Source organism: Carcharodon carcharias, chromosome 10, assembly GCF_017639515.1.
Source record: "Carcharodon carcharias isolate sCarCar2 chromosome 10, sCarCar2.pri, whole genome shotgun sequence".
Classification (NCBI taxonomy): Eukaryota; Metazoa; Chordata; class Chondrichthyes; order Lamniformes; family Lamnidae; genus Carcharodon; species Carcharodon carcharias.
The window spans coordinates 93,638,437-93,782,615 of record NC_054476.1 but is presented as its reverse complement, the minus strand read 5'-3'; positions in this window follow the sequence as shown (position 1 = coordinate 93,782,615).

Sequence of the window (144,179 nt, the reverse complement as noted above, 5' to 3'; positions counted from 1 at the left end):
CCTTTTCCTCTTCTTTCACCCGAGCTGTTTCTTAACAACAGTTCAGAATTTGGGCATCCAAATCTTGAATGAAAAATTTGATTTGTTTACCTCAGTCTTATATTGTTGTACAGCAATGAAAATTAATTACATCAGTTGAGCTTTTTGAAAGTCACTTGGTGGCTATTGAAAATTCTAGTTACTTTTCTCTGAACTCTACCTGATATATTTCTGTCCAATAGTAAAGAGGAACTAAACTTGTTTGCTTTTCAGTCAGACAGATTTTATTGAAACTGAGAGTACCCTGGATAAGTACATGTTTAAGGAACTCGAGGGAGTGTCATTACCCCTGAAAGCTGCTGGGATTGAGAAACAGTTGGAAGAAGTAGGAATCCAAGACATATGCAGAGGAAGGAGATCGGCTGCAGCTAGAGGAGAATGGTTGAGGCAGAAACCAGTGTATATCTAAGCAGCAATGTGAATAAATATTTGAAGCAGAGGAAGATGCAGGAATATGAGTTGATATCAAAGCATTGAGATTTTAGTTTGCTGTAGGAAACAGGAATACAGAATCCAATGGGTCAACTTGTGCTGTTAATTTCTAACTTTAATATAATTACTTCAATTGCTCAATGGGAAATTTCCTGTATAAAATCAGAGGTTAATTCAGAAATATTTTTGCATTGACCATCTGATTTTTATTATTTTGGAAGCTTTAAGACTGAGAATACAGTCCAGTTAAGCTCCATTTCTGTGGATAATCAAGTCAAAAGAGTCTTGCCTGCAGTGAAATAGTTTGCTGATTATTAAATCAGTGCAATCTATTGGAGTTAGCCAAGGGATTTCCTACCTGCTGTTGAGGTTGGGATGTTTGTTGATTCTGGAAAAGGCAAGGTTGATGGTATTGGTTCAAACAATTCAGGTTCTTGAAATACTGATGCCGTTAGTAGTGGGTGAATGATTAAAACACATGTATGCATTCATTGCATCAAATAATTGATGGAAAAATGACATTTATCATTTCAAAATTGCAACTGTGAAGACAGTGGGTAGAAATTAATGCTCCTCTGTGGCAAGTTTGGTGGTGGATAGGAGGATGGTGGGTGGGAACTTCGCTGCCTTCCTGCCTATACCCCGATTAAGTTTATGATGAGGTAGGCTCCTGGAGGGCCTTCCTGCCCCATCAGCAATTGAGGCCCTTAAGTGGGCAATTGCTCATAATGGCCTGATCCCATTGACACTGCTATTCACCCATCAGTGGGGGCTTGCCATGCAGGAAGCTCAAAAAACAAACGGGGTTGTTTGTGGATTGGCAGGGGTGTCCCTCGCCCCCTAGTAGAGTGGAAGAAGAAGGTCTGGTGATAAGAGATTGAGCTGCCATCGATATGAAGTTAACTGGTGGAATATCAAAGAAAGAGGGATGATGAAAAGTGGTCCTTATATATGGTTTACTCTTAAATGTAAGGGGCCAGATTAAGTTTGCAGGTTATACATTCAGAATTTATGTGTTTGGGAGTGAGGAGGAAAGCTGTAGAATGCAGGAAGTCAACAATGGATTGACCAGACTGTCTTCAAGTATAACTTCTGAAAGACAGTTCATGAGTTCGAATGAACAATCAATTTTAGAATCACAGAAATTGTCCATTTGGTCCATCGCACCTGTGCCAACTCTCTTCAAGAGCAATGAAACTAGACACGCTAGTTAAATAAAGGGTTTGCAAAAAATTGGAAATCCCCTTTGAAGCAAAGTCATCTGTCTCTCAGAACAAGTTCTGTGAGAACAAAGCTTTCCCATAGGCTTGTCTGCTGCTGTGCAATTTCACTACTTAAATATTTTCAACCCTCTCATTTTCATTGGTGAATGGCTCCTGATGTGTTCTTGTCTTGTTGAATCTGACGAGGTCCACAAGGTACAGGCTGTTCAAGCCAGAATTTGTTCTTAAATCCACAACTATTTGACTATTTGGATATTTAAAATATATAACTGGCAGCTCCATGAGATTTCCAAACACGATACTGGTTACACAAGGAACTGGATGGGATCATGTCAGGTTCCCAACACGCTGGAATTTTTGACAGGATAAAATTCCACACCTACATCCAAATACTGTCCCCAAACATCAAACCCTGACCTGGGTGAGTTACAATTTTGCCCATTATCTCAATAGATTAGAACGCATTGTTCATATCAAGAATTGTGGTTCAAAGGTGATGGGAAATATTTGCTGACAGTGTGTTGCTCATTATGTACCTGTTGTTGAAGTTGAAGTTGATCTTGGTGCTGGAAAGAACACAGCTAATGGTGTGAATAGACAGAATGGAAAATCATCCCATTATCTCTCAATGCACAATGCCTATTGTCAAGTTATCAAACATGGATAAAAGCAAAATACCGTGGATGCTGGAAATCTGAAACAAAAGCAGAAAATGCTGGTCGAAGAAGGATTATATGGACTCGAAATGTTAACATTGTTTCTCTCTCCACAGATGCTGCCAGACCTGCTGAGATTTTCCAGCATTTTCTGTTTTTCTGTCTAACATGGATGTTCCATTCATTGTCCAAGTTTTTACTGAAAGCTTGTAAAAACTGAACAGATAATTTCATACCTATTGTTGAACTTGTAATCATTGATTCTGGAAAAGAAAGAGAATGTGTGATCATTGCGTATACAAAATCATCCCACCATTTTTAAAACCAGTGTGCCAGATTCAAAAGAGTGACTGCACTTCCAAACTCAGGAAGGGCTTTGTGATAATGCATAGAAATGTAATACGGTGTCTTATAACAATGTTTCTTTTTCTCTTTCTTTCTTTCACTCTAACTATATCTTAGCAACAATTTGGCAATATTTTGCTCCCAAACATTGAGACATCTGATTTGTTTACCTCAGTTCTACATGATGTTATTCTGTGGTAATAATTAGTTAAATTAATTTAGCTTTACTGTAGTCTGTTGCGGGCCTGTTAAGATACTGGGTAATTTTCTCTGAACTCTTCCTGATAAATTTCTATCCCAACTGAAGCAGAGGGGGCAAACCTTGTTGCTTTCCAGTCAGCATGACAGCATGAAACCGAGCACCCTGGGCAAACGCATGTTTAAGTAGCTCAGGGTGGCTGAACTTAAGCATCATTGGGAAGAGGTAGAGAACACAGGAAATAGGAGCAAGAGTAGACCATACAGCCTGTCCATCTGCTCTGATATATATGATTATTGCTGATCCTTGGCTGTAAATCCACTTTCTCACCCATTCCATATCCATGATTCCCTCAGAGACTAAAAATCTCTCTATCTTACCCTCAAATGACACATCTCCACAACCCTCTGGGGCAGCAAATTACAAAGATTCACCACCTTTTGAGTGAAGAAATGTCCCTGTATCTCAGTCCTAAATGATTGGCCCCTTATCCTAAGACTGTGCTCCTATGCTGTAGGCTCTCCAGCCAGCAGAAACAACACCTCAATGTCTACCCTGTCACGTCCCTTCAGAATCCTGAATGTTTCAATGAGATCACCTCTCATTCTTCTGAACTGCAGATTATAGGCTCAATTCACTCAGCCTCTCATAATTGGACAGCCTGTCATCGCAGGGATCAATCCAGTGAACCTTCACTGTACAACCTCTAATGCACGTATATCCTTTCTAAATGGGGAACAAAACTGCACTGAGGTATGTTCCCAAAGCCCTGTAAAATCATAGCAGGGCTTCTTTACTCATCTACTCCAATCCCCTTGCAACAAAGGCCAATATGCATTTGCCTTCCTAATTGCTTGCTTTACATGTGTTATGAGAACAGGGAATAACCTCACACTCGATACTCACACTATACTCCACTGCCACCTTGTTGCCCACTCGCTTAACCTGTGGATGTCTCTCTCCTCTTCATCACAGCTTACATCCCAACTTAGTTTTGTATTGACAGCAAATTTAGACACCTTACTTTGGGTCTCTTGGCTAAGTCATTAATATAGATTGTAAACAGCTGAGGCCCCAAAACTGATCCTTGAGGCATACTTGAGACCCTGCAACTTGAAAGTGCATCGTTTTTACTGCTAGGCTGTGCACCAAGCTGAAGCTCACAGCATTCAGACCCTTTAATTACCACGTGTACACAGAAGTGGCCGTGCAAAATATGTACAAGGGGCCCCTGTTATGGTTCTGTTATGGACAGTTTTAAAATTAAACAAAGGAACCTTTGAACCAAGGCTTCACCTTGAAACAATATCTCTACAGCAATGCAATGTTCCCTGGTAGAAAATTAACTGAGTTCATGTAGTTTGGCCCCTACACAGAATTGTCCACGCAAAAGATGGGCAAGGATCCGCCGTTACAATCTTTTTTGGGAGCATTAGCATTTTAAGAAGAGGTAAGAACACCCAGTTATTAACTGGGGAACTATGCCATAATACTTCACGTTTTGAAATGAAAAGAAACTTTATTGTATATCAAAAATAATGAAAGCAAGCAAACACTTCTACCTTATCACGGGAGCTATAAAAATTTATGCCCTGAATTTTTTGCTCATTGGGCATGTGCAATCGGCGGCCCAGGAGCGGACAGGGAACGGGCCTGCGACCGTGATTGGCCCCTTACTGCAATTTCACGCTGACTAGCCAATTAATAGCTGGCTAGTGTGAAACATGCACTGAGAAAGGCTCAGAACTGTAGCTGGGGGTGGGAAGAGGGCAGCTGCCTCAGGGAGCTGCTGACCTGCATAGAATAAACAAAACAACAAAAATGCTGCAAAATATGTCCATGCAGCACAATTGAGCACCTGAAAGCATAGCTCATGAAAACACAGTCCCCAGATATCTCTTTATTTTAATTTCCCATGAAGAGTTCCTCCTGTCCTGGATTGAGGCTTGAGCAAAAATGTGAAGGCCAATTGCCCTGTCCGGTGACTGTAAAAGTGGATGAGTCAAGTAAAATCGCTTTCAATTGCCTCACTAATGGGCTTAATTTCCCATTTATTTGTCAGTGGGTGCGCGCAGCATTAGGAAGTGTGCCCGCCAACAATTGAGCCGGCAATTAAGTGGGGCCGAGATATCACGTGAGTGCGCAATGACATCGGGACATTCGTTCGACATCATCTCGCTTTATTTTGCAGCCAGATGAGTCGGGCATACGCACGCCGGCAGGACATAAAATGCTGACCTATGTTATTATTTTAGTTCTACAATTTACCCCCCCCCTCGTGCCTTATCTCTCAAAATGTTGGAGGATCATTTCACTTTTCCGAGGGCTAATTGGGAAGGTATGCCCAGTCCTCGGAATTTACTTTATTTCCCCTTAGTGCTCCAGCTATTCCACCAAGTTAAGATTCTTTGTGGGTCCTTCCATTAGCTTTTGGCTACCCTTTCATTCACAGACTGTAGTTGCCTCAGCTTCTTGTTCAGGTTGCTGGCAGATATCTAACTGTCTGCCCACAGCTTTCCAGGATAATTCTGTTCAGGACTTTCTGCCACAAGGCTCTGTGAAGACCACTACAGATATCACGCACTAGGTGCAAGTTGGAGCAAATCATTCAGCTGCATTTCTCTCCCAAATCCAAAGAGAGATAGAGTCCTACCCACATTCCATGTGGTGAACAATGAAGTTAGTATTTTCTCTGTTGGAAATGAAGGCTTAAATGAGCATCACCTTCTGCTGGTTCTCTGAATCCAGTGAAATTCAGTTGTCATCAAAACAAGAATGCAACTGCGCTGTCTGGTCACAAGGAGTCTGCTTCTGACAGCACACGGACATTAAACAAAAAAGCTTGTAAACAATGAATCACTATGTCCATGGAAACATGACACACATGGGCTGTTCTGAGCAAGAAATGCAAATTATCTACTTTTTAATTCCAAACTCAAATGGAGTTTTATGACTCTCTTCCCCAGAAACGGTAGCTTCTAGCTTCCATTATGGAGATAATCATAGACAGTCTGGCTCGACCCATTGGTCTATAAATGGATCATCTTTGCTCAATGTTTACATTTCTAGAAATGGATCATCTATTACTCATTGTTTACATTTCTAACTCTGACCTTGACGATAAACATAGCTTAGATTTTAACTGTAATTAACTCCAAGCTGCTTTGAATTGGATTTACTTCAGGGTTATTCATCAGTTCCTCAATCTAATGCCCCAATTTTTCTACAGTTAAATCTTCATCCAAAACAAAAAGTTTTATTCCAAAACATATGAATCATAAACTAGATATTTACAACATTGCGCACTTAAAACAAATCACATTCACACTCAACACCATCTTAATGTGAGCATTGTTCTTGTTCCTTGACACCTGCTACCATCTCACTTCTCCCTGGTAGGAAAGCTGTAAAAGGTTCCCCACTCAGATTTCAGGTTAAATTGCCATTGCAATCCTGCAGCATGTATCAGAGTGAGTGGCACCCACTTTAGGAGGATCTACTGCCAGAGATGCTGCAGGAATTATATCAGTGACTGAGGAAATAGTCGAGTTCTGAGTGGGTAATTGCCTGGCTATTAAACGACCATCCTTGTAGTTAACTCCAGGTGGGTGGGTAAAACTTGACCTTTGTGGTTTAGAACAATTGCTGAGGCTGCAAATTAATCTTCACAGCAGTGTATACCTTTTCTTTCAATTTTAAACCATCCTCAACTTCCTGAGTTAGCAAAGGACGGTACGTCCTTCTCAGAGTCTTTCCTTCTCAATGGAATACATCTTTGTTCTGAGTTCTGGAATATCTCCTTAAATATCTGCCGCTTTTTCTATACTATCCTATATTTAAGCCCATTTTCCAAAACCACTCCAGCCAACTTCTTCTTCATACTCTTGTAATTGCTTTTTAAGTTGAGTCTAAAAATCTAGTTTTCGATCCACATTTCTCAATCCCAAAACTGAATGTGAAATTCTCTTATGTTATGTTCATTCTTACAGAATGTTTGTCATGAGGTCATTAATTAATCCTGTCTGATTATATGATTTGAACTGAACAATGAATATGTCAAACACAGGTTTCTGCATAGAAAGTGGCCAATGGATCTTTTAAGCCTTACTTACCCTTACTCTTTCTCTGTAACACTATAATTCTTTTTAGTTCCCTTTTCACATTCCCTTTTAAAAACCACCATTAAATCTGCCTCCACCACACTTGCAAAGGACATATCACTATGGAGTCCGCTCCATTCAAGTTCACCTCTCTTTTCAAGTTCCACATATCTCTGTTCTGTCACTTCTCACAGTTCACTATTTCCAAGCTTTGTCTCATCTACGAATGTTGAAAAATGTGCCCTATTTACCCATGTTTAAGTTATTAATGTATCTGTGGATATATGTTATATACGTTGCAGGTATCAAGGTGAGTGAAGTACAAGGTCGATGAAATGACTTGCAAAAAGTTGGTAACCTTCTGTGAAGCAGTATCATTAGGCTCTTTGAACAAGTGCTGTGGACACAAATCTTTCACATAGGTTGGCAGCAGCGATGCAATTTCACTATTTAAAGGCTTACATGTCTGTCAGTTTCATGGATCAATGGATTCCACTGTGTTCTCACCTTGTTGAATGTGGCAGCTTCCCCGCAGCACGGGAAACCTGTGGCCTTACTGTTAAAACCAGGACTGTGACTTAAATCTACTATTAATGGAATATTTAAATATTTAAATTACTCCACTGCCTGTAATCATACCTTCACAGGATTCCCATTCCCATCTAAAAGCGCCCCTGTTAAACATGGAAATAGACAGGATCATACTGGATTCCCACCCTGCTGGCATTTTTTGTGCTTAACACTCTGCTGGTACTGAACCCACTCCACACCTACCCCACAACCCTGGAAGTTAAAAGCCTGCCCTTTATCGCAACAGGCAAAATTTGAAATGAACACTGAAGATGTGAAACATAGAAAGGTTTCTGCACAGAAAGTGGCCAATGGGCCTTTTGAACCTGTGCCAGTTCCTGCAAAAAAACAATGTTAATTCCAAACTCCCACCCCGTTTCCAGGGCCTGTGAACCCCTGCTCCACCTCCCCCCACTGCACACTCTGCAACCTTGGCATTTAAAATCCTGTGCTTTATCTCAATTGGTAAAGCTCCCCGTTCATATTAGAATTTTGATTCCAGGGTTATAGGAAATCATTGCTGACAGTATGTTATTTATTAGATACCTGATGTTGAAGCTGTAGTTGATGTTGGTGCTGAAAGGAAGATATTTAATGGTGCAATGATGCAGAATGGAAAATCATTCCATCATCTAACAATGCAGAATACCAGTTGTCAAGACATCAAGCATAAATAGTCATTCATTCTTCATGTGTTTACGGAAAACTTTTTCACAACAGCACAAATAATTTTGTATCTGTTATTGAAGTTGTCGTCATTGTCAATTCCGGGAAGGATACAGGAGGTGCAATTGTGAAGTGTACAAAATCATCCCACCATTTTTAAAAACACTGTAGCAGAATCATGACAGTGACTGCACTTCCAAACTAAGTTATAGATTTGTGATAATACATGCAAATGTAATATGATGTCTAGGAAAATCTGTTTCATTTTCCTCTCTCTTTCTTTCACCCCAGCGGTTTCTTTGCAATAGCTCATAAACATATGCTGCCCAATGTTGTGTGAAGAATTGATTTGTTTGTCTCAGGTTTACATTGTTATTCTGTGCTCGGGTAGGAAGGAAAGTGGCACTTAGGCCACAATCAGAATGGTGGAGCAGGCATGAAGGGCTGAACGGCCTACTCCTGCTCTTAATTCACATGTTCAAATGTTCCTGAGACATTTCTGTCTCATCTGAAATAAAAAGACCAACATTGTTTTGCACTCCGCATGACAGAGGAACTCATTGAAAATGTGAATGATTATTGACTTAGAAAGAGGGAAAGTTCATGATCTCGGTTCAAACAATTCAGGTTCAGAAATTGCTGAAGACGATATTATTGGTTGAATGATTAAAACACGTACGTTTTCCATATTCTGCAATGAAAAATAAACTGCAGTAAACTGAATGAGGGAAGAATGACGTCCTTAATTTGAAAATTGGAATTGTGAAGACAATAGCTGGATTTTAATGCACTTCCCCATAGCAAATTTGTTAGTGGGGGGTTAATGTAACTTCGAGCATGCTTGAATTGCATTTACTTCAAAGTTACTTATCAGTTTCTCAACCAGATGCCCCCTTTCTTCCAGTTTAAACTTCAGGTGGAATTTTCTAGACCCTCCTGAGGCGGGTTTAATGGCGGGTGGGAGAGTCAATGCAGCAGGAGCTGAAAAGTCAGTTTCCACCGGTGTAAAATGATGTCCAGACCAACGTGGCATGCAAATGTTGGACTTACCCAAAAAGAAAGCCTGGCCAGCTCGTGCAGACCAGAAGGGAAGACGGAGACCTCCAGCGACCAGACCCTGGAACACCACTTGCAACAGTGGATGGGTGGAGCATCGACCACCTGGATCCTCTTAATGGAGCAGTTTCATCCAGGAGGGGGACCTTCAAGCAGCAGGTGTACAGCTGCAGGAGGTGCTGCTGATGGACGGTGATGGTCTGTGCTGGGAGGAGAGGATTGAAGAGGTGGGGTAGATGTTAAGGCCTAGAAAGGGTGCGAGGGAGATTGCAGTATGTAGGGGAAAGAGAGAGATGCTGCTGGGGTTGTTGAATGGGTGAGGTGGTATGGAGCAGGAGGGTGCAAAAGGCCTCTTGGAGTGCAGGCGAGAGTGGGCGCTGTGCAGGTCTGAACGGAAGTGGGTGGGGTGTGCAGGTGTAAATGCGCACAGGGATTGTGCAGGTGTAAACTGGCGTGGGGTGGGAAAAAGGAAAAGGGTTCAGAGGGAACGATGTACTGGGTCAATGGAGGAATCCTGAGGGGCATACTCAGGGACCTGATGATCGGAAGGATGGTGAAGGTTAAAGGGGGCAGTGGGAGTTGGTAGGGTGGGAGGGTGAGGGTTCAGCGATGGCAGGTGAAGGGGTGCTGAAGGTTGTTGGAGGGGATAGGGAAGGAGAGGCAGATTCTGGGGGTCGACAGGATGAGGGGTGGCATGTCTATTGTCATGGGTGTGGGCTCCTGGGGAAGGTAGGGGACTTCAACATTTAACTGCACATGACAGAGGATGACAGGGGAGGGAAGGACGTGAGCGATGGAGGAGTGGTACAGAAATTCAAATCGACATTAAAGGCCATGATAGCCATGGCTGGTCCAAACTATGCAGAGCCTCCTAGTGGACATCTCGAGATGCTGCATGGGAGTTGGGTCATCGTGGGTGGGTGAAGGTGCTCGTCAGCTCAACTGGAAATTGAAGGGAACCCCCATTATGTAGTACTAACAATGCTAGGGCATTGACACATGAGTGAGTAAAAGGCAATGGCTCAGAGTGCACGGGAGACATCTTGTACATGGATCGCAAGGGCTCTTCAAATAGCTTTGCCTCCCTGCACATACATGATTTCGGGGACAAAGACCCAGTCAGTAGATCCCTTGGAAGATGTTAGGGGGTGGAGGGGAACATGCACAAGCTGAAGGGCGAAATAGCAAATAAATCACATCAGACCTCATTGAAGTGCAAGTGGACTTTATTTACAAAAGTGTCACAACATTAACCATCATACTGCACCCTTAGAACCACATGTGAGATCAAAATTTCTTAATTCTTCATTCACTACCACTTCTTCTAGGAGCTCCCCGACATCCATAGCAGGGGTGGAGGCAGCCTGCTGTCCAGTTTGCCCTCTTGTCTTGGATGAACTTTGCGGCCATCCTCTGAAGACCCAAGGCCAAGAGGATCCCGGCATACATTGGCAGTCCTGCTTTTGGAAGCTGCTTCCTCCGCTGTCAGAGTATGAGGCTGAAGAGGTCACAGGCAAGGGGGATTCAGAAGGGCCAGACACGCTCAGGCAGTCCTGAGGGGAGATCCTAGAGGAATCCATCAGCAGCTCCTCCTCCCTAAGGGCCCCTGCCTGACTCCTTGAGGGGAGGGGGCACATGGAGGGAAGTCTGTTCCTCTTTCGCGTAGCCACTGTGAAATCTCTCCCATGGCTACAGCGGTGGAGTGCAGTTCAGCACGCATCTCTGGCAGAATCTGCTGGACCAGGTTCTCCATGGCATCCGCCACCCTTCCAATTGGGAGCTTGCTGCATGCAGAGAGCAGGTGATCAGGCTTGTCCTCCTCATGTACCAATCTGTTAAAGGCCTCTGCCACCTGTGTCTCATGTTCCCCCGCCTCTTGCTGCCTCTCCAGTATCTCATCGATGGCTGATTCCAGAGGCTTGTCATCGGGCTCAAACTTCACAGATGCCTCTTCCCCAGCAGTCCGCTGAGTGCTGGTGATCTTGGCTGACCCTGGCTCCTGCTGCTGTGGACAAATGTCTGTGCAGTGACCACCAGACGGTGAGACCCTTACTCAAGTACATCTAGCACCCACGGAGGTGTGTGTCTCTTCGCTGGTGGTGGGTGCAGGTGACTGCTGTGAAGCCTCTCCAGGTGCATTTTCTTCCTCTCTCCAATGTCTTGGGTCCTCTGTGGGCTGCTGTGACTGCTGGACAGAGCTTCGTCCTCTTGCCTTGTCTTCTTCCTGATGGCACCTGTGAGGGAGCAGAGAGCGAGTGACTGCATGGTTTTTCTCTGCCCGCTGGGGCTGCCCATTCCTCAAACTCCACCAGGTTCTGGAAGTCAGGCTGTCCCTCTCCTGTCTTCTACCTCTCTCTCCTATTGTGCCTTATCTTTTCCTGTGCAAAGAGAGAAGAAGGAGTTGGGAGCTATTTGGTTTCATGTATCTTTCTCATGCTTCCAGTCTCACAAATAAGCCACTGGATTGTTTGCAATGCAATTGCTGCACTGCAGATTGTCCACAAGGGTTTTGGAGCAGCACCCTCCAGAGCGGTGAAATCATGCATATATAAGGAAAGTCTCACAGAGGCATGTGAGTTCGTGGTTCTTGCTGGTGCTCTGAATGCCTGCCTTCCAGACAGCATGTGAGCTCTCTGTGTGGAAGGGCCAGGGTCCCACAGTGGCCCCTCCACCTGCAGACTAGATGGACAACAGTGGGTGTGTAATGTTCCACTGAGGCCCATGTCCCCTCTTCCATTCAGTGAGGTGAGTGTGAGCAGCTGAGGATTCACTCACTCTGGATGAGCAGATGAGGTCATTCGTGCGTTTCCTGCACTGCATGTCAGTCCTTCGGTGGAGCTCCTGTGCACTGTACACCCTAAAGACGTCCGTCCATGCTGTGTTCTTCTGTCGGCTCGGCCTACTCCTCCCATCCCACTGGCTTCCACTTCATTCAGCAGCACTTCCAGGGAGGCACCACTGAATCTGGGGGGCCGGAGCTCCCTGTGATCTGTGGGTCATCTCCACCTTGAACAGTGGGTAGTTTAATTATCAGGGAGATATCGATCAAAGTTGCATAACTTAAAGTCGCTTGCATTCAACCAAATGGGAGAAAGAATGGCACTGTGAACTGAACTGTCCGTCGTACTGACTGGCATCTCCGCGCTACTTTGAGCAGTGATGCAGCACTGTCTTGTAAATATGGTGTCTGGAAATGATGGCAAGGCGCGCGCCATCCAGGCTGCCAGTGGAGCCCCTGTGCACTGTACACCATAAAGACATCCTTCCATGTTTGGTTGTTCTATCAGCTCGGCTCCTCCACCCATTTTTTGGGTAGAGGGCACCCCTACTGGCTTCTACTTCATTGAACAGGACTTCCAGGGAGGCGTCAGAGAATCTGGGGGCTGGGGCTCCCTGTGATCTATGGTTCATCTCCTCCTTGCACGGTGGGTAGGTTATTGTCCGGGCGCCTTGTAAATATGCTGTATGGAAAGGTTGGCAGGGCGCGCGCCATCCAGGCCGCCCGCCGTGCAAACACCAAGAAACCCTGACTACATAATTAATGAGGCCAGAGTCACATGATTGGACATGAGTTTCCACTGGCTCTGTGACGGGAAAGATCCCCTGTTCCCACTCCTGCCATGGGACTTAGTCTCGGAATAGAAAATTCAGCCCTTCAATTCCCAAAACCAAAAGTTATAATCCAAAACGTATGAATCACAAATATAATATTTGCAATCTTGTACACTGAAATAAATTACATGCACACTCCACAAAAATGTAGAGTGAACATTAGCCTTCATTCTTGCCACCTGCTGCTGTCTCACTTCTCCCTGGTAGGAAGCTGAAAAGTAATATTTTAATGATGGTGATGAACCCTAATTTCTATACTGATAAAAACTATTGTGAAATGTTTTTTTAAAATTGCATACCTGTTGTTGAAGCTGCAGTTGTTCCCAAAGCTGAAAGGGAAACAATTCAAGATGTCAGTGTGGAAAGCATCAAAAAGATCCATTTTTATCAAAGGAAAATATGAATTAACAGCTTCATGGAAAATCAACCTTTTCTTTTCAATTTAATTAATTTTGTTCCTGATGAATATCAAATTATACCTCAATTCACATTCATTTCATAAGGTATTGAATTTGTAGTTTATTTTGCCAAGGAAGAACATAAATGTGCGTAAAAATATTCAGGCTGGAGAATATTAACAGTATGTAATGCAGTGAAAAATAGCAGCTTCTGAGCTAATTTTACAGCTGATGGGAGCAGGGTTTTTATCTGGCAGCTTCTGATGGAAGGAGGTTAGTTTTTCAATTCATTTCTGCTCACCAGAGTTGTAACTCACATTCTGATGGTTTCAGTGATCAAGTAAACAAGAGTTGAAGTGACGAATAATGCTGTGGGAATAGGAGGAGGATGCTGGATTTGCAGAGATACAATAAAAGATGGGTGTACGTCACATGACTACACACTGCTTCCATCGCCAAATTTAAAAGAGCAATAATATTCAGAAAAAGGTATAAAACTGAGGCAGAAGAGCGAATTTCTGATCGACTGATCAAAAGTGGTCTCTTTGAAACATATAAAATTCTAAACTGCTTGACAGGGTAGGTGATGGCAGGATATTTCTCCTGACTACAGCTGTTCCTTTTCTCTTACCTATTGCTTGACAAACGAATGGGCCGGAAACAGAACATTTTACCTCCCAGCCACAATGGCAGCTTCTCACGATGTATCATCCAATCCCACCTCAATAATCATGCATTCCCATGAAACAAGCCATTTCAATGGCCAGTGGACTCTGATTTTCCAGCCACCCAGTCACCTCACTGCTTCATCACACCGAGTGCCGCATTTAAAGTGCAGCCACACGCTCACCTCTCAGAGCTTCCAGCCCAGGACTGCTGCAAAGAAGACTGCTGCAAAGAAGACAAAAGGCAAGAAGACTGAAGCCCCCGGGTTTAGTGACTCATTCGCCAACCGCCTTTTGGACATCATGATGTCCTCTACCCCCATGCTGGCGACAGGAGGGGAAGCAACATTCCCATTCTAGCTTGGTAGTCAATGGCAGTGGTGATCAGTGCCAATGCTGCATAGAAAAGGGTGGCATCCAATGCAGTTAAAGGATGAATGAATTCATCTGTGCAGCCAGGATATGGCAACCATCTCATCCCTCTTATCTCACATACTCAATCCATCACACATTCACCGGCCATTCACTCACTGCCAATTCAAGGGACATCAACACTCGCTGTCTCACACACACCCTCACATCTCCATCTGGCCACTTCTCTTCTGGAGGCTTCTTCCTGAGCCCTCACCATCTTGAGGCCATTTGTACAGATCAACTTGTGCCCCCACACATACCGTAGGATACCCCCCTTTCCCAATACAGCCATCATCCTGCAACCTCTCCCCATGCATAGGCCACCTCTCTCCCTTACTGAACCAAGCCCTAGCCCTGCATCTATTGAAAAGCCAACCCCACCCTATGGCTGGTCTTGTCGCTAGAGACCTGCTCGTGAACCCCCCTAAAAGTGATGTGGTGCCATCTGCAAAGGCTGGCATTGATGACTGAGAGTGCAGACCGAAGGAAGGTAGGCAAACAAACCTCAAAGTCCCAAGCGAAGTGCAGCTCGTCAGCTGCATGAGGCTTATGCACATTTGTGAAACACATTGCATGCCAACGTGCTTGGATGATCCACCATGGGGGGATGATTCTGGCGAGTAGGGCTTATAAGGATAAGCAGCTGTATTAATCTGAGGCTCCCAATGCCTGACAGCGGAAAACATGGCCTGCCATTGACAGGCAGAGCGGATGATTGCAAAATGGTTTCACAATGTCAGGAACCTGAGTTTTGGTTTTCTCGCCATATTTTTCCTCATGCTGCCAAGCAAGCCCGCTATTAGCGGGCACAGAATATTCCGCCCAAGGGTGCAGTGTTGTTCAGGTAAAGAATAATGTCGAAGAGTTCGAGCCTGTTTAGTCTGTTGGTTGTAACAAGTTTTCCAAGACAACTCGTGTACTAAAACCAAGAGAGGCCGCCCCCTGGACTTGCAAAGCAGGTAAAAATATTTTCTTCATCTTGGGAATACTTAATGCTGAACCTGACCATGTCAATATTGATCTGTGTACAGTCTTGTCTCATTACAGTACTGAGGATTGAGCTGGGAAAAAATCCTATCACTGTGCAACGTTATTCAAATAAGGCAAAGGAGGAAGATCTAATTCAGATTAAGTAGAATTAAAATATTACTTACTCCCGAGGGTGGCTGCAACCATAGGTTCTTCTGAAAGACAGATCATAATTTGAAATCAAATCATCACATGAACGCTAAATATTAGACATTACCAAGATAAATTTATATCTCTACTTTCACAAGAAATGAAAGGTTAAGGATGGGGAATGTTAAATGTTAATTCCATCAGCTTTCAATGAAATGAGCTCATAGTCAAGTGAACATGAAGACACTAAGCCCTGTGTCAGCTGCTAATGGTGATAGTAACACTTTAAGATAAATGCATTCCATTGGTGTCCCAATGTGAAAACCTGGGCCTGTATATATGTCATTTTAAACTATTTTAATTCTGAAGATATTGATTAATCCATATTATATATTTCATGCCTTTTTTTGAAGTTGATGGGGTTATTGTTGCTGGAAGGCAAGAATTTCAAGGTATAAGTGAATAAAATACAAGCTTTTTAGGAGAAAATATCAATTATCAAAATATTTTAGAAGATATTTTAGAAACAAAAATTTCAGACCATGCAGTGTTCTCCCAGAATCTGCTCAGGTGGTGGCTGGAATTGCATAATTTATTCCTGGTGCTGATGGTTTCTGATCAGCCTTGTGCGGACAGAGCATCCACCTGGTCATTAGCAAGACCATCAGTGTAAGAGAAGGAGCAAACTTTGGGAGGTGCCACTTTCGTTGGCTCCAAGAGGCAAGTGTTTGCAGTTTTGCCTCTGGGGGCCTGGTGTGCTGGCCAATCAACAATGGAAGTAAAGCCCTGTAGGATTCAGGTCTGAATTGTAGCCCTGATCCAAAAAGGACAACCTTCTTTAGAGATGAAAAACACAAATTTGCAAATTGGACAATGAGAGTAAACTCTCAGATTCGTTCTAAGGAAAACCTCACTCCATTTCCATTTGTTCATGAGTTGACCAGACTTTCCAACCACTTAGGGAGGACGGACCTTAGAGGCATCCTAATCTTGCAGGCGTCCATCATGTTATTTAATGGCCATCGTGACACACCAGAAGTTGTTTGGACAGTGGCAGGGATTCTAGAGAGGAAGGATCAGGTGCTCATATCAATACTTGTATAATGGAGGAAACCTCATGGATCTCAAGCCAATGTCGGCAAATATTTATTGGCTTAGATATTGTGGTCAGCACCAAAGCAACAGCTCACTGCTGACATCGAAGAAAGCTACTGACAAAAATTTAATGATGTCTGTTTTGTAGATTTCTTCAATCCCTGACATCAGTTTTAATCTGGCATCAAGTCAAGGCATCTCCAGCCATCCATCAACAGTGATGTTATCAAGTAGGATAAGCAGCCAATCATTTTGAACTATTCTCACAGACATCAAACCAGGAAGTAAAAATCTTCTGGAAATGCAATCTGCGAGGAGAACAGAATGAGGCTGTACAGAGATATAGACACTTTCAATGAGTGGGAAACAAGTTGGCAGCTGGAGTAGAATGTGGAGAAGTATGAGGCTATTCACTTTTGGTCATAAGACAGAACTGAACACTTATTAAACAGAGTTGAACTTCGAAGTGTTGATGTTCAGAGGGACTTGGGAGTACTCGTACAAGGAATGCAGACTTTCTTAATATTGTATTCAAATTCCCTTGCAAGAAAGGCCTAAATGCCTTTCTCTTCCTAATTGTTTGTTTCAGCCACATGCTAACTTTGCGTGTTCCTTATTCAAGTACTCTCAAGTCCCTCTGAACATCAACATTTCGAACTTTCATTCTACAGTCATTGATGTTGAGGTTACATTGAGCACAGTTGTGGAGAATACAAAGTATTATTAGTTTCAAGGGAAAAAATTCAGATGCCGTGACATCAGAGAGAATGCTTTATGCATTTCTTGCTGAAAATTGTTGCCAGATAAGTTGGAACAGTTGTTGACGAGATGTGGATAAGTTCCTACCTGTTGTTGAAGTTGCTAAAGTTGTTGGCTCTGGAATGAATACAGTTGATGTAAATTTGCAGAAAATTATTCCATCATCATGGAATACAGAATAGAAGTTAACATGTCATGAAAAACCCACATTTCACACTTTGGAAAGACATCATAAGCTGCCTTTTCAACATTATAGCTGAACCTGATTGAGAGTATACAGGAAGAAATAAATGGGGAGTGTAAGAAAGGAACCACAATATTCATGGGTGACTTTAATCTACATGTGGATTGGGTGAATCAGATTGGCAAAGGTAGCCTGGAAAACTAGTTCAAACAGTTCATTTGGGACAGTTTATTTGAGCAGTATGTTCTAGATCTAACCAGGGAACAGGCTTTTCAAGACCTGGAATGTGCAACTAATCAATAACCTCATGGCTTCTTTGCCTCTAAGTTAAAGATGATAGAACATGAAAGAGCTTCACCTTCATTTTGAAGGTGAGAAGTATGGGTCCAAGGCTAGTGCTTTAAACTGAAAAACGGCATTTATAAGGGTATGTAGACAGAGCGAGCTAAAGCAGACTGTGAAATCAGGTTCAAAGGCAGGACAGTGGAGTTGCCATAGTGACCGTAAGGAGATATTTAACAACTCTCAGCAAAGATTTATCTCAGTGAGAAAGACATTTTGAGCAGGTTGCATCATCCATGGTTAAATAAGGAAGTAAAGGCTAGTATCCAGTTGAAAGAAACACAGTAAAATTTTGCAGAAGTTAGTGGCAGCTCAAAAGATTGGTCAGATTTCCAGAACCAAAGAATGACAAGAAAAGTGAAGGAGAAAAAAAGTATGAGGGAAATCTGACTAGTAACATGAAAACAGACAGATATTTAAATAGAAGAAGAGTGACTAAAGCTAATGTTGGTCCTTCAGAGAGTGATTCTGGGAATTGATAATGGAAAACAAGGAAATGGCAGAGATGTTGAAGACTCTAGAAAACTAGGGACTCAAAAGAAATGGCTGCAGAGGTAGTAGAGGCATTGGTTTTAATCTTCCAAAATAGCTTGGATTCTGAAATGTTCCCAGTGGATTGGAAAATAGAAAATTCATTCAATGAAGAAGGGAGGCAGAAAGCAGGGAACCATACAGGCCACTTAGCCGAACGTCTGTCATAGGCAAATTGCTAGAATTCTTTATTAAGGAGGCTTTAGCAGGGTACTCTGAAAATCATAATGGGATCAGGCAGACTCAACATGATTTTGTGAAAGGGAAATCATGTTTAACTAATTTATTAGAGCCTTTTCAGGAAGTAGCAAGCAAGGCAGATAAAGATGAATGTGTAGATGTGCTGTAGTTAGATTACCAAATGCCATTTGATAAAGTGCCACATCAAAGTTAAGAGAACATGGTGTAGGAATGAGCATATTACAATGGAAAAAGAATTGATTAGCTGACAGGAAGCAGTGAGTCAAGATAAATGGGTCATTTTCAGCTTGGCAAACTGTAAGTAGTGGAGTGCCACAGGGATCAGTGCTGGGGCCTCAACTATTTGCAAATTATATCAATGACTTGGATGAAGGGACTGAATGTATGGAAGCTAAATTTGCCAATGAGACTATGATTGGTAGGAAACTACATTATCAAGTAGAGGTAAAGGGTCTACAAAGGGATATAGATAGGTTCAGTGAGTGGGCAAAACATTGACATATGTTGTATAATGTGGGGAAATGTGAACTTGTCCACTTTGGTAGGAAGAGTAGAAAAGCACTATTTAAATGGAGAGGGATTGCAGATCTTGGTGATAAAGAAGTATCTGGGTGTTCTGGTGCATGAATCACAAAACGTTAGTATACAGGTTCAGCAAGTGATGAGGAAGGCAAATGGAATGATAGCATATTTTCCAAGGGGATTAGAATATCAAAATAGGGAAGTTTTACTGAAGTTGTTCAGGCCATTGGTGAGACCAGGTCTTTAATCCTCTGTACAGTTTTGGACCCTTTATTTCGAAAAGGATATAATTGTATGAGAAGTAGCATCAACGAGGCCACTCCCACAAATGCAGGGCAGCTGAAACAGGCAACTTCTGTTGCTGCTGACAATGGAGACAATGCTTGAGCATGCTTTCGGTAACACTGTCAATGCCTGGCCACCAGACATAGCTTCACGCAAGCATTTTCATCTTTGATATGCCTGGATGTGCACTGTGAAGCTCTGTTAAGAGTGGTTCTCTACCTTGTGATGGGGCTACAACTCTTCATCGCCACGACAAAATTCCATCTTCGCAGCTTAACCCTGTGTTTCTGGCGTGGAATGGTCTCAAATCTTCATTCTTGCAAGATAAAGTCTCGGGCCGGGATTTTCTGCACCCGCTGGTGTCGAGCATGTTCAGTGGCACAAGCAGACAATATGGTTCGATGGGTTTCATGATGGAGTGAAAACAGTTTGTGATCGTCTGCTCAGCCTGTGAATGGCGGCTGCTTTTCCAAAATCTGACGTTGGGAACCTCATTGTAATTCATCTGCATGTCATTATTAGGTCTGTTCTCCGGAATCTCTCCCCCACTCCACTGGATTCATTGGGAAAGTGGGCCGACGTGTTTAACAACGCTATATAAAAGTTGTACTTGTGGCGGGCTGCACTTTGAGGGGAACCCGAAGGTGAGTACACAGTAACATTGTGCAGTGCTCACCGGGTTCGCCTGTTGGACTTCAAGCTCGAGATGCATTCGGGGGTGAGGGGACAAGGACAGCCCTCCTGTTCAGGTGACTTGGCAGGGGGTGGTGGGGAGGGGGTGGCTAGAGCTGCCCTGAGGCTGAATGTAGTGCACAATCAGTTGGGGTGGGGGCTAGGGTGAGAAAGGGAAGCAACCACGCATTAGGGACACCTTATTAAAAGTGACTGTTCTTCAGCAACTGAGACAGCTCAGGCGCAGCCACATTGATATGATTGGAGTCGGGCTTCTAGCTTATCTGCCCACTCAAGCAATGCAGAGCCATCAAAGTGTCACCCAGTGCTCCAGAGATTTTCACCCCTCGAGTGCAGACTGCAAAGTAATGTACATTTTAGTGGACAGCAGAACAGTTGGACGACGGCACACATTGTACAATCTCCTCGCTAAAGCTGGCCATGGAGCAGTCACTGCTGGAGACACTCACAGCCCCTTGCAATGTCAGCATCCCGGTTTGGACAATTCTCCCTCATGGTTCAAGCTAACAGCGCAACCTTACAGTGTGAGTTAGGAGAATGCCTGTGCCTGAGCTGAGAGCACAGCATGCAGCCTAATGGGCAAAGCTGCCGCCATTCGGTCCGGTGGAGTGGGGTGGAGGTGGTTGGGGTTTCGGGCAGCCATGCGGTTCTCTAATCTCTGACCATCCAAGTGGTGGCCAGCACTTTCCACGATGCATTAAGGGGCCTTCACACTTAACCAGGACAGGATCTTAGTACACCTATGTTAACCCATTTGTCTCTCTCTTTCATCACGCCTCATGGCATACAGAACATGAAGACGATGGAGGAGACAGCGACTGAGGAGTCTGGCTGTGCAGCGGGAGGAGCAGCATCCTCAGGAAGAAGGGCGGCTGGGGCTCCGCACACGTCGCTGAAGTGCCACAGCGAGCCATTACTAGTCGGTGCTTAGTGACACCCAGTATCTATAGACATCGCTTTTCATTCCTGCAGATGACTGAGAACCAGTGTCGCCGAAGACCGCAAATGTCCAGAGAACAGGTCGGCCACATCTGCCGCCTGCTGCAGGATTTGGCGCCAAGGGGACATGGAGGACACCCACTGCCAGTGGCCATGAAAGTGACCGTGGTGCTCAATTTCTACACCAGTGGCTCCTTTCAGGGCTCCACAGGTGACCGCTGAGGGATATCACTGGCCTCCAGCCACAAATGCATCCGTGAGGTCACGAATGCTATCCTTGCGAGGACACACAACTTTGTGCATTTCGCCCGGGTCTAGGACAGCCCGGATGCATGAGCAATTGGATTTGTCCAGATCTTGAGTTTCCCTCAGGTGCAGGGTGCCATCGGCTGCAATCACGTCTCTGTCAAAACACACGATCAACTACATCAACCGCAAGTGATTCCATTTGCAGACTGTGCAGCTGGTGTGCGACCACCAGAAATGCATCCTGCAGGTCTGCGCAATGTTTCCAGGGAGTGTTCACGGCTCTTACATTCTCAGTCGGTCACAGATCCCTGATCTATTCCAGGGACCAGAGCAAAGGTACAATGAGGATCATGCTGCACCTCGCCACTTGGTGGAACAAACCACTGGGATGCTGAAAATGAGGTTCCGGTGCCTGGACCGGTCTGGTGAAGCCCTGCAATATAGTGCCCAGATGATGTCACCCATCTTTATTGCCTGATGCAGCCTTTACAACGTGGAGCACTAATGGGGAGAGGAGCTGGCTGAGGAGGAGATGGAAGAGCCGGACACCTTCTCGGATGAGGAAGACATCGATGGGGATGAGGATGAGGGATCTCGAAGCCGGCGATGATGGGGATGAGAACCTCACACTGGCCACATGTGGCAGGCATGCATAGGAGGCCTTCATAGCTGCTAGACTTGTGGAGGATGATGATGACGTGCTGTGAAGAGATACTATTGCTCCTCACATTGCATCTGTGAATGTTTGACTCCAGTTCGGCTTATGGCACTGCGCATTCCCTCTGTCATAATGCTGCTGTTGTGGAGACGCAGTGGAGGCCTTAATAGTTTCTTGATTGCAGAAGGATGATGATGATATGCAATGAGGTCACTCCATAAATCTTCACATAGGCATTGAGAATTATCCGACTCTTGTTTGGCTGAGTAAAGCTCGCTTGTGCTCTGTGATCAGGGGCATATCATGGAGACACAGCCATAAAACGTTAGAAGCACCTGACCCTTTGTCCTCCTTCAGCACCTGACCCCTTCAGAAACACCGTGTCACTGGTCACAGATGCTGAATAGATGAGGGCCCGCACCACATTCAAGGTGCTGAGAGCACACAGAGAGAATGAGTGAACTCGGTGATGCCTGCCCACTACATTTTGGCAGCAATGGTGAGCACCGTCAAGGTGCAAGCATCAGTAATGTGTCCAGGGAATGTGAGGCCAGACCATCACTTTGGTCTGATGACTGCACAAAGCACAGGGAAGAGGTCCTGCACTGAGACACCTGTCTTTATCTTGTGCCGAAGGGTATCACGTCTGAGTGACATGAGAACAGAACAAGGAGCCATGAGCAGGGAGACATTCTTGGGAGTTTATTGACAATAATGAACAGTATGTACAAGTGATTAACACCCATGCCCAGGCTGTGCAACTAATCACATTTTGGTTTAATGTCTGTAAGTTTCCTTTGAATTTTGTATTTAGTTTTGTAGTCTCCCTAACTTAAGGGGCTGTGTTTATTTTGTCCCTGATTTTATTTAATTTAGTTTATTTGCTTGACTCAAAAGAGTTACATCTTCTTAACTTTCCTACTCCTGCCGCCATGTCTCCATGCTCCCTGGACATTCACAGTGAAGGTGGAGGCAGCCTACTGATTGCTATGCCCTGTCTGTGATGAACTTGTGCTCTGAAAGGGCCCCGACCTGATTTCGGGGTCCTGCTGTGTGGCAGTGGCACCCTCCTCAGCCTGTGGATCTGGAGCTGCTGAGGAAACAGGAAGAGGGGATTCGGATGGGCCGGACTCTCCCAGAATCACATGGAAGGATGGCCCTGGGAGGACACCTGCTGATCCTCCTCCCTCTGGGTGCCTAAGGGCCCCAGGCTGACCCTTGAGGAGAAGGGGTAGCTGGAGTGAGATACAGTTGCCCCGCACCAGTCTCATGTAAACACTGAATTATGAGTTGAGCCCTTGACATGGCTGAGTTCAGAGGCTTGTCATCTGACTCGGACTTAGCAAATTTCTGGCCACAAGCAGTCATTCCAGTGCCAGAGACCAAGGGAATCTCTGCCGCCACCTGCTGTGTATCAGACAGTGTGATGTGCTCACCAGGTTGTGATCCTGAGGCTATTCTAAAGATAGTTCCCACTGAACTGTGTGTCTGTGTGCGGGGGGAGGGTGGGGTGAGCACTGTGATGGGACATCAAGGAGGGTTCCTTCCGACTCCCCTTCAGAGGTTTCTTCATGGATTGATTGGAGGCCCTGGGTTGTGGACTCTATTGGCTGTTTCCCAGATGTGCCCGCAGAAGCAAGAAGAGATAGTTAGTGCATAGCAGTGTCTGCTGGATGTTGCACTGCTGGATCCTCCCTTGGTAGAGCACCAGCGACTTTACTGTCAGCACAGGACCGGTCCAGGTAGCCAACGGCCATCTGGGTGGCTCTATATGCAAAGTCCATGATTTCAGGCATTCCTCCACTGGTCTGCGACCTCTCCCTGCTGTTGTGTTCCAGCTTGTCCTGCATGAATAGAGATGGAGGAGAGAGTGTAAGCAGGATGCCTGCCAGGCCAGATGATACACATGCGTGGCCTGTGTGGGTGGTGAATGGACCCATGGATGGGCTGAGGACAATGAAGGTGTGTATAAGAGAGTGAATGGCTATGTCTCTTGAACTGGCAGTGAGTGAGATCCCTATGAATATATGATGGGTTTGTGAGTGAGAGTTGTGAGTGTGAGAGGAGTGCCTTATCCTGGTGGAATGGAGGAGATCATTCATCCCCTTGCGGCACTGGGTGGCTGTCCTCATTTGAAGGGTGTTGGCACAGACCACAGCTCCAACTGCCTCCTCAGCCTGATTGGTCACATTGCTGCCCATCCTGTGGCCAGAGCGGGGGGAGGAGGACATTGTTGCAGGTCTCCAGGACATCCTGGAGGGAGAAAAATGTCAGTGTTGGCAGCTTCAGCTTCTGCTGCATTTTTTAATTCAATCATGTTGGTTTGCTGCTTTATGGCCTATTTCGACTTTGCCCTGCAAGGCCTAACTACATGACCTTTCTTATGGCAGTGGCTGCATTCTGCCTCCTTAAATTTACAGGTGTCTGGGCCATGGTCACCTCCACATCTATAACAACTTCATCTCGGAGTCACTGCTGAAGTATTTCTACTCGGCCTTTTCATGTTTCTCATAGTGGACATTGCATTTCACTTCAATGCTGTGGGTCTGGTTTTCACGCCACACTCGATGGTAGATTCCTGCCCACCATGAAGAACAGCACCAGGTTGTATGTGTTGCAAAGCCTGCGAGTCTCTCGCAGCACTTTCCATGGTGAGGGAGATTTCTGGGGTGCGCTTAAAGTCGATGTCGACCTCAACAAGTAAACAGCGCTGAATGTGGCCTCCTGAACTTCACAAACTAATCGGTCCCACAGCATATAATTTCTTGTGTCCCTGAAGTCACAGTGTTCTGCCAAATGCTTAAGGTTCACTATATAGGTTGCGATGGACTCTCCCGGGGTCCGAACTATGGAATTAAATTTAAAACGCTGCATTATTTTAGATGGCATTAGCTGGAAGTGCGTTTTCATGAGCTCCACTAATTCTTTATAGGGTTTTGAATTGGGTGCGCTGGGGGCCATCAGGTTGTGAATGAGATTTTATGTCTCACTGTCATATACACCCAAAAGGATGGCGTTCTGCTTTTCCCCCACAGTAATCTCGTCCGGTACAAACTAAAATCTGAGGTGATCTACATACTGGATCCAGCCTTCCATAGTTTTATCATAAGGATCGATTCTGCCGAAGATTGGCATGACCAGTGAGTAGTCTTTTCTCTGTCTTAAGATTTGATGCACTCATGGTAACAAGGCGAGGTGCAACGTAGGAGATATACCATCCCCATCGCCAAATGTAATGACTCAATGGAGTGGACAGGTTTCAACAAGAAACAGAAAAGCTTTATTACGGAGAGCTTTTCAGGTGGTACATGCTCAATCAGGATTCTCGTCAGGAAGCCCCACACCAGCTCCCCCCACACCACAGATTGCCCGCGCTTAGGCATCATCGGTCAGAGCCTCCCAGAACATAACGTGACTCCTGATACCCAGCAGGAGAGGCTATACCTTCAGTTACTGCACCAGTCATCTCAAATTGATGAACTAGAATTTCCGTTCATACTTATTTACCAATAGCTACATTTTCAAAATTGCTGATGTCATGAAACTTGTAAGAATTGTGGAGTGAAGAGGGAAGCACAGGTTGGTGGAATGAGTGAACAATTGGTGGATGCAAATTAATGCAGCGAACGTGAAACGATTAATTTTGGTAGGATGAATGAGGAGAGGACAATGTAAATTAAAAGGTTCAATTCTAACGAAGGTGCAGGAGCTGAGGGACCTGGGTGTATGTGCACAAATCATTGAAGGTAGCAGGGTGGGTTGAGAAACTGTTAATAAAGCAGATAGAATTCTGGACTTTATAATTAGGGGCATAGGGATCAAAAGCAAGTAAGTTACCGAATCTATATGAATACTTGATTTGGTCTCAACTGGAGCATTGTGCCCTGTTCTGGACACCAAACTTTAGGAAGGATGTGAGGGAATAAGAAAGGAAAAATCACGAGCATGGTTCAGGGATGAGGAAGTTCAGTTACATGGATAGGTTGGAGAAGCTAAAGCTGTTCTCTTTGGAGAAGATGAAGAGTAGATTTGACAGTTATTCAAAATCATGAGGGGGTCTGGACACTGTAAAGAGGGAGAAACTGTTCCCATTGGAGGAAGGATTGAGAACCAGATGACACTTCCAACATTCTATAATTCTAGGGCTCGAGCTATACACCCTCCCATCTGCATGGGCTGACTGGCGAGGGGGACACTTAAAATCAGGTAGAATGGTAGAGTTCACCATGTCCATTGCCTATCCGTCTTCAAGTAGCAATCTGAATAACCATTTGAAGCAGAGGAGGAGGCAAGAATATGAATTGAAATCAGAGCATTGGGGTTGGTTCCGTTTGCTGTAGGAAACAGGAACACAATCCAACTGGACAATTTGTGCTGTTAATTTCTAATTTTGAACAAATTAGAAAATAGTATCCATGAATGATTTCTAATAAAAATCAGAGGTTAATTCAGAAATACTTTTGCACTGGGAATATGATTTTTTAATTTTGGAAGTTCAAGTATGAGAATTGCTATCCAATTGTGTTTGATTTCTGTTGAAAATGAAGTCAAAACAGAATTTATGTATTGACGAAAAATTTCACTGGTTATTAAATCAGAGTAAACTCTTGGAATTAGTTGATGGATTTTCTACCTGTTGTTGAAGTTGGACTGGCCGTTCAGATTCAAATTATTCAGTTCACAAAATCATTGCTGCTGATATTAGTGGAGCAATGATTAAAACAGGTGAATGATTTCCTCAACCTGCTACATAACAATACACTGTGCGAAAATAACAGATAGAAGAATGGCATTCTTCATTTGAAGGTTCCCACCATGAACACGGTGATTGACGCACAGTTTTATAATTAATTAGATGATTATTTTCCTCCCTGGTGAAGGTATAACTGTTAGAAATACTAAATGATGCCCTGACCATTCATGGAAAACACCAGTTATCAATGCTTAAACCTGCTGCCAATCTAAAGAGAATAATTTTGTTCTGAGATGAATGGAAAAGCATTCAATTTATGTTGGTAATTTGATACCTGTTGTTGAAGTCAATGTTGTTGTCGGTGCCACTGATGATGCTGCAAAGGAAAGATTCGAAGGTTCAAGTGAGGAGAATTGTATTGTGGTTCCCATCAATTGAAAATAATCTCATTACTTTACATGAATACATGGGTTGACATGAGACATATTTCTCAGGTCTGAGCTGGGGCTGCGGGACGATACAGCATTGCTTTGTTACACTGACTGCAGTGCAGTAAGGAGGGATGTGGAATTGGGGCTGTACATGTACACATGGAGAAAACTATATTGTTCCAAACTCTTTCAAATAATATAACAATAATTGTCTAATTGCATCATTTTTCAGGGGGCAATGTGAGATGTGAAGTGGACAAGCAGGTGGAAATGGGCAGTAAGAGCAATTAATTCCTTACTGTTTAATGTTGATGCTGGAAATTATACAGCTAAAGGCACCACTGGAAAGTTCAAAAGAGCGAATATAAAGAAAATGGCAATGCAGGTGTTGCACTAACCTCTGGGATGGAATCCATGGTTTCAAAGGTTGTATTTTTTGGGACAGATGCTGAGGGAAAAGGGAAACCGAAAAGGGAAACTGAGAAAGGAAAGTGACCCTCCCAGTTTCTGAGGAAACTAAGACTGAAACTGAACCTGAAACTGAGATTGGAAAACAAAACTTCTGTGGAGATTGAAACAGGTTAAAACCAGATAAAAAGCAGACACGACCACCAGAATGCAGATGAAGATCCCAGGTGTGCAGTAAAAGAAGACTGAAGAGGACAGAGACTCAATCCAGAAGCTTAGAATAGAATAGAGGTTCCGCAGATGTGTGCCATTTTTTGTGAATTTGTGTGCCTGTGGGACTCAGGTTTCTTGTGCACAGCTGTCAGATGGGGATCAGGCTAAATCCTAGAAGAAGAGCTGAAATTTTTCATGTGGAAGACAAGAGTTTTGAAGCACTTTGTGACTGAAATTGATGACATAAATACCGAGTGCCATGCCGAGCCGATTTTTAAGAAATATCTTAGTTGTATCTGCCATTTAACATGTATTTATACTTTATAGTCAACCACAAGGTAAACATGACAAGGTCAGATGTGGGGACATTTGCCATGATTGCACAATGTTCAACACCATTCGCAACTTCTCAGATACGTGAAGCAGTCTATGTCCAAATGCAGAAAGACCTGGACAATATCCAAGCTTGGGCTGACAAGAAGCAAGTAAAATTCGCACCACACAAGAGCCATGGAATGATCATCTCCATCAAGAGAGAATCTAACTATTGCCGCTTGACATTCAATGGCAGTACCATCCCTGAATCCCCCACTAGCAATATCCACTGGATTACAATTGACCAGAAACTGAACTGGACTATGTATAAATACAGAAGCTACTAAAACTGGTTAGGAGATAGGAATCTTGCAGTGAATAACTCATCTCTTCACTCCCCAAAGCTTGTCCACAGTGCTCAAGGCACAATTCAGGGGTGTGATGGAATATTCTCTACTTGTTTGGATAGCGCAGCTCCAAAACACTGAAGAAGCTTGACACATCTAAGACAAAGCAGCTCACTTGATTTTCACCCCATCCACAAACATTCACTCCCTCCACCACTAATACAATCTTTATCCTCTAGAAGATGTACCACAGCAGCACTTACCAAGACTCTTTGGGTAGGAGATTTCTAGACGCGTGACCCTTACCACCCAGAAGAAGACAAGGCAGCAGATGTATGGAACATCACTAACTACAAGAACCCTTTCCAGTCACACAATATCCTGACTTGGAATGATATCGCCATTCCATCACTGTAGCTGGGCCAAAATGCTTGACCTCCTTTCCCAACAGCGGTATTGGGCATACCTACAGTACAGGGACTGCAATGGTTTAACAAAGCAGCTCGCAGCCATGTAAACAAGGGACCTAAGGGATGGGCAATAATGGATCATCTAACCAGAGATGCTCACATACCCTAAATAAAAATAGTTTGCTGTAGCCGTGTGTCACGTAAAATGGTGGCACACAGCTGATCGGCACTGTGTCCACTCCCGCCCCCACCCGCTCCCGCCCAGCCTGTCCGACATTGGGACATTTCTGGCCCTTGTATTCTCAAGGTCATCCTGGAGTGAAATATGACACCAAGTGTGTAAAGCGCCTGGTTCAGCTACAGACAGTTGCCAGGGGGACGGGTGGAGCTGGTGACTCACCTCTACAGCTTGGCCCTTAACACAATCGGACCCTGTCCACATGTCCACTCACCCACCATTCCTGGCCCCCTCACCCCTGTTAGAATCAAGGCCAATATAAATGAAAACATCAGAGAGATTATAAGCTATGTTTACTTTGCCTTTAGTTGAAGATAGTATTGGAAAATAATGGTGGCCGGTTATTCTGGCTGGAAATCAAAAGGAAAATGAACAAACGGCTGTACCCATGATCAATTCAATTGAAGGAACTTTGTATTGTTCATTGGCCCTGAAATGTTACTGAATCATAGAGTGATGGAGTCATTGCAGCACAGAAGGAGGCCATTGTGACCATCAAGTCCATGTTGGCTCTCTGTGGTGCAATCCAATCAGTCCCATTCCCTGCTCAAACACCACATCCCTGTTAGTTTATTTTGTTCAACTGTCCGTTCAATTATCTTTTGAAATCATTCATCATATCCACCACTCCCCTGTCACCACCCTCTTAGACAGTGAATTCCAGGTTGTTTCCAGCTGTTGCATTAAAAAATTCTGCTTCACATCCCTTGCACTTCTTGTTCAAACCATCAGCTAATTGAAACAGCTTTTTGTTTGTCTACCTTATCTAAACCTGTCATAATCTTGTACATCTCTATCTGTTCTCCCCTCAATCATTTTTGCTGTAAGAAGAACAGCTTCAGCTTCATCAACCAAACCTTGTAGCTGAAACCTCTCATGCCTGGAAACATTCTGGTAAATCTCCTCTGCACCCTCTCAAGGACTCTCAATCCTTCCAAAAGTGTGGTGACCAGCACTGGTCTCAATATTCTAGTTGTGGCCTGACCTGAGTTTTTATATAAGTTTACCATATGTTTCCTGATTTTGTACTCAATACCTCTATATCTGAAGCCCAAGATCGCGTATGCTTTACCAACTGCGTTCTCAATATTGAGTCATTTATAGCACAGAAGGAGGGTATTTGGCCTGCCACTGTCAAGGATCTTTGCACATGAACCTCCAGGTCTCTTTGCTCCGTACTCTTATTAGGACCGTGCCATTTAATCTATATTGGCTCCCCCAACTGCTTCTACCAAAGCACATCACCTCTCCCTTCTTTGTATTAAACTTCAGCTGTTATTCGTCTGCCCTGACAACTGATATCGTCTTCACTGTCAGTCACACCAGCGAGTTTCAATTTTGAAATTTCACTTTGTATTCCAATATCCAAATCATTTATATAAATCAAATAAGCAGTGATCCTGGCACTTAAGGTAGTGGGACAGGTAGACAAGGTGGTGAAGAAGGCATATGGGATACTTGCCTTTATTAGCTGAGGCATAGAATATAAGAGCAGGGAAGTTATGCCGGAACTGTATAAAATGCTGGTTAGGGCACAGCTAGCATATTGCGTGTATTTCTGGAATCCGCATTTTAGGAAGGATGGGATTGCATGACAGAGAGTGCAGAGGAGATTTACCAGGATGTTTCCTGGGCTGGAGAGTTTTAGTTATGAGGAGAGATTGGATAGACTGGGATTACTTTCCCTGGAGAGAGGAGACTGAGGTGGAACATAATTGAGGTGTATAAAATTATGAGGGCCATGGATAGTGTAAACAGGAAGGAACTTTTCCCCTTGGCAGAGGGATTAATATCCAGGAGGCATAGATTTAAGGTAAGGGGCAGGAAGTTTAGAGGAGATGTGAGGAAGAATTCTTTCACCCAGAGGGTGGTGGGAATCTGGAATGCACTGCCTGAAAGGGTGGTACAGGCAGAAACCCTCATAACTTTTAAGAAGTACTTGGATGTGCACTTGTGATGCCATGGCATACAAGGCTATGGGCCTAGTGCTGGAAAATGGGATTAGAATAGTTAGTTGCTTGCTTGACTGGTGCAGACTCAATGGGCTGAAGGGCCTTTTACTGAGCTGTAGACCTCTATGACTCTATATCACTGGCCCTTGGGGATTATCACTATTTACCATCCTCCAGTCTGAAAAGCAACCATTTACAATGACTGTTTTCTGTCCTTTAGCTAATTATTTTGCTAATCTGACGCTGACCCCCTATTCCCTGAGTCTCAATATCTTTAACCATCCTTTCATGTATTTTGTCAAACACTTTCTTAAAATCCATGCAGACAACATCCATTGCTTTTCCTATATCAGTCTCCTCAGTTACTTCATCAAAAAAAAAACAATTTCATTAGTCAAACATGATTTGCCTTTTACAAGTCCATGCTGGCTTGACTTTGTTCACTGAAACTTCTCCATCTCTGTTGATATCTGCGCTGATTATTACTTCAAAAACCATCCCCACGACTGATGCTAAACTGAACGGCTTGCAGTTACTCACAATGCCCTTACACCCTTCCTTAAATAAGGGCATCACATTTTCCAATCTTCAATCTAGGGAAGATTGGAAGATTATGACACACCCGTCAACTATCTCCACTCCCACTTTCTTTATTTACTTGGGAAGCAAGCCATCCAGACCAGGTGGCTTATCTATCCTAAATGTAGACAGTCTTTCCAAAATATCTTTGTTATCAATCTTCACCCTATTCATTACCTCTACCATCTCTGCTTTCCTTACTTCTATCATCTCTGCAGAACCTCAGGAAATTATCTCTGGATTATCACCTAAATCATGAGCAAATTAGCATAGCATAAATGAGATTAGGAAATTGAATGTGTGACTCAAAGTTTGCTGTGGGAAGAATGGGTTTCGATTCATGGGGCACTGGCACCTGTACTGAGCAAAATGGGAACTGTACCGTTGGGATAGTCTCCACCTGAATTGTGCTGGGTCCAGTGTTCTGGAGAGTTGTATAACTAAGGTGGTAGTAAGGGCTTTAACGAAATAGTGGTGGTGAGTGATCACATGAGGGAAGATGCAGTAAATCAAAGGGAAAGGACAAGGTAATCGAACAAGATAACAACAAGGGCAATAATAATTACAGCGTGGCAGGAAGGGACAAAACACACAAACTTGCAAGTGCACCAGGAAATAAGGCCAGAGTTTGCAACAATAATGAAATGACAGCATTAAAGGCTTGGGATCTGAATGTAGCATCCATAACAAATTGGATGAACATTCAGCATAAAGAGGAATAAATAAGAATGACCTGATGGCCATCACAGAGATGTGACTGAATATTGAAGGGTACTACACATTTCAGAAGGGCAGGAAACATGGAAAGTGTGGTTGGGTAGCTGTTTGAATTTCCACTGGCTTTACTGTAATGGGGAGAGATGATCTTAGTTCTAATGAGCAAAACTGAAAATCAGTTTGGGTAGAGATAAGAAGTCACCTGGCGGGTGGGCGGTGGGGGGTGGGAGTTGTTCATTGGCCTCCTGAACAGTAGCTACACTGTAGGATGGAAAAAAAGTGGGGGCTTTCAAGTAAGATGTGGCAGTAATCATTGGTGATTCTAATTGACAGATAGACTGGACAGATCAAATTTGCAACGGTCACCTGGAAGATAAGTTCATAGAGTGTTTTCTGGATGATTTCTTAGAGCAGCACATTCTAGATTCATCCAGAGAGCAGGCTATTCAAGGGCTGGTAATGTGCAATGATACAGTATTCATTCATGACCTGAGAGTAAAGGAGCCTCCAAGTAGCAGCGACCATAACATAATTGAATTTCACAATCAGTTTGAGGGGCAGAAGAGTAGGTCTAAGATGGGTGTTGAAAACTTAAATAAAGATGATTGCAAGGGTATGCAGACAGAGCTGGCTGAAGTGAACTGGGCAATTAGGTTAAGGGGAGGTCAGTAGAGATGCAGTGGCAGATATTTTGGGAGATATTTCAAAACACACTGCAATGATATACTCCAGTGAGAAAGAAAAACTCTAGGAGAAGGACGCAACATATGTAGCTAACTACGGAAGTTAAGAACAGTATCAAACTGAAAGAAAAAGCAAACAATTCTGCAAACATTAATGGTAGAACAGGAAGTTGGACAGTATTTTTAAAAACCAGCAAAGGAAGACTAAAAAATAGCAAAGGAGAAATTAGCATATGAGGGAAAACTAGCTTGAATTTTTAAAAAATTCATTTACAGGATGTAGACATCGTTGGCTATTGCCCATCGCATATTGCCCCAAAGAAGATGGCGGTGAGCTGCCTTCTTGAACCGCTGCAGTCCACGTGGTATAGGTACATCCACTGTGCTGTTAGGAAAGCAGTTCTAGAATTTTGACCTAGTGACAGTGAAAAAACAGTGAAATATTTCCAAATCAGGTTGGTGAGTGGTTTGGAGGTGAACTTCCAGGTAGTGGTGTTCCCATGTATCTGCTATCCTTATCCTTATAGATGGCAATGGTTGTCAATTTGGAAGGTGCTGCCTAAGGAGCCTTGGTGAGTTTCTGCAATGCATCGTGTAGATGGTACACACTGCTGCCGCTGTTTGTCAGTGGTGGAGGGAGTGAATGTTTGTGGAAGGGATAGCAGTCAAATGGGCTGCTTCATCCTGGATGGTGTCAAGCATCTTGAGCGTTGTTGGAGCTGCACTAATTCAGGTAAGCAGAGAGTATTCCATCACACTCCTGACCTGTGCCTTATAGATGGTGGACAAGCTTTTGGGAGTCAGGAGGTGAGATACTTGCCAGAGGATTCCAAGCGTCTGACCTGCTCTTGTAGCCACAGTATTTATATGGCTAATCCAGTTCAGCTTCTGGTCAATTGTAACCCCCAGGATGTAAATAGCGAGGGATTTAGCGATGGTAATTTCATTGAATGTCAAGGGGTGATGGACAGATTTTCTCTTGTTGGAGATGGTCATTGCCTGGCATTTATGTGATGCAAATTTTACTTGCCGCTTGTCAGCCCAAGCCTGGTTATCGTCCAGGTCTTGCTGCATTTGGACATGGACTGCCTCAGTATCTGAGGAGTCGCGAATGGTGCTGACCATTGTGCAATCATCAGTGAACATCCCTACTTCTGACCTTTCGATAGAAGGAAGGTCATTGAAGAAACAGCTGAAGATTGTTGAGCCTAGGACACTACCCTGAGGAACTCCTACAGTGATGTCCTGGAACTGAGATGATTGACCTTCAACAACTACAACCATCTTCCTGGTGCTGGGTGCTGGATATGACTCCACCAGCGGAGAGTTTTCCACATGATTCCTATTGACTGCAGTTTTGCTCGGGTTCTTTGACACCACACTCAGCCAAGTGCTGCCTTGATGTCAAGGGCAGTCACTCTGACCTCACCTCTGGAGTTCAGCTCTTTTGTTCATGTTTGAACCAAGGCTGTAATGAGGTCAGAAGCTCAGTGGCCCTAGCAGAACTCAAACTGATCATCAGTGAGCAGGTTATTGCTAAGCAAATGCCCCTTGATAGCACAGTTGATAACCAGTTCTATCATTTTGCTGCTAATGGAGAGTAGACTGATGGAGCAGTAATTGGCCAAGTTGCATTCATACTGCTGTTTGCGTACAGGACATACCTGGACAATTTTCCACATAGCCAAGCAGATACCTGTATTGTCCTGGAACAGCTTGGCTAGGGATGTGGTACCTTCTGGCACCTGTGATGTTGGCGACTACTGGAGGAGGCCGAGATGTATCATCCACTCAGCACTTCTGGCTGAAGAGTGTTGTGAATTCTTCAGCCTTATCTCTTATGCTGATATGCTGGGCTCCTCCACCTTTGAGGATGTGGACATTTGTAGAGCCTCCTCCTCCAGTGAGGTAATTGTTCACCACCTTTCATGGCTGGATTATGCAGGACTGCACAGCTTACATCTGATACACTCGTTGTAGAATCACTTAGCTGTCTACATGGACTTCCAAAATGCATTTTATCAAGTTCCACACAACAGATGTGAGCAAAGTTAGAGCTCATAGACTGAAAGGGACAGTAGTAAGATGGATATGAAATTGGCTGAATGACAGGGAACAGAGAAGTGGTTAACGGGTGTTCTAAGAGTGGAGGAAGTTTTATAATGGGGCTCACCAGGGTGTTAGGGCCCTTGCTCTTCCTGCTATATATTGATTATCAAGACTTTGGTTTACAGAAGGCACAATTGCAAATTTTGTGGATGACACAAACTTGGATATGTGAACTGTGAAGAGGATAGCGTAGAACTTCAAAAAGCCATAGACAGGTTGGTGGGATGGGCGGACATGTGGCAGATGACGTTTAATGCAGAGAAGTGTGAAGTGATTCATTTTAGTCAGAAGGATGCTGAGAGACAATATAAAGTAAAGGGTATCATTCTAAAGAGGCTGCAGGAGCAGAGACCTCGGTGTATATGTGCGTAAATCACCAGAGGTAGAAAGAAATATTGAGAGAACGTTCAATAAAGCAAGCGGCATCCAGGGCTTTATAAATATTGGCATAAAATACAAAGAAGGAAGTTATGAAAATCTTGTATAAAACATTGGTTCGGCTCCAACTGGAGTATTGTGTCCAGTTCTGGGCACCACCGTGTGAAGGCATCAGAAAGGATTGAGAATACATTCAGGAGAATGGTTTCTGGGATGAGGAACTTCAGTTTTGTAGATAGATTGGAGAATTTCAGATTGTTTTTTTAGGGAAGATAAGACTGAGAGGAGATGTGATCGAGGTGTTCAAAATGTGAGGAACCTGACTGAGGAGATAAGGAGAGACTGTTCCCATTGGTGGAAGGATAGAGAGCCAAAGGGTACAGATTTAAATTAATTGGCAAAAGAACCAAAGGTGACATGAGCCTTTACTCGTGAACTGGTTAGGATTTAAATTGCACTAACTGAGGGTGTGGTGGAGCTAGGTTCAATCAAGGAGTTCAAAAGGGATTTAAGTTATTATCTGAAAAGTAAAAATGTGCAAGGTTACAGGGAAAAGGCGGTGGAAGGGTGCTCACTCAATTGCACTTTTACGGAGCCAGCACAGACACAATGGGCTGAATGGCCTATTCCAGTGCTATCACCATTTTTGATTTTAGTGATCTATGGTTCTATATAGACTACATGTTGTAGGAGGTGGTCAGCCCACTACTAAAGGGGAACATTGAGGTAATGAGAGTGTGTGGAGTAGCAATGGGGAAATAAACAGAACATGCCATAATTTATTACAGAATGATGAGACAGAGACCAAGGAATGTTCAAGCAGCAATGTGAATAAACATTTAAAGCAGAGGAAGATGCAGGGATATGAACTGATGCCAGAGCACTGAGATTAGTTTGCTGTAGGAAACAGGAGCACAGAATCCAATGGGCTAACTTGTGTTGTTAATTTCTACCCTTAATATAATTTAATGATTGCATAATGGGAATTATGTAGTATAATATGAGATCAATTCAAAACATCTTGCACTGATAATCTCAGTTTTTATTTTGGATGGTTCAGTATCACAGTATCTTTACAGTGAAGATGGAAGCCATTCAGCCTATTGAATCTGCACTGGGTCTCTGAAAGAGCATTCCACCTAGCCCCACTCCCCTGTCCTGTCCCCATAACCTTGCATATTCTCTCTTTCCAGGTAGCAATCCAATTCCCTTTTGAATACCTCGATCGAACCTGCTTCCTCCGCCCTTTCAGGAAGTTTGCTTCAGACAGGAGTCTGGAATTTATTTTATTCTCGCTTCAGGAGTGAGAATAAAATCCAATTTTCATTTCTGTGAAGAATGAAATTTAAAGAGACTTTGATACAGTGATTATTAAATTAATGCAAATTATTGGCATTAAATGGTGCAGTTTTTTAACCCTGTTGTTGCAGTTGGACTGGCTGTTGACTCTGGGAAAGAGAGTAGGCAATATAGATTCAAACCATTCAAGTCCATAAATTACTGATGCCGATAATAGTGGATGTATCATTAAAACGTGTGTATGTTTTCATCACTCAGCTACTTAAAAATACACTGTCATAAAATAACAGATGGAAGAATGACATTCTTCATTTGAAACTACACACTGTGAAGACAATGATTCAGGCACATTTATTGGTGAAGGTATAATTGTTAGAAATACTAAATGACACTGTGATTTTCCATGGAAATGCCAGTTATCACATTTCAAAACCTGCTGTCAATCTTCATGGAGTGGCTGTTGTGAGGTGAATGGAAAATGATTAAATTTCTATTGGTAATTTGATAGCTGTTGTTGAAATCAAGGTTGTTGTTGGTGCCACTGTTGATGATGCTACAAAGGAAAGTTTTGAAGGTTTATTTGAGGAGGGTGCTTGCTTTCTGACCTATCTTTCCATTATCAGCAAATCTGGCTACAATACATGTTGTCCCTTCATCCAAGTCACTGATACAGATCGTAAATAGTTGAGGCTCCAGCACTGATCCCTATGGCACTCCACAAGTAAATGATTAATTTGTATCAACTCGCTGTTTCCTGTTAGCCAATGCTCTATCCAAGCTAATATATCTCCCTGATCACCATAAGCTCTTATCTTGTTTAATAATTTTTTTAGGTGACACCTTCGCAGAATCACAGTGCAGAAGAGGCCCTTAGGCCCATCGAGTCTGCACTGACACGTGAGAAACACCTGACTTACCTACCTAATCCCATTTACCAGCACTTGGCCCATAGCCTTGAATGTTATGACGTGCCAAGTGCTCATCCAGGTACTTTTTAAAGGACGTGAGGCAATCCGCCTCCACCACCCTCACAGGCAGCGCATTCCAGACCATCACCACCCTCTGGGTAAAAAAAGTTTTTCCTCACATCCCTCTAAACCTTCTGCCCCTCACCTTGAACTTATATCCCCTTGTGACTGACCCTTCAACTATTGGAACAGCTGCTCCCTATCCACCCTGTCCATGCCCCTCATGATCTTGTACACCTTGATCAGGTCACCCCTCAGTCTTCTCTGCTCTAACGAAAACAACCCAAGTCTATCCAACTTCTCTTCGTAACTTAAATGTTTCATCCCAGTGAGTCTCCTCTGCACCCCCTCCAATGCATTCACATCCTTCCTATAATGCGGCGACCAGAACTGCACACAATATTCCAGCTGTGGCCTCACCAAGGTTCTATACAACTCCAACATGACCTCCCTACTTTTGTAATCTATGCCTCGCTTGATAAAGGCAAGTGTCCCATATGTCTTTTTCACCACCCCACTAACATGCCCCTCTGCCTTCAGAGATCTATGGACACACACACGCCAAGGTCCCTTTGTTCCTCAGAACTTCCTAGTGCCATGCCGTTCATTGAATACTTCCTTGTCAATTTACTCCTTCTAAAGTGTATCACCTCACACTTTTCAGGGTTAAATTCCATCTGCCACTTATCTGCCCATTTGACCATCCCGTCTATGTATTCCTGTAGCCCAAGACACTCAACCTCACTGTTAACCACCCGGCCAATCTTTGTGTCATCCGCAAGCTTACTAATCCTACCCCCCACATAGTCATCTATGTCATTTATAAAAATGAGAAATAATAGGGGACCGAGCACAGATCCCTGTGGTACGCCACTGGACACTGGCTTCCAGTCACTATAGCATCCTCCTGTCATCAACCTCTGCCTCCTACAACTAAGCCAATTTTGAATCCATCTTATCAAATTACCATGTGCCTTTGCCTTCTTTATAAGTCTCCCATGTGGGACTTAGTCAAAGGTTTTGCTGAAATCCATATAAACTACATCAGTTGCACTACCCTCATCAAATCAATCAATCAATCAAATTTGTTAGGCATGACCTCCCTCTGACAAAGCCATGCTGACTATCCCTGATCAAACCTTGACTCTGCAAGTGGAGATAGATACTCTCCTTCAGAAATTTCTCCAATAGTTTCCCTACCACTGACGTGAGACTCACTGGCCTGTAGTTCCCTGGCTTATCTCTACAACCCTTCTTAAATAGTGGAACCACATTAGCTGTTCTCCAGTCCTTTGGCACCTCCCCTGTGGGCAGAGAGGAATAAAAAATTCGGGTCAGAGCCCCTGTGATCTCTTCCCTTGCTTCCCTCAGCAGCCTGAGACACAAATCATCCAGACCCGGAGATTTGTACACTTTTAAGTCTGCCAACACCTCCAATACCTTGTCACTCCCTATATCAATTTGCTTAAGAACCTCGCAGTCTCTCTCCCCGAGTTCGATACCTTGAACCTCATTCTCTTGGGTGAAGATGGACGTGAAGTATTCATTCAGCACTCTGGTGATGTCCTCTGGTTCCACCCAAAGATCGCCCCCTTGGTCCCTTATGGGCCTTACTCTTTCCCTGGTTATCCTCTTCCCATTGATATACTTATAGAATATCTTGGGATTTTCCCTACTTTTACCAGCCAGAGCTTTCCCATATCCCCTCTTTGCTCTCCTCATTGCTTTCTTAAGCTCCACCCTGCACTGTCTGTACTCCACTAATGCCTCTGCTGATTTGGTTCCCTTGTACCTGCTAAAAACCTCTCTTTTCCTTCTCATCGTAACCTGAATATCTCTGGTCATCTATGGTTCTCTGGGCTTTTTACTCCTTCCTATCACCCTAGAGGAAACATGTTGAGCCTTTACCCTACCCATTTTCTTTTTGAACACCCCCCACTGTTCCTCTGTAGATTTCCCCACAAGTAGTTGTTCCAAGTCTACCTTGGCCAGATCCTGCCTTATTTTACTAAAATCCACTCTCCCTCAATCCAAAATATTTTTTTGCAACTTGTCGATTTCTTTGTCCATAACAAACTTAAACTGTACCATGTTGTGGTTGCTATCGCTAAAATGCTCCCCCACCACCTCAGCCACCTGTCTGGCTTCATTCCCCAGAATTAGGTCCAGCAATGCACCATTCCTTCTTGAACCCTCTACATATTGACCTAAAAAGTTCTCCTGTACACATTTCAAGAAATCCACTCCATCCAAGCCCTTAACACTATGTCTATCCCAATTAATGTTGGGAAAGTTGAAATCACCTCATATAATTACCCTATTGTTATTGGTTTCACACACTTCCACAAATTGTGCACATATTTGCTCCTCAATTTCCTGCTGACTATCTGTGGGTTTATAATAAACACCTAATAATGTGGTTGCCCCTTTTTTATTCCTAAGCTCTACCCACAAAGCTTCATTCGAAGCCCCCTCCAAGATATCATCTCTCCGTACTGCCGTAACTGACTCCGTAACTAATAATGCAACACCTCCTCCTCTTTTACCCCTTCTCCTGTCGCGCCTGAATATCTATTGGTTCTCCTTTATGCACCCTGCTTGTTAGATCCTCAAAAAACTCAAACACATTTGTCAAACATTATTTCTCTTTCACAAAACACAAGTTGACTCTGCCTGATAGCATTTAGATTTTCTTACATGTCCTGCTGCTACTTCATTACTAATGGATTCTTGCATTTCCCAGTCACAGGTGTGAGGTTAACTGGCCTATAGGTTCCTGCTTCTGGTTTCCTTCCTTTCTTGAATACACTTGTTACGTTTGCTGTTTCCCAATCCATAGGCACCTTTCCAGAATCTAGGGAGGTTTGGAAGATTAGAAAAAATGCATCCACTATCTCTGCATAGCACTTCTATTAAGACCTGAGTACACAGGCAATCAGTTCCAAGGGACTTATCAGCTTTTGTTCCAATAGGTTTCTCAGTACTTTTTCTCTCGTCACTGTGATTGTTTCAACTTCCTCTCTCTCTTTTGTATCTTGATTTTTCACTATTATTGGGATGCTTTTGTGCTTTCTACTGTGAAAACAGATGCAAGATATTTGTTCAAAGTCTTTGTCATTTCCTTTCCCATTATTAATTTCTCAGTCTCATCCTCAAAGGGACCTCATTGACTGCAGCTACTTTTTACTTCATATAGACTTGTAGGAGTTTTAGCTGCCTGTTTTTATATTTCTTGCTAGTTTTCTCTCATACTCTAATTTTCCCCTCTTTGTTTCTTTTTCATTGTTTGCTGCTTTCTAAAAGTTTCTCAATCCTCTGGCTTACCCACAAATCTTCTGTTCTCCTTTTTTGCAGTTTGAGACGTTGCTTAAGTTTCTTAGCTCGCTGAGGAGAGCACATCCATCTCAAAGTCTTTCTTTTTCAATGGAATATATCTTTGTGGAGAATTATGAAATATCTCCTTGAATCTCTGTGACTGCTTCTCTACCATTTAACTTCTAACCGATTTTCCTGGAACACTTCAGCCAACTCTGTCTTCATATCTTTGAAGTTGTCTTTATTTATGTTGCAGACACCAATTTTAGACCTTTATCCTTCACCCTCAAACTGAATGTGAAATTCTACCTTGATTACCCATCACTTGATCTCTGATCATCTTACCAACATGTTGCTTTACTATGAGGTAACCATGCTGCATTACAAATTATAATTTGAAATGAATGATGTATATGTGAAACATTGAATGATTTCTGTATGAAAGTGGCCTTTGAACCTGTGCCAGCTGGCTGAAGGAGCAATGTAAGCTTTCCCACACACCTCCCTTTCCCACACACCCACCCTTTCCCTGTAGTGCTGCAATTCTTTTCCTCTCAGTTGCTTGTCCATTTCCCTTTTAAAAACCAACATTAGATCTGCCTCCACCACCCTTTCAGATGGTTAATCAGTTTGCAGTTCTCTCTGTTCAAGTCCAGCTAACATGTGTTTGCCCATTCCACCTACCTCTGTTCTCTTGAAGTCAGTTACTCTACTCCTCACAGATCACTATACTTCCAAGCCTTATCTCATCTGCAAATTTTCAAAATGTGTTTGTACACCGATGTTTAGGTTATTAATGTATCTTAGGATATATGTTTTATATATTATAGATAACAAGGTGCTAAAGTCCAAGTTAGATTAAATGACTTCCAAAATGTTGGAAATCACCTGCAAGCCAATGGTATAAAGCTCTCAAAACAAGTGTGGTAAGTGCAGACCTGTCCAATAAGGTGGCTAGCAGCTATGAAATTTCAGTCTTTAAAGGCTTTCATGTTTGTCAGTTTCAATGTTCAATGGTTCCTGATGTGTTTTCACCTTGTTGATTGTGGCAGCTTCCCCTTATTTTGGCAAACATGTGTCCTCAGAAAGGCATAACTGAACTGAGATCACAACCAAACCCCACACCCTGGCCGGACAAACTAGCCGCTGGCCCGACCCGATCAATGCCTGCAAGCTGAGTACCCCATCAACCTGACAACCTCTCCACCCGCTCAAAGAACCACCCGCACCCGCTGAAAGACGTGAGATCTTTAAAAGCATAGCCAGCTAATGTCATAATAAGGGGCTATGTCCACTCTTTCACTGTCTTGTCTTACGCTTGCTGATCTTCCGCTGGGATTCCTGCACTGACCCATTAACCCTGCAGCTGGGATTGGATTGAAAATAGTCAGTATATTATTGTTGGCTTAGAAAAAACATTGATTAATTTTGGTACCTGTTTAAATTATTAATCAATCAACATCTACATTATATATATTATAGATATCAGAGTGAGTAAAGCTTGAGGTAGTTGAAATGACTTCCAAAAAGTTGGAAGTCGCCTTTGAAGCAATGTCATCAGTTCCTTAGAACAAGTGCTATGAGCATAATCCTTTCACATAGGCTGGAAAACAGCTCTGAGATTTCAAAATTTAAAGGCTTTCAACTTGTTTAATTGATCAATGGCTATTGACAGTGTCCTCATTTTGTTAAAGGTGCCAGATCCCACAGACTGGAAAAGCTATGTGCTAGCTATGGAAGTCAGAATCACAACTTAAATCCACCATTAATGGACTACTTAAATATATTCATGACCCCATCTATAGCTTTACAGGGGTTTTCCAGTTGCTGTTAACAGGATTCATGCCAGCTCATGAAGTCAAAAGCAATACACATACACCCCAGTGTCTCAGACATCCCCAATTTATATTCTCTTTTAATAAGACCAAAAATTCACTATGATAAATGAATAAATGGGGGTGACACTGTAACTAAAACAATAATGTCAAACTGTACATAAATAACTAAACCAAAATGTAATTCTTTGGGTGGGGGGGAGTGCGGGCGGGGGGCAATTGTGGGGGATGATGCATCCCCTATAAAGTACTTAATTAAACAATGCCCTTCACTTGTGTATCCTAACAATATAATTAACATACCATTAACACTTGCCTCCTAAACCACCCCTGGTAAAGCAGGAAGTGGACAGCATCATGGTGCATTCCCACTTTACTAGCATTTTTCAGGTCTTTAACCTGCTGAGCGAGCAAAGCCCACCCAACCCACAATCTCGGCAGTTAGAACTCATAGGAAATATTTTTTGATAGTATGTTTTTTATTCCATTCCTGTTCCTGAAGTTGAAGTTGATGTTGTTGATACCAGTTGTCAAGCCAGCAAACATGTAGATTCCATTTATTGTCCAAAAAGTTTAGTCACAAATGAACAGTGAATTTCATACCTGTTGTTGAAGCTGCAGTCGTTGTTGATTCTGGAAATAACACAGTGTGCAAAATCATCACATCATTTTTAAAAGCGGTGCACCAGATTCACAAGACTGACTGTGCTTCCAAACTATGAAAGAGCTTTGTGATAAACATCATATGGTGCCTTATAAAAAGCATTTCCATTTCCTCTTCATTTACCCAAGCTGTTTCTTAACAACAGTTCAGAATTTGTGCACCCAAATGTTGTACAAAAAATTTGATTTGTTTACCTCAGTCTTATATTGTTGTACAGCGATGAAAATTAGTTACATCAGTTGAGCTTTTTGAAAGTCACTTGGAGGCCATTGGAAATTCCAGTTACCTTTCTCTGAAATCTTCCTGAAATATTTCTGTCCAATCGTAAATAAAGGAACTAAACTTTTTTGCTTTGCAGTCAGAAGGACTTTAATGAAACTGTAAGCACCTGGATAAGTTCATGTTTAAGAAACTTGAGGGGGTGATTTTCCCCCTGAAAGCTGCTGGGCTTGTACATGGACAATGTCGCCGTTTTCTGCTCGGACCCGCTGTCAGTGCGCAGACTGATCCGCACCTGCAACCAGTTCAAACTGGCCTCAGGAGCCAAGGTAAATCATAGGAAGATCGAGGAGGCCATGTTATTTGGGAACTGGGCTGACCGATCCTTTGTCCCCTTCACTGTCAGGGCTGATGGCCTGAAGGTGCTGGGGATATGGTTCAGAGGGAGCGGGGCATGCGTTAGATACTGGAAGGAGCGCGTGTCTATGGTGCAAAGAAAACTGGGCATGCGGAAGTGACGCTCCTTCTCCATTGCGGTTAAGAACCTGGTCATCAGGTGTGAGGCACTCTCGCTGTTGCTGTACGTGGCGCAGGTCTAGCCCATTCCACATTCCTGCATGATGGCAATCGCCCAAGCCATCTTTCGCTTTATCTGGAGGTCGAAAATGGATCGTGTCCACAGGGACGTGATGTACAAGCCTCTAGATAAGGAGGGAAAAAATGTGCCCCACATCGCCCTCATACTGATGCCCACCTTTGTGTGTGGCTGCCTTAAGCTGTGCGTAGACTCTTGGTACGCAAACACCAAGTATCACTATGTGCTGAGGTTCTACCTGTACCCGGTGTTGCGAAGGATAGGTCTGGCCACGCTGCTGCGGAATGCTCCAAGTAGCTGGACCATTGCCGTACCACCTGTCCCCTGTGGAAAAATTTATGCAGATCCTTCCAACACACCAGGAGTCTCACCCCCTCTGCAGGTGGCTGTGGTGGGGACGAGACCGTTTTCAACTCCTTGTGGATTGTGCCTTTGCAAAGAAGGTCTGGAGAGAGATGCAGTGGTTTCTGTCGAAGTTCATCACTAGCAGTTCTGTGACACAGGACTATGTGCTCTACCGGCTGTTCCCAGAGACACACACCGAGACAAATATCAACTGCAGCTGGAGGATCATCAACTCGGTGAAAGACGCTCTTTGGTCTGCCCGAAACTTGTTGGTCTTCCTGTGCAAAGAGTTGTCCCTGACTGAGTGTTGCAGACTGGCACATTCCAAGCTCCAGGACTACGTGCTGAGGGATGCACTAAAGCTTTGGGCAGCTGCCACAAAGGCACAATGGGGAAAGAATAAAGAACAAAGAAAAGTACAGTACAGGAACCAGCCCTTCAGCCCTCCAAGCCTGCGTCGATCATATTGCCTGTCCAACTAAAACATTTTGCTCTTCCGGGGTCCGTATCCCTCTATTCCCATCCTATTCAAGTATTTGGGAAGCTGCCTCTTAAACACCACTATTGTACCTGCTTCCACCACCTCCTCTGGCAGAGAATTCCAGACACTCACTACCCTCTTAGTAAAAAACTTGCCCCGCACATCTCCTCTAAAGTTTTCTCCTCTCACCTTAAATCTATGTCCCCTAGTAAATGACTCTTCCACCCTGGGAAAAAGCTTCTGCCTATCTACTCTGTCCATGCTATTCATAATTTTGTAAACTTCTATCAAGTCATCCCTCAATCTCCATCGCTCTAGTGAGAACAATACGAGTTTCTCCAACCTCTCCTCATAGCTAATAACCTCCAGACCAGGCAGCATCCTGGTAAACCTCCTCTGCACCCTCTCCAATGTGTCCATATCCTTCTGGTAATGTGGCGACCAGAATTGCATGCAATATTCCAAGTATGGCCTAACCAAGATTCTATACAGCTGCAGCAAGACTTCCCAGCTTTTATACTCAATACCCCTGCCGATGAAGGCAAGCATGCCATATGCCTTCCTGACTACCTTTTCCACTTGTGTTGCCACTTTCAGTGACCTGTGGACCTGTACACCCAGATCCCTCTGCCCGTTGATGCACTTAAGGGTTCTGCCATTTACTGTATAATTCCTACCTGTATTAGACTTTCCAAAATGCATTACCTCGCATTTGTCCAGATTAAACTCCATCTGCCATTTCTCCACCCAAGTCTCCAACCGATCTATGTCCCGTTGTATCCTTTGACAATCCTCTTCACTATCTGCAACTCTTCCAACCTTAGTGTTGTCTACAAACTTACTAATTAGCCCAGTTACATTTTCCTCCAAATCATTTACGTATACTACAAACAGCAAAGGTCCCAGCACTGATCCCTGCGGAACACCATTAGTCACAGCTCTCCATTCAGAAAAGCAGCCTTCCACTGCTACCCTCTGTCTTCTATGACCAAGCCAATTCTATATCTATCTTGCCAGCTCACCTCTGATCCCGTGCGACTTTACCTTCTGTACCAGTCTACCATGAGGGACCTTGTCAAAGGCCTTACTGAAATCCACGTAGATTACATCCATTGCCCTTCCATCGTCAGTCATCTTTGTCACTTCCTCGAAAAACTCGATCAAGTTAGTGAGACACGACCTCCCCTTCACAAAACCATGCTGCCTCTCACTAATATGCCCATTTGCTTCCAAATGGTAGTAAATTCTGTCACGAAGAATCTTCTCCAATAATTTCCCTACCACTGACTTAAGGCTCACCGGCCTATAATTTCCTGGATTATCCCTGCTACCCTTCTTAAACAGTGGAACAACATTGGCCATTCTCCAGTCCTCTGGGACCTCACCCATAGCCACTGAGGATACAAAGATTTCTGTTAAGGCCCCATCAATCTCCTCCCTTGCCTCCCTCAGTACTCTGGGGTAGATCCCATCTGGCCCTGGGGACTTATCCACCTTAATATTCTTCAAGATGCCTAACATCTCCTCTTTTTTGATCTCAACATTGAAGCTAAATCCCATCAGTTACCATGCTAACTATGACCTTTCTGCCATAGTGCACCGAGGGGCTGGGTATGGTGTAGACCCCTTGGGCTGTAGGGCTCACAATGAATGTATGCATTGAATACTAATTGTATTAAAATTGGATTGAAGCACCTCAGAGTGCAACATGATGTATGTTGGTATCTCCAATACCATTGCACTGTCTGACTATGACCATGTTGAAATGATTGTAATATTCATTGTATTGAAGAACCTGGTGATCCATGTGTAAAAGCTGAATCTGATTGCACTTTTTGTGATGGCGATTTAGAAATGTTTTGTAATGTTCTTCCAAATATTTTATGAATAAAGTATATTTTTCAAAAAAAAAATATTTGGAAGAAGTAGGAATCCTAGACACATGTAGAGGAAGGAGATCGGCCACAGCTAGAGGGGAACATTGAGATAATGGCAACGGTTGAAGCAGAAACTATTGTATCTTTAAGCAGCAATGTGAATAACCATTTGAAGCAGAGGAAGATGCAGGAATACCAGTTGATATCAGAGCATTGGGATTTTAGTTTGCTGTCAGAAACAGGAATACTGAATCCAATGGGTCAACTTGTGCCGTTAATTTCTAACATTAATATAATTACTTCAGTTGCTCAATGGGAAATTTCCTGTATAAAATCAGGGGTTAATTCAGACATTTTTTGTATGACCATCTGATTTTTTATTTTGGAAGCTTTAGGACTGAGGGTTTTGTCTAGTTAATGTCGATTTCTGTGGATAATCAAGTCAAAAGGGACTTCCCTGCATTGAAATAGTTTGCTGGTTATTGAATCAGTGCAAACTATTCGAGTTAGCTGAGGGATCTCCTACCTGTTGTTGAGGTTGGGATGGTTGTTAACTCTGGAAAAGGTAAGGTTGACAATATTGGTTTAAACAATTCAGGTTCTTGATACATTGATGCCGCTATTAGTGGGTGAATGATTAAAATGCGAGCATTCCTTGCTTGAAAATAATGATTGGAAGGGTGACATTCATTATTTGAAAATTGCAACTGTGAAGACAGTGGGTGGAAATTAATGCTCCCCTGTGGCAATTATGGTGGTGGGGGAACTTAATTGGTTAGGAGGATGGTGGGTGGGTCCTCACTGCCTTCCCATCTCTACCCTGATTAAGTGCATGATGGGTAGGCTCCTGGAGGGCCTCCCTGCCCCACCAGCAATTGAGGCCTTTAAGTGGGCAATAGCACATAAGGGCCTGATCCCATTGACACTTCTATTCACCCATTGGTGGGTGGGGGAATCACCATGCAGGAAGCCCAAAAAAAAAGGTTGGGTTTGCTTGTGGATTGGTAGGGGTGTCCCTGGCCCCCTTGAAGAGTGGAAGAAAAAAGTCTGTTGATAAGACATTATGCAGTCATAGATACGAAGTTAATTGGTGAAATACCAAAGGAACTGCTCAATATGAAAGAGGGATGATGAAAATTTGGCCTTATCTTTGGTTTAGACTTAAATGTAAGGGGCCAGATTAAGTTTGCAGATGATATATTCAGCATTTGTGTGTTTGGGAGTGAGGAGAAAAGCTGTAGGATGCAGAAAGTCAACACTGGATTGATCAGTTTCTCTTCAAGTATAACTTCTGAAGGACAAATCATGAGTTCAAATGAACAATTAATGTTAGAATCACAGAAAGCGTCCATTTGGTCCACCACACCTGTGCCAACTCTCTTCAAGAGCAACCAACCTAGACACGCTAGTTAGATTTAAGGGCTTGCAAAAAGTTGGAAATCCCCTTTGAAGCAGTGTCATCTGTCTCTCAGAAAAAGTGCTGTGAGAATAAAGCCTACCCATAGGCTTGTCTGCTGTCGTGCAACTTCACTATTAAAATATTTTCAACCCTTTCATTTACATTAGTGAATGGCTCCTGATGTGCTCTTGTCATCCTGAATCTGACGAGGTCCACAAGGTACAGGAAATACATGTACAGACTGTTCAAGCCAGAATTTGTTCTTAAATCCACAAGTAATTAACAAGTTGAATATTTAAAATACATAACTGACAGCTCCATGAGATTTCCAAACACGAAACAGGTTACACAAGGAACTGGATGGGATCATGTCAGGTTCCCCACCCCCTGGAATTTTTGAAAGCATAAAATTCCTCACCCGCATCCAAATACTGTCCCCAAACATCAAACGCCAATCTGGGCGAGTTACAATTTTGCCCATTATCTCAATAGATTAAAATGCATTGTTCGTATCAAGAGTTTTGGTTCAAAGATGATGGGAAATATTTGCTGACAGTGTACTGTTCATTATGTACCTGTTGTTGAAGTTGAAGCTGAAGGTGCTGAAAAGAACACAGTTAATGGTGTGAATAGACAGAATGGAAAATCATCCCATTATCTCTCAATGCACAATACCTATTGTGAAGTTATCAAACATGGATAAAAGCAAAATACCGTGGATGCTGGAAATCTGAAACAAAGGCAGAAAATGTTGGTCGAAGAAGGGTTGTGCAGATTCAAAAAGTTATCTCTGTTTCTCTCTCCACAGATGCTGTTAGACCTGCTGAGTTTTTCCAGCATTCTCTGTTTTTCTAACAAACATGGATGTTTCATTCATTGTCCAAGTTTTTACTGAAAGTTTTCTCAAAGTTGCACAGATAATTTCATACCTGTTGTTGGACTTGTAGTCATTGATTCTGGAAAAGAAAGAGAATGTGCGATCATTGAGTGTACAAAATCATCCCACCATTTTTAAAACCAGGGTACCAGATTCATAAGAATGACTGCACTTCCAAATTCAGGAAGGGCTTTGTGATTATGCACAGAAATGTAATACAGAGTCTTATAACATTATGTTTCCTCGTTCTCTCCCTTTCTTTCACTCTAACTATAACTTAGGAACAGTTTGGCAATATTAGCTCCCAAACATTGTCTCAGACATTTGATTTGTTTACGTCAGTTCTACATCATGTTATTGTGTGGTAATAATTTGTTAAATTAATTTAGCTTTTCTGTAGTCTGCTGCAGGCCTGTTAAGATACTGGGTAGTTTTCTCTGAACTCTTCCTGATATATTTCTGTCCCAACTGAGGCAGAGGGGGCAAACCTTGTTGCTTTCCAGTAAGCATGACAGAGAATGTTTTTGAAACTGAGGACCCTGGGCAAGTGCATGTTTAAGTAGCTCAAGGGAGTCCTTTCCCGACTAAAAGTGGCTGAACTTGAGCATCATTGAGAAGAAGTGGCGAACACGAGATAAGAGCAAGAGTAGACCATGACATTCAATATGATTATAGCTGATACTTGGCTGCAAATCCACTTTCTCACCCATTCCATAGCCACTGATTCCCTCAGAAACCAAAAATCTCTCTATCTTACCCTCAAATGTCACACACCCACAACCCTCTGGGCAGCAAATTCCAAAGATTCACAACCTTTTTAATAAAGAAATTTCTCTGTATCTCAGCCCTAAATGATTGGCCCCTTATCCTAAGACTGTCCCCCCATGTTTTAGGTTCTCCAGCCAGCCGAAACAACCTCTCAATGTCTACCCTGTCACATCCCTTCAGAATCCTGAATGTTTCAATGAGTTCACCTCTCATTCTTCTGAACTGCAGAGTATAGGCTCAATTCACTCAATCTCTCATAATGGGACCAGCCTCTCATCGCAGGAACCAATCCAATGAATCTTCACTGTACCACATCCAATGCATGTATATCCTTTCTAAATGGGGAACAAAACTGCACACAGGTATGTTCCCAAAGCCCTATAAAATCGTAGCATGGCTTCTTTACTCTTTTATTCCAATCCCCTTGCAACAAAAGCCAATATGTATTTGCCTTCCTAATTGCTTGCTTTAACTGCATGTTAAATTTCTGTGTTATGAGAACAGGGATTAACTTCGCACTTGCTACTCACACTGTACTCCACTGCCACCTTGTTGCCCATTCACTTAACCTGTGGATGTCTCATGACAGCCTCTTTCTCTCCTCTTCATCACAGCTTACACCCCAACCTAGTTTTGTAGTGGCAGCAAATTTAGATACCTTACTCTGGGTCTCTTCTCTTAGTCATTAATGTAGGTTGTAAACAGCTGAGGCCCCAAAACTGATCCTTGAGGCCCACTTGAGACCCTGCAACTTGAAAGTGCACCGTTTTTGCCTCTAGGCTGTGCACCAAGCTGAACGATTACAATGAGGCCTCACAGCGTTCAGACCCTTTAATTACCAAGTGTACACAGATGTGGCCATGCAAAATATGTGCAAGGGGCCACTGTTATGGTCCTGTTAGTGACAATTTGAAAATTAAACAAAGGAACCTTTGAACCAAGGCTTCACCTTGAATCAATATCTCTACAGCAATGCACTGTTCCCTGGTAGAAAATTAACTGAGTTCATGTAGTTTGGCCCCTTCAAATTAGCGCCTGTATACAGAATTGGCCATGCAAAAGATGGGCAAGGAACCGCCGTTACGATCTTTTTCGGGAGCATTAGCATTTTAAGAAGAGATACGAACACCCAGTTATTAACTGGGAAACTATGCCACAATATTTCACATTTTGAAATGAAAGGGAACTTTATTGTATATCAATGAAACCAAGTATCACTAGAGCTATAAAAATTTATGGCCCGAGTTTTTTGCTCATCGGGCATGTGCAATTGGCGGCCCAGTAGCGGACAGGGAATGGGCCTCTGACCGTGATTGGCCCCTGACTGCGATTTCACACTGACTGGCCAATTAATGGCTAGCCAGTGTGAAACACGCACTGAGAAAGGCTCAGCACTGTAGGTTGGGGTGGGAAGAGGGCAGGTGTTGAGGTTACCATGGGTGCTGGTGAGCACTTTCAGTGTGCTCCCTGAAGGCAGACAGCTGCCTCAGGGAGCTGCTGACCTGCATAGAATAAACAAAACAACAAAAATGCTGCAAAATATGTCCATGCAGTGCTATCGAGCACCTGAAAGCATAGCTCATGAAAACACAGTCCCCAGATATCTCGTTTTATTTTAATTTCCCACGGAGATTTCCTCCTGTCCTGGATCGAGACTTGAGCAAAAATGTGAAGGCCAATTGCCCTGTCCGGTGACTGTAAAAGTGGATGGGGCAAGTAAAATCGCTTTCAATTGCCTCACTAATGGGCTTAATTGCCCACTTATTTGTCAGTGGGTGCGTGCAGCATTTGGAAGTGTGCCTGCCAACAATTGAGCTGGCAATTAAGTGGGGCCGAGATATCGCGTGAGTGCGCAATGACATCGGGACACTCTCTCGACATCATCTCGCTTTATTTTGCAGCCAGAGGAGTCGGGCGTATGCACGCTGGCAGGACATAAAATGCTGACCTATGTTATTATTTTAGTTCTACAATTTACCCCCCCCCCCCCCGCCCCCCCCGCCCCCTCTCGTGCCTTATCTCACAAAATGTTGAAGGATCATTTCACTTTTCCGAGGGCTAACTGGGAAGGTATGCCCAGTCCTCGGCATTAACTTTATTTCCCCTTAGTGCTCCAGCTATTCCACCAAGTTAAGATTCTTTGTGGGTCCTTCCATTAGCTTTTGGCTACCCTTTCATTCACAGACTGTAGTTGCCTCAGCTTCTTGTTCAGGTTGCTGGCAGATATCTAACTGTCTGCCCACAGCTTTCCAGGATAATTCTGTTCAGGACTTTCTGCCACAAGGCTCTGTGAAGACCACTACAGATATCATGCACTAGGTGCAAGTTGGAGCAAATCATTCAGCTGCATTTCTTTCCCAAATCCAAAGAGAGATAGAGTCCTACCCACATTCCATGTGGTGAACAATGAAGTTAGTATTTTCTCTGTTGGAAATGAAGGCCTAAATAAGCATCACCTCCTGCTGGTTCTCTGAATCCAGTGAAATTCAGTTGTCATCAAAACAAGAATACAACTGCGCTGTCTGGTCACAAGGAGTCTGCTTCTGACAGCACACAAACATTAAACAAAAAAGCTTGTAAACAAGTAATCATTATTTCAATGGCAATGTGACACACACGGCCTGTTCTGAGGCACAAATGCAAATGATCTACTTTTTAATTCCAAACCTGAGTGGATTTTTATGACTCTCTTTCCCAGAAATGATAGCTTCTAGCTTCCATCATGGAGATAATGATAGACATGTGGCTCGACCCATTGGTCGTAGGTAGGTAAAACTTGACCATTGTGGTTTAAAACAATTGCTGATGCTACAAATTAATCTTCACAGCAGTGTATTCCTTTTCTTTCAATTTTAAACCATCCTCAACTTCCTTAGTTAGCAAAGGATAGTACGTCCTTCTCAGAGTCTTTCTTTCTCAATGGAATACATCTTTGTTCTGAGTTCTGGAATATCTCCTTAAATATCAGCCACTGCTTCTATACTATCCTATATTTAAGCCTATTTTCCAAAACCACTTCAGCCAACTTTGTCTTCACACTCTTGTAATTGATTTTTAAGTTGAGTTTAAAAATCTAGTTTTTGATCCACATTTCTTAAACTCAAAACTGAGTGTGAAATTCTCTTATGTTATGTTCATTCTTACAGAGAGAATGTTTGTCATGAGGTCATTAATTAATCCTGTCTGATTACATTATTTAAAATGAACAATGAATATGTGAAACACAGGTTTCTGCACAGAAAGTGGCCAATGGATTTTTTGAGCCTTACTTGCCCTTACCTTTTCGCTGTAACCTTACAATTCTTTTCAGTTCAGGTACCTGTGACATTCCCTTTTAAAAACCACCATTAAATCTGCCACCACCACACTTGCAAGCAGCATATCACTTTGGAGTCCTCTCCATTCAAGTTCACCTGTCTCTTCAAGTTCCACATATCTCTGTTCTCTTGAAGTCTGTCACTTTACTTCTCACAGTTCACTGTATTTCCAAGATTTGTCTCATCTGCAAATGTTGAAAAATGTGCCCTATTTACCCATATTGACGTAATTAATGTACCTGAAAAAAATGTTATATATATTGCAGGTATCAAGGTGAGTGAGATACAAGGTCAATGAAATGACTTCCAAAAAGTTGGAAACCTTCTGTGAAGCAGTATCATTAGGCTCTTTGAACAAGTGCTGTGGATACAAATCTTTCACATAGGTTGGTAGCAGCGATGCAATTTCACTATTTAAAGGTTTTCATGTCTGTCAGTTTCATGGGTCAATGGATTCCACTGTGTTCTCACCTTGTTGACTGTGGCAGCTTCCTCATAGCACGGGAAACCTGTGCCCTTACTGTTAAAGCCAGGACTGTGACTTAAATCTACCATTAATGGAATATTTAAATATTTAAATCACTCCATTGATTGTATCACACCTTCACAGGATTCCCACTCCCATACAAAAGTGCCCCTGTTAAACGAGGAAATGGATGGGATCATACTGGATTCCCAACCTGCTGGCATTTTTGTGCTTTACACTCTTCTGGTATTGAACCCACTCCCCACCTACCTCACAACCTTGGCAGTTAAAAGCCTGCCCTTTATCTCAACAAATAAATTTCATTATTTGAAATGAACACTGAAGATGTGAAACATAGAAAGGTTTCTGCACGGAAAGTGGCCAATGGGCTTTTTGAACCTGTGCCCGTTCCTGCAAAAAACAATGTAAATACGCCCAAATTCCCACCCTGTTTACAGGGCCTGTGAACCCCTGCTGGCACTGAAACCCACCCTCCATGCACTCCGCAACCTTGGCGTTTAAAATCCTGTGCTTTATCTGAATAGCTAAAGCTCCCTATTCATATTAGAATTTTGATTCCAGGGTTATAGGAAATCATTGCTGACAGTATGTTATCCATTAGATACCTGATGTTGAAGCTGTAGTTGATGTTGGTGCTGGAAGGAAGACATTTAATGGTGTGATTATGCAGAATGGAAAATCATCCCATCATCTAACAATGCAGAATACCAGTTGTCAAGACATCAAGCATGAATTTTCATTCATTCTTCAAGTGGTTACTGAGAAGTTTTTCACAACAGCACAAATCATTTTGTATCTGTTATTGAAGTTTTCATCATTGTCAATTCTGGAAAGGATACAGAAGGTGTGATTGTGGGGTGTACAAAATCATCCCACCATTTTTAAAAGCATTGTAGCAAATTCATGACAGTGACTGCACTTCCAAACTAAGTCATAGATTTGTGATAATACATGCAAATATAATATGGTGTCTATGAAAATCTGTTTCATTTTCCTCTCTCTTCCTTTCACCCCAGCAGTTTCTTTGCAATAGCTCATAAACATATGCTGCCCAATGTTGTATGAAAAATTGATTTGTTTCCCTCAGGTTTACATTGTTATTCTGTGGTCGGGTAGGGAGGAAAGTGGCATTGAGCTCACAATCAGATTGGCGGAGCAGGCATGAAGGGCTGAACAGCCTACTCCTGCTCTTAATTCACATGTTCCTGAGATATTTCTGTCCCATCTGAAATAGAACAACCAAAATTGTTTGATTTGCACTCAGCATGACAGAGGAAATCTTTGAAAATGTGAATGATTATTGACTCAGGAAGAGGGAGAGTTTATGCTCTCGGTTCAAACAATTCAGGTTCAGGAATTGCTGGTGCCGACATTTGTGAACAAATGATTAAAACACATGTATGTTTTCCATATTGTGCTATGAAAAATAAACTGCACTAAACTAACTGAGGGAAGAATAACATCCTTCATTTGAAAGTTCCAACTGTAAAGATAATAGGTGGAAGTTAATGCCCTTCCCCATAGCAAATTTGTTAGTGGGGGTTAATGTAACTTTGAGCTTGCATGAATTGCATTTACTTCAAGGTTGCTTATCAGTTTCTCAATCGGATGCCCCCCCTTCTTCCAGTTTAAACTTCAGGTGGAATTTTCTGGACCTTCCAGAGGTGGGTTTAATGGCGGGTGGGGGGGTTGAAGGGTTCTCAAAATTCCCACATTTTACATTTCATCAACACGGATATGACCTTTGGACTTTTATGGCAGAGGACCCAACTGCTGAGCTAAATGTAGAACCCTGCAGCCCATGAAGGCCTGGGACTGGACATGCCCAGGCTTATTGAGTGCAGTGTGGTTTGTTGCCTGTAACCAGACAATGAGAGGAGACAGAATGCGCATTCTTCCCTTTAAAACAATCAACCCAGAGAAAGCCTTCATCTTACATGAAACTGAAGCCCATCAAAATCTTGCATAAATAATCACCTGTAACTACTAAGGCAAGAAGGCCGCAATCAATGCAATTATGCGAACCCATCAATATTCCACATATACAATGGCTTTCAGCTTAAGACTAGTTACGGGGACAGTAAGACAACGATAAACATCATGCGAGCCCATTAAAAAACGAGACCTCAATCACCTGAAGAAGCCCAAATCAGACAAAGAACTAACCTTGATTTGGTTTCAGATAAGAAATTCGAAACAAATAGTATAACTGGGCCACAAGTTACGAAAAGGAGGAAATCTGAAGGGTGAGCAGTTTTTGGTGTGGTTTAAGCAGAGTTTAAGCAGGGAGCTGAGCCAAGCGGAGGAAGGAGATCTGGAGGTTTGCAGGCCTGCAGGCAACATCACGGCAAGGGGCACGGGGTGGTAGGCTCAGCCGAAGACAACAAGGCTGCAACTGCAGCCCTCCATGAAGATCAACCACCCACAACCGCGCCCTCCACCCAACTGAAGAACCTTTGCAGATTCCACAGACCAGGACCACGTGGGGATGGCAGGCCCCAGAGGTCACAAAGAGCGTACCCCAAAACTGCAACCGGCTTACCTGGTTGGATTTTGAACTGTCAAGGAACCCTGGTTGGTGAGCATGATCCCTGACCTCTCCTAGTTCAATTTAGTTAGGTTTTGGGGGTGGGACAAGGCTAAGGGGATTAGTAGCGTGATTTTCCCTCATTATGCCATGTGTTCCCCATTCTTAACTAAGTGTACTTTGTAGGTCTGTATAATCTCAGTGTAATCCTAATGTTATAAGTTCATTTGTGACTTCAATAAACCCAGTTTTGTTTCTTGCACCAAAACCAGTTGTCTGCTGCACTTTGTCACAGCCACCAAATAAGTCCAAGGTCTAGAACCCAGGGAGTGGGAGCGACTCAGACCGCTCAGAAGTCAGAGGTGAAGCTGACACACATCACCACCCCCTACTAAGTCAATGCAGCAGGAGCTGAAAAGCCAGTTTCTAGCAACCTAAAATTACGGCCAGACCAAAGTGGCATGCAAATGTTTGACTTACCCAAAAAGAAAGGCTGGGCAGCTTGCACAGACCAGAAGGGAAGATGGAGGTCTCCAGCGACCGGATCCTTGAACACCACTCGCAGCAGTGGCTAGGTGGTGCATCGACCACCTGGATCCTCTTAATGGAGCACTTTCTTCCAGGAGGGGGACCTTCAAGCAGCAGCTTCTTCCAGGAGGTGGATCTTCAAGCAGCAGCTTCTTTCAGGAGGTGGATCTTGAAGCTGCAGGTGGACAGCTGCAGGAGGTGCTGTTGGACGGTGATGGTCTGTGCTGGGGTGGGGATTAGACAGGTTGGAGAGGAATGAAGAGGTGGGGCAGGTGTAGAGGCCTAGAGAGGGTGCGGGGGAGATTGGAGTTGGAAGGGGAAAGAGAGAGATGCTGCTGGGGTTGTTCAATGGGTGAGTGGTATGGAGCAGGAAGGTGGGAAAGGCCTCTTGGAGTGCAGGCAGGTGTGGGCACTTTGCAGGTGTGAATGGGAATGGATGGGGTGTGCAGGTGTGAATGGGAGTGGATGGGGTGTGCAGGTGTGAATGGGCATGGGGGTAGGTGTGCAGGTGTGAATGGGCATGGGGATGTTGTGCAGATGTGAATGGGCATGGGGGGGATGTGCAGGTGTTAATGGGCATGAGATGGTGTGCAGGTGTGAATGGGAATGGGGGGTGTGCAGGTGTGAATGGGCATGGGGTGGTGTGCAGGTGTGAATGGGCATGGGGTGGTTTGCAGGTGTGAATGGGCATGGGGTGGTGTGCAGGTGTGAATGGGCATGGGGTGGTATGCAGGTGTGAATGGGCATGGGGGGCTGTGCAGGTGCGAATGGGCATGGGGGTGTGCAGGTGTGAGTGGGCATGGGGGAATGCGCAGGTGTGAATCTGCACAGGGAGTGTGCAGGTGTAAACTAGCGTGGGGTGGTAAAAAGGAAAGGGTTCAGAGGGAGGGATCTGTTGGGTCAATGGAGGAGTCTTGGGGGACATACTCAGGGAACTGACGATAGGAAAGATGGTAAAGGTTAAAGGGGGCAGTGGGAGCTGGTAGGGTGGGGGGGTGAGTGTTCAGCGATAACGGGTGTAGGAGCACTGAAGGTTGCTGGAGGGGATAGGGAAGGAGGGGCAGATTCTGGGGTTTGACAGGATGAGGGGAGGCATGTCTAATGTCATGGGTGTGGGCTCCTGGGGAAGGTAGGGGACTTTGACATTTAACTGCACATGACAGAGGGTGACAGGGGAGGGAAGGCTGTGGGCAGTGGGGGAGCTGTACCGAGATTCAAATCGATGTTGAAAGTCATGATAGCCATGGCTGCTCCAAACTATGCAGTCTCATGGTGGACATCTCGAGATGCTGCATGGGAGTTGGGTCATCGTAGGTGGGTGAATGTCCATGTCAGCTCAACTGGAAATTGAAGGGAACCCCCACTATGTAGTACTAACAATGCTAGGGCATTGAGACATGAGTGAGTAAAAGGCAACAGCTCAGAGCGCGCAGGAGACATCTTGTACATGGATCGCAAGGGCCCTTCAAATAACTTTGCCTCCCTGCACATACATGATTTCGGGGACATAGACCCAGGCTGGAGGTCCCTCGTAAGATATTGGGGAGTGGCGGAAAGAGCGCACAAGCTGAAGGACTAAATAGCAAATAAATCACATCAGACCTCATTAAAGTGCAAGTGGACTATATTTGCAAAAGTGTCATAAAATTAACCATCATACTGCACTCTTGCAACCACATGTGAGATCAAAATTTCATAATTCTTCATTCCCTACCACTTCTTCTAGGAGCTCCTCGACATCCACAGCAGGGGTGGAGGCAGCCTGCTACTCAGTTTGCCAAGATGCCTTGGATGAACTTTGCGGCCATCCTCTGGAGACGCAAGGCCTGGAGGATCCCGGCTTACTTTGGCTGTCCTGCTTTGGGGCAGCTGCTTCCTCTGCAGTCAGAGGATGAGGCTGAAGAGGTCACAGGCAAAGGGGATTCGGAAGGACTGGATACCCTCAGAGAGCCCTGAGGGGAGATCCCAGGGGAATGCATCAACGGCTCCTCCTCCCTTTGGGTTCCTGAGGGCCCCTGCCCACTCCTTGAGGGGAGGGGGCACATGGAGGGAAGTCTGTTCCCCTTTCGCGTAGCCACTGTGAAATCTCTCCCATGGCTACAGCGGTGGAGTGCAGCTCAGCACGCATCTCTGGCAGAATCTGCTGGACCAGGTTCTCCATGGCGTCCGCCAGCCTCCCAATGGGGAGCTTGATGCATGCACAGGTCAGAACCACTTCATCAGAGAGCAGGGGATCAGGCTCGTCCTCCTCACTTACCAATCTGTTAAAGGCCTCTGCCACCTCTGCCTCATGTTCCCCCGCCTTTTGCTGCCTCTCCAGTATCTCATCGACAGCAAATTCCAGAGGCTCGTCATCAGGCTCAAACCTCACAGATGCCTCTTCCCCAGCAGTCCTCTGAGTGCTGGTGATCTTGGCTGACCCTGGCTCCTGCTGCTTTGGACAAATGTCTGTGCAGTGACCACCAGTCGGTGAGACCCTTACTCAAGTACATCTAGCACCCACGGAGGTGTGTGTCTCTTCGCTGGTGGTGGGTGCAGGTGACTGCTGTGAAGCCTCTCCAGGTGCATTTTCTTCCTCTCCCCAATGTCTTGGGTCCTCTGTGGGATGCTGTGACTGCTGGACAGAGCTTCGTCCTCTTGCCTTGTCTTCTTCCTGATGGCACCTGTGAGGGAGCAGAGAGCGAGTGACTGCATGGTTTCTCCCTGCCCTCTGGGGCTGCCCATTCCTCAAACTCCACCAAGATCTGGAAGTCAGGCTGTCCCTCTCCTGTCTTCTACCTCTCTCTCCTATTGTGCCTTATCTTTTCCTGTGCAAAGAGAGAAGAAGGAGTTGGGAGCTATTTGGTTTCATGTATCTTTCTCATGCTTCCAGTCTCACAAATAAGCCACTGGATTGTTTGCAATGCAATTGCTGCACTGCAGATTGTCCACAAGGGTTTTGGAGCAGCACCCTCCAGAGCGGTGAAATCATGCAGATATAAGGAAAGTCTCACAGAGGCATGTGAGTTCGTGGTACTTGCTGGTGCTCTGAATGCCTGCCTTCCAGGCAGTATGTGAGCTCTCTGTGTGGAAGGGCCAGGGTCCCACAGTGGCCCCGCCACCTGCAGACTAGATGGACAACAGTGGGTGTGTAATGTTCCACTGAGGCCCATGTCCCCTCTTCCATTCAGTGAGGTGAGTGTGAGCAGCTGAGGATTCACTCACTCTGGATGAGCAGATGAGGTCATTCGTGCATTTCCTGCACTGTAGGTCAGTCCTCCGGTGGAGCCCCTGTGCACTGTACACACTAAAGACGTCCGTCCATGCTGGGTTGTTCTGTCGGCTCGGCCTACTCCTCCCATCCCACTGGCTTCCACTTCATTCAGCAGCACTTCCAGGGAGGCTCCACTGAATCTGGGGGGCCGGAGCTCCCTGTGATCTGTGGGTCATCTCCACCTTGAACAGTGGGTAGGTTAGCTTTCGGGGCGATATCGATCAAAGTTGCATAACTTAATGTCGCTTGTGTTCAACCAAATGGGAGAAAGAATGGCACTGTGAACTGATCTGTCCGTCATACTGACTGGCATCTCCACGCAACTTTGAGCAGCGATGAAGCACGTCAATGAATCTGGGGGCTGGGGCTCCCTGTGATCTATGGTTAATCTCCTCCTTGCACGGTGGGTAGATTATTGTCCGGGCGCCTTGTAAATATGCTTTATGGAAATGATGGCAGGGCGCGCGCCATCCAGGCCGCCCTCTGTGCAAACACCAGGAAACCCCTGACTACATAATCAATGAGGCCAAAGTCACATGATTGGACATGAGTTCCCACTGACTCTGTGGCGGGAAAGATCCCCTGTTCCCACTCCTGCCACAGGACTTAGTTTCGGAATGGAAAATTCAGCCCTTCAATTCCCAAAACCAAAAGTTATAATCCAAAACATATGAATCACAAATGCGATAATTGCAATTTTGTGCACTGAAATAAATTACATGCACACTCCACAAAAACGTAGAGTGAACATTGGCCTTCATTCTTGCCACGTGCTGCTGTCTCACTTCTCCCTGGTAGGAAGCTGAAAAGGAATATTTTAATGATGGTGATGAACCTTAATTTCTATACTGATAAAAACTATTGTGACATGTTTTTTAAAATTCCATACCTGTTGTTGAAGCTGCAGTTGTTCCCAAAGCTGAAAGGGAAACAGTTCAAGATGTCAGTGTGGAAAGCATCAAAAAGATCCATTTTTATCAGAGGAAAATATCAATTAACAGCTTCATGGAAAATCAACCTTTTCTTTTCAATTGAATTAATTTTGTTCTTGATGAATATCAAATTATACCTCAATTCACATTCATTTCACAAGTTATTGAATTTGAAATTTATTTTGCCAAGGAAGAATCTAAAAATGTATAAAAATATTGAGGCTGGAGAATATTAACACCATGTAATGCAGTGAAAAATAGCAGCTTCTGATCTAATTTTACAGCTGATGGGAGCAGGGTTTTAATTTGGCAGCTTCTGATGGAAAGAGGTTAGTTTTTCAATTCATTTCTGCTCACCAGATTTGTAACTCACATTCTGATGGTTTCAGTGATCAAGTAAACAAGAGTTGAATTGAAGAAATTGAGGAGGATGCTGGATTTACACTTCAGGCTCTCTCTTTATTCCAGTTAGAGTATTTATATGAACAAGGAAATGGGATTTATTTTCTGTGAATAGGAAAGCAGTTGTTAGTAGCTGAGCAGAGTGCCAGATGAATTAGCTCATTCACTCTTTTGGTTGCCTGCGCTTGCTGGCTCCGGAAAAGAGATACAATAAAAGATGGTGGTATGTCACCTGACTACATACTGCTTTTATCGCCAAATGTAAAGGAGCAATAATATTCTGAAAAAGGTATAAAACTGAGGCAGAAGAGCCAATCTTTGATTGATCAAAAGTGATTAGGTTATTTCTCCTGCCTACAGCTGCTCCTATTCTCTTACCTATTGCTTGAAAATACAAGCTGGCCGGAAAAAGAACATTTTACCTCCTGCCCACAATGGCAGCTTTTCACGATGTATCATCCAATCCCACCTCAATAATCATGCATTCCCATGAAAAAAGCCATTTCAATGGCTCTGATTTTCCAGCCACCCAGTCACCTCATGCTTCATCACACCGAGTGCTTCATCACAATGATTGCAAATGCAGCCACACTCTCACCTCTCAGAGCTTCCAGCCCAGGACCGCTGCAAAGAAGACATAGCCCCAAAAGGTAAGAAGTCTGAAGCCCCCAGGTGTGGAGACCCATTCATCGACTGCCTTTTGGACACCATGATGTCCTCTACCCCCATGCTGACAACAGGATGGGAAGCAACATTCCCATTCTAGCTTGGTAGGTAATGGTAGTGGTGATCAGTGCCAACGCTGCATAGGAAAGGGTGGCATCCAATGGAGATAAAGGATGAATGATTTCATCTGTGCAGCCAGGATATGGCAACCATCTCATCCCTCTTATCTCACATACTCAATCCATCACACATTCACCGGCCATTCACTCACTGCCAATTCAAGGGACATCAACACTCGCTGTCTCAAACACACCCTCACATCTCCATCTGGCCATTTCTCTTCTGGAGGCTTCCACCTGAGCCCTCACCACCTTGAGGCCACTTGCACAGATCCACTTGTGCCCCCACACACACCCTAGGATACCCCCTCTCCCAATACTGCCCTCATCCTGCAGCCTCTACCCATGTCTGAGGCCACCTCTCCCCCTTCCCCAACCAAGCCCTAGCCCTGCATCCATGGAAAAGCCACACTAGCCTTATGGCTGGTCTTGTAGGTAGAGACCTGCTCATGAGCCCTCCTAAAAGTGATGTGGTGCTCTCTGCAAAGACTGGTGCTGATGACTGAGAGTGCAGACCGAAGGAAGGTAGGCAAACAAACCTCAAAGTCCCAAGCAAAGTGCAGCTCGCCAGCTGCATGAGGCTTATGTACATTTGTGAAACACATTGCATGTCAACTTACTCAGATGATCCACCCTGGGGCGGGGTGGGGCGGGGGGTGTGATTCTGACAAGGTGAGCTTATAAAGATATGCAGATGTATTAATCTGAGGTTCCCGATGCCTGACAGTGGGAAACATGGCCTGCCATTGACGGGCAGAGCGGATGATTGCAAAATAGTTTCACCATGTCGTGAAACCGAGTTTTGACCTTCTCGCCATATTGTCCCTCATGCTGCGAAGCAAGCCCGCTATCAGCGGGCACAGAATATTCTGCCCATGGGTGCCATGTTATTCAGGTAAAAAATACTGTCGAAGAGTTGGAGCCTGTTTAGTCTCGTGATTATTCCAATTTTTCTGAGACAACTCATGTACTAAAACCAAGAGAGGCCGCCCCTGGATTTGCCATGTACTTAAAAATATTTTCTTCATCCTGGGAATACTTAATCCTGAACTTGGCAATGTCAATATTGATCTGTGTACAGTCTTCTCTCGTTACAGCATTGAGGATTGAGCTGGGAAAAATGTCTATCAATGTGCAACATTATTCAAATAAGGCAAAGGAGGCAAATCTTATAGAGATTTAGGAAAGTTAAAATATTACTTACTCCTGAGGGTGGCTGCAACCATAGGTTCTTCTGAAAGACAGATCATAATTTGAGATGAAATCATCAAATGAACGCTAAATATTAGACATTGCCAAGATAAATTTATATCTCTACTTTCACAAGAGATGAAAGGTTAAGGATGGGGAATGTTAAATAATAATTCCATCAGCTTTCAGTGAAATGAGCTCATAGCCAAGTGAACATAAAGACACTAAGCCCTGTGTCAGCTGCTAATGGTGATAGTAACACTTTAAAATAAATGCATCTCATTGGTGTCCCAATGTGAAAACCTGGGCCTGTATATATGTCATTTTAAACTATTTTAATTCTGAAGATATTGATCAATCTATATTATATATTTCGTGCCTTTTTTTGAAGCTGATGGGGTTGTTGTTGCTGGAAGGCAAGGATTTCAAGATATAAGTGGATAAAATACAAACTTTTCAGGAGAAAATATCAATTGTCAAGTCAACAGAAAGATATTTTGGAAACAAAAATTTCAGCCTAAGCATTGTTCTCCGAGAATGTGCTATGTTGGTGGCTGGAATTGCATCATTTGTTCCAGGCATTGATGGTTTCTGATCAGCCTTGTGTGGACAGAGCATCCACCTGGTCACTAACAACACCATCAATGTAAGAGAAGGAGCAAACTTTGGGAGGTGCCACTTTCGTTGGCTCCAAGAGGCCAGTGTTTGCAGTTTTGCCTCTGGGGGCCTGGTGTGCTGGCCAATCAACAATGGAAGTAGAGCCCCGTCGGATTCACGTCTAAATTGTAGCCCAAAAGGATAGCCTCTTTAGAGATGAAAAAGTCAAATTTGCAAATTGGAGAATTAGAGTAAACTCTAAGATACATTCTAAGGAAAACCTCACTCCATTTCCATTTGTTCATGAGTTGAACAGACTTTCCAACCACTTAGGAAGGAGGGACCTTAGAGATCCTAATCTTGCAGGAACCCATCATGTTATTTAATGCCATCGTGACACAGCAGACGTTGTTTGCACAATGGCAGGGATTCTAGAGAAGAAGGATCATGTGCTCCTATCAATATTTGTATCATGGAGGAAACCTCATGGATTTTGAGGAGGTGACCAGGTGTGTAGATGGGGGTAGTGCAGTTCATGTAGTTTACATGGATTTCAGCAAAGCCTTTGACAAGGTCCCACATGACAGACTTATAAAGAAGGCAAATGCACATGGGATATAGGGTAATTTGGTTAGGTGGATTCAAAATTGGCTTAGTTGTAGGAAGCAAAGGTTGATGACAGAAGGATGCTTTAGTGACTGGAAGCCAGTGTCCTGTGGCATACCACAGGGATCTATGCTGGCTCCCCTATTATTTGTCATTTATATAAATGACATAGATGACTATGTGGGGGGTAGGATTAGTAGGATTGCGGATGACACAAAGATTGGCCAGGTGGTTAACAGTGTGGTTGAGTGTCTTGGCCACAGGAAGATATAGATGGGATGATCAAATGGGCAGATAAGTGGCAGAAGGAACTTAACCTTAAAAAGTGTGAGGTGATACACTTTGGATGGAGTAATTTGACAAGGAAGTATTCAATGAATGGCATGACACTAGGAAGTTCTGAGGAACAAAGGGACCTTGGCATGTGTGTCCATAGATCTCTGAAGGCGGACGGGCATGTTAGTGGGGTGGTGAAAAAAGCATATGGGACACTTGCCTTTATCAATCGAGGCATAGATTACAAAAGTAGGGAGATCATGTTGGAGTTGTACAGAACCTTGGTGAAGCTACAGCTGGAGTATTGTGTGCAGTTCTGGTCGCCACATTATAGGAAGGAGAGGGTACAGAGGAGATTCACCAGGATGTTGCCTGGGATGAAACATTTGAGTTATGAAGAAAGGTTGGATAGACTTGGGTTGTTTTTGTTGAAGCAGAGAAGGCTGAGGGGCAACCTGATCGAGGTGTACAAGATTATGAGAGGCTTGGACAGGGTGGACAGGGAGCAGCTGTTCCCCTTAATTGAAGAGTCAGTCATGCAGGGACATATGTTCAAGGTGAGGGGCAGGAGGTTTAGGGGGGATGTGAGGAAAAAAATTTTAACCAGAGGGTGGTGACGGTCTGGAATGCGCTGCCTGGGAGGGTGGTGGAGGCGGGTTGCCTCACATTCTTCAAAAATACCTGGATGAGCACTTGGCACGTCATAACATTCAAGGCTATGGGCCAAGTGCTGGTAAATGGGATTAGGTAGGTAGGTCAGGTGTTTCTCATGTGTGGTGCAGACTCGATAAGCTGAAGTGCCTCTTCTGCACTCTGTGATTCTGTGATTTTTGAAGCCAATTTCGGCTAATATTAATCGGCTCAGATTTCGTGGTCAGCACCAAAGCAACAGCTCACTGCTAACATTGAAGAAAGCTACTGACTAAGATTTAATGATGTTTGTTTTATAGATTTCTTCAATCCCTGACATCAGTTTTAATCTGGCACCAAGTCAAGGCATCTCCAGCCATCCATCAACAGTGATGTTATCAAGTAGGATAAGCAGCCAAATCACATTGAACTATTCTCACAGACATCAAACCAGGAAGTAAAAGTCTTCTGGGAATGCAATCTGTGAGGAGAACAGAATGAGGCTGTACAGAGATATAGACACTTTCAATGAGTGGGAAACAAGGTGGCAGCTGGAGTATAATGTGGGGAAGTGTGAGGCTATTCACTTTTGGTCATAAGACAGAAGAACTGAACACTTTTTAAACAGAATTAAACTTGATGTTCAGAGGGACTTGGGAGTACACATACAAGGAACTGAGACTTTCTTAATCTTGTATTCAAATTCCCTTGCAAGAAAGGCAAAAATGCCTTTGTCTTCTTAATTGTTGTTTCACCTGCATCCTAACTTTCTGTGTTTTTTATACATATACTCCCAAATTCCTTTTATCAGCAGAATTTTGAACTTTCATTCTGTTTAAATAGTGTGAAGTTTTCCTGTCTTATGACCAAAAGTGAATAGCCTCATATTTCGCCACATTATACTCCAGCTGCCATCTTGTTTCCCACTCATTCAAAGTGTCCATCACAGGGAATGGTTGAGGCAGAAACCATTGTATCTTTAAGCAGCAATATGAATAAACTTTTGAAGCAGAGGAAAATGCAGGAATTTGAGTTGATATCAGAGCAATGGGCTTGGTTTTAGTCTGCTGTAGGAACAGGAATACAGAATCCAATCAACTTATTTGCACTTGGAAAAACTCAGCAGGTCTGGCAGCATCTGCAGAGAGGAGCACAGTTAACATTTCGAGTCCGCATGACTCTTCAACAGAACTAAGTAAAAATAGAAAAGAGGTGAAATATAAGCTGGTTTAAGTGGGGGTGGGGGGAATGGGGAGTACGACAGGTAGAGCTGGATAGAGGGCCAGTGATAGGTGTAGATAGCCAAAGGATGTCATAGACAAAAGGACAAAGAGGTGTTGAAGGTGATGATATTATTTAAGGAATGTGCTGATTAAGGGTAGAGACCAGGACAAGCAAGGTAAAGATAGCCCTAGTGGGGGTGGGGTGGGGTGAAGGGAAGGGATCGAAATATGCTAAAAGGTAGAGATAAAACAATGGATGGAAATACATTTAAAAATAATGGAAATAGATGGGAAAAGAAAAATCTATATAAATTATTGGAAAAAAATGGGGGATCAGAAAGGGAGTGGGGATGGAGGAGAGAGTTCATGATCTAAAATTGTTGAACTCAATATTCAGTCCGGAAGGCTGTAAAGTGCCTAGTCGGAAGATGAGGTGCTGTTCCTCCAGATTGCGTTGAGCTTCATTGGAACAATGCAGTAGGCCAAGGACGGACATTTGGGCATGACAGCAGGGTGGAGTGTTGAAAGGCAAGTGACAGGGAGGCCTAGGTCATGCTCTCGGACAGACTGAAGGTGTATCACAAAGCGGCCACCCAGTCTGCGTTAGGTCTCTCCGGACTGGGTGACTGCTTTGCAGAACACCTTCGGTCTGTCCGCAAGCATTACCCAGACCTTCCTGTCGCTTGCCATTTCAACACTCCACCCTTCTCTCATGCTCACGTGTCCATCCTTGGCCTGCTGCATTGTTCCAGTGAAGCTCAACGCAAACTGGAGGAACAGCATCTCATCTTCCGACTAGGCACTTTACAGCCTTGTGGACTGAATATTGAGTTCAACAATTTAAGATCATGAATTCTCTCCTCCTTCCCATCCCTTTCCGATCCCCCTTTTTCTCCCAATAATTTATATAGATTTTTCTTTTCCCACCTATTTCCATTATTTTTAAATGTATTTCCATCCATTGTTTTATCTCTAAATGTTAGCCTATTTTGATCCCTTCCCTTCACTCCACCCCACCCCCACTAAGGCTATCTTTGCCTTGCTTGTCCTGCTTTCTACCCTTAATTAGCACATTCCTTAGATAATATCACCACCTTCAACACCACTTTGTCCTTTTGTCTGTGACATCTTTTGGTTATCTCCACCTATCACTGGCCCTCTATCCAGCTCTACCTGTCCCACCACCACCACCCCCACTTAAACCAGCTTATATTTCACCTCTCTTCTATTTGTACTTAGTTCTGTTGAAGTGTCATACGGACTCGAAACATTGACTGTGTTCCTCTCCGCAGATGCTGCCAGACCTGCTGAGTTTTTCCAGGTATTTTTATTTTTGTTTTGGATTTCCAGCATCTGCAGTTTTTTTTGCTTTTAACTTATTTGTGCTGTTACTTTTAAAACTATTTTAATTTCTGTAATTACTCAATTGATATTTCCTGCGCAAAATCAAGAGTTTATTCAGAACTACTTTTGCTCCATTTTTTGTGGATAACACAGACGGAAGAACATTTGATGCATTGACAGATTAACACTGATCACTATTAAACAAGTACAAACTATTGGAATTTGATAATGGATTTTCCACCTGTTCTTAAAGGAGTAATGGTTGTTGATCCCGGAAAAGAGGGAGTTCACGATATTGATTGAAACATTCCAGGTTCATGATTACTGGTGCCAATATTAATGGATGAATGAATAAAGCGTGCACTTTTTTCCATGCTCTGTTACTTAAAAACAAACTATTAAACTAATGGGTATATCATGAAGAGATATTAATGTGCATAATGTTATTAGAAATTATTTTTAGTATAGAATCCTAATGGGGGTTGGTGACTTGGTGTGTGTCTTTGTGTGTCTTAATTGGATTAAAGCCAGCTAGTCTGGGTGATTTGACGTAGAGTAGTTTTGGGATGTTAATTGGGTTAACAGTAAGGAGAACAGTAAGGTAAAGTGTTCATGTGCATTTGTTGAACAAACCATTCAATAATGTGGGTAAAATCTTGCACCTAGCTAGAAAAGGCCAAACAATGCGTTTACTTTTTCAGCTTAATAATAATATGATAGGAGTTTTGTTGTTAGAAGAGCTGAAGAGCTGGTCAAATGTGCTTTGCCTGGTGTCTATTTAAAGTCTATGGGTTACTTTTGCCTTAGTGGCAAAAAGTTACCTGGAGGTGACTAAAGTGGCGATATGTTAAAAAGTTATTATAGTAGTAATCTGTAGCCATGAGTATGTGTTTAATTTGTTCTTAAATTATTAAATGTTTCATTTAGTTTTATATAAAAACCACAAGACTCGGTGGTCCTATGCCAACTGAATTCAAAATCTGCATCTCAAAATTATTATTTCTTTATTTATTCATGGGGTGTTGGCTTCGCTGGCTGGGCCAGCATTTATTGCCCATCCCTAGTTGCCCCTAAGAAGGTGGTGGTGAGCTGACTTCTTGAACCGCTGCACAAATGGCAAAAATGGGTTATGACAGTTGTTTCAAGTTTCCCTCTGGGATTTGGACAACTCAGCTTTACCATCAGCTGTGTCTCAATAGGATGAAAGGATGCCACTCTTCATTTGAAAGCTACAACTGTGAAGACACTGGCTGGAATTTAATGCCCTCCTCCGTGGCAAGTGAGTTGGTTGGGGACCGTTTCATCAGGCAGGAAGTTGGCGGGTGGAGACCCTTTCACCTTCCCGCCTCTGTGCTGGTTAAATCCATGGCGGGAGGTCTCGTGGACGGCCTTCTCACCTTGAAAGGCCTTTAAAGCCCTAAGTGCACAATTAATGCCCACTTAAGGGCCACACCCCCCAAATGCTGGTATTCACACTGTGGCAGGTGAGGGAATCATCATACAGGACGTCCAAACATCAAATCATGTCGGTGCCTAATTGAGGTACCCGGCCTTGGGAAGGTGAAAGGGTGGGGATGGGGTGGGGGGAGCCGACTGAGAACAAAACCTCTGCCCCTGCTGCGGAACCCCTCTCCACCCAACCCCTCTCCCAACAACTGCCATCCCCTGACCCTCCTCCCGCCATCACTCAGCTGTGGCCTAGGTCCCTCAGTGACCCTGGTCCTTAGGTGCATTTGTACTGGCAGCAGCCACCACCTGCCCACTGGCGCTCTTGAACAATGAAGAGCTGTTGGTCTCTGACTGGCTGACAGTTTCCACCAGGTGGCACTTCCACCCACAGGGTCCTTGACCTCGGGCATGGCTGACCTCTGGCCAGACTGGAACTTAATGTGGCGGGTCATCCTGAAAAGAGGCGACACAGAGCTCTCGCCTGCTCTCAAGCTGGTAGGAGAAGTCCCCGTCACCTACATTAAATTCCACCCAATGATTCATGCAGATATTTGTGATTAATTAGATTATTAATTTCATTCCTGGTGAAGGGAGAACTGTTAGAAATACTAAATGGTACTATGACTTTTCATGCAGAATGCCAGTTATCAAACACTGAAACCTGCTCACAATCTTCATAGAATGACTTTGTTGTCAGGTGAATGGAAAATGATTTAATTTCTATTGGTAATATGATACCTGTTGTTGAAGTCAAGGTTGTTGTCAGTGCCCCTATTGATGATGCGGCAAAGGAAAGATTTGATGGGTTAAGTGAGTTGGATATTGAGCGGTTGCTTCATCTTAGAGCGGTAAATATTAAATGTGAAGTAAACAAACAGATGGAAAAGGGCAGCATAGAGACTAAATTCCCTAATGTTTCAGGTTGTTGCTGGAAATCATAGAGTGGGATGGGGAACAGAATGTTTGTAAAGAGCTATTATAAAGCAAATGATAATGCAAATACCACACAGGAACTGAGGAACAGAAATGATGACAGTGTATGTCCTTTTGCACCATGACTAACAGTCTGTTTCAGACTATCTGGAATAAGAGCTGAAAAGAATGCAATACACAGAAGATAAATCAGTGCTGTTGATGCACGGCCATTTGCCAGAGCTGAAAACTGAAATAGGGCTGCGATCTGCCCATTCTATCTGTCATTGTCCTCTTGAAGTCTAACACTCTCTTCCACCCAGGTCATTATAATTCCAAGTTTTTGAGTAATGTGCAAGCTTTCAAACTGCCCAGTTTAAGTCATTAATGTATTTCAAGATATATATTATATATATGATATATTATATAGATCAAGTACTATAGTTACTGAGGGGTTAGAAGTGGTTTTATTGCTTCTAACTTTCCCTGCTAAGGAGAAGGGCCAGGATATTACAGCCCCGCCGCATTGTGTCTCCCCCAGCAGTTGCAGTGTGCCATTTAAATCTTCATTCAGTTCGGCTGGTCAGTAAAATCCCATCGGGTGGGAAGGGCTGTAAAATCCTGGCCCAGATGTTCTGCTAAGAGAGTCGGAACCATTCAAAGTCTCCAATTTAAATCAGAGTATCGGATGGTTCACAGTGCGGGCTGATTGTCAATTGGATGTTTGAACTTCCTGGACAATTGCTGTGCAGCCCTCGCATGGGGGCTTCCAGGGGCTCCCCCGTGCAAGTTCTGGGTTACCTCCAGGTACGACTGCCCTGGAGAGTGGATGTTCTGTGCTTCTATACACATTATATAGATCAAGGTGAATGAAGTCCAAGGTGGATGAAAGGACTTCCAAAAAGTTGGAAATCATCTTTGAAGTAGTGTCATCAGTACGTCAGTACAAGTGTTGTGAGAAAACAGCTTTACATAGTCTGGCCAGCCGCTATGCAGGTTTACTCTCTAAATGTTCTCAAGCCTGTCATTTTCATTGATGAATGGCTCCTGATGTGTTCTAGCCTTGTTGAATCTGGTGAGGTCCACACGGCACAGGAAACATGTGCACTGGCTGTTAAAGCTTGAATCTGTTTTTAAATTCACAATTAATTGAGTATTTGAATATTTAAGTTACATAATGGAGAGTTGCCCAGGGGTTTTCCACTCGTCTCCAAATGTGATCCTGTTTAAACAGGAACCGGATGGGACCATGTCAGGTTCCCAACTCACTGGGGCATTAAACCCCACACCCTACATACAAATACCCACCCTCAAATATTATCTCATTGTCTGTGTAGATTAAACACCTTATTCATATCAAGGTTTTTGGATCCGAGCTTATCGGAGATCTTTGCTGACAGTATGTGGTTTATCATATACTTTTTCCTGAAATTGATAAGGGTGCTGGAAAGAAAACAGTTAATGATGTAAATATGCAGATTGGAAAAACAACCCATCATCTCTCAATGCAGGATACCAATTGTCCAGTCATCAAACATCCATGTTTCACTAAGATAAAAGCAAAAAACTGTGGATGCTGGAAATCCAAAACAAAAACAAAAATACCTGGAAAAACTCAGCAGGTCTGGCAGCATTTGCGGAGAGGAACACAGTTAACGTTTCGAGTCCGAATGACCCTTCAACAGAACTAAGTAAAAATAGGAGAGAGGTGAAATATAAGCTGGTGTAAGGGGGTGGGCGGGGGGAGGCGATGGGACAAGTAGAGCTGGATAGAGGGCCAATGGTAGGTGGAGATAACCAAAAGATGTCACAGACAAAAGGACAAAGAGGTGTTGAAGGTGGTGATATTATCTAAGGAATGTGTTAATTAAGGGTAGAAAGCAGGACAAGCAAGGTACAGGTAGCCCTAATGGGGGTGGGGTGGAGTGAAGGAATCAAAAAAGGCTAAAAGGTAGAGATAAAACAATGGATGGAATATATTTAAAAATAATGGAAATAGGTGGGAAAAGAAAAATCTACATAAATTATTGGAAAAAAAAGGGGGGATCAGAAAGAGGATGGGGATGGAGGAGAGAGTTCATGATCAATAACTGTTAAACTCAGTATTCAGTCCGGAAGGGTGTAAAGTGCCTAGTCAGAAGATGAGGTGCTGTTCCTCCAGTTTGCGTTGAGCTTCACTGGAACAATGCAGCAAGCCAAGGACGGACATGTGAGCATGATAGAAGGGTGGAGTGTTGAAATTGCAAGTGACAAGGAGGTCTGGGTAATGCTTGTGGACAGACCGAAGGTGTTCTGCAAAGCGGTCATCCAGTCTGCGTTTGATCTTTCCAATGTGGAGGAAACCGCATTGGGAGCAACGAATGCAGTAGACTAAACTGAGGGAAGTGCAAGTGAAATGCTACTTCACTTGAAAGGAGTGTTTGGGCCCTTAGTCCTTCCAAACGCAGACTGGGTGACTGCTTTGCAGAACACCTTCAGTCCATCCACAAGCATTACCCAGACCTCCCTGTCGCTTGCCATTTCAACACTTCACCCTGCTCTCCTGCCCACATGTCCGTCCTTGGCCTGCTGCATTGTTCCAGAGAAGCTGAACGCAAACTGGAGGAACAGCACCTCATCTTCTGACGAGGCACTTTACAGCCTTCCGGATTGAATATTGAGTTCAACAATTATAGATCATGAGCTCTCTCCTCCATCCCCACCCCCTCTCCTAACCCCCCTCAACCTTTTCCCAATAATTTATACAGATTTTTCTTTTCCCACCTATTTCCATTATTTTTAAATGTATTTCCATCCATTGTTTTATCTCTACCATTTAGCCTTTTTCGATTTCTGCACCCTCACTAGGGCTATCTGTTTCTTGCTTGTCCTGCTTTCTACCCTTAATTAGCACATTCCTTAGAAAATATCACCACCTTCATCACCTCTTTGTCCTTTTGTCTGTGACATCTTTTGGTTATCTCCTCCTATCACTGGCCCTCTATCCAGCTCTACTTGTCCCACCACCACCACCACCCCCCCCCGCACCTCACCTTAAACCAGCTTATATTTCACCTCTCTTTCTATTTTTACTTAGTTCTGTTGAAGGGCCATTCGGACTCGAAACGTTAACTGTGTTCCTCTCCGCAGATGCTGCCAGACCTGCTGAGTTTTTCCAGGTATTTTTGTTTTTGTTATGTATGTTTCACTCATTGTCTTATTTTTTACTGAAAGTTTTGTCGTGACTGCAGAGCGAATTTCATACCTGTTGTTGAATTTTCAGCCATTGTTGATGCTGGAAAGGATATAGAAGGTGTGATCATGCAGTGTAAAATCATCCCATCATTTTTAAAAGCAGAGTACTAGATTCACAACCACACTGACTGAGCTTCCAAACTAGGGAAGAGCTTTTTGATAATGTATAGAAATGTCATATGGTGTCGTTTAAAAATATTTACTTTTCTCTCTCTTTTTTTCACAATAACTGTACCTTAGCAACAGTTTGAAATATTTACTCCCAAATGTCTGAGACATTTGATTGGTTTACCTCAACTTTACATGATGTTATCCTGTGGTGAAAATTAGTTTAATCAATTGAGCTTTCATGAATTCTGCTGAGTGTCTGTTAAATTACTGGTTACTTTTCTCTGAACTCTTCCCGATATATTTCTGTCCCAACTGAAATAGAGGGAGTAAACTTGTTTGCTTTCCAATCAGCATGTTTAAGTAGCTCAAGGGAGACGCATTCTCACTGAAAGCTGCTGTTCTGAGAAACATTGGGATGAAGTGGAGCGCACAAGGACAGAAGGGATAGGAGGATTTGGCCCATATCATCTGCTCCAGCACCTCATGGGTGATCTTTGGCTGCAAATCCACTTCCTCACTCACAAAATTCTATGGTATATCATTTACTCCTCTCAAGTGCTCCTTATCTTATGAATTCTTGAAGGTCCATGCACATTTCCTGGCATGAACCCAAAAGAAACACCACTGCCCTTGGAATTTACTTTAATCCTCCTCAATTTTCCAGCTGTTCCTCAAGGTAAAATTCTATGGGGTCCGTCCATTAGCTTTTGGCTATGTGACCTCACAAAATCACAAACCAAGATAAAGCCCCACCCATGTTCCACATGGTGAACGATGAAGTTCGTATTTTCTCTCCTTGAAATACAGTCCTAACTGACAATCACATCTGATTGGCTCTCAGTCAGTTAAGATACAGTCATCACCAAGCAAAGCTATAACAGCCTCTGTCTGCCCCCAAACTGAACTGTTGTCTTCTGTCAGCAAAAACACGCTGATAATTTGAACAAAAGAACTTTCTAACCAACACTCCACCCTAAATCACTATCCCTATGGCAACTTGACACACAAGACCTGTTCCCAGGTAGAAATGGAAATTAAATATCTTTTAATTCAATAGTTTTCTTTGATTGTGGGAAATCATATCAATAATTTCTATCTCTAATGAAATTTTACAACCCGCTTTCCCAGAATAGCAAGCTTCTAGCTTCTTTTATGGCAATAATGATAGACATCCTGTCTCAACCCAAAGGTCCAGAAATGGATCATATATTGTTCAGTGTTTACATTTCTAACTCTGGCCTTGAAGATAAACATAGGTCTGCTTTTAATTGTAATTAATTGCGAGCTTGTTTGAATTGCACTAACTTCAGGATTGTTTATCAGTTCCTCATTCAGATGCCCCCATTCTCCCAAGGTTAAAACTTTGATTTCCAAATCCAAAAGTTGTTTTCCAAAATACATGGATTACAAAGTAGATCCTGATCCCAATCCAGTTGAAATGCAACAGCTCCCTCTATTCCCAGTATTTGGTGTTGTGCCTCATGAATCAAAACCCCTTCTTCATGCACCAGTCTTTGAGCCACATGCTTATCAACCCTCATCTGGTTGATCCGATGTCCATTGGTGCGTGACCCCGTAAGCAATACAGAGATTATCCCCTTTGGGTGTCTACATATTAATTTGAACCCTCAGCAGAACATCATTCCTTCTTCTATCTATATTGTTGACAGCCACATGAGCCACAAGAAATGGATTTTCCCTCTCCCACACCAAGTTTGTCTGCAGCTGTGAGGAGATGTCCTTCACACTGACACCAGGCAGACAACACAACCTCCGGGACTCCCAGTCACAGCTGCAGGGAACAGTGTCTATTCCCCCTAACTATATGATCTTCTATCACTATCACATTTATATTCATTCCCCCCACTTGAATGACATCCTCTATCTCGGTGCCATGATCAGTTTGCTCATCCACCTTGCAGTCTTTGTTCTCAGCCACACATAGAAACTACATCATATCCATTGGTCAAAGGCAAGGATTGAGGCTTCTCCATCACTTCATGCTGGCTCCCATACTTGCTTAATTCGCAGTCACACCCTCCTGTACCTGACCATTGACCAACTCTAAAGTTCTACTTAACCTAAGAGATGACTGCCTCCTGGAACAAATTGTCCAGGTAATTCTCGTCCACTCTAATCCCACAGAATGACAACGTTTGGAACTTAGATTCTGGCTCAGAAACTCTGTGCTAAAAGTTTGAAATAGCAGACACTGACCACAGAGAGGGTTGTCCAGGATTGCAATGCTCTCCACAAACTTCCACATGTTGCAGCCGTGGCACACCACCTACACTGTCATGTCTGTCTAACCTTATTGATTTATTTGGTAATTAGTTAGCTAAAGTAAAGTAACAGTGAATTACAGTCTCCTGTCTTGGAGACAAACGAGCAACACTGACCAGCTTCTGGAGATAAAACAAAACAGAATAAAAAGCAGCACCTCCTTTCGTCCCTTCACCAAATTCCCACTTGAATCAAACCCTTCACTTAGCCCTGCTTTCATGGAGCTCTCTGTTCCCAGATCACTTTGTTCTTCCTCACATTGTAACAGTGACATTCTTGCCTATTACACTTGATATTTTCACTACATTAGACTTTTAAATAACTTGATGATTTCAAGACACAACTGGTAACATTTTCCACTTCAGTCAATCTCACTTATGGTGAAGTGGACTTATTTTTTGGGGCACCACTTTTCTCCTCCATTTTAAATGAGAAGCCAATGTTACAATTATGGAATTAATTTTATTTCCAATGTTGCTACAGTCATTGATGCTGAGGTTACATTGAGCACAATTGTGAAGAATACAAATTATCATTAGTTTCAAGGGAAAAAATACAGATGCCATGACATCAGAGAGAACACTTTATGAATTTCCTGCTGAAAATTGTTGCCAGGTAAGTTGGAATAGTTGTTGAAGAGATTTGGATAAGCTCCTACCTGTTGTTGAAGTTGATGGAGTTATTATTGTTGTTGGCTCTGGAATGGATACAGTTGATGATGTAAATGTGAAGAAAATTATCCCATTACCATGGAATGCAGAATAGAAATTAACATGTCATGAAAAATCCACCTTTCACACTTTGAAAAGACACCTTAAGCTGCCTTTTCAACATTTTAGCTGAACCTGATTGAGACTGTACAGGAAGAAATAAATGGGGAGTGTAAGAAAGGAACCACAATGTTCATGGGTGACTTTAATCTACATGTGGATTGGGGAATCAGATTGGCAAATGTAGCCTGGAAAACTGGTTCATATAGTTCATTTGGGACAGTTTTTTTGAGCAGTATGTTCTAGAGCTAACCAGGGAACAGGATTTCCAGATCCGAGAATGTGCAACTAATCAATAACCTCATGGTAAAGGAGTGTCCAAGTTACAGATGATAGAACATGAAAGAGCTTTACCTTCATTTTGAAGGTGAGAAGTATGGGTCCAAGATTAGTGCTTTAGACCGAAAAAAAGGCATTTATAAGGGTACGGAGGCAGAGCGAGCTAAAGCGGACTGTGAAACCAGGTTCAAACGCAGGACAGTGGAGATGCAGTGGTAGATGTAAGGAGACATGTAATAACTCTCAGCAAAGATTTATCTCAGTGAGAAAGATATTTTGAGCAAGTTGCATCGTCCATGGCTAAATAAGAGAGCAAAAGCTAGTATCAAAATGAAAGAAACACAGCTCAATTTTGCAGAGGTTAGTGGCAGCTCAAAAGATTGGTCAGAATTTAAGAAACAGCAGAGAATGACAAAAAAAATGAAGGAGAGATAAAGAATGAGAGAAATCCGGCTAGTGATATGACAACAGTTAGGAAGAGTTTCCACAGATATTTAAATAGGAGAAGAGTGACTAAAGCTAATGTCGGTCCTCTAGGGAGTGAGTCTGGGAATTGATAATGGAAAACAAGGAAATGGCAGAGGTGTTGAAGACACCAGAGAACTAGGGTCTCAAAAGAAATGGCTGCAGAGGTAGTAGAATCATTGGTTTTAATCTTCCAAAATTCCTTGGCTTCTGGAATGTTCCCAGTGGATTGAAAAACAGAAAATGTATCACCTTCATTCAATAAGGGAGATAGAAAGCAGGGAACCATATAGGCCACTTAGCCTAACGTCTGTCACAGGGAAATTGCTAGAATCCATTATTAAGGAGGCTTTAGCAGGGTACTCTGAAAATCATAAAGGGATCAGGCAGAGCCAACATGATTTTGTGAAAGGGAAATCATGTTTATCTAATTTATTAGAGCTTTTTCAGGAAGTAGCAAGCAAGGCAGATAAAGGTAAATGTGTAGACGTGCTGTAATTGGGTTACCAAAAGGCATTTGATAAAGAGTCACATCAAAGTTAAGAGAACATGGTGTAGGAGTTAATATAGTATCATGGATAAAGAATTGGTTAGATGACAGGAAGCAGACAGTCAAGATAAATGGGTCATTTTCAGATTGGCAAGCTGTAAGTAGCGGAGTGCCACAGGGATCAGTGCTGGGGCCTCAACTATTTGCAAATTATATCAATGACTTGGATAAAGGGACTGAATGTATGGAAGCTAAATTTAGCAATGAGACCATGATTGGTAGGAAACTACATTATCAAGCAGAGATAAAGGGTCTACAAAGGGATATAGATAGGTTCAGTGAGTGGGCAAAACATTGACATATGTTGTATAATGTGGGGAAATGTGAACTTGTCCACTTTGGTAGGAAGAGTAGAAAAGCACTATTTAAATGGAGAGGGATTGCAGATCTTGGTGGTAAAGAAGTATCTGGGTGTTCTGGTGCATGAATCACAAAACGTTAGTATACAGGTTCAGCAAGTGATGAAGAAGGCAAATGGAATGATAGCGTACTTTCCAAGGGGATTAGAATATCAAAATAGGGAAGTTTTACTGAAGTTGTTCAGGGCATTGGTGAGACCAGGTCTTTAATCCTCTGTACAGTTTTGGACCCCTTATTTCAAAAAGGATATAATTGTATGAGAAGTAGCATCGACGAGGCCACTCCCACAAATGCAGGGCAGCTGAAACAGACAACTTCTGTTGCTGCTGACAGTGGAGACAGTGCTTGAGCATGCTTTCGGTAACACTGTCAATGCCTGGCCACCAGACATAGCTTCACACAAGCATTTTCATCTTTGATATGCCTGGATGTGCACTGTGAAGCTCTGTTAAGAGCGGTTCTCTACCTTGTGATGGGGCTACAATTCTTCATCGCCACGACAAAATTCCATCTTGGCAGCTTAACCCTGTGTTTCTGGCTTGGAATGGTCTCAAATCTTCATTCTTGCAAGATAAAGTCTCGGGCCAGGATTTTCTGCACCCGCTGGTGTCGAGCATGTTCAGTGGCACAAGCAGACAATATGGTGCAATGGGTTTCACGATGGAGTGAAAACAGTTTGTGATCGTCTGCTCAGCCTGTGAATGGCGGCTGCTTTTCCAAAATCTGACGTCGGGAACCTCATTGTAATTCATCTGCATGTCATTATTAGGTCTGTTCTCCGGAATCTCTCCCCCACTCCACTGGATTCATTGGGAAAGCGGGCCGACATGTTTAACAACGCTATATAAAAGTTGTACTTGTGGCGGGCTGCACTTTGAGGGGAACCCGAAGGTGAGTACACAGTAACATTGTGCAGTGCCCACCGGTTCGCTTGTTGGACTTCAAGCTCGAGATGCATTCAGGGGTCGGGGGACAAGGGCAGCCCTCCTGTTCAGGTGACTTGGCGGGCGGGCGGGGGGGGTGGGGGGAGGTGGGGAGAGGTGGGGGAGTGGCTAGAGCTACTCTGAGGCTGAATGTAGTGCACAATCAGTTGGGGTGGGGGCTAGGGTGGGAAAGGGAAGCAGCCACGCATTAGGGACACCTTATTAGAAGTGACTATTCTTCAGCAACTGAGACAGCTCAGGCGCAGCCACATTGATATGATTGGAGTCGGGCTTCTAGCTTATCTGCCCACTCAAGCAATACAGAGCCATCAAAGTGTCACCCAGTGCTCCACAGATTTTCACCCCTCGAGTGCAGACTGCAAGTAATGAATGTTTTAGTGGACAGCAGAACAGTTGGACGAGAGTGCACATTGTACAATCTCCTCGCTAAAGCTGGCCATGGAGCAGTCACTGCTGGAGACACTCACAGCCCCTTGCAAGGTCAGCATCCCTGTTTGGACTATTCTCCCTCATGGTTCAAGCTAACAGCGCAACCTTACAGTGTGAGTTAGGAGAATGCCTGTGCCTGAGCTGAGAGCACAGCATGCAGTCCAATGGGCAAAGCTACCGCCATTCGGTCCGGTGGAGTGGGGTGGAGGTGGTTGGGGTTTCGGGCAGCCATGCGGTTCTCTAATCTCTGACCATCCAAGTGGTGGCCAACACTTTCCACGCTGCATTAAGGGGCCTTCACACTTAACCAGGACAGGATCTTAGTACACCTATGCTAACCCATTTGTCTCTCTCTTTCATCATGCCTCGTGGCATACAGAACATGAAGACGATGGAGGAGACAGCGACTGAGGAGTCTGGCTGCGCAGCGGGAGGAGCAGCATCCTCAGGAAGAAGGGCGGCTGGGGCTCCGCACACGTCGCTGAAGTGCCACAGCGAGCCATTACTAGTCGGTGCTTAGTGACACCCAGTATCTATAGACATCGCTTTTCATTCCTGCAGATGACTGAGAACCAGTGTCGCCGAAGACCGCAAATGTCCAGGGAACAGGTCGGCCACATCTGCCGCCTGCTGCAGGATTTGGCGCCAAGGGGACATGGAGGACATCCACTGCCAGTGGCCATGAAAGTGACCGTGGTGCTCAATTTCTACACCAGTGGTTCCTTTCAGGGCTCCACAGGAATCCTCTCTTCCTGTTTCCTCAGCAGCTCCAGCTCCACAGGCTGAGGAGGGTGCCACTGCCACACAGCAGGACCCCGAAATCAGGTCAGGGCCTTCCAGAGGACACCCAACAAGTTCATCACAGACAGGGTGTAGCAGTCAGAAGGCTGCCTCTACCTTCACTGTGAATGTCCAAGGAGCATGGAGACCATATTCAAGGAGCTGAGAGCACACAGAGAGAATGAGAGAACTCTATGACGCCTGCCCATTACATATTGGCAGCAATGATGAGCACCATCGAGGTTCAGGCACCAGTAACGTGACCAGGGAATGTGAGGCCAGGCCATCACTTCGGTCTGAAGACTGTACAAAGCACAGGGAAGAGGCCCTGCACTGAGACACCTACCTTTATCTTGTGCAGAAGGGTTTCCCATCTGTTTGACACAAACTCTGCTCATCAGAGCAAGGAGCCATTGGCAGGGAGACCTTCTTGGGAGTTTATTCACAAAAGTGAACAGTATGTACTAGTGATTAACATCTGTGCCCTGGCTGTGCAAGTAATCACATTTTGGTTTAATGTTTGTAAGTTTCCTTTAAAATTTGTCTTTGTTTTTGCAGTCTCCATATTTTACGGGACTGCATTTATTTTGTCCCTGATTTTATTTAACTTAGTTTATTTGGTTGACTCAAAAGAGTTACATTCTCTTAACCTTCCTAATCCTGTAGCCATGTCTCCATGCTCCCTGGACATCCACAGTGAAGGTGGAGGCAGCCTACTGACTGCTATGCCCTGTCTGTGATGAACTTGTTGGGCATCCTCTGAAGGGTACCGACCTGATTTCGGGGTCCTGCTGTGTGGCAGTGGCACCCTCCTCAGCCTGTGGAGCTGGAGCTGCTGAGGAAACAGGAAGAGGGGATTCGGATGGGCTGGACCCTCCCAGAATCACATGGAAGGATGGCCCCGGGGTGACACCTGCTGATCCTCCTTCCTAAGGGTGCCCAAGGGCCCAGCAGTGACTCCTTGAGGAGAATGGGTAATTGGAGTGAGATACAGTTGCCCTGCACCCATCTCATGTAAACACTGAACTAAGAGTTGAGGCCATGCAGCAGTGCAGGAGCAACATCCTGGAACAAGGTGACCATGGCAGCCACCATCCTGCCAGTGTTGATGTCAGTGCGTTGGCATGCTGGCGCTATCACATCAGCCTGAAGGCAGACGGACTCCTCCATCGTGACGTGCAATTTGAGGAGTGCAGTGGACATCCCGTCCTGATGTTCCCGAGCTTGTCTTTGCAGTTCCAGCAACTGTGACATGACCGAGTTCAGAGGCTCATCATCTGTCTTCAACTCAGCAAATTTCTGGCCTCCAGCAGTGCTCTCAGTGCCAGAGACCAAGGAAGTCCCTGCTGCTGCCTGCTATGGATCAGGCAGTGTGATGTGCTCACCAGGTTGTGATCCTGAGGCTATTCTAAAGCTAGTTCCCACTGAACTGTGTATCTGTGCGCTGGGGGAGGGTGAGCGCTGTGACGGGCCGTCAAGCTGGGCGCCTTCAGATTCCTCTTCAGAGGTTCCTTTGTGGGTTGATTGGAGGTCCTGGGTTGTGGACTCCGTCGGCTGTTTCCCAGATGTGCCCGCGGAATCAAGAAGAGATAATTAGTGCATGGCAGTGGCCTCTGACACAGGACACATCACTTGCAGCGTAGCTGTCTGATGGGTGTTGCACTGCTGGACCCTCATGTGGTAGAGCACCGCTGATCTCAACGTCAGCACAGGACCAATCCAGATTGCTACCGGCCAGCTGGGCAGTTCTGTTTCCAAAGTCCATGAGGACATTGATTTCAGGCATTCCTCCACTGGTCTGCGACCTCTCCCTTCTGTTGTGCACCAGCTTGTCCTGCATGAATAGAGATGGAGGAGAGAGTGTAAGCAGGATGCCTGCCAGGCCAGATGATACACATGCAAGGCCTGTGTGGGTGGTGAATGGACCCATGGATGGGATGAGGACAATGAAGGCCTGTATGAGAGTGAATGGTTATGTCACTTGAACTGGCAGTGAGCGAGATCCCTATGAATGTGTGATTGGCTTGTGAGTGAGAGTTGTGATTGTGAGAGGAGTGCCTTATCCTGGTGGAACGGAGGAGATCATTCATCCCCTTGTGGCACTGGATGGCTGTCTTCTTTTGAAGGGCGTTGGCATGGACCACAGCTACCACTGTCTCCTCAGTCTGGTTGGTCATGTTGCTGCCCATCCTGTGGCCAGAGCGAAGGGAGGAGGACATTGTTGCGGGTCTCCGGGACATCCTGGAGGGGGATAAATGTCAGTGTCGATAGCTTCAGGGTCTGCTGCATTTTTTAATTCAATCATGTTGGTTTGCTGCTTTATGGCCTGTTTCGACTTTGCCCTGCAAGGCCTAACTACATGACCTTTCTTATGGCAGTGGCTGCATTCTGCATCCTTAAATTTACAGGTGTCTGGGCCATGGTCACCTCCACATCTATAACAACTTCATCTCGGAGTCACTGCTGAAGTGTTTCTACTCGGCCTTTTCATGTTTCGCACAGTGGACATTGCATCTCACTTCAATGCTGTGGGTCTGGTTTTCACGCCACGCTCGATGGTAGATTCCTGCCCACCATGAAGAACAGCACCAGGTTGTATGTGTTGCAAAGCCTGCGAGTCTCTTGCAGCATTTTCCATTGTGAGGGAGATTTCTGGGGCGCGCTTAAAGTTGATGTCAACCTTGATGAGTAAACAGTGCTGAATGCGGCCTCCTGAACTTCACAAACTAATCGGTCCCACAGCATATCATTTAATGTGTCCCCGAAGTCACAGTGCCCTGTCAACTGCTTAAGGTTCACTATATAGCTTGCGATGGGCTCTCCCGGGGCTGTAACTCTGGAATTAAATTTAAAACGCTGCATTATTGCAGATGGCATCAGCTGGAAGTGAATTTTCACGAGCTCCACTAATTCTTTATAAGACTTCGAATTGGGTGCGCAGGGGGCCGTCAGGTTGTGAATGAGATTGTATGTCTCACTGTCATATACACCCAAAAGGATGGCTTTCTGCTTTTCCCCCGCGGTAATCTCGTCCAGTACAAACTAAAATCTGAAGTGATCTACATACTGGATCCAGCCTTCCATAGTTTTATCATAAGGATCGATTCTGCCGAAGATTAGCATGACCAGTGAGTATTCTTTTCTATTTCTTAAGATTTGATGCACTCATGGTAACAAGGCGAAATGCAGCGTAGAAGCTATACCATCCCCATCGCCAAATGTAATGACTCAATGGAATGGACAGGTTTCAACAAGGAATAGATAAACTTTATTACAGATAGTTTTTCAGGTGCTACATGCTCAATCAGGATTCTTGTCAGGAAGCCCCACACCAGCTCCTCCCACACCACAGATTGCCCGTGCTTAAGCATCATCGGTCAGAGCCTCCCAGAATATCACGTGACTCCTGATAGTCAGCAGGAGAGGCTATGCCTTCAGTTACTGCACCAGTCATCTCAAATTGATGAACTAGAATTTCCGTTCATACTTATTTACCAATAGCTACATTTTCAAGATTGCTGATGTCATGAAACTTGTAAGAATTGTGGAGTGAAGAGGGAAGCACAGGTTGGTGGAATGGGTGAACAATTGGCGGATGCAAATTAACGCAGAGAACGTGAAATGATTAATTTTGGTAGGACGAATGAGGAGAGGTCAATGTAAAATAAAGGGTTCAATTCTAAAGGAAGCGCAGGAGCTGAGGGACCTGGGTGTATGTGCACAAATCATTGAAGGTAGCAGGGTGGGTTGGGAAACTGTTAATAAAGCAGGTGGAATTCTGGACTTTATAATTAGGGTCATAGGGATCAAAAGCAAGTAAGTTACTGAATCTGTATAAATACTTGATTTCTTCTCAACTGGAGCATTGTGCCCTGTTCTGGACACCAAACTTTAGGAAGGATGTGAGGGCATAAGAAAGGAAAAATTCACGAGCATAGTTCAGGAATGAGAAAGTCCAGTTACGTGAATAGGTTGGAGAAGCTGAGGCTGTTCTCTTTGGAGAAGAGAAGATGAAGAGGAGATTTGATAGAGGTATTTAGAATCATAAAGGGGTCTGGACAGTGTAAATAGGGAGAAACTGTTCCCATTGGAGGAAGGATCGAGAACCAGATGATACTTCCAGCATTCTATAATTCTTGTGCTTGAAATCTACACCCCTCCCCAATCTGCATGGGCTGACTGGTGGTGGGGGGGGCCACTTAAAATCATGTAGAATGGTAGATTGCACCATGTCCATGACCTATCTGTCTTTAAGTAGCAAGCTGAATAATCATTTGAAGCAAAGGAGGAGGCAGGAATATGAATTGAAATCAAAGCGTTGGGGTTGGTTTTCGTTGCTGTAGGAAATAGGAACACAATCCAATTGGACAATTTGTGCTGTTAATTTCTAATTTTGAACAAATTAGGAAATTGTATCCATGAATGATTTCTAATAAAAATCTGAGGTTAATTCAGAAATAGTTTTGCTTTGAGAATACGATTTTCTAATTTTGGAAGTTCAATTATGAGAATTGCTATCCAATTGTGTTTGTTTTCTGTTGATAATGAAGTCAAAACAGACTTTATGTACTGACGGAGTAATTTCATTGGTTAATATATCAGAGCAAACTCTTGGAATTAGTTGATGGATTTTCTACCTGTTATTGAAGTTAGACTGGTCGTTGACCCTGGAAAAGTCAGAGCTGAAAGATTCAGATTCAAATAATTCACTTCACAAAATCATTGCTGCTGATATTAGTGGAGGAATGATTAAAACATGTGAATGATTTCCTCAACCTGCTACACAAAAATACACTGCGCGAAAATAACAGATAGAAGAATGGCATTCTTCATTTGAAGATTCCAACCGTGAAGACAATGATTGATGCAGAGTTTTATAATTAATTAGACAATTATTTTCCTCCCAGGTGAAGGTATAACTGTTAGAAATACTAAATAATGCCCTGACCATTCATGGAAATGCTTAAACCTGCTGCTAATCTAAAGAGAATAATTTTGTTCTGAGATGAATGGAAAAGCATTCAATTTATGTTGGTAATTTGATACCTGTTGTTGAAGTCAATGTTGTTGTCGATGATGCTGCAAAGGAAAGATTCAAAGGTTCAAGTGAGGAGAACTGTATTGTGGTTCCCATCAATTGAAAATAATCTCATTACTTTACATGAATACATGAGTTGACATGAGACATATTTCTCAGGTCTGAGCTGGGGCTGCGGGACAATACAGCATTGCTTTGTTACACTGACTGCAGTGCGGTAATGAGGGATGTGGAATTGGGGCTGTACACGTACACATGGAGAAAACAATATTGTTCCCAAATCTTTCAAATAATATAACAATAATTGTCTAATTGCATCATTTTTCAGGGGGCAATGTGAGATGTGAAGTGGATAAACATGTGGAAATGGAAAGCAGGAGCAATTAATTCCTTACTGTTTAATGTTGATTCTGGAAATTATATAGTAAAAGGCACCACTGAAAAGCTCAAAAGAGCGAATAGAAAGAAAATGGCAATGCAGGTGTTGCACTAACCTCTGGGATGGAATCCATGGTTTCAAAGGTTGTATTTTTTGGGACAGATGCTGAGGGAAAAGGGAAACTGAAAAGGGAAACTGAGAAAGGAAAGTGACCCTCCCAGTTTCTGAGGAAACTAAGACTGAAACTGTGACTTAAACTGAGATTGGAAAACAAAACTTCTATGGAGACTGAAACAAGTTAAAACCAGATAAAAAGCAGACAGAGCCAACAGAATGCAGATGTAGATCCCATGTGTGCAGTACAAGCAGACTGAAGAAGACAGAGACTCAATCCAGAAGCTTAGAATGGAATAGAGGTTCCGCAGATGTGTGCCATTTTTTGTGAATTTGTGTGCCTGTAGGACTCGGGTTTCTTGTGCACAGCTGTCAGATGGGGATCAGGCTAAATCCTAGAAGAAGAGCTGAAATGCTTCATGAGGAAGACAGAGTTTTGAAGCACTTTGTGACTGAAATTGATGACATAAATATCAAGTGCCATGCTGAGCACATTTGTAAGAAAAACCTTAGTTGTATCTGCTATTTAACATGCATTTATACTTTATAATCAACCACAAGGTAAACATGACAAGGTCAGAAGAGGGAATATTCGCCATCATTGCACAATGTTCAGCACTATTGGCGACTCCTCAGATACGTGAAGCAGCCCATGTCCAAATGCAGAAAGACCTGCACAATATCCAACCTTGGGCTAACAAGTGGCAAGCAAAATTTGCACCACACAAGAGCCATGGAATGACCATGTCCATCAAGAGAGAATCTAACTATTGCTTCTTGACATTCAATGGCAGTACCATCGCTGAACCCCCACTAGCAACATCCATGGGATTACAATTCACCAGAAACTGAACTGGACTATCCATATAAATAGAAAAGCTACTAGAACTGGTCAGAAGCTAGGAATCATGCAGTGAATAACTCATCTCCTCACTCATCAAAGCCTGTCCACAATGTTCAAGGCACAAATCAAGGGTGTGATGGAATATTCTCCACTTGTTTGCATAGCGCAGCTCCAAAACACTGAAGAAGCTTGACACATCCAGGACGAAGCAGCCCACTTGATCGGCACCCCATCCACAAACATTCACTCCCTCCACCACTAATATAGTCTTTATCCTCTAGAAGATGTATCGCAGCAGCAATTGCCAAGAGTCTTTGGGTAGGAGATTTCTAAATACGTGACCCTTACCACCCAGAAGAAGACAAGGCAGCAGATGCATGGAACATCACTAACTACAAGAACCCATTCCAGTCACACAATATCCTGACTTGGAATGATATCGCCATTCCATCACTGTAGCTGGACCAAAATGCTTGACCTCCTTTCCTAACAGTGGTATTCGGCGTACCTACAGTACAGGGACTGCAATTGTTTAACAAAGCAGCTCATGACCATGTAAACAAGGGACCAAAGGGATGGGCAATAATTGATGGTCTAACCAGAGATGCTCACATACCCTAAATAAAAAGAGATAGTTCGCTGTAGCCATGTGTCATGTAAAATGGTGGCACGCAGCTGATCACGGGCAGCAATGGGCTCCATGTCCACTCCAGCCCCCACCCGCTCCTGCCCAGCCTGCCTGACATTGGGGCATTTCTGGCCCTTGTGTTCTCAAGGTCATCCTGGAGTGAAATATGACACCAAGTGTGTAAAGCGCCTGGTTCAGCTACAGACAGTTGCCAGGGGGACGAGTGGAGCTGGTGGCTCAGCACTACAGCTTGGCCCTTAACACAATCAGACTTTGTCCACATGTCCTCTCACCTACCATTCCTGGCCCCCTCACCCCTGTTAAAATCAAGGCCAATATAAATGAAAACATCAGAGAGATTATAAGCTTTGTCTACTTTGCCTTTAGTTGAAGATAGTATTGGAAAATAATGGTGGCTAGTTATTCTGGCTGGAAATCAAAAGGAAAATGAACAATTAAGTAGAAATGAAGAGCAAAATCTCATTGCTAAGAGCACTGCATTCTAACAAGCGGGAGGATGTTCAGAGTGGATGTGCATTTTATCCACACTGATTCTATTCTGATGTTGTTCAGTTTGAACATCGCAGCCCATTGGTTGTAAGGAAAATAAAGAGAAACATGTGAAGCTGATGAATGGAAAATTGGATTTTGATGTGCAGAGAATGAGATGGAGAATCAGAATTTGAAGGTTTAAATATGGTGATATTTTTCACTGACAGTTACTTTTTGTACATCTTTTGTGTGATTTTTCCTGTAATTGATTGATCAGTACATAATATTGAAATTACACGGTGAGTTTGTTGATGTTAGGTTGAGTTGGAGCCACAGTTGATGCTGTGAAAGTAGCGAATAAATTTCCATGTTTGACGAATGATAATAAATTCCATCACCACTCAGTGACCTTACCCATGATCAATTCAATAGAAGGAACTTTGTATTGTTCATTGGCCCTCAAATGTTATTGAATCATAGAGTGATAGAGTCATGGGGTCATTGCAGCACAGAAGGAGGCCATTGTGACCATCGAGTCCATGTTGGCTCTCTGTGGTGCAATCCAATCAGTCCCATTCCCTGCTTGAACACCACAGCCCTGTAAGTTTATTTTGTTCAACTGTCCATTCAATTTCTTTTTGAAATAATTCATCATCTCCACCTCTTCACTGTCACTGCCCTCTTAGACAGTGAATTCCAAGTTGTTTCCAGCTGTTGCATTTAAAAATTCTGCTTCACATCCCCTGCACCTCTTGTTCAAACCATCAGCTAATGGGAACAGCTTTTTGTGTTTACTGTATCTAAACCTGTCATAATCTTGTACATCTCTATCTGTTCTCCCTTCAATCATTTTTACTCCAAGAAGAACAGACCCAGCTTCTTCAACCAAACCTTGTAGCTGAAACCTCTCGTGGCTGGAAACATTCTGGTAAATCTCCTCTGCACCCTCTCAAGAACTCTCAATCCTTCCTGAAGTGTGGTGACCAGTACTGGCCTCAATATTGTAGTTCTAACAACATGAGTTTTTATACAAGTTTACCATATGTTCCCTGATTTTGTCCTCAATACCTCTATATCTGAAGCCCAAGATCCCGTATGCTTTACCAACTGCATACTCAATATTGAGTCATTTACAGCACAGAAGGAGGCCATTCTGCCTGCCACTGTCGAGGATCTTTGCACATGAACCTCCAAGTCTTTTTGCCCCTGTACACTTATTAGGAAGGTGCCATTTAAGCTATATTGGCTCCTCCAATTCCTTCTACCAAATTTCATCACCTTGCCCTTCTTTATATTAAGATTCACCTGTCATTTGTCTGCCCATTCTGTTAGCCTATCTATGGCCTGTTGCGGTCAACTGATATCGTCTTCACTGTCAGTCACACCCGCAAGTTTTGAAATTTCACTTTGTATTCCAATATCCAAATCATTTATATAAATCAAAAAAGCAGTGGTCCTAGTACTGGACTTTGGGAACCATCACTATGTACCATCCTCCTGTCTGAAAAAAACAATCATTTACCATGACTGGCTGCTTTCTGTCCTTTAGCCAATTATTTTGCCAAGCTGATGCTGACCCCCTACTCCCTGAGCCTCAATATCTTTAACCATCCTTTTCTACAGTATTTTGTTAAACACTTTCTTAAAATCCATGCAGACAACATCCATTGCTTTTCCTACATCAGCTTCCTCAGTTACTTCATAAAAAAAAACAATGTCATTCGTTAAACATGAATTGCCTTTTACAAATCCATGCTGGCTTGACTTTATTCACTGAAACCTCTCTGTCCCTGTTGATATTTACACTGATTTTTACTTATAAAATCTTACCCGCGACTGTTGCTAAACTGACCGGCCTGCAGTTACTAGCAATGCCCTTACACTCTTTTTTAAATAAGGGTATCACATTTTCCACTCTTCAAACTTTTGGCACATCCCCCATATCTAGGGAAGATTGGAAGATTATGACACACCCATCAACTATCTCCACTCCCACTTTCTTTATTTGCTTGGGATGCAAGACATCCGGACCAGGTGACTTATCTATCCTAAACATAGCCACTCTTTCCAATATATCTTTGTTATCAATTTTCACCTATCCATTAACTCTACCATCTCTGCATCCCTTACCTCAACCATCTCTGCAGAGCCTCAAAGGAATTTTTTTCTGGACTATTACCAAAGCCATGAGCAAATTAGCATAGCGTAAATAAGATTAGGAAGTTGAACGCGTGGCTCAATGATTGGTGTGGGAAGAATGAGTTTCGATTCATGGGGAACTGGCAATAGCACTGAGCAAAGTGGGAACTGTACCATTGGGATACTCTCCACCTGAATCGTGCTAGTTCCAGTGATCTGGAGAGTTGTATAACTAAGGTGGTAGTGGGGGCTTTTAACGAAATAATGATCACATGAGGGAAAATGTGGTAAACCAAAGGGAAAGGACAAGGCAATAAAATAAGATAACAACAAGGGCAATAATAATTACAGCGTGGCAGGAAGGGACAAAACACACAAACTTGCGAGTGCACCAGGAAATAAGGCCAGAGTTTGCAACAATAACAAAATGACAGCATTAAAGGCTCAGGATCTGAATGTAGCATCCAAAACAAATTGGATGAACTGTCAGCACAAAGAGGAATAAATAAGAATGACCTGTTGGCCATCACAGAGACGTGACTGAATATTGAAGGGTACTTCACATTTCAGAAGGGCAAGAAACATGATAAGTGTGGTTGGGTAACTCTTTGAATTTCCAGTGCCATTACTGTAATGGGGAGAGATGATCTTAGTTCTAATGAGCAAGATGGCAAATCAGTTTGAGTAGCGATAAGAAGTAGCGAAGGTAAGAAGTCATCTGGCAGGGTTGTTTTTCAGCATCCTTAACAGTAGCTGCACTGTAGGATGGAAAAAATAATACGGGCTTTCAAGTAAGATGTGGCAGTAATCATGGGTGATTTGAATCAACAGATAGACTGGACAGATCAAATTTGCAAAGGTTGCCTGGAAGATGAGTTCCTAGAGTGTTTTCTGGACCATTTCTTAGAGCAGCATATTCTAGATTCATCCAGAGAGCAGGCTATTCTAGGCCTGGTAATGTGCAATGATCCAGAATTCATTCATGACCTCAGAGTAAAGAAGCCTCTAAGTAGCAGTGACCATAACATGATTGAATTTTACAATCAGTTTGAGGGAGAGAAGAGCATGTCTAAGATGGGTGTTGTAACCTTAAATAAAGATGATTACAAGGGTATGAAGACAGGGCTGGCTAAAGTGAACTGGGCAATCAGGTTAAGGGCTAGGTCAGTTGAGATGCAGTGGTAGACGTTTTGGGAGATATTTCAAAACACTTCGCAATGATATATTCCAGTGAGATAGAAAACCTCTCAGAGAAGGATGGACCACATGAGGCTAACTATGGAAGTTAAGAATTGTATCATACTGAGAGAAAAAGCATACAATTCTGCAAACATTAGTGCTAGAACAGAATTTTTAAAATCAGCAAAAATGATTTAAAAATAGTGAGGGAGAAATTAGCATATGAGAGAAAGCTAGCTTGAACTTTGTTAAATTCATGTATGGTATGTAGGCATCACTGGCTATTGCCCATCACATATTGCCCCTGAGAAGATGGTGGTGAGCTGCCTTCTCGAGCCGCTGCAGTCCACATGGTGTAAGTACATCCAAGTGCTGTTAGGGAGGCTGGGATTTTGACCTAGTGACAGTGAAGAAACAGTGAATATCTCCAAGTCAGGGTGGTGGGAGGTGAACTTCCAGGTGGTGGTGTTCCCGTGTATCTGCTGTCTTTGTCCTTATAGTTGGCAGTGGTCATCAGTTTGGAAGGTGCTACCTAAGGAGCCTTGGTGAGTTTCTGCAGTGCATCTTGTAGATGGTACATACTGCTGCCACTGTTCATCGGTAGTGGAGGGAGTGAATGTTTGTGGAAGGGGTACCAGTCAAGTGGTCTGCTTCATCCTGGATGGTGTCAAGCTTCTTGGGTGTTGTTGGAGCTCACTCATCCAGGTAAGCAGAGAGTATTCCATCACACTCCTGACTTGTGCCTTGTAGATGTGGACAGGCATTCGGGAGTCAGGAGATGAGATTCTTGCCACAGGATTCCTAGCCTCTAACCAACTTTTGCAGCCACAGTATCTATATGGCTAGTCCAGTTCAGTTTCTGGTCAATGTTAACCCCCCAGGATGTAAATAGTGAGGAATTTAGCGATGGTAATGTCATGAATGGCAAGGAGTGATGGTCAGATTTTCTCTTGTTGGAGATGCAGATTACCTGGCAATTGTGTGGCGTGAATGTTACTTGCCACTTGATCCCCAAGCCTGGATATTGTCCAGGTCTTGCTGCATTTGGACATGGACTGCTTCAGTACCTGAGGAGTTGCGAATGATGCTGAATATTGTGCAATCATCAGCGAACATCCCTACTTCTGACCTTATGATGGAAGGAAGGTCATTAAAGAAGCAGCTGAATATGGTTGGGCCTAGGAGACTACCCTGAGGAACCCCTACAGTGATATCCTGGAACTGTGATGATTGGTCTCCAACAACGACAACCATCTTCCTGTATGCTAGGTATGACTCAAACCAGCAGAGAGTTTTGGCCCTGATTCCTACTGGCTCCAGTTTTGCTTGGGTCATTTGATGCCACACTCAGTCAAATGCTGCATTAATGTCAAGGGTAGTCACTCTGGCCTCACTTCCGGAGTTCAGCTCTTTTGTCTGAAACAAGGCTGTAATGAGACCAGAAGCTCAGTGTTGCTGGCAGAACCCAAACTGAGCGTCAGTGAGCAGGTTATTGCTAAGCAAATTCCGTTTGATAACACAGTTGATGACCCCTGACTGATGGGGCGCTAACTGACCGGGTTGGATTTGTCCTGCTTTTTGTGTACAGGACATACCTGGATGATTTTCCACATTGCCAGATAGATGCCTGTGTTGTACTGGAGCAGCTTGGCTAGGGGCACAGTATCTTCTGGCATCTGTGATGTTGATGACTTCTGGATGAGGCCAAGATAGATCATCCACTCAGCACTTCTGGCTGAAGACAGTTATGAATTCTTCAGCCTTATCTTTTACACCGATTGCTGGGTTCCTCCATCATTGAGGATGGGGAGATTTGTGGAGCCTCCTCCTCCAGTGAGCTGTTTAATTGTCCACCACTGTTCATGGCTGGATTATGCAGGACTGCACAGCTTAGATCTAATACATTTGTTGTGGAATTGCTTAGCTCTGTCTACATGAAATTCCAAAAGGCTTTTTATCAAGTTCCACACAACAGGTGTGAGCAAAGTTAGAGCTCATAGACTGAAAGGGACAGCAGTAAGATGGATATGAAATTGGCTGAATGACAAGAAACAGAGAAGTGGTTAAAGGGTGTTCTAAGAGTGGAGGAAGTTAGATAGTGATGCTCACCAGGCTCACTAGATGTCGTTCTGATGAAGAGTCATACGGACTCGAAACGTTAACTCTGTCTTCCTCACCACAGATGCTGTCAGACCTGCTGAGTTTTTCCAGCAATTTTTGTTTTTGTTTCAGATTTCCAGCATCTACAGTATTTTGCTTTTATGTCAGTGTTAGGACCCTGGCTTATCCCGATATATATTGATAACCAAGACTTTGGTTTACACAGGGCACAATTTCAAAGTCTGTGCATGACAGAAACTTGGATATGTGAACTGTGAGGAGGATCGCTTCAAAAAGCCATAGACAGGTTGGTGAGATGTGCGGACAAGTGGCAGATGAAGTTTAATGCAGAGAAGTGTGAAGTGATTCATTTTGGTAGGAAGAATGCTGAGAGACAATATAAAATAAAGGATATCATTCTAAAGAGGCTGCAGGAGCAGAGAGACCTAAGTGTATATGTGCTTAAATCACCAAAGGTAGAAAGAAAGATTGAGAGAACGCTCAATAGAGCAAGCGGCACCCAGGGCTTTATAAATATTGGCATAAAATACAAAGCAAGGGAGTTATGAAAATCTTGTACAAAACATTGGTCCAGCCCCAACTGGAGTATCCAGTTCTGGGCACGACACTTTATGAACCGTGTGAAGGCATCAGAGAGGATTCAGAATAGATTAAGGAGAATGGTTTCAGGCATGGGGAACTTCAGTTTTGTAGGAGAGATTGTTCCCATTGGTGGAAGGATGGAGAGCCACAGGGTACAGATTTAAAGTAATTGGCAAAAGAACTAAAGGGGACATGTGCAAAATGTCATTACTCGGGAACAGGTTAGGATTTATGCTGCACTAACTGAGGGTGTGGTGGAGTTAGGTTCAATCAAGGTGTTCAAAAGGGATTTAAATTATTATCTGAAAAGTAAAAATGTGCAGGGTTACGGGGAAAAGGTGGTGGAATGGTACTCGCTAAATTCTAGATTCATGGAGCCAGCACAAACACAATGGGCCAAATGGCCTACTCCAGTGCTATCACCATTTTTTGATTTTAGTAATCTAGAGTTCTCTATAGACTGCATGTTGTATGAGGTGATCAGCCCACTGCTAAAAGGGAACATTGAGGTAATGAGAGAGTGCGGAGTAGCATTGGGGAAATAAAACGATTTACAGTACGTGAGCAGAACATGCCATAAGTAATTATGGAATGATTGAGACAGAGACCATGGAGTATTCAAGCAGCAATGTGAATAAACATTTGAAGCAGAGGAAGATGCAGGGATATGAACTGATGTCAGAGCACTGAAATTAGATTGCTGTAGGAAACAGGAGCACAGAATCCAATGGGCTAACTTGTGTTGTTAATTTCTAACCTTAATATAATTTAATGATTGCATAATGGGAAATATCCAGTATAATATGAGATTAGTTCAAAACGTTTTGCACTGATAATCTCAGTTTTCATTTTGGATGGTTCAGTATCACCCTTTCAGGATGCCACCCTTTCAGGAAGTTTGCTTCATACAGGAGTCTGGAATTTACTTTATTTTATTCTCACTTCAGGGGTGAGAATAAAATCCAATCCGGTTTCATTTCTGTGAAAAATGAAATTTAAAAGAGACTTTGATGCAGTGATTATTAAATTAATGCAAATTATTGGCATTAAGTGTTTTTTTTTACCTCTTGTTGAAGTTGGACTGGCTGTTGACTCTGGGAAAGAGAGTAGACAATATAGATTCAAACCATTCAAGTCAGTAAGTTACTGATGCCGATAATAGTGGATGTATCATTAAAACGTGTGTATGTTTTCGTCACTCAGCTACTTAAAAATACACTGCCATAAAATAACAGATGGAAGAATGACATTCTTCATTTGAAACTACACACTGTGAAGACAATGATTCAGGCACATTTATTGGTGAAGGTATAATTGTTAGAAATACTAAATGACACTGTGGACTTTCATGGGGAAAGCCAGTTATCACATTTCAAAACCTGCTGTCAATCTTCATGGAGTGGCTGTTGTGAGGTGAATGGAAAATGATTAAATTTCTATTGGTAATTTGATAGCTGTTGTTGAAATCAAGGTTGTTGTTGGTGCCACTGTTGATGATGCTACACAGGGAAGTTTTGAAGGCTTATTTGAGGAGGGTGCTTGCTTTCTGACCTATCTTTCCATTATCAGCAAATTTGGCTACAATACACGTTGTCCCTTCATCCACGTCACTGATACAGACCGTAAATAGTTGAGGCTCTAGCACTGATCCCTGTGGCACTCCACAAGTCAATGATTAATTTATCTCAACTCTCTGTTTCCTGTTAGTTAGCCAATCCTCAATCCAAGCTAATATATCTCTCTGATCACCATGAGCTCTTATCTTTTTATATAACTTTTTATGTGGCACCTTACTGAATGCCTTTTTGAAATTGAAATCTATTGGTTCTCCTCCATGTTCCCTGCTTGTTAGATCCTCAAAAAACTCAAATAAATTTGTCAAACATGATTTCTGTTTCATAAAACGATGTTGACTCTGCCTGATAGAATTTAGATTTTCTACATGTCCTGTTACTACTTCACTAATAATTAATTCTAGCATTTCCCAGTTACAGGTATTCGGTTAACTGGCCTATAGCTTCCTGCTTTTGGTCTCCTTCCTTTCTTGAATACAATTGTTACATTTGCTGTTTCCTATTCCGTGGGGCCACTTCCAGAGTCTAGGGAGGTTTGGAAGATTACAAACAATGCATCCATTATCTCTGCACAACACTTCTATTAAGACCTGAGCATTCAGGCATCAGGTCCAAGGGACTTATCAGCTTTTGTTTCAATAGGTTTCTGAATACTTTTTCTCTCGTCATTGTGATTGTTTCAACTTCCTCTCTCTCTTTTGTATCTTGATTTTTCACTATTATTGGGATGCTTTTTGTGCCTTCTACTGTGAAAACAGATCCAAACTATTTGTTGAAACTCTTTGTCATTTCCTTTCCGTTATCAATTTCTCCAGTCTCATCCTCAAAGGGACATCACTAACTGCAGCTACCCTTTACTTCATATAGACTTGTATTAGTTTTTAACTACCTATTATATTTCTTAATAGTTTTCTCTCATACTCTAATTTCCCCCTCCTTGTTTCTTTTTCATCTTTTGCTGGTTTCTAAAGATTTCTCAAACCTCTGGCCTACCCAACCTTCTGTTCTCCTTTGCTTTCATTTTGATATGTTCCTTAACTTTTTTAGCTAGCCGAGGAGAGCACATCCATCTCAAAGTCCTTCTTTTTCAATGGAATATATCTTTGTGGAGAATTATGAAATATCTCCTTCTATATCAGTGACTGCTTCTCTATCAAATTAACTTTTAACCGATTTTCCTGAAACACTTCAGCCAACTCTGTCTTCATATCTTTGAAGTTGCCTTTATTTATGTTTCAGACACTAGTTTCAGATCCATATGCTTCACCCTCAAACTGAATGTGAAATGCTACCTTGATCATCTATCACTTGATCTCTGATCATCTTACCAACATGATGCTTTACTATGAGATCATTCGTTAACCATAATTTGAAATGAATGATATATATGTGAAACATTGAATGATTTCTGTATGAAAGTGGCCTTTTGAGCCTGTGCCAGCTGGCTGAAGGACTAATGAAGGCTTTCCCACACACCCACCCTTTCCCACACACCCACCCTTTCCCTGTAGCATTGCAATTGTTTTCCTCTCAGTTGCTTGTCCATTTCCCTTTTAGAAACCAACATTAGATATGCCTCCACCATCCTTTCAGACATTTCATCATTTTGCACTTCACCCTGTTCAAGTCCAGCTATCATGTGTTTGCCCATTTTACCTGCTTTCATCCTCTTGAAGTCGGTTACTCCACTCCTCACAGTTCACTATACTTCCAAGCCTTATCTCACCCGCAAAGTTTCAAAATGTGCTTGTACACCCATGTTTAGGTTATTAATGTATCCTAAGATATATGTTTTATATATTGTAGATAACAATGTGCTAAAGTTCAAGTTAGATAAAATGACTTCCAAAATGTCGGAAATCACCTGTAAGCCAATGGTATAAAGCTCTCAGAACAAGTGTGGTAAGTACAGACATATCCAATAAGGTGGCCAGCAGCTATGCAATTTCATTCTTTGAAACTGACAGACATGAAAGCCTTTAATGTTCAATGGTTCCTGACGTGTTATCACCTAGGCACTTTACAGCCTTCTGGACTGAATATTGAATTCAACAACTTTAGGTCTTGAGCTCCCTCCTCCATCCCCACCCCCTTTCTGTTTCCCCCTTCCTTTTGTTTTTTCCAATATATAGATTTTTCTTTTCCCACCTATTTCCATTATTTTTAAATATTTTTAAATATTTTATGCTCCCCCCACCCCCACTAGAGCTATACCTTGAGTGCCCTACCATCCATTCTTAATTAGCACATTCGTTTAGATAATATCACCAACTTTAACACCTATGTGATCTTTTGTTCTGTTGTTCGTGACATCTTTTGATGATCTGCTTCTATCACTGCTTGTTTGTCCCTACAACCACACCAACACCCTCCACTTCTCTCTCTCCCCCCACCCAAACCCCACCCCCCCACACACATACCTTAAACCAACTTATATTTCACCCCTTTCTTGGATTCACTCAAGTTCTGTCGAAGGGTCATGAGGACTCGAAACGTCAACTCTTTTCTTCTCTGCCGATGCTGCCAGACCTGCTGAGTTTTTCCAGGTAATTCTGTTTTTATGTTATCACCTTGTTGATTGTGGCAGCTTCCCCATCACTTGGCAAACATGCGTCCTCAGAAAAGCTTAACTGAACTGAAACCACAACTGAACCCCATACCCCGACCGGACCAACTAGCCACTGGCCCAACCCAACCAACGCCTGCAACCTGACTACCCCACCAACCTGACAACCTCTCCACTCACTCACCGAACCACCCACTGAAAGACTTGAGATCTTTTAAAGCATAGCCAGCTAATGTCTTAAAAGGGATCTGAGTCCTCTCTTTCCCTGAGTTGTCTTACGTTTGCTGACCTTCTGCAGCCGAGATTGAAGATATTGGCTGAAAATAGGCATTTTCGTTGGCTTGGAAAAAATGTTGATTAAGTTTGTTACATGTTTAAATTATTAATAAATCAACACATACATATATATTATAGATATCAGGGCGAGTAAAGTTCAAGGTGGATGAAATGACCTAAAAAAGTTGGAAGTCACTTTTGAAGCAATGTCATCAGGTCCTCAGACCAAGTGCTATGAGCATAATCCTTTCACATAGGCTGGAAAACAGCTCTGAAATTTCACTATTTAAAAGCTTTCAATTCTCTCAGTTTCATTAAACAATGTCTCTCGACAGTGTTGTTGATCTGTTAAAGATGCCAGCTTCCCACAGATTGGAAAAGCTGTGTGCCAACTGTTGAAGTCAGAATCACAACTTAAATCCACCATTAATGGGCTATTTAAATACTTTAGTTACTCCATTGACAGCTTTACAGGTGATTCCCAGTTGCTGTTAATAGGATTCAAGCTGGCTGCTAAAGTCGACAGCAAGACGAATAAACCCTAGTGTCCCAGCGATCCCCAATTTATATTCTCTTTTGATAAGACCAAAAATTAAATAAGTTAAATGAATAAGTGGGGGTGAAACTGTAACAAAAAAAAGTCAACCAAACTTATCTAACTAAAACAAAATTTCATTCCTGTTGACGGGGTTGGTGTGGGGTGGGAAACAATGCATCCCCTATTTATATGTGCTCAAAGTACTTAATTAAACAATGCCCTTTGCCTGTGTATCCTAACAACATAATTAACTTAGCATTAACACTTGCCTCCAAAGCCAACCCTGGTAAAGCAGGAAGTGGATAGCATCATGGTGCATTCCCACCTCACTGGCATTTTTCGGGTCTTTAACCTGCTGAGCGAGTGAAGCCCACCCAACCCACAATCTCGGCAGTTAGAACTCGTAGGAAATATTTTTTGATAGTATGTTTTTTATTCCAATCCTGTTCCTGAAGTTGAAGTTGATGTTGATACCAGTTGTCAAGCCAGCAAACATGTAGATTCCATTTATTGTCCAAGTTTTTACAAAATGTTTAGTCACAAATGGACAGTGAATTTCATCCCTGTTGTTGAAGCTGCAGTCATTGTTGATTCTGGAAATAACACAGTGTGCAAAATCATCACATCATTTTTAAAAGCAGTGCACCAGATTCACAAGACTGACTGCACTTCCAAACTAGGAAAGAGTTGTGATACTGCTTAGAAATATCGTGTGGTGTCTTATAAAGAGTGTTTCCTTTTCCTCTGAGTTGTTTCTTAACAACAGTTCAGAATTTGTGCACCCAAATGTTGAATGAAAAATTTGATTTGTTTACCTCAGTCTTATATTGTTGTACAGCGATGAAAATTAGTTACATCAGTTGAGCTTTTTGAAAGTCACTTGGAGGCCATTGGAAATTCCAGTTACCTTTCTCTGAACTCTTCCTGAAATAGTTCTGTCCAATATTAAAGAGGAACTAAACTTGTTTGCTTTTCAGTCAGAAGGACTTTATTGAAACTGAGAGTACCCTGGACAAGTGCATGTTTAAGGAACTTGAGGGGGTGTCATTCCCCCTGAAAGCTGCTGGGATTGAGAAACAGTTGGAAGAAGTAGGAATCCAAGACACGTGTAGAGGAAGGAGATTGGCCACAGCTAGAGGAGAACATTGAGATAATGGGAATGGTTGAGGCAGAAACCAGTGTATATCTAAGCAGCAATGTGAATAAACATTTGAAGCAGAGGAAGATGCAGGGATATGAGTTGATATCAGAGCATTGGGATTTTAGTTTGCTGTAGGAAACAGGAATACAGAATCAAATGGGTCAACTTGTGCTGTTAATTTCAAACTTTAATATAATTACTTCAGATGCTCAATGGGAAACTTCCTGTATAAAATCAGAGGTTACTTCAGAAATATTTTGTGATTTGACCATCTGATTTTTTTTTTTGTTTCTTTAAGACTGAGAATATTGTCTAGTTATTGTCTGTGGATAATCAAGTCAGAAGAGACTTGCTTGCATTGACATAGTTTGATGATTATTAAATCAGTGCAAACTATTGGAGTAAGCTGAAGGATTTCCTACCTGTTGTTCAGGTTGGAATGGTTGTTGACTCTGGAAAAGGCAAGGTTGATGAAATTGGTTCCAATAATTCAGATTCTTGAGAGACTGATGCCTCTATTAGTGGGTGAATGATTAAAACATGAGCATTCCATGCTCGATAATAATTGATGGAAAAATGACATTCATTATTCGAAAATTGCAACTGTGAAGACAGTGGGTGGAAACTAATGATGGCGGGACCACTGAATTGGATAGGAGGATGGCGGGTGTGGACCTCGGTGCCTTCCCACCTCTACCTTGATTAAGTGCATGATGGATAGGCGCCTGGAGGGCCTTCCTGCCCCACCAGTAATTGAGCCCCTTAAGAGGGCAATTGCTCATAAGGGCCTGATCCCATTGACACTGCAATTTACCCAGCGGTGTGTGGGGGAGTCACAATGCAGGAAGACCAACCAGCAAATGTCAGAGTTGCTTGTGGATTGATAGGGGTGTCCCTCACCCCCTTGCAGAGTGGAAAAAAATGGCCTGGTGATTAGAGATTGTGTTGTCAAAGATATGAAATTAATTGGTGGAATATCAAGAAACTGTTCAATATGAAAGAGGGATGATGAAAAGCAGTTCTTATCTATGGTTTAGAATTAAATGTAAGGGGCCAGATTATACATTCAGCATTTGTGTGTTTGAGAATGAGGAGGAAAGCTGTTGAATGCAGGAAATCAACAATGGATTCATCAGGTTGTCTCCAACTATAACTTCTGAAGGACAAATCATGAGTTCAAATGAAAGATCAATTTTAGAATCACAGAAAGGATCCATTTGGTCCATCAACCTGTGCGAACTATCTTCAAGAGCAATGAAACTAGACACAATATTTAGAATAAAGGACTTCCAAAAAGTTGAGAATGCCCTTTGAAGCAGTGTCATCTGTCTCACAGGACAAGTTCTGTGAGAACAATACTTTCCCATAGACTTGTCTGCTGCTGTGCAATTTCACTATTAAAATATTTTCAACCCTCTCATTTACATTGGTGAATGGCTCCTGATGTGTTCTTGTCATACTGAATCTGACGAGGTCCACAAGGTACAGGAAACACATGTACAGGCTGTTCAAGCCAGAATTTGTTCTTAAATGCAAAATAATAGACTATTTAATATTTAAAATATAAAGCTGACAGCTCCATGAGATCTCCAAACATGATACAAATTACACAAGGAACTGGGTGGAATCATGTCAGGTTCCTGACCCGCTGGAATTTTTGTTGGCATTAAATCTCTCACCCACATCCAAATACTGCCCCCACAAATTAAACCCCGACCTGGGCGAGTTACAATTTTGCCCATTATCTCAATAGATTAAAACACATTGTTCATCTCAAGAATTGTGGTTCAAAGGTGATGGGAAATATTTGCTGACAGTATGTTGTTCATTATGAACCTGTTGTTGAAGTTGAAGCTGAAGGTGCTGGAAAGAACACAGTTAATGGTGTGAATAGACAGAATGGAAAATCATCCCATTATCTCTCAATGCACAATACCTATTGTGAAGTTATCAAACATGGATAAAAGCAAAATACTGCGGATGCTGGAAATCTGAAACAAAAGCAGAAAACGCTGGTCGAAGAAGGATTATATGGACTCGAAATGTTAACATTGTTTCTCTCTCCACGGATGCTGCCAGACCTGCTGAGATTTTCCTGCATTTTCTGTTTTTCTATCAAACATGGATGTTCCAATCATTGTCCAAGATTTTACTGAAAGTTTTTTCAAAACTGCACAGATAATTTCATACCTGTTGTTGAACTTGTTGTCGTTGATTCTGGAAAAGAAAGAGAATGTGTGATCATTGCGTGTACAAAATCTCCCCTCCATTTTTAAAACCAGTGTACCAGATTCATAAGAGTGACTGCACTTCCAAACTCAGGAAGGGCTTTGTGATAATACACAGAAATGTAATACAGAGTCTTATAACAATATGTTTCCTTTTTCTCTCTATTTCTTTCACTCAAACTGTATCTTAGGAACAGTTTGACAATATTTGCTCCCAAACGTTGTCTCAGACATTTGATTTGTTTACCTCAGTTCTACATGAAGTTATTCTGTGTAATAATTAGTTAAATTCATTTAGCTTTTCTTTAGTCTACAGCGGGACTGGTAAGGTACTAGGTAGTTTTCTCTGAACTCTTCCTGATATATTTCTGTCCCAACTGAAGCAGAGGGGGCAATCCTTGTTGCTTTCCAGTCAGCATGACAGAGAACATTTTTTGAGATTGTGCACCCTGGGCAAGTTCATGTTTAAGTAGCTCAAGGGAGTCCTTTCCCCACTGAAAGTAGCTGAATTTGAGCATCATTGGGAAGAAGTGGAGAAGACAAGAGATAGGAACAAGAGTGGACGATATGGCCTGTCCATCTGCTCTGATATTCAATATGGTTATAGCTGATCCTGGGTTGCAAATCCACTTTCTCACTCATTCCTTATCCACAGATTCCCTCAGAGACCAAAAATCTGTCTATCTTACCCTCAAATGTCACACATCCACAACCCTCTGGGGCAGCAAATTCCAAAGATTCACCAGCTTTTGAGTGAAGAAATGTCCCTGTATCTCAGTCCTAAATGATTGGCCCCTTATCCTAAGACTGTGCTCCTATGCTGTAGGCTCTCCAGCCAGCTGAAACAACCTCTCAATGTCTACCCTGTCACGTCCCATTCAGAATCCTGAATGTTTCAATGAGATCACCATTCATTCTTCTGAACTGCAGAGTATAGGCTCAATTCACTCAGTCTCTCAAAATGGGACCAGACTCTCAACGCAGGGACCAATCCAGTGAACCTTCACTGTACCACTTCCAATGCATGTATATCCTTTCTAAATGGGGAACAAAACTGCACTCAGGTACATTCCCAAATTCCTATAAAAACGTAGCAGGGCTTCTTTACTCTTCTACTCCAATCCCCTTGTAACAAAAGCCAATATGCATTTGCCTTCCTAGTTGCTTGCTTTACCTGCATGTTAAATTTCTGTTATGAGAATAGGGAATAACCTCACACTCGATACTCACACTATACTCCACTGCCACTTTGTTGCCCACTCACTTAACCTGTGCATGTCTCGTGACAGCCTCTTTCTCTCCTCTTCATCACAGCTTACATCCCAATCTAGTTTTGTAGTGGCAGAAAATTTAGATACCATACTCTGGGTCTCTTCTCTTAGTCTTTAATGTAGGTTGTAAACAGCTGAGGCCCCAAAACTGATCCTTGAGGCCCACTTGAGACCCTGCAACTTGAAAGTGCACTGTTTTTGCCTCTAGGCTGTGCACCAAGCTGAAAAATTACATTGAGGCCTCACAGCGTTCAGACCCTTTAATTACCACGTGTACACAGATGTGGCCATGCAAAATATGTGCAAGGGGCCACTGTTATGGTCCTGTTAGTGACAATTTGAAAATTAAACAAAGGAACCTTTGAACCAAGGTGTCACCTTGAATCAATAACTCTACAGCAATGCCCTGTTCCCTGGTAGAAAATTAACTGATCTCATGTAATTTGGCCCCTTCAAATTAGCGCCTGTATATAGAATTGGCCATGCAAAAAATGAGCAAGGATTCACCGTTACGATCTTTTTCGGGAGCATTAGCATTTTAAGAAGAGATACGAACACCCAGTTATTAACTGGGAAACTATGCCACAATATCTCACATTTTGAAATGAAAGGGAATTTTATTGTATATCAATGAAACCAAGTATCACTAGAGCTATAAAAATTTATGGCCCGAGTTTTTTGCTCATCGGGCATGTGCAATTGGCGGCCCAGTAGCGGACAGGGAATGGGCCTCTGACTGTGATTGGCCCCTGACTGCGATTTCACACTGACTGGCCAATTAATGGCACTGAGAAAGGCTCAGCACTGTAGGTTGGGGTGGGAAGAGGGCAGGTGTTGAGGTTACCATGGGTGCTGGTGAGCGCTTTCAGTGTGCTCCCTGAAGGCAGACAGCTGCCTCAGGGAGCTGCTGACCTGCATAGAATAAACAAAACAACAAAAATGCTGCAAAATATGTCCATGCAGCACAATCGAGCACCTGAAAGCATAACTCATGAAAACACAGTCCCCAGATATCTCTTTTTATTTTAATTTCCCACTGAGATTTCCTCCTGTCCTGGATTGAGACTTGACCAAAAATGTGAAGGCCGATTGCCCCATCCGGAGACTGTAAAAGTGGATGGGGCAAGTTGGAGCAAATCGTCCAGCTGTATTTCTCTCCCAAATCCAAAGTGAGATAGAGTCCCACCCACATTCCATGTGGTGAATAATGAAGTTAGTATTTTCTTTGCTGGAAATGCAGGCCTAAATAAGCATCACCTCCTGCTGGTTCTCTGAATCCAGTGAAATGCAGTTGTCATCAAAGCAAGAATACAACTGCTCTGTCTGGTCCCAAAGTGTCTGCTCTTGACATTACACACACAATAAACAAAAAAGCTTGTAAACAATGAATCACTATGTCCATGGAAACATGACACACATGGGCTGTTCTGAGGTAGAAATGCAAATTATCTACTTTTTAATTCCAAACTCGAATGGAGTTTTACGACTCTCTTTCCCAGAAATGGGAGCTTCTAGCTTCCGTTATAGAGATAATGATAGACATCCTGGATCAACCCTTTGGTCTAGAAATGGGCCATCTATTGCTTAGTGTTTACATTTTTAACTCTGACCTTGACTATACACATTGGTTAGATTTTAACTGTAATTAACTCCAAGCTGCTTTGAATTGGATTTACTTCAGTATTGGTCATCAGTTCTTTAATCTGATGCACCCATTTTTCTGCAGTTAAATCTTCAATTCCAAAAACAATCTTAATGTGAGCATTGTTCTTGATGTATCAGAGTGATTGGCACCCACTTTAGGAGGATCTACTGCCAGAGAAGCTGCAGGACTTATATCAGTGACTGAGGAAATAGTGGGTGATTACCTGGATATTAAGTGATCATCCTTGTAGTTTACTCCAGGTGGGTAGGTAAAATTTGACCTTTGTGGTTTAGAAGTATTGCTGATGCTGCAAATTAATCTTCACAGCAATGTTTGGCTTTTCTTTCAATTTTAAACCATCCTCAACTTCCTTATTTAGCAAAGGATGGTGCATCCTTCTCAGAGTCTTTCCTTCTCAATGGAATACATCTTTGTTCTGAGTTCTGCAATATCTCCTTAAATATCTGCCGCAGCGGATATTCTGTACTATCCAATATTTAAGCCTATTTTCCAAAACCACTTCAGCCAACTTCATCTTCATACTCTTGTAATTGCCTTTTAAGTTCTGTTTAAAAATCTAGTTTTCGATCCACACTTCTCAATCCCAAAACTGAATGTGAAATTCTCTCATGTTATGTTCATTCTTACAGAATGTTTGCCATGAGGTCATTAATTAATCCTGTCTGATTACATTATTTGAAATGAACAATGAATATGTGAAACACAGGTTTCTGCACAGAAAAAGTGGCCAATGGCACTTTTGAGCCTTACTGGTCCTTACCCTTTCCCTGTAACCCTATAATTCTTTTCTGTTCAGGTACCTGTCACATTCCCTTCTAAAAACCATCATTAAATCTGCCTCCACCACACTTGCAAGCAGCATATCATTATGGAGTCCTCTCCATTCAAGTTCACCTCTCTTTTCAAGTTCCACATATCTCTGTTCTCTTGAAGTCTGTCACTCTACTTCTCACAGTTCACTGTATTTCCAAGATTTGTCTCATCTGCAAATGTTGAAAAATGTGCCCTATTTACTCATGTTTAAGTTGTTAATTTATCTGAAGATATATGTTATATATATTGTCAGTATCAAGGTGAGTGAAGTCTAAGGTCAATGAAATGACTTCCAAAAAGTTGGAAACCTTCTGTGAAGCAGTATCATTGGGCTTTCTGAACAAGTGCAGTGGATACAAATCTTTCACATAGGTTGGCGGCAGCGATGCAATTTCACTATTTAAAGGTTTTCATGTCTGTCAGTTTCATGGATCAATGGATTCCGCTGTGTTCTCGCCTTGTTGACTGTGGCAGCTTCCTCATAGCACGGGAAACCTGTGGCCTTACTGTTAAAACCAGGACTGTGACTTCAATCTACCATTAATGGAATATTTAAATATTTAAATCACTCCACTGACTGTATAACAGCTTTGCAGGATTCCCACCCCCATCCAATAGTGCCCCTGTTAAATGAGGAAATAGACAGGATCATACTGGATTCCCAACCTGCTGGCATTTTTTGTGCTTAACCCTCTGCTGGTACTGAACCCACTCCCTGCCTACCCCACAACCCTGGCAGTTAAAAGCCTGCCCTTTATCTCAACAGATAAAATTTGAAATGAACACTGAAGATGTGAAACATAGAAAGGTTTCTGCACAGAAAGTGGCCAATGGGCCTTTTGAACACCAGTTCCTGCCAAACACAATGGCCTGCATTTTCCGGTTGGCAAGCGGGGACGGGGCCCGCTCGCTGATGCATAAAATGATGTGGGGTAACGTCAGCTGGGCATCCCGACATCACCCCATGTCATTTAGATTTTCAGTTCGGCAGGCACGCAGCCAACTCCGTTGACCTGTCAATGGCTCCTTAAGGCCTTTAAAAAAGTAATTAAGGTAATTGATGGACCTGCCCGTCCAACCTTAAGTTTAGCGGGCAGGCGAGGAGCCCCAGCGAGCTTTAGAAAAAACATGAAACCTCATCCATGGGTGGGATGAGATTTCATGAGGGATTTAAAATATTCATGATTTTTGAAATGGCAGAAATTAACATGTCCCAGCTCATGTGACAGTGGCACGAGTGGACGCTTCAGTAGTTTTTTTACCCTTCTTTATTCGAATTTTCAATCCTGAGCTGATCTACCTGAGGCAGCACATTGCCTCAGGCCGAGGGAAATCACCCCCCGCCCGCACAGGAAGTGCATAGCGCTTCCTGGCGGAAATCACACTGGGTGGGCCTTAATTGGGCTGACCACATAAAATGGCGGCACGCCCCCAACCGGGGGCGCTGATTGGGAATCCACCTGTTCGCGCCCACTCCCACACAATCCCCCTGACGGGGAATATCATGCCCAATGTAAATAGCCTTACCTGGCACTGAAATCTGCCCAAGAGCGCACTCTGCAACCTTGGCATTTAAAATCCTGTGCTTTATCTCAATAGGTAAAGCTCCCCGTTCATATTAGAATTTTGATTCCAGCATTATAGGAAATCATTGCTGACAGTATGTTATTTATTAGATACCTGATGTTGAAGCTGTAGTTGAAGTTGGTGCTGAAAGGAAGACATTTAAAGGTTTGATTATGCAGAATGGAAAATCATCCCATCATCTAACAATGTAGAATACCAACTGTCAAGATATCAAGCATGAATTTTCATTCGTTCTTCATGTGTTCACTGAGAATTTTTTCACAACAGCACAAATAATTTTGTACCTGTTATTGAAGTTGTCGTCATTGTCAATTCCGGGAAGGATACAGGAGGTGCAATTGTGGAGTGTACAAAATCATCCCACCATTTTTAAAAACACTGTAGCAGATTCATGACAGTGACTGTAGTTCCAAACTAAGTTATAGATTTGTGATAATACATGCAAATGTAATATGGTGTCTAGGAAAATCTGTTTCATTTTCCTCTCTCTTCCACTCACCCCAACGGTTTCTTTGCAATAGTTCATATACATATGCTGCCCAATGTTGTATGAAAAATTGATTTGTTTCCCTCAGGTTTACATTGTTATTCAGTGGTTGGATAGGAAGGAAAGTGGCACTGAGGCCACATTTAGAATGGCGGAGCAGACATGAAGGGCTGAACAGCCTACTCCTGCTCTTAATTCATATGTTCACATGCTCCTGAGACATTTCTCTCCCACCTGAAATAGAAAGACCAAAATTGTTTGTTTTATACTTAGCATGACAGAGGAACTCATTGAAAATGTGAATGATTATTGACTCAGGAAGAGAGAGAGTTCATGATCTCGATTCAAACAATTCAGGTTCGGGAATTGCTGGTGACAATATTAGTGGATGAATGATTAAATCATGTGTACGTTTTCCATATTCTGCTATGTAAAATAAACTGCATTAAATTAAATGAGGGAAGAATGAAAATTCCAACTGTGAAGATAACAGGTGGATTTTCATGCCCTTCCCCATAGCAAATTTGTTAGTGGGGATTGATGGGACTTCAAGCTTGCTTGAATTGTGTTTACTTTAATGTTGCTTATCAGTTTCTCAATCAGATGTCCCTTCTTCCAGTTTAAACTTCAGGTGGAATTTTCTAGACCCTCCTGAGGCAGGTTTAATGGCGGGTGGGAGAGTCAATGCAGGAGCTGAAATGTCAGTTTCCACCAGTGTAAAATGACGGCCAGACCAACGTGGCATCCAAATGTTGGACTTACCCAAAAAGAAAGCCTGGGCAGCTCGCGCAGACCAGAAGGGAAGACGGAGACCTCCAGCAACCGGACCCTGGAACACCACTTGCAGCAGTGGATGGGTGGAGCATCGACCACCTGGATCCTCTTAATAAAGCAGCTTCATCCAGGAGGGGGACCTTCAAGCAGCAGCTTCTTCCAGGAGGTGGATCTTCAAGCAGCAGCTTCTTCCAGGAGGTGGATCTTCAAGCAGCAGCTTCTTCCAGGAGGTGGATCTTGAAGCTGCAGGTGGACAGCTGCAGGAGGCATTGTTGGACGGTGATGGTCTGTGCTAGGGCCGGGATTAGGCAGGGAGGAGAGGATTGAAGAGGTGGGGCAGATGTGAAGGCCGAGAGAGGATGTGAGGAAGATTGGAGGTGGTGGGGGGAAGAGGGAGATGCTGCTGGGGCCGTCGAATGGGTGAGGTGGTATGGAGCAGGAGGGTGGGAAAGGCATCTTGGAGTGCAGGCGGGGGTGGGGGCTGTGCAGGTGTGAACGCAAGTGGGTGGGATGTGCTGGTGTGAATTGGTGTGGGGGGGTGTGCAGGTGTGAATGGGCCTGGGGGGGTGAGCAGGTATGAATGGGTATGGGGGGGTGTGCAGGTGTGAATGGGCATGGGGGGTGAGCAGGTGTGAATGGGCGCAGGGGGGTGAGCAGTTGTGAATGGGCATGGGGGGTGAGCAGGTGTGACTGGGCGTGTGGGGGTGAGCAGGTGTGAATATGCATGGGGGGTGAGCAGGTGTGAATGGGCATGGGGGTGAGCAGGTGTGAATGGGCGCAGGGGGGTGAGCAGTTGTGAATGGGCATGGGGGGTGAGCAGGTGTGACTGGGCGTGTGGGGGTGAGCAGGTGTGAATACGCATGGGGGGTGAGCAGGTGTGAATGGGCATGGGGGTAAGCAGGTGTGAATGGGCGCAGGGGGGTGAGCAGTTGTGAATGGGCATGGGGGTGAGCAGGTGTGAATGGGCGTGTGGGGGTGAGCAGGTGTGAATGCGCATGGGGGGTGAGCAGGTGTGAATGGTCATGGGGGGGTGTGCAAGTGTGAATGCGCATGGGGGTGTGCAGGTGTGAATGGGCATGGGGAGCGTGCAGGTGTAAACTTGTGTGGGGTGGGAAAAAGGAAAAGGGTTCAGAGGGAGGGATCTGTTGGGTTAATGGAGGAATCCTGAGGGGCATACTCAGGGACCGGATGATAGGAAAGATGGTGAAAGTTAAAGGGGGCAGTGGGAGTTGGTAGGATGGGAGGGTGAGGGTTCCGTGATGGCAGGTAAAGGGGTACTGAAGGTTGCTGGAGGGGATAGGGAAGGAGAGGCAGATTCTGGGGTTTGACAGGATGAGGGGAGGCATGTCTAATGTCATGGGTGTGGGCTCCTGGGGAAGGTAGGGGACTTTGACATTTAACTGCACATGACAGAGGGCGACAGGGGAGGGAAGACTGTGGGCAGTGGGGGAGCTGTACCGAGATTCAAATCAACGTTGAAGGTCATGATAGCCATTGCTGCTCCAAACTATGCAGAGTCTCATGGTGGACATCTCGAGATGCTGCATGGGAGTTGGGTCATCGTGGGTGGGTGAAGGTGCTCGTCAGCTCAACTGGAAAATGAAGGGAACCCCCACTATGTAGTACTAACAATGCCAGGGCATTGGGACACATGAGTGAGTAAAAGGCAATGGCTCAGAGTGCACGGGAGACATCTTGTACATGGATCGCAAGGGCCCTTCAAATAACTTTGCCTCCCTGCACATACATGATTTCGGGGACATTTACCCTGGTGGGAGATCCCTCGGAAGATGTTGGGGAGTGGCAGGAAGAGCACACAAGCTTAACGATGACATAGCAAATAAATCACATCAGACCTCATTAAAGTGCAAGTGGACTATATTTGCAAAAGTGTCATAACATTAACCATCATACTGCACCCTTACAATCACATGTGAGATCAAAATTTCTTAATCTGTCCTTCCCTACCACTTCTCCTAGGAGCCACCTGACATCCACAGCAGGGGTGGAGGCAGCCTGCTGACCAGTTTGCCCTCTTGTCTTGGATGACCTTTGCGGCCATCCTCTGGAGACCCGAGGCCTGGAGGACTCCGGCTTGCTTTGGCTGTCCTGCTTTGGGGCAGCTGCTTCCTCTGTGGTCAGAGGATGAGGCTGAAGAGGTCACAGGCAAGGGGGATTCGGAAGGGCTGGACACACACAGAGAGTCCTGAGGGGAGATCCTAGAGAAATCCATCCATGGCACCTCATCACTTTGGGTGCATGAGGGCCCCTGCTTGACTCCTTGAGGGGAGGGGGCACATGGAGAGAAGTCTGTTCCCCTTTCACTTAGCCATTGTGAAATCCCTCCCATGGCTACAGCAATGGAGTGCAGCTCTGCACGCATCTCTGGTAGAATCTGCTGGACCAGGTTCTCCATGGTGTCCGCCACCCTCCCAATGGGGAGCTTGATACATGCACAGGTCAGAACCATTTCATCAGAGAGCAGCTGACCAGGCTCGTCCTCCTCATGTACCAATCTGTTAAAGGCCTCTGCCACCTCTGCCTCATGTTCCCCCGCCTCTTGCTGCCTCTCCAGCATCTCATCGATGGCTGATTCCAGAGGCTCGTCATCAGGCTCAAACCTCACAGATGCCTCTTCCCCAGCAGTCCTCTTGAGTGCTGGTGATCTTGGCTGACCCTGTCTCCTGCTGCTGTGGACAAATGTCTGTGTAGTGACCACCAGACGGTGAGACCCTTACTCAAGTACATCAAGAACCCACGGAGGTGTGTGTCTTTTTGCTGGTGGTGGGTGCAGGTCACTGCTTTGATGCCTCTACAGGTGCATTTTCTTCCTCCTCCGCAATGTCCTGGGTCCTCTGTGGGCTGCTGTTACTGCTGGACAGAGCTTCATCCTCTTGCCTAATCTTCTTCCTGATGGCCCCTGTAAGTGAGAGAGCAGAGAGCGAGTGACTGCATGGTTCCTCCCTGCCCGCTGGGGCTGCCCATTCCACAAACTCCACCAGGTTCTGGAAGTCAGGCTGTCCCTCTCCTGTCTTCTCCCTCTCTCTCTTTCACCAGAGTGGTGAAATCACGCAGATATAAGGAAAGTCTCACAGAGGCATGTGAATTCGTGGTGCTTGCTGGTGCCCTGAACGCCTCCCTCCCAGGCAGCAAGTGAGCTCTCTGTGTGGAAGGGCCAGGGTCCCACAGTGGCCCCGCCACCTGCAGACAAGATGGACAACAGTGGGTGTGTAATGTTCCACTGAGGCCCATGTCCAGTCTCCACCATTCAGTGAGATGAGTGTGAGCAGCTGAGGATTCACTCACTCTGGATGAGCAGATGAGGTCATTCGTGCGTTTCCTGCACTGCACGTCAGTCCTTCGGTGGAGCACCTGCGCACTGTACACCCTAAAGACGTCCGTCCATGCTGGGTTGTTCTGTCGGCTCGGCCTACTCCTCCCATCCCACTGGCTTCCACTTCATTCAGCAGCACTTCCAGGGAGGCACCACTGAATCTGGGGGGCCGGAGCTCCCTGTGATCTGTGGGTCATCTCCACCTTGAACAGTGGGTAGTTTAGTTATCGGGGAGATATTGATCAAAATTGCATAACTTAAGGTCACTTGCGTTGAACCAAATGGGAGAAAGAATGGCACTGTGAACTGAACTGTCCGTCGTACTGACTGGCATCTCCACATTACATTTGAGCAGTGATGCAGCACGGTCTTGTAAATATGGTGTCTGGAAATGATGGCAAGGCGCGCGCCATCCAGATTGCCGGTGGAGCCCCTGTGCACTGTACACCATAAAGACGTCGTTCCATGTTTGGTTGTTCTGTCAGCTCGGCTCCTCCTCCCATTCTTTGGGTAGAGGGCACCCCTACTGGCTTCTACTTCATTGAACAGGACTTCCAGGGAGGCGTCAATGAATCTGGGGGCTGAGGTTCCCTGTGATCTATGGTTCATCTCCTCCTTGCACGGTGGGTAGGTTATTGTCCGGGCGCCTTGTAAATATGCTGTATGGAAATGATGGCAGGGCGCGTGCCATCCAGGCCGCCCGCTGTGCAAACACCAGGAAACCCCTGACTGCATAATTAATGAGGTCAGGGTCACATGATTGGACATGAGTTTCCACTGGCTCTGTGGCGGGAAAGATCCCCTGTTCCCACTCCTGCCATGGGACTTAGTCTCGGAATGGAAAATTCAGCACTTCAATTTCCAAAACCAAAAGTTATAATCCAAAACATATGAATCACAAACCAATATTTGCAATCTTGTGCACTGAAATAAATTACATGCACACTCCACAAAAACATAGAGTGAACATTGGTCTTCATTCTTGCCACCTGCTGCTGTCTCACTTCTCCCTGGTAGGAAGCTGAAAAGCAATATTTTAATGATGGTGATGAACCCTAATTTCTATACTGATAAAAACTATTGTGACATGTTTTTTAAAATTCCATACCTGTTGTTGAAGCTGCAGTTGTTCCCAAAGCTGAAAGGGAAACAGTTCAAGATGTCAGTGTGGAAAGCATCAAAAAGATCCAGTTTTATCAAAGGAAAATATCAATTAACAGCTTCATGGTAATTCAATCCCTTCTTTTCAAATGAATTAATTTTGTTCTTGATGAATATCAAATTATACTTCAATTCACATTCATTTCACAAGTTATTGAATTTGTAACAAAAACAGAAATACCTGGAAAAACTCAGCAGGTCTCCAGCATCGGCGGAGAGGAGCAAAGTTGACGTTTAGAGTCCTCATGATCCTTCAACAGAACCAAGTAGAAATAGGAAAGGGGTGAAACATAAGCTGGTTTGGTTGAGAGGGTGGGGGGGTGGGGTGGGGTTGGGGGGGGGGCGGGAGGCAGAGGGGGGAAGAAGAGGGGCTGTTGTTGGGACAAGCAAGCAGTGATAGGAGGAGATAACCAAAAGATGTCACAGACAAAAGAACAAAGAGGTGTTGAAGGTGGTGATATTATCTAAAAGAATGTGCTAATTAAGAGTGGAGAGCAGGACAAACAAGATAGCTCTAGTGGGAGTGGGGTGAAAATGGATGGAAATACATTTAAGAATAATGGAAATAGGTGGGAAAAGAAAAATCTACATAAATTATTGGAAAAACCAAAAGGGAGGGGGAAGAAACGGAAAGGGGTTGGGGATGGAGGAGGGAGTTCAAGATCTAAAGTTGTTGAACTCAATATTCAGTCCGGAAGGCTGTAAATTGCCTAGTCGGAAGATGAGGTGCTGTTCCTCCAGTTTGCGTTGAGCTTCACTGGAACAATGCAGCAAGCCAAGGACAGACATGTAGGCAAGAGAGCAGGGTGGAGTGTTAAAATGACAAGTGACAGGGAGGTCTGAGTAATGCTTGCAGACAGACCGAAGGTGTTCTGCAAAGCAGTCACCAAGTCTGCGTTTGGTCTCTCCAATATGGAGGAAACTGCATTGGGAGCAACAAATGCAGTAGACTAAGTTGGGGGAAATGCAAGTGAAATGCTGCTTCACTTGAAAGGAATGTTTGGGCCCTTGGACGGTGAGGAGAGAGGAAGTGAAAGGGCAAGTGTTGCATATTTTGCTATTGCATGGGGAGGTGCCGTAGGTGGGGTTTGAGGAGTAGGGGTTGATGGAGGAGTGGACCAGGGTGTCACGGAGGGAACGATCCCCATGGAATACCACTGGGGGGGTGAAGGGAAGATGTGTTTGGTGGTGGCATCATGCTGGAGTTGGCGGAAATGGCGGAGGATGATCCTTTGAATGCAGAGGCTGGTGGGATGATAAATGAGGACAAGGGGGACCCTATCATGTTTCTGGGAAGGAGGAGAAGGCGTGAGGGCGGATGCGCGGGAGATGGGCCGGACACTGTTGAGGGCCCTGTCAACTAACGTGGGTGGAAAACCTTGCTTAAGGAAGAAGGAGGACATGTCAGAGGAACTACTTTTGAAGGTAGCATCATCAGAACAGATGCAACGGAGGCAAAGGAACTGAGAGAATGGGATGGAGTTCTTACAGGAAGCGGGGTGTGAGGAGCTGTAGTCGAGGTAGCTGTGGGAGTCGGTGGGCTTGTAATGGATATTGGTGGACAGTCTATCACCAGAAATTGAGACAGAGAGGTCAAGGAAGAGAAGGGAAGTGTCAGAGATGGACCATGTGAAAATGATGGAGGGGTGGAGATTGGAAGCAAAATTAATAAATTTTTCGAAGCAGCCTGGAAGTAATCATCGATGTGCCGGAGAAAGAGTTGTGGGAGGTGACCGGAGTAGGACTGGAACAAGGAATGTTCCACATACCCCATAAAGAGACAGGCATAGCTGGGGCCCAGGACATGAGGACTCGAAACATCAACTTTGCTCTTCTCCACCGATGCTGCCAGATCTGCTTAGTTTTTCCAGGAATTTCTGTTTTTGTATTGAATTTGTAGTTTATTTTGCAAAGGAAGAATCTAAATGTGTATTAAGATATTGAGACTGGAGAACATTAACAACATGTAATGCATTGAAAAATAGCAGCTTCTGAGCTAATTTTACAGCTGATGGGAGCAGAATTTTTATCTGGCAGCTTCTGATGGAAAGAGGTTAGTTTTTCAATTCATTTCTGCTCCCCAGAGTTGTAATTCATATTCTGATGGTTTCAGTGATCAGTAAACAAGAGTTGAAGTGAAGAATGATGCTTTGGAAATAGGAGGAGGATGCTGGATTTACACTTCAGGCTCTCTCTTTATTCCAGTTAGAGTATTCATATGAACAAGGAAATGGGATTTATTTTCTGTGAATAGGAAAGCAGTTGTTAGTAGCTGAATAGAGTGCCAGATGAATTAGCTCATTCACTCTTTTGGTTGCCTGCGTTTGCTGGCTCCAGAAAAGAGATACAATAAAAGATGGTGGTATGTCACATGACTACACACTGCTTCCATCGCCAAATGTAAAAGAGCAATAATGTTCTGAAAAAGGTATAAAACTGAGGCAGAAGACCCAAGCTTTGATTGACTGATCAAAAATGATCTCTTTTAAACATATGAAATTCTAAACTGCTTGACAGGGTAGGTGCTGACAGGTTATTTCTCCTGCCTACAGCTGCTCCTATTCTCTTACCTAAGGCTTGAAAATATGAGCGGGCCGGAAAAAGAACATTTTACCTCCTGGCCGCAATGGCAGCTTTTCACGATGTATCATCCAATCCCACCTCGATAATCATGCATGCCCATGAAAGAAGCTGTTTCAATGGCCGGCACGCTCCAATTTTCCAGCCACCCAGTCACCTCACCGCTTCATCACACCGAGTGCCGCATTTAAAGTGCAGCCATACGCTCACCTCTCAGAGCTTCCAGCCCAGGACTGCTGTAAAGAAGACATGGTCCCGAAAGGTAAGAAGACTGAAGCCCCCAGGTGTAGAGACCCATTTGTCGATTGCCTTTTGGACACCATGATGTCCTCTACCCCCATGCTAGCAACAGGTTGGGAAGCAACATTCCCATTCTAGCTTGGTAGGCGATGGCAGTGGTGATCAGTGTCAATGCTGCACAGAGAATGTTGGTCACCAATGCAGGTAGAGTATACATGATCTGATCCATACAGCCAGGGTATGGCAACCAACTCATCACTCAAAACTCACATAGTCAATCCATCACACATTCACTGGCGCTTCACTCACTGCGAAGTCAAAGGACATCACCACTTGCTGTCTCACACACACCCTCACATCTCCATCTGGCCAGTTCTCTTCTGGAGACTTTCTCCTGAACCCTCACCATCTTGAGGCCACTTGCACAGATCAACCCTTACCACCATACACATCCAAGGATACCCTCCTTTCCCAATACTGCCCTCATCCTGCAGCCTGTCCCCATTCCTGAGGCCATATCGCCCCCTTCCCCATCAAAACCCTAGCCCTGCATCCATTGAAAAGCCACCCCAGCCTTATGGCTGGTCTTATAGGTAGAGACCTGCTCGTGAGCCCTCCTAAAAGTGATGCGGTGCTGTGTGCAAAGCCTGGCGCTGATGACTGAGAGTGCAGACCGAAGAAAGGTAGGCAAACAAACCTCCAAGTCCCAAGTGAAGTGCAACTTGCCAGCTGCATGAGGCTGATGTATATTTGTGAAACACATTGCATGCTGACGTGCTCGGATGATCCACCGTGGGGGGATGATTCTCGCAAGCTGAGCTTATAATGATATGCAGATGTATTAATCTGAAGTTCCCGATGCCTGATGGTGGGAAACGTGGCCTGCCATTGACGGGAAGAGCGGATGATTGCAAACTGGTTTCACAATGTCATGAAACCGAGTTTTGGCCTTCTCGCCATATTCTCCCTCATGCCGCCAAGCAGGCCCGCTGTCAACGGGCATGGAATATTCCAGCCTAGGGTGCAATGTTATTCAGGTAAAGAATAATGTCGAAGAGTTGGAGCCTGATCAGTCTGTTGGTTGTAACAATTTTTCCGAGACAACTCGTGTGCTAAAACCAAGAGAGGCCGCCCCTGGATTTGCAAAGCAGGTAAAAATACTTTCTTCATCCTGGGAATACTGAACCCTGAATCTGGCCATGTCAGTATTTATCTGTGTACAGTCTTCCCTTGTTACAGCATTAAGGATTGAGCTGGGAAAAAAAGCCTATCACTGTGCAACATTATTCAAATAAGGCAAAGGAGGAAAACTAATTCAGATTAAGTAAAATTAAAATATTACTTACTCCCAAGGGTATCTGCAACCACAGGTTCTTCTGAAAGACAGATCATAATTTGAAATGAAATCATGAAATGAACGCTAAATATTAGACATCACCAAGATAAACTTATATCTCTACTTTCACAAGAGATGAAAGGTTAAGAATGGGGAATGTTAATGATTCCATCAGCTTTGAATGAAATGAGCTGATGGTCAAGTGAACATGAAGACACTAAGCCCTGTGTCAGTTGCTAATGGTGATAGTAACACTTTAAAATGAATGCATCCCATTGGTGTCCCAATGTGAAAAACTGAGCCTGTATATATGTCATTTTAAACTATTTTAATTCTGAAGATATTGATGAATCTACAGTGTAAATTTCATACGTTTTTTTGAAGTTGATGGGGTTGTTGTTGCTGGAAGGCAAGGATTTCAATGTATAAGTGGATCAAATACAAACCTTTCAGGAGAAAATATCAATTGTCAAGTCAACAGAAAGATATTTTAGAAACAAAAATTTCAGCCTATGCAGTGTTCTCCTTGAATCTGCTTGGGTGGTGGCTGGAATCGCATAACTTATTCCAGGCACTGATGGTTTCTGATCAGCCTTGTGTGGACAGAGCATCCACCTGGTCACAAGCAACACCATCAGTGTAAAAGAAGGAGCAAACTTTGGGAGGTGCCACTTTTGTTGGCTCCAAGAGGCCAATGTTTGCAGTTTTGCCTCTGGAGGCCTGGTGTTCTGGCCAATCAACAATGGAAGTAGAGCCCTGTAGGATTCAGGTCCGAATTGTAGCCCAAATCCCAAAAGGACAACTTAGAGATGAAAAAGTCAAATTTGCAAATTGGAGAATTAGAGTAAACTCTAAGGTACATTCTAAGGAAAACTTCGCTCCATTTCTATTTTTTCATGAGCTAACCAGACTTTCCAAATACTTAGGGAGGACCGACCTTAGAGGCATCCTAATCTTGCAGGAGCCCATCATGTTATTTAATGGCCATCGTGACACAGCAGATATTGTTCAGACAGTGGCAGGGATTCTAGAGAGGAAGGATCATGTGCTCATATCAATACTTGTATCATGGAGGAAACCTTATGGATTCTCAAGCCAATGTCGGCAAATATTTATCAGCTGAGGTTTCATGGTCAGCACCAAAGCAACAGCTCACTGCTGACATTGGAGAAAGCTAATGACTAAGGTTTAATGATGTCTGTTTTGTAGACTTCTTCAATCCCTGACAGCCATTTTAATCTGGCACCAAGTCAAGGCATCTCCAGCCATCCATCAACAGTGATGTCATTCAATAGGATAAGCAACGAATCACATTGAGCTATTCTCACAGATATCAAAGCAGGAAGTAAAAATCTGGGAATGCAACATGTGAGGAGAACAGAATGAGGCTGTACAGAGATATAGACACTTTAAATGAGTGGGAAGCAAGTTGGCAGCTGGAGTATAATGTGTGAGCCTATTTACTTTTGATCATATGACAGAAGAACGGAACACTTTTTAAACAGAATTAAACTTCGAAGCGTTGATGTTCAGAGGGACTTGGGAGTGCTCGTACAAGGAACACAGACTTTCTAAATCTTGTATTCAAATTCCCTTGCAAGAAAGGCCTAAATGCCTTTGTCTTCCTAATTGTTTGTTTCACCCACATGCTAACTTTGTGTGTTTCTTATTCAAGTACTCCCAAGTCCCTCTGAATATCAACATTTCGAACTTTCATTCTACAGTCATTGATGTTGAGGTTACATTTAGCGTAGTTGTGGAGAATACAAATTATTATTAGTTTCAAGGGAATAAATTCAGATGCTGTGACATCAGAGAGAACACTTGAAGAATTTCTTGCTGAAAATTGTTGCCAGATAAGGTGGAACAGTTGTTGACGAGATGTGGATAAGTTCCTACCTGTTGTTGAAGTTGCTGAAGTTGTTGTTGGCTCTGGAATGAATACAGTCGATGATGTAAATGTGGAGAAAATGATCCCATCATCATGGAATGCAGAATAGAAGTTAACATGTCATGAAAAATCCACATTTCACACTTTGAAAAGACACCTTAAGCTGCCTTTTCAACATTTTAGCTAAACCTGATTGAGACTATACAGGAAGAAATAAATGGGGAGTGTAAGAAAGGTAGCACAATATTCATGGGTGACTTTAATCTAAATGTGGATTCGGTGAATCAGATTAGTCAAGGTAGCCTGGAAAACTGGTTCATACAGTTCATTTGGGACAGTTTATTTGAGCAGTATTTTCTAGAGCTAACCAGGGAGCAGGCTTTCCAGACCCAGGAATGTGCAACTAATCAATAACCTCATGGTAAAGGAGTGTCTAAGTTACAGATGATGGAACATGATAGAGCTTCACCTTCATTTTGAAGGTGAGAAGTATGGATCCAAGACGAGTGCCTTAAACCGAACAAAAATAGGCATTTATAAGGGTATGGAGGCAGAGTGAGCTAAAGTGGATTGTGAAACCAGGTTCAAAGGCAGAACAGTAGAGTTGCCATGGTGAACGTAAGGAGATACTTAACAACTCTCAGCAAAGATTTATCTCAGTGAGAAAGATATTTTGAGCAGGTTGTATCATCCATGGCTAAATAAGAAAGTAAAGGCTAGTATCCAGTTGAAAGAAACACAGTTCAATTCTGCAGAGGTTAGTGGCAGCTCAAAAGATTGGTCAGATTTCCAGAACCAAAGAATGACAAGAAAAGCGAAGGAGAAAAAAGTATGAGGGAAATCTGACTAGTAACATGAAAACAGACAGGAAGAGTTTCCACAGATATTTAAATAGGAGAACAGTGACTAAAGTTAATGTTGGTCCTTCAGAGAGTGATTCTGGGAATTGATAATGGAAAACAAGGAAATGGCAGATATGTTGAAGATTCTAGAAAACTAGGGACTCAAAAGAAATGGCTGCAGAAGTGGTAGAGGCATTGGTTTTAATCTTCCGAAATTGCTTGGATTCTGGAAGGTTCCCAGTGGATTGGAAAATAGAAAAGGTAATACTTTCATTCAATGAAGAAGGGAGGCAGAAAGCAGGGAACCATATAGGCCACTTAGCCAAATGTCTGTCATAGGGAAATTGCTAGAATCCTTTATTAAGGAGGTTTTAGCAGGGTACTCTGAAAATCATAATGGGATCAGGCAGTCTCAACCTGATTTTGTGAAAGGGAAATAATGTTTAAATAACTTATTAGAGCTTTTACAGGAAGTAGCAAGCAAGGCAGATAAAGGTGAACATATAGATGTGCTTTAATTGGATTACCAAACGACATTTGATAAAGTGCCACATCAAAGTTAGGAGAACATGGTGTAGGAATGAACATGTCGGGCAGAATTTTGCTGTCGGCGAGCAGGGAGCGGGGCCTGCTCGGCGGCGCGGGATGATGTTGGGCGGAACCCCCGACGTCATCCTGCCCCATTTAAATTTTCAGGAAGGTGGGCCAGCAGCAAAATCAGCTGCGGGCCCACCGACCTGTCAATGACCAATTGAGACCATTGACAGGATCAATTATACAAATAAAGGAACTGCCCGTCCAACCTTAAGGTTGATGGGCAGGCCAGGAGCTCTGGCGGCAAATATGAGGTTTCATGTAAGGTTTTAAAAAGTTTAATAAACTTATTATGTAAATTATGAACATGTCCCATCTCACGTGACATTGTCACATGAGGGGGACATGTTAGGAAATTTTTTTTCCCCATTTTTCATATTCTTAAAAGTGGAAGTGATCTCCCTGAGGCAGCACTTAGCCTCAGGGAGATGTGCGCTCTTTCATGCGCATGCGCGAAAGAACGCACTCTCGCTTTTGGGGAACCACCCCCCCCCCACCGCCCACACAAGAAGCGCATAGCACTTCCCGCCGGACGTCACGCTGGGCGTGCCTTAATTGGCCCGCCCACGTAAAATGGTGGTGCGGCCCGCTTCTCCGGCAGGGATCGGCTCCCTGCCCGCCGGAGGTTGGGTCGGGCCTATCCATTCAATAGGAAAAAATTTCTGCCCATAATCATGGATAAAGAATTGATTAGCTATCAAGGAGCAGAGAGTCAAAATAAATGGGTCATTTTCAGCTTGGCAAGCTGTAAGTAGCGGAGTGCCACAGGGATCAGTGCTGGGGCCTCAACTATAAGCAAATTATATCAATGACTTGGATGAAGGGACCGAATGTATGGAAGTTAATTTTACCAATGAGACCATGGTTGGTAAAGAAATATCTGGGTGTTCTGGTGCATGAATCACAAAACGTTAGTATACAGGTTCAGCAAGTGATGAGGAAGGCAAATGGAATGATAGCGTATTTTCCAAGGGGATTAGAATATCAAAATAGGGAAGTTTTACTGAAGTTGTTCAGGGCATTGGTGAGACCAGGTCTTTAATCCTCTGTACAGTTTTGGACCCCTTATTTCAAAAAGGATATAATTGTATGAGAAGTAGCATCGACGAGGTCACTCCCACATATGCAGGGAAGCTGAAACAGGCAACTTCTGTTGCTGCTGACAATGGAGACAGTGCTTGAGCACGCTTTCGATAACACTGTCAATGCCTGGCCACCAGACATAGCTTCACGCAAGCACTTTCATCTTTGATATGCCTGGATGTGCACTGTGAAGCTCTGTCAAGAGTGGTTCTGTACCTTGTCATGGGGCGACAACTCTAGATCCCCATGGTAAAATTCCATCTTGGCAGCTTAACTCTGTGTTTCTGGCATGGAATGGTCTCAAATCTTCACTCTCGCAAGACAAAGTCTTGGGCCAGGATGTTCTGCACCCGCTGTCGTCGAGCATGTTCGGTGGCACAAGCAGACAATATGGTGCGATGGGTTTCACGATGGAGTGAAAACAGTTTGTGATCATCTGCTCAGCCTGTGAATGGTGGCTGCTTTTCCAAAATCTGACATCGGGAACCTCATTGTAATTCATCTGCATGTCATTATTAGGTCTGTTCTCCAGAATTGTTTGCGCCCCCCCCCCCCCTCCCCCAACTGGATTGCCCGCCCACGTCACCAGGAAAGCAGGCTGATGTGTGTAACAACAGCATATAAAAGGCGTGCATGTGGTGGGCTGCACTTTGAAAGAAACTCGGAGGTGAGTACGCAATAACTTTGTAAAGTGCTCACCAGGGTCTCCAGTTGGACTCCAAGCTCAAGACGCATTCGGGATTGGGGGAGCAAGGGCAGCCCTGCGTTTCAGGTGACTTGGCAGGGGTGGGGGGGGGGAGCGCTAGAGCTGCCCTGAGGCTGAATGTAGTGCACAAGCAGTTGGGGTGGGGGCTAAGGTGAGAAAGGGAAGCAGCCACGCATTAGGGACACCTTATTAAAAGTGACTGTTCTTCAGCAACTGAGCTCAGGCATAGCCACATTGATATGATTTGAGTTGGGCTTCTAGCTTATCTGCCCACTCAAGCAATGCAGAGCCATCAATGTGTCACCCAGTGCTCCACAGATTTTCACCCCTCGAGTGCAGACTGCAAAGTAATGAACGTTTTAGTGGACAGCAGAACAGTTGGACGATGGCGCACATTGTACAATCTCCTCGCTAAAGCTGGCCATGGAGCAGTCACTGCTGGAGACACTCACAGCCCCTTGCAATGTCAGCATCCCGGTTTGGACTATTCTCCCTCATGGTTCAAGCTAACAGCGCAGCCTTACAGTGTGGGTTAGGAGAATGCCTGTGCCTGAGCTGTGAGCACAGCATGCAGTCCAATGGGCAAAGCTACCGCCATTCGGTCCGGTGGAGTGGGGTGGAGGTGGGTGGGGTTTTGGTCAGCCATGCGGTTCTCTAATCTCTGACCATCCAAGTGGTGGCCAGCACTTTCCACGCTGCATTAAGGGGCCTTCACACTTAACCAGGACAGGATCTTAGTACACCTATGCTAACCCATTTGTCTCTCTCTTTCATCATGCCTCGTGGCATACAGAACATGAAGACGATGGAGGAGACAGCGACTGAGGAGTCTGGCTGCGCAGCGGGAGGAGCAGCATCCTCAGGAAGAAGGGCGGCTGGGGCTCCGCACACGTCGCTGAAGTGCCACAGCGAGCCATTACTAGTCGGTGCTTAGTGACACCCAGTATCTATAGACATCGCTTTTCATTCCTGCAGATGACTGAGAACCAGTGTCGCCGAAGACCGCAAATGTCCAGGGAACAGGTCGGCCACATCTGCCGCCTGCTGCAGGATTTGGCGCCAAGGGGACATGGAGGACATCCACTGCCAGTGGCCATGAAAGTGACCGTGGTGCTCAATTTCTACACCAGTGGCTCCTTTCAGGGCTCCACAGGTGACCGCTGAGGGATATCACTGGCCTCCAGTCACTAATGCATCCGTGAGGTCATGTATGCTAGCCTCGCGAGGACACACAATTTTGTGCATTTCGCCCGGGTCTAGGACAGCCCGGATGCATGAGCGATTGGATTTGTCCAGATCTCGAGTTTCCCTCAGGTGCAGGGTGCCATCGGCTGCAATCACGTCTCTGTCAAAACACACGATCAACTACATCAACCGCAAGTGATTCCATTTGCAGACTGTGCAGCTGGTGTGCGACCACCAGAAATGCATCCTGCAGGTCTGCGCAATGTTTCCAGGGAGTGTGCACGGCTCTTACATTCTCAGTCAGTCACAGATCCCTGATCTATTCCAGGGACCAGAGCCTCAGACTGCAACAGAGCAAAGGCAAAATGAGGATCAGGCTGCACCTCGCCACTTGGTGGAACAAATCACTGGGATGCTGAAAATGAGGTTCCGGTGCCTGGACCAGTCTGGTGGAGCCCTGCAATATAGTGCCCAGATGGGGTCACCCATCTTTATTGCCTGCTGCAGCCTTTGCAATGTTGAGCACTAATGGGGAGAGGAGCTGGCTGAGGAGGAGATGGAAGAGCCGGACACCTTCTCGTATTAAGAGGACCAATGAGGATGAGGGTCCTTGATGGCGGCGATGATGGGGATGAGGACATCACACTGGCCACACGAGGCAGATGCACACAGGGGGCCCTCATAGCTGCTAGACTTGTGGAGGATGATGACGACATGCAGTGAAGAGATACTATTGCGTCTGTGAATATTTGACTCCAGCCTGGCTTATGGCAGCGCGCATTCCCTCTGCCATAATGCTCCTGTCATGGAGACGCAGTAGAGGCCCTTATAGTTTCTTGATTGCAGGGGGATGATGACGACATGTAGTGAGGACACTCCATAAATCTTCACGTAGGCTTTGAGAATGTCCGACTCCTGTTTGTCCGAGGACAGCTCGCTTGTGCTCTGTGATCAGGGGCCATAAAACTTTAGAAGTACCTGATCCTTTGTTCTCCTTCAGCACCTGACCCCTTCAAGAGCACGGCATTACTGGTCACAAATGCTGAACAGATGAGGGCCCGCACCACATTCAAGGTGCTGAGAGCAGACAGAGAGAATGAGTGAACTCTGTGACGCCTGCCCACTACATTCTGGCAGCAATGGTGAGCACCATAGAGGTGCAGGCATCAGTAATGTGTCCAGGGAGTGTGAGGCCAGACCATCACTTTGGTCTGACGACTGTAAAAAGCCCTGGGAAGAGGACCTGCACTGAGACACCTGTCTTTATCTTGTGCAGAAGGGTATCACGTCTGAGTGACATGAGAACAGAACAAGGAGCCATGAGCAGGGAGACATTCTTGGGAGTTTATTGACAATAGTGAACAATATGTACAAGTGATTAGCACCTGTGCACAGGCTGTGCAACTAATCATATTTTGGTTTAATGTTTGGAAGTTTCCTTTGAATTTTGTCTTTGTTTTTGCAATCTCCCTAATTTAAGGGACTGCGTTTATTTTGTCCTTGATTTTATTTAATTTACTTTATTTGGTTGGCTCAAAATAGTTACATCTTTTTAACCTTCCTAATCCTGTAGCCATGTCTCCATGCTCCTTGGACATCCACAGTGAAGGTGGAGGCAGCCTACTCAAAACCAAGCCCTGTCTGTGATGAACTTGCTGCGTGTCCTCTGGAAGGCCCTGACCTGATTTTGGAGTCCTGCTGTGTGGCAGTGGCACCCTCCTCAGCCTGTGGAGCTGGAGCTGCTGAGGAAACAGGAAAAGGGGATTCGGATGGGCTGGACCCTCCCAGAATCACATGGAAGGATGGCCCCGGGGTGACACCTGCTGATCCTCCTCCCTATGGGTGCCCAAGGGCACCAGGCTGACTCCTTGAGGAGAGGAGATGGGGGTAGCTGGAGTGAGATACAGTTGTCCTGCACCCGTCTCATGTAAACACTGAACTAAGAGTTGAGCCCATGCAGCAGTACAGGAGCGATATCTTGGAACAAGGTGACCATGGCGGCCACCATCCTGCCAGTGTTGATGTTGGTCTGTTGGCATGCTGGCGCTATCACCTCAGCCTGAAGGCAGCCTCCTTCATTGTGCCTTGCAATCTGTTCCCGAGCTTGCCTTTGCAGCTCCAACAACTGTGACGTGATCGAGTCCAGAGGCTCCTCATCTGACTCGGACTCAGCAATGTTCTGGCCTCCAGCGGTGCTCTCAGTGCCAGACACCAAGGATGTCCCTGCTGCTGCCTGCTATGGATGAGAGTGCAATGTGCTCACCAGATTATGATCCCGAGGATATTCTAAAGCTAGTTCCCACTGAACTGTGTGTCTGTACACTGGGCGAGGGTATGGGTGAGCGCTGTGACAGGCATTCAAGGAGGGTTCCTTCAGATTCCTCTTCAGAGGTTTCTTCGTGGATTGATTGGAGGTCTTGGGTTGTGAACTCTTTCGGCTGTTTCCCAGATGTGCCCGCGGAAGCAAGAAGAGATAATTAGTGCATAGCAGTGGCCTGTGAAACAGGACACATCACTCACAGCGTGTCTGTCTGATGGATGTTGCACTGCTGGATCCTCCCTTGGTAGGGTCCATCTCTTCGTCAGCACAGGACCGGTCCAGAATGCTACCGGCTAGCTGGATGGTTCTATTTGCAATTCTGTGAGGACCTTGATTTCAGGCATTCCTCCACTGGTCTGTGACCTCTCCCTGATGTTGTGTTCCAGCTTGTCCTGCATAAATAGAGATGGAGGAGAGAGTGTAAGCAGGATGTCTGCCAGGCCAGATGATACACATGTCTGGCCTGTGTGGATGGTGAATGGACCCATGGATGGGATGAGGACATTGAAAGTGTGTATGAGAGAGTGAATGTTTATATCTCTTGAACTGGCAGTGAGTGAGATCCCTGTGATTGTGTGATGGGTTTGTGAGTGAGAGGGTTGTGAGTGTGAGAGGAGTGCCTTATCCTGGTGGAACCCTTGCGGCTGTCCTCTTTTGAAGGGTATTGGCACAGACCACAGCTACCACTGTCTCCTCAGCCTGGTTGGTCACGTTGCTGCCCATCCTGTGGCCAGAGCGGGGGGAGGAGGACATTGTTGCGGGTCTCCAGGACATCCTGGAGGGAGATAAATGTCAGTGTCGATAGCTTCAGGGTCTGCTGCATTTTTTAATTCAATCATGTTGGTTGGCTGCTTTATAGCCTGTTTCTACTTTGCCCTGCAAGGCCTAACTACATGACCTTTCTTATGGCAGTGGCTGCATTCTGCCTCCTTAAACTTACAGGTGTCCGGTCCATAGTCACCTCCACATCTATAACAACTTCACTGCTGAGGTGTTTCTACTTGGCCTTTTCATGTTTCTCATAGTGGACATTGCATCTCACTTCAATGCTGTGGGTCTGGTTTTCACGCCACACTTGATGGTACGTTCCTGCCCACCATGAAGAACAGCGCCAGGTTGTATGTGTTTCAAAGCCTGCGAGTCTCTTGCAGCACTTTCCATGGTGAGGGAGATTTCTGGGGCACGCTTAAAGTCGATGACGACCTCAACGAGTAAACAGCGCTGAATGAGGCCTCCTGAACTTCAAAAACTAATCGGTCCCACAGCATATCATTTAATGTGTCCCCGAAGTCACAGTGTTCTGTCAACTGCTTAAGGTTCACTACATAGGTTGCGATGGACTCTCCCAGGGCCCTAACTCTGGAATTAAATTTAAAACGCTGCATTATTACACATGGCATCAGCTGGAAGTGCATTTTCACGAGCTCCACTAATTCTTTATGGGACTTTGAATTGGCTGTGCTGGGGGCCATCAGGTTGTGAATGAGATTGTATGTCTCACTGTCATATACACCCAAAAGGATGGCTTTCTGCTTTTCCCCTACAGTAATCTCATCCGGTACAAAATAAAATCTGAGGCGATCTACATACTGGATACAGCCTTCCATAGTTTTATCATAAGGATCGATTCTGCCGAAGATTAGCACGACCAGTGAGTAGTCTTTTCTTTTTCTTAAGATTTGATGCACTCATGGTAACAAGGTGAGGTGCAGTGTAGGAGCTATACCATCCCCATCGCCAAATGTAATGACTCGATGGAACGGACAGGTTTCAACAAGAAACAGATAAACTTTATTACAGAGAGCTTTTCAGGTGCTACATGCTCAATCAGGATTCTTATCAGGAAGCCCCACACCAGCTCCCCCCACACCACAGATTGCCCGTGCTTAAGCATCATCGCGCGGAGCCTCCCAGAACATCACGGGACCCTGATAGACAGAGACTATATCTTTAGTTACTACACCGGTCATCTCAAATTGATGAACTAGACATTCTGTTCATACTTATTTACCAATAGCTACATTTTCAAGATTGCTGATGTCATAAAGCTTGTAAGAATTGTGGAGTGAAGAGGGAAGCACCGGTTGGTGGAATGGGTGAACAATTGGCGGATGCAAATTAACACAGAGAACGTGAAATGATTAATTTTGGTCGGAAGAATGAGGAGAAGGCAATGTAAAATAAAGGGTTCAATTCTAAAGGAGGAGCAGGATCTAAAGGACCTGGGTGTATGTGCACAAATCATTGAAGGTAGCAGAGTGGGTTGAGAAAATGTTAATAAAGCAGGTGGATTTGTGGACTTTATAATTAGGGGCATTGAGATCAAAAGCAAGTAAGTTACCGAATCTGTATGAATACTTGATTTGGTCTCAACTGGAGCATTGTGCCTTGTACTGGACACCAAAGTTTAGGAAGGATGTGAGGGCATAATAAAGGAAAGATTCAAGAACATGGTTCAGGGATGAGGAAGTTCTGTTCCGTAGATAGGTTGGAGAAGCTGGGGCTGTTCTCTTTGGGAGAGATTTGACAGAGGTATTCAAAATCATGACGGGGTCTGGACAGTGTAAATAGGGAGAAACTGTTCCCATTGGAGGAAGGATTGAGAACCAGATGATACTTCCAGCATTCTATAATTCTTGGGCTCGAACTCTACACCCTTCCCTAATCCGCACTGGTGGTGGCGGGAGGGGGGCACTTAAAATCAGGTAGAATGGTAGATTGCACCATGTCCATGACCTATCTGTCTTTAAGTAGCAATCTGAATAATCATTTGAAGCAGAGGAGGAGGCAGGAATATGAATTGAAACCAGAGCATTGGGATTGGTTTTCATTGCTGTAGGCAACAGGAACAGGAATTAATGCTGTTAATTTCTAATTTTGAACAAATTAGGAAATTGTATCCATGAATGATTTCTAATAAAAATCAGAGATTAATTCAGAAATATTTTTGCATTGAGAATATGATTTTTTAATTTTGGAAGTTCAAATATGAAAATTATTACCCAATTGTGTTTGATCTCTGTTGATAGTGAAGTCAAAACAGAATTTATGTACTGACAGAGTAATTTCACAGGTTATTCTTGGAATTAGTTGATGGATTTTCTACCTGTTGTTGAAGTTGGATTGGTTGTTGACCCTCGAAAAGTCAGAGTTGAAAGTTTCAGATTCAAACAATTCAGTTCACAAAAACATGGCTGCTGATATTAGTGGATGAATGATTAAAACACGTGTATGCTTTCTTCAACCTGCTACATAAAAATACACTGTGCGAAAATAACAGATAGAAGAATGGCATTCTTCATTTGAATGTTCCCATCGTGAACACGGTGATTGATGCACAGTTTTATAATTAATTAGACAATTAATTTCCTACCTGGTGAAGATATAACTGTTAGAAATACTAAATAATGCCCTGACCATTCATGGAAAACACCAGTTATCAATGCTAAAACCTGCTGCTAATCTAAAGAGAATAATTTTGTTGTGAGATGAATGGAAAAGCATTCAATTTATTTTGGTAATTTGATACCTGTTGTTGAAGTCAATTTATTTTGGTAATTTGATACCTGTTGTTGAAGTCAATGTTGTTGTCAGTGCCACGGCTGATGCTGCAAAGGAAAGATTCAAAGGTTCAATGAGGAGAATTGCATTATGGTTCCCATCAATTGAAAATAATCTCATTACTTTACATGGGTTGACATGAGACATATTTCTCAGATCTGAGCTGGGGCTGCGGGACGATACAGCATTGCTTTGTTACACTGACTGCAGTGCAGTAATGAGGGATGTGGAATTGGGGCTGTACATGTACACGTTGTTCCCAACTCTTTCAAATAATATAACAATAATTGTCGAATTGCATCATTTTTCAGGGGGCAATGTGAGATGTGAAGTGGACAAGCAGGTGGAAATGGGCAGTAAGAGCAATTAATTCCTTACTGTTTAATGTTGATGCTGGAAATTATACAGCTAAAGGCACCACTGGAAAGTTCAAAAGAGCGAGTATAAAGAAAATGGCAATGCAGGTGTTGCACTAACCTCTGGGATGGAAGCCATGGTTTCAAAGGTTGTATTTTTTAGGACAGATGCTGATGGAAAAGGGAAACTGAGAAAGGAAAGTGACCCTCCCAGTTTCTGAGGAAACTAAGACTGAAACTGAGACTTCAACTGAGATTTGAAAACAAAACTTCTGTGGAGACTGAAACAAGTTAAAACCAGATAAAAAGCAGACAAAGCCAACAGAACACAGGTGAAGATCCCATGTGTGCAGCACAAGCAGACTGAAGAAGACAGAGACTCAATCCGAAAGCTTAGAATGGAATAGAGGTTCCGCAGATGTGTGCCATTTTTTGTGAATTTGTGTGCCTGTGGGACTCGGGTTTCTTGTCCACAGTTGTCAGATGGTAATCAGGCTAACTCCAAGAAGAAGAAGAGCTGAAATTCTTCATGTGGAAGACTGGAGTTTTGAAGCACTTTGTGACTGAAATTGATGACACAAATACCGAGTGTCATGCCGAGCACATTTGTAAGAAATATCTTAGTTGTATCTGCCATTTAACATGCATTTATACTTTATAATCAACCACAAGGTAAACATGACAAGGTCAGAAGTGGTGACATTTGCCATGATTGCACAACGTTGAGCACCATTCGCAACTTCTCAGATACGTGAAGCAGTCCATGTCCAAATGCAGAAAGACCTGGACAATATCCAACCTTGGGCTGACAAGTAGCAAGTAAAATTCACACCACACAAGAGCCATGGAATGACCATCTCCATCAAGAGAGAATCTAACTATTGTCGCTTGACATTCAATGGCAGTACCATCGCTGAATCACCCACTAGCAACATCCACTGGGTTACAATTGACCAGAAACTGAACTGGATTACCCAAATAAATATAGGAGCTACTAGAACTGGTCAGAAGCTAGGAATCTTGTGGTGAATAAGTCATCTCCTCACTCCCCAAAGCCTGTCCACAATGCTCAAGGCACAATTCAGAGGTTTGATGGAATATTCTCTACTTGTTTGGATAGTGCAGCTCCAAAACACTGAAGAAGCTTGACAGATCCAGGACAAAGCAGCCCACTTGATTGGCATCTTTATCATCTAGAACATGTACTGCAGCAGCTTGCCAAGACTTTTTGGATAGGAAAATACCGAACGTGTGACCAACCACGCAGAAGAAGACAGGGCAGCAGACGCATGGAGCATCACTAACTACAAGAACCCCTTCCAATCAGAAAATATCCTGGCTTGGAATTATACTTCCCCGCCATTCCAGCACTGTCACTGGGCCAAAATGCTTGACCTCCTTTCCTAATAGCAGTATTGTGCATACCTACAGTACAGGGACTGCAATGGTTTAACAAAGCAGCTCAAGACCACGTAATCAAGGGACCGAAGGGCTGGGCAATAATTGATGGTCTTACCAGAGATGATCACGTACCCTGAATAAATAAAAGTAGAGAGTTCCACTGTGGCCGAGCGCCACGTAAAATCGCCGGCAACAATCAGCTCCACGTCTGCTCCCACTCCCACCCGCTCCCGCCCAGCCTGCCCGACTTTGGGGCGTTTCTGGCCCTTGTGTTCTCCAGGTCATCCTGGAGTGAAATATGACACCAAGTGTGTAAAGTGCCTGGTTCAGCTACGGACAGTTGCCAGGGGAACGAGTGGAGCTGGTGGCTCAGCACTACAGCTTGGCCCTTAACACAATCAGACCTTGTCCACACGTCCACTCATCTACCATTCCTGGCCCCCTCACTCCTGTTAAAATCAAGGCCAATATAAATGAAAACATCAATGCGATTGCAAGCCATGTCTACTTTGCCTTTAGTTGAAGATGGTATTGGAAAATAATGGTGGCTGGTTATTCTGGCTGGAAATCAAAAGGAAAATGAACAAGTAAGTAGAAATGAAGAGCAAAATCTCATTGCTAAGAGCACTGCATTCTAACAAGCTGGAGGATGTTCAGAGTGGATGTGCATTTTATCCAAACTGATTCTATTCTGATGTTGTTCAGTTTGAACATCGCAGCCCATTGGTTGTAAGGAAAATAAAGAGAAACATGTGAAGCTGCTGAATGGAAAATTGGATTTTGATGTGAAGGGAATGAGATGGAGAATCAGAATTTGATGGTTTAAATATGGTGATATTTTTCACTGACAGTTACTTTGTGTACATCTTTTGTGTGATTTTTCCTGTAATTAATTGATCAGTACATAATGTTGAAATTACACAATGAGTTTGTTGATGTTAGGTTGAGTTGGAGCCACAGTTGATGCTGTCAAAGTAATGAATACATTTCCATGTTTGAAAGAATGATAATAAATTCCATCACCACTCGGTGAACTTACCCATGATCAATTCAATAGAAAGAACTTTGTATTGTTTATTGGCCCTCAAATGTTATTAAATCATAGAGTGATAGAGTCATGGGGTCATTGCAGCACAGAAGGAGGCCATTGGGACCATTGAGTCCATGTTGGCTCTCTGTGGTGCAATCCAATCAGTCCCATTCCCTGCCTAAACACCACAGCCCTGTAAGTTTATTTTGCTCAAATGTCCATTCAGTTTCCTTTTGAAATAATTCATCATTTCCACCTCTTCACTGTCACCGCCCTCTTAGACAGCAAATTCCAGGTCGTTTCCAGCTGTTGCGTTAAAAAATTCTGCTTTCACATCCCCTGCACCTCTTGTTCAAACCATCAGCTAATGGGAACAGCTTTTTATTTTGTCTACCTTTTCTAAACCTGTCATAATCTTGTACATCTCTATCTGTTCTCCCTCAATCATTTTTACTCCAAGAAGAACAGCCTCAGCTTCGTCAGCCAAACCTTATAGCTGAAACCTCTCGTGGCTGGAAGCATTCTGGTAAATCTCCTCTGCACCCTCTCAAGGACTCTCAACCTTTCCAAAAGTGTGGTGACCAGCACAGGTCTCAATATTCTAGTTCTGGCCTGATCTGAGTTTTTATGCAAGTTTACCATATGTTCCCTGATTTTGTACTCAATACCTCTATATCTGAAGCCCAAGATCCTGTATGCTTTACCAACTGCGTTCTCAATATTGAGTCATTTACAGCACAGAAGAAGGCCATTCGGCCTGCCACCGTTGAGGATCTTTGCACATGAACCTCCAGGTCTCTTTGCCTCTGTACTCTTATTAGGACCATGCCATTTAATCTATAATGGCTACCCCAATTGCTTCTAGCAAAATACATCACCTTGCCCTTCTCAGTATTAAGCTTCAGCTGTCATTTGTCTGCCCATTCCGTTAGCTTATCTGTGACCTGATGCGGTCAACTGATATCGTCTTCACTGTCAGTCACACCAGCAAGTTTCAATTTTGAAATTTCACTTTGTATTTCAATATCCAAATCATTTATATAAATCAAAACAGCAGTGGTCCTAGAACTGGCCCTTGGGGATCATCAATATGTACCATCCTCCAGTCTGAAAAAACAACCGTTTACCACGATTGGATGTTTTCTGTCCTTTAGCTAATTATTTTGCCAAGCTGACACTGACACCCTATTTCCTGAGTCTCAATGTCTTTAACCATCCTTTTGTGTAGTATTTTGTCAAACACTTTCTTAAAATCCAAGCAGACAGCATTCATTGCTTATCCTACAACAGTCTCCTCAGTTACTTCATCAAAAAAAAACAATTAGATTAGTCAAACATGACCTGCCTTTTACAAGTCCAGGCTGGCTTGAATTTATTCACTGAAACCTCTCCATCCCTGTTCATATTTACGCTGATTATTACTTCCAAAACCTTACCCACGACTGATCCTAAACTGACCGGCCTGTAGTTACTCACAATGTCCTTACACCCTTTCTTAAATAAGGGTATCACATTTTCTGGTCTTCAACCTTTTGCCACCTCCCCCAAATCTGGGGAAGATTGGAAGATTGTGACACACCCTTTAACTATCTCCACTCCCACTTTCTTTATTTACTTAGGATGTAAACCATCCAGACCAGGTGGCTTATCTATCCTAAACTTAGCCAGTCTTTCCAATATATCTTTGTTATCATCATCCCTTAGCTCTACCATCTCTGCAAACCTCAAAGAAAATTTTCTCTGGATTATTACCTGAGCCATGAGCAAATTAGCATAGCGTAAATAAGATTAGGAAGTTGAATGTGTGACTCAAAGATTGCTGTGGAAAGAATGGGGCACTGGCAATAGCACTGAGCAAAGTGGGAACTGTACCATTGGGATATTCTCCACCTGAATCACCTGGACCAGAACGGGTCCAGTGTTTTGGAGAGTTGTACAACTAAGGTGGTAGTGAGGGCTTTAAACAAAATAATGGTTGTGAGTGATCACATGAGGGAAAATGTGGTATATCAAAGAGAAAGGACAAAGCAATAGAACAAGAGAACAACAAGGGCAATAATAATTACAGCATGGCAGGAAGGGACAAAACACACAAACATGCGAGTGCACCAGGAGATAAGGCCAGAGTTTGCAACGATAATGAAATGACAGAATTAAAGGCTCGGGATCTGAATGTAGCATCCGTAACAAATTGGATGAACTGTCAGCACAAAGAGGAATACATAAGAATGACCTGTCGGCCATCACAGAGAAATGATTGAATATTGAAGGGTACTTCACATTTCAGAAGGGCAGGAAACATGGAAAGTGTGGTTGGGTAGTTCTTTGAATTTCCAGTGGCATTACTGGAATGGGGAGAGATGACCTTAGTTCTAACGAGCAAGATTGAAAATCAGTTTGGGTAGAGATAATAAATAGTGAGGGTAAGAAGTCACCTGGGGGGTTGTTTATTGGCCTCCTGAACAGTAGCTACACTGTAGGATGGAAAAAATAGTGGGGACTTTTAAGTAAGATGTGGCAATAATCATGGGTGATTTCAATCAACAGATAGACTGGACAGATCAAATTTGTAAAGGTCGTCTGGAGGATGAGTTCCTAGAGTGTTTTCTAGACGATTTCTTAGAGCAGCATATTCTAGATTCATCCAGAGAGCAGGGTATTCAAAGCCTGATAATGTGCAATGATACAGAATTCATTCATGACCTCAGAGTAAAGGATCCTCCAAGTAGCAGTGACCTGTGAAGAAACAGCAAAATATTTCCAAGTCAAGGTGGTGAGTGGCTTGGAGGTGAACTTTCAGGTGGTGGTGTTCCCGTGTGTCTGCTGTCCTTGTCTGTATAGATGGCAGTGGTCGTCAGTTTGGAAGGTGCTGCCGAAGGTGTCTTGGTGAGTTTCTGCAGTGTATCTTGTGGATGGTACACACTGCTGCCACTGACCATCGGTGGTGGAGGGAGTGAATGTTTGTGGAAGAGGTACCAGTCAAGCAGGCTGCTTCGTCCTGCACGGTGTCAAGCTTCTTGAGTGTTGTTGGAGCTCACTCATCCAGGTAAGCAGAGAGTATTCCATCACACTCCTGACTTGTGCCTTGTCGATGTGGACAGGCTTTTGGGAGTCAGGAAGTGAGATTCTTGCCACAGGATTCCTAGCCTCTGACCAACTCTTGTAGCCACAGTATTTATATGGCTAGTCCAGTTCAATTTCTGGTCAATGGTAACCCCAGGCTGTAAATAGCGAGGGGTTTAGTGATGGTAATGTCATTGAATGTCAAGGGGCAATGGTCAGATTTTCTCTTGTTGGAGATGGTCATTGCCTGGCACTTCTGTGGCATGAATGTTACTTGCCAATGGTCAGCCCACGCCTGGATATTGTCTAGGTCTTGCTGCATTTGGACATGGACTGCTTCAGTATCTGAGGAGTCCCGAATGGTGCTGAACATTGTGCAGTCATCAGTGAACATCCCCACTTCTGACCTTATGATAGAAGGAAGGTCATTGATGAAGCAGCTGAAGATGTTTGAGCCTAGGACACTACGCTGGGGAACTCCTACAGTGATGTCCTGGAACTGAGTTGATTGACCTCCAAGAACTACAAGCATCTTCCTGTGTGCTGCGTATAACTCCAACCAGTGGAGAGTTTTCCACATGACTCCTATTGACTGTGGTTTTGCTAGGGTTCTTTGATGCCACACTCAGCCAAGTGCTGCCTTGATGTCAAGGGCAGTCACTCTGACCTCACCTCTAGAGTTCAGCTCTTTTGTTCATATTTGAACCAAGGCTGTAATGAGGTCAGAAGCTCAGTGGCCCTGGTGGAACTCAAATTGAGCATCAGTGAGCAGGTTATTGCTAAGCAAATGCCCCTTGTTAGCACTGTTGATGGCCCCTTCTGACATTTTACTGATGATGGAGAGTAGACTGATGGGGCAGTAATTGACCAGGTTCCATTCGTATTGCTGTTTGTGTAAGGACATAGCTGGACAATTTTCCACATTGTCAGGTAGATACCTGTGTTGTACTGGAACAGTTTGGCTAGGAGTGCGGTATCTTCTGGCATCTGTGATGTTGGCGACTACTGGAGGAGACCGAGATGGATCATCCACTCAGCACTTCTGGCTGAAGAGTGTTGTGAATTCTTCAGCCTTATCTTTTACGCTGATGTGCTGGGCTCCTCCACCTTTGAGGATGTGGATGTTTGTGGAGCCTCCTCCTCCAGTGAGTCAATTCCACCACCTTTCATGGCTGGATTATGGTGGACTGCACAGCTTACATCTGATACACTCGTTGTAGAATCGCTTAGCTGTCTACATGGACTTCCAAAATGCATTTTATCAAGTTCCACACAACAATTGTGAGCAAAGTTAGAGCTCATAGACTGAAAGGAACAGCAGTAAGATGGATGTGAAATTGGCTGAATGACAGAAAACAGAGAAGAGATTAACGGATGTTCTAAGAGTGGAGTAAGTTTTATAAATGGGCTCACCAGGGGTCGGTGTTAGGGCCCTTGCTCATCCTGATATATATTGATTATCAAGATTTTGGTTTACACAGGCAGAGTTGCAAATTTTGTGGATGACACAAAATTGGATATGTGAACTGTGAAGAGGATAGTGTAGAACTTCAAAAAACTACGGACAGGTTGGTGGGATGGGTGGACATATGGCAGATGAAGTTTAATGCAGAGAAGTGTGAAGTGATTCATTTTGGTCAGAAGAATGCTGAGAGACAATATAAAGTAAAGGGTATCATTCTAAAGAGGCTGTAGGAGCAGAGACCTCTGTGTATATGTGTGTAAATCACCAGAGGTAGAAAGAAATATTGAGAGAACGTTCAATAAAGAAAGTGGCATCCAGGGCTTTATAAATATTGGCATAAAATACAAAGAAGGAAGTTCTGAAAATCTTGTATAAAACATTGGTTCAGCCCCAACTGGAGTATTGCGTCCAGTTCTGGGGACCACACTTTATGAACCGTGTGAAGGCATCAGAGATGATTGAGAATACATTCAGGAGAATGGTTTCAGGGATGAGGAACTTCAGTTTTGTGGATAGATTTGTGAATTTCAGATTGTTTCCTTGGGGAAGGTAAGGCTGAGAGGAGATGTGATCGAAGTTTTCAAAATCCTGAGGAATCTGGCTGAGAAGATAAGGAGAGACTGCTCCCATTGGTGGAAGGATGGAGAGCCACAGGGTACAGATTTAAAATAATTGGCAAAAGAACCAAAGGTGAATTTACTCATTATTATGGGGAAATAAAGGGATACAGTAATTATTAGGGGGAATATAGGGGTACAGTATGAACTTATTGAAAGGGAATGAGTTACTTAAAATCTCCAAGCACATTGGCAGTTAAAGGTTACCAGATGAACCTTGCACAGCCTTAAGGGCCTGCAAACAACAGAAAGGCCTTGGAGCCAGACTGTAGTCAGAGGATGGCAATAATAACTAAGATTAAGTGTGCTCTTCAACAGATAGGGGAAGAACAGATGCTCCTAGTTTAGGTAGGAGGGAAGGTCTCTGCCTGGGTGAAAACAAATAGGGACATACAATGCATGTAACTGTTACCAGAGATGTCTGTTTAATGTAAACCTATATGTTGACGAGATCAGAATCTGGAAACTGTTCTTGTACATGGCCAATAATGTATAAATATGTTGAACACTTGTAGTTTAGCAGAGTGCTATCTCAACCTGCATTGAGATGGTTCTCCCCTTGCAATTGCTCGAATAAACAATCGTGACCTGTACCTGAGACTTCAGTGGTTCGTTTGTCAAAGTGACCATAACGCTCATGAACTGGTTAGCATTTATATTGCACTAACTGAGGGTGTGGTGGAGCTAGGTTCAATCAAGGTGCTCAAAAGGGATTTAAATTATCTGAAAAGGAAAAATGTGCAGGGTTACAGGGAAAAGGCAGTGGAAGGGTACCCAAACACTCCTTTCAAGTGAAGCAGCATTTCACTTGCACTTCCCTCAATTTAGTCTACTGCATTTGTTGCTCCCAATGCTGTTGCCTCTACATTGGAGAGACCAAACGCAGACTGGGTGACCGCTTTGCAGAACAACTTCGGTCCGCAAGCATTACCCAGACCTCCCTGTTACTTGCCATTTCAACACTCCACTCTGCTCTCTTGCCCACATGTCCGTCCTTGGCTTGCTGCATTGTTCCAGTGAAGCTCAGTGCAAACTGGAGGAACAGCACCTCATCTGCCAACTAGTCACTTTACAGCCTTCCGGACTGAATATTTCGTTCAACAATTTTAGATCATGAACTCTCTCCTCCATCCCCACCCCCTTTCCGATTCCCCCCTTTTTTTCCAATAATTTATATATATTTTTCTTTTCCCACCTACTTCAATTATTTTTAAATGTATTTCCATCCATTGTTTTATCTCTACCTTTTAGCCTTTTATGATTCCTTCACCCCACCCCCACTAGGGCTATCAGTACCTTGCTTGTCTTGCTTTCTACCCTTATTTAGCACACTCCTTAGATAATTACACCATCTTCAACAAATCTTTGTCTTTTTGTCTGTAACATCTCCACCTATCACTGGCCCTCTATCCAGCTCTACTTGTCCCACCCCCTCCCCCTTCCTTAAACCAGCTTATATATCAACTCTATTTTTACTTAGTTCTGTTGAAGGTTCATTTGGACTCGAAACATTAACTGTGCTCCTCTCCGCAGATGTTGCCAGACCTGCTGAGTTTTTCCAGATATTTTTGTTTTTGTTTTGGATTTCCAGCATCCGCAGTTTTATGCTTTTATCTTAGTGGAAGGGTACTCGCTGAATTGTACATTCATGGAGCCAGCACAGACACATTGGGCTGAATAGCCTACTCCAGTGCTATCACCACACTATGATTCGAGTAAATCTATGGTTCAATATAGACTGCATGTTATAGGAGATGGTCATCCCACTGTGAAAGGGGGACATTGAAGTATTGAGAGAGTGTGGAGTAGCATTGGGGAGATAAAACGATTTACAGTGCATGAGCAGAACATGCCATTATTTATTACAGAATGATTGAGACAGAGACCACGGAATATTCAAGCAGCAATGTGAATAAACCAGAAGATGCAGGGATATGAACTGATGTCAGAGCACTGAGATTAATTTGCTGTAGGAAACAGGAGCACAGAATCCAAAGGGTGAACTTGTGTTGTTAATTTCTAATCTTAATATAATTTAATGATTGCAGAATGGGAAATATCTAGTATAATATGAGATTAGTTCAAAACATTTTGCACTGATAATCTCAGTTTTTATTTTGGATGGTTCAGTATCACAGTATCTTTACAGTGAAGATGGAAACCATTCAGCCTATTGAATCTGCACTGGCTCTCTGAAAGAGCATTCCACCTAGCCCCACTCTCCTGTCTTATCCCCATAACTTTGCACATTCTCTCTTTCCGGGTAGCAATCCAATTCCCTTTTGAATACCTTGATCGACCCTGCTTCCCACCCTTTCAGGACATTTGCTTCAGACAGGAGTCTGGAATTTACTTTATTTTATTCTCACTTCAGGGATAAGAATAAAATCCAATCAGGTTTCGTTTCCGTGAACGACGGAGTTTAAAGAGACTTTGATGCAGTGATTATTAAATTAATGCAAATTATTGGCATTAAGTGTTTTTTTTACTTGTTGTTGAAGTTGGACTGGCTGTTGTCTCTGGGAAAGAGAGTAGACAATATAGATTCAAACCATTCAAGTCAGTAAGTTACTGATGCCGATAATTGTGGATGTATCATTAAAACGTGTGTATGTTTTCCTCACTCAGCTACTTAAAATTACACTGTCCTAAAATAATAAATGGAAGAATGACATTCTTCATTTGAAACTACACACTGTGAAGACAATTATTCAGGCACATTTATTGGTGAAGGTATAATTGTTAGAAATACTAAATGACACTGTGATTTTCCATGGGGAATGCCAGTTATCACATTTCAAAACCTGCTGCCAATCGTCATGGAGTGGCTGTTGTGAGGTGAATGGAAAATGATTAAATTTCAATTGGTAATTTGATAGCTGTTGTTGAAATCAAGGTTGTTGTTGGTGCCACTGTTGATGATGCTACAAAGGAAAGTTTTGAAGGTTTATTTGAGGAGGGTGCTTGCTCTCTGACCTATCTTTCCATTATCAGCAAATTTGGCTACAACACATGTCCCTTCATCCAAGTCACTGATATAGATCATAAATAGTTGAGGCTACAGCACTGATCCCTGTGGCACTCCACAAGTAATTTATTAAATTATATCAACTCACTGTTTCCTGTTGGTTAGCCAATCCTCTATCCAAGCTAATATATAGCCCAGATCACCCTGAGCTCCTATCTTGTTTAATAACTTTTTATGTGGCACCTTATTGAATACCTTTTTGAAATCCAAATCTATTGGTTCTCCTTTATACACCCTGCTTGTTAGATCCTCAAAAAACTCAAATAAATTTGTCAAACATGACTTCTCTTTCACAAAACCATGTTGACCTTGCCTGATAGCATTTGGATTTTCTACATGTCCTGCTACTATAATAATAATGGATTCTAGCATTTCCCAGTCACAGGTGTTAGGTTAACTGGACTAAAGTTTCCTGCTTTTGGCCTCCTTCCTTTCTAGAATACACCTGTTAGGTTGGCTGTTTCCCAATCCGTGGGGCCATTTCCAGAGTCTAGGGAGGTTTGGAAGATTATCTCTGCACAACACTTCTATTAAGACCTGAGCATACAGGCATCAGGTCCAAGGGACTTATCAGCTTTTGTTCCAATAGGTTTCTCAGTACTTTTTCTCTCATCATTGTGATTGTTTCAACTTCCTCTCTTTCTTTTGTATCTTGATTTTTCACTATTATTGGGATGCTTTTTGTGTCTTCTACTGTGAAAATAGACCCAAAGTATTTGTTCAAAGTCTTTGTCATTTCCGTTCCCATTATTAATTTCTCCAGTCTCATCCTCAAAGGGACCTCATTGACTGCAGTTACTCTTTACTTCATATCGACTTGTTTTTATATTTCTTGCTAGTTTTTTCTCTCATTCTAATTTTCCCCTTTTTGTTTCTTTTTCATCTTTTGCTGGTTTCTAAAAATTCTCAATCCTCTGGCCTACCGATGAATCTTCGGTTCTCCTTTTCTTTCAGTTTGATCCGTTCCTTAATTTTCTTAGCTGGTCAAGGAGAGCACATCCATCTCAAAGTCTTTCTTTTTCAATGGAATATATCTTTGTTGAGAATTTTGAAATACCTCCTTAAATCTCTGTGACTGCTTCTCTACCATATTAACTTTTAACCGATTTTCTAGAACACTTCAGCCAACTCTGTCTTCATATCTTTGAAGTTGCCTTTATTTGTGTTTCAAACACTAGTTTTAGGCTCACATGCTTCACCCTCAAACTGAATGTGGAATTCTACCTTGATCACCCATCACTTAATCTCTGATCATCTTACCAACATGATGCTTTACTATGAGGTCATTCATTAACCATGCTGCTTTATAAATCATAATTTGAAATGAATGATGTATATGTGAAACGTTGAATGTTTTCTGTACGAAAGTGGCCTTTTGCGCCTGTACCAGCTGACTGAAGGAGCAATGTAAACATTCCCACATACCCAACCTTTCCCTGTAGCGCTGCAATTCTTTTCCTCTCAGTTGGTTGTCCATTTTCCTTTTAAAAACCAACATTAGACCTGCCTCCACCATCCTTTCAGATGGCTCATCACTTTGTACTTCTCTCCATTCAAGCCCAGCTATCACGTGTTTGCCCATTCCACCTGCCTCTGTCCTCTTGAAGTCAATTAACTCTACTCCTCTTAGTTCACTATACTTCCAAGGCTTATCTCATCTGCAAATTTTCAAAATGTGTTTGTACACCCATGTTTAGGTTATTAATCTATCTTAAGATATATGTTTTATATATTATAGATAACAAGGTGATAAAGTTCAAGTTAGATGAAAATGACTTCCAAAATGTTGGAAATCACCTGCAAGCCAATGGTATAAGGCTCTCAGAACAAGTGTAGTAAGTACAGACATATCCAATAATGTGGCCAGCAGCTATGCAATTTCAGTCTTTAAAGGCTTTCATGTCTGTCAGTTTCAATGTTCAGTGGTTCCTGATGTGTTTTCACCTTGTTGATTGTGGCAGCTTCCCCATCGCTGGGCAAACGTGCGTGCTCAGAAAGGCGTAACTGAACTGAGACCACAACCGAACCCTGCACCCCGACCGGACTAACTAGCCACTGGCCCGACCCTACCGATGCCTGCAACGTGACTACCCCACCAACCTGACAAGCTCTTCACCCGCTCACAGAACCACCCACTGAAAGACTCGAGATCTTTAAATGCATAGCCAGCTAATGTCATAAAAAGGGGCTATGTTCTCTCTCTCCCTGACTTGTCTTACGCTTGCTGATCTTTTGCTGCGGTGTCTGCACTGACCCATTAACCCTGCAGCTGGGATTGAAGATACTGGCTGAAAATAGGCAGTATCATTGGCTCATAAAAAGCGTAGATTAATTTTGGCACATGTTTACATTATTAATAAATTAACATATATATTATATATTTTATAAATATCAGGGTAAGTAAAGTTCAAGGTGGCTGGAATGACCTCAAAAAGTTGGAAGTCACCTTTGAAGCAGTCATCAGGTCTCAGAACAAGTGCTATGAGCATAATCCTTTCACATAGGCTGGAAGACAGCTCTGAAATTTCACTATTTAAAAGCTTTCAATTCTATCAGTTTCATTAAACAATGTCTCTCAACAGTGTTGTTGATTTGTTAAAAATGCTGGCTTCCCACGGATTGGAAAAGCTGTGTTCTGACTGTTGAAGTCAGAATCGCAACTTAAATCCACCATTAATGGGCCATTTAAATATATTAATTACTCCATTGACAGCTTAACAGGGGATTCCCAGTTGCTGTTAACAGGATTCAAGCCATCTGCTAAAGTCGACAGCAAGACCAGTGTCCCAGCGAACCCCAATTTATATTCTCTTTTAATAAGACCGAAAAATTCAATAAGTTAAATGAATAAATGGGGGTGACACTGTTACAAAAAAAAGTCAACTGAACTTAACTTGCTAAACCAAAATGTCATTCCTGTTGGGGGGGTGGGAGGGAAGGGGGCGGGAAACGATGCATCCCTGATTGATATATGCTCAAAGTACTTAATGAAACAATGCCCTTCACCTGTGTATTGTAACAATATACTTAATTTACCGTTAACACTCGGCACCAAAACTACCTCTGGTAAAGCTGGAAGTGGACAGCATCATGGTGCACTCACACCTCGCTGGCATTTTTCAGGTCTTTAACCTGCTGAGCGAGCGAAGCCCACCCAACTCACAATCTTGGCAGTTAGAACTTATAGAAAATATTTTTTGATAGTATGTTTTTTATTC